The sequence below is a fragment of the Giraffa tippelskirchi genome, chromosome 1, assembly GCF_054371585.1.
Source record: "Giraffa tippelskirchi isolate mGirTip1 chromosome 1, T2T-mGirTip1v1.2.pri, whole genome shotgun sequence".
In the NCBI taxonomy this organism is placed as follows: domain Eukaryota; kingdom Metazoa; phylum Chordata; class Mammalia; order Artiodactyla; family Giraffidae; genus Giraffa; species Giraffa tippelskirchi.
In genome coordinates, this window is record NC_137275.1 from 179926177 (window position 1) to 180051433 (window position 125257).

Genomic DNA, 125257 nt, shown 5'->3' on the forward strand with positions numbered 1-125257 from the left:
AGGACCATCTTCTTGTGTGTCTGTGTATCGATCTATCTCTCATCTATCTACTCCCTGAGTTGTCAAACCACCGCCACAGCTTCCATCACCCCTAAGTATGTGCCCATGAATCTCCAGAGCTCCAGACTTATCCATCCACCTGTGTACGTAACTTCTCCATTTGACGCTCCACAGCATCCCCACGGGGACTTTTCTCAAATAATGAGTCCAGAGCAGGCAGTGTTTGGCATTGACTAAGCAACTCAAGCATTTCAGAATTGAAGTCTATGCGGTTCTCTTGATCTTTTCCTTGTGATTGCACAAAGGCAGCTATAGCATCAGCATCCCAACTGCATTCTACACAGGAAGAAAGAAGACATGAAGAAGAGCAAAGGGACTTTCAAGAAACTCCACCAACAGCTTCCATCATTTCCTTGAATACTCCAGAGCGAAGGAGTGTCCTATCTGTATATAGTTTTAGTTGGCATGATGCCAACTTATTGTTCTCATTGTAGGAATAATAAGGAACAAGAAGAGACCTCTCCCTGACTGAATCAGGCTTCTCCCTAAAACCTCCAACCTGCACCCTCATTTTTCTCTGTCCCTCTGATGAATCCTCATCCACAACCAGAACGATCTTACTAACATGATTCTCTGATTAAATCACCTTCCCCAGCAGCTTCATCAGGGATCTGCCCCATCCTGGATGCCCCTAGGTAAGACTCACTGGCCTGTGGGGTAAAATTCTTGGCCTGACATTTAAGATCCTAGAGAATTGTAATATCTTCAGAAACTGAAAATTTTGTTTCTTTGCTGCAGTGTTCCTGGTGGATTTCAGACAAGTGCAGCCATCCTTAAGGGGGATGGGTTGATGGCTGATAACAGAGGATTAAAAACAAACAAATAAACACATTAGCTCTGGCCTGCCCAGATAATAAATAGAGGAGAAGGTTATCTATCTCACTGATTTATAATGTTACAGTTTCTTCCATAGACCAAAGTGGGACTGTCTTTACATCTCCCGCCCTCCACATTTGCTGCAGCAAGGAAATCACATTTTTCATGAACCATGGGAATTACTGAATGGTAGTGGTTTTATTTGTTAAGGATTGAAACTGGCCATTTCTTCTACCAGGAGCAGATTCCTGCTGTTATGCACAATTTCTCACCCAGGGAGACACCAAGGAGAATAAATCAGGAGCAGGACTCAGCATGATAGCCACAGTCTGGTGGGGCTCTGAGGTCTGGGGACTAATGGGGTCTCACATCAGGGAGGAAGTGTTGCCAGCCAAGTTGGAGAGGAGAGGTGAGGTTGAGACATTGAAAAACAAATGGAAGAATTACGCCACTTTGGAAAATTGATGTCAGTGGGTGAATCATAGATTGTACAGGGACTATGAGAGGTGGCAAGGCCTCCATGATTGGTGAGCTCTGGGCTGTGGCTAAGTTTTATGGGGGTCTCTGAGCCCATGAAATTGTGTGTAATTTTTCAGTGCATATGTGCCTTTCCCTGGGGTTACAGTTCAGAGCTTTCATCAATTCTCAAAGATTAAGAACCACTGGTCTTATTCAACCCACTCATCATAGAGAGGAAAAAACTATGGAATCTTTGGAAGAGAAGGAAGGGACCAGTTGAACTCTTCTAGTAAGACAGGGGCAGAACTGTAGTTAGGAATTAGGAGACTCAGATTCCTGGTCAGATCCTGGCTGTGTGACTTTGGGCTGGTTGCCAAAACTCTCTAAGTATTTTACTGCACATACAATGAAAGATGTAGAGAGGATTAAACTAAAGCAATTAATGGATTTTAACACCTACTCACAAAGTTAGTTTGTAATTGATTGTCAATAAATATTCTTTGCATCACTGAGTAAATTTGAAAATCATTCTTTCCAGTTATCCTTCATTTATCCAGCAAATATTTATTATCTTTAATACACCAGGATGCTAGATGAACAAAGCAGGCATAGTTCCTGACCTCATAGAGCTAGGAGTCAAGTAGGAGATATAGTTAAGAAAACAGACCATAGTTATCACTGTAACAAAGAACTATTACATTGTTGATGCAATTGCTGTAATACCATGTGATGAATATCCTCCCAGGATCAGCACAGAAATCTGGGGGAGCATGGCATGGGGGCATCTAACCAAGGGTGGGGTGAGGGGAATCAGGAAAGGATTCCCAGAGGAGGCGGTAGCCCTAAAGGAGAAGTAGGATTTGGCCAGGCAAAGAGAAACCTGGAACATTGTGCAGAGAACAGCATATGCAAAGATCCAGAGGCAAAAGAAAGCTTGGTACATTTCTTTAGGGAAGTAAAAATTGATCGGCTTTGCTGTTTGCGGCTGCTGCAAGCAGCCAGGAAAAGCCACACTGACATCAGTGTGCATACTTGGCTCATCTGCATCCTCTTCACCTTTGATCACCTATCTTTGCATTCATTTATTTAATCTTGGCACCTTTATACATGATAACATCCTCCTTGTTGATCCAAATGGTCCTGCTTCCCTTTAGCTAGCCTTGGGAACTCTGTCAAAGCCCTCTCTTTAGAGGTGAGGAAGCTGCATAGGTGACTGACTTACATCAGATGATGCTGGAATTAGAACCCAGGCAGGGCAGTCTGGTGAGCTCATGTTACTGGAGGCAGACAATCTTTGTGTGGTATGTTGGGCTGTCCCAGGCGCGCTGAGCATCTTGGGTCGCTGTCCTGCCAGGGACAGCCTGAGTGATCACCCCGGAGATGATTAATTCCTGCCTCTCTCGACGGGCCCTGGGTCTGCAGCCAAGTGCTGCTGTCATCTCTTTATTCTTCTGCTCCACTGTTATTGAAAATCAATAAGCCATCCAAGCCAAATGAAGTTCAGTGACTGGGACTGAGTCCATAAATCAAATAAAAACTAAATTATATTTAAAAAGGGAAATAGGAATAAGGAGGCTGCTTTGAGGCAGAAGTGGGATCCGTAGAGTCTGTGATCACAGAGGCAAAGGATGACCAAGAAACTGGTCCTACCTGGCCATGGCGTAGGGTGTTAAGGCTAAAAGTGTCTCAGGGAACAGTTTGTCTAGCCCCTTCTTTTCCATATCAGAAGACTGAGGCCCAGAGAGGAGAATTTCCCCTTCTGGTTGCTCAGTGATAGGTGGAGCTGCCTCCAGAGCCAGGGCCCTTTGATGTTCTCTATCAACTGGCATGCAAATCAATGAGAAACAGCAGCTGAATTGAAGTGAATTTAAGAGAAAAACAAAGAGAGAGGCTTTAAATTTTTCTGTTGTCAAACCCACCACTCTTTTCCTTTACAATTTCTTCCTTTAATGTTTTTTTTTTTTTCTTCCTTTAATGTTATATCTGAAGTCCTAAGCAAAGACGTCTGCTTTCAGACAAGGAAGGACAGAAAGGTTCCTGGAGTTCGTGTGGTACTAGGAATTCTTTATGCTTCCATCAACCAGAGTAGTAAGACCTTCAAGTAGGGTCCTCAGAAGGCTGTTTCTTAATAGGGAGGCCAAATTAACCCTAAACTAATGGCTGTGCTTCAAGCCTTGAAAAGATCCAACTAATTTGGGCTCCAGAACAAAATCCAATGGTATTTAAAGGAATGCAACAAAATCCAGCAACCAACAATGTGACATTGATCATGTCTAGCATCCAATAAAAAAATTTCCAAGCAGGCAAAGAAGTAGGAAAATATGTTCTATAACCAGATGGAAAAGTAATCATTATATACAAATCAAGAAGTGATAGAGATGGTGGATTTAGCAAAGAACATTAAAATAGCTATTATGATCCATATATTTGAGAAAGTAGGGGAAAATGTGACCAAGATGAGGAGAAAAATGGTAGCTTTTAAAGTTTTAGATCCAAATGAAATTTCCAGAAATGAGAAATACAATGTCTGAAATGAAAACACACAGGATGTTATTAATACCAGGTTAGACTTTGAAGAAGGAGAAATCAGTGAATTTGAAGCTGTAGCTTCAGAAACTATCCAAAATGAAACATATGCTTACCATACGATCCAGAAATCACGCTCTTAGGCAGCCACCCAAGAGAAATGAAAACATACTCGCATGAAGACTTGAATATTCATAGCTTTGTTCATAATAAAGAACTGGAAACAACCCAACTGACTGACGAAGGAATAGATATAATGAGATATATCCATTCAATGGAAAGGAATATAATACTCTGCAATAAAAGGAATTAACTACAGCTACCTGAAATAACATGGATAAATTTAAAAAACATGATGTTGATTACATTTATATGATATTCTAGAAAAGGTAAAACTATAATAGAAAACAGATCAGTGGTTGCCTAGGGTGAGGAATGAGGGGAGGGAATTGACTGCAAAGAGGCATGAGAGAACTGTGGGGGATGATGGAAATGTTTTTTATCATAATTGTAAGTTTGTTGTTCAGTCACTCAGTCGTGTCCAACTCTTTGTGACCCCATGGACTGTAGCACATGAGGCTTCCCTATCCTTCACCATCTCCCAGAGCTTGCTCAAACTCACATCCATTGAGTTGGTGATGCCATCCAACTAGCTCGTCCTCTGTCATCCCCTTCTCCTGCCTTCAATCTATCCCCGCATCAGGTCTTTCCCAACAAGTCAGTTCTTCATATCAGATGGTCAAAGTATTGGAGCTTCAGCATCAGTCTTTCCAATGAATATTTAGGATTGATTTCCTTTAGGATTGACTGGTTTGACCTCCTAGCAGTCCAAGGGACTCTCAAGAGTCTTCTCCAACACCACAGTTCAAAAGCATCAATTCTTTGGCACTCAGCCTTCTTTATGGTTCAACTCTCACAACCATATGTGAATACTGGTAGAGATGATTACATGACTGTATATATTTGCCAAAGTTTATTATATTGTGTGTGCATGGAGGAGATGGATAGGTGTAGTTATAAAAGGGCAACTTGAAGGATCTTTGTGGTGATGGAACTGCTCAGTATCTTGACTGTGGTGGTGGATACACCAATCTACACATGGGATAATATTGTATAGAACTAAGTATATGCATACAAATGAGTATGAGTAAAACTGGGCAAATTTGTAAAAGAACCATGGATGTTATCACCGTCAGTATTCAGTTTGTGATATTAACTGTAGTATTAAAAAATGTTATCATTGGAGGAAACTGGGAAAAGGGTACATGGGATCTCTCTGCAGTATTTCTTACAATTACATGTGAATCTATAATTATCTCAATAAAATTTCAGTTAAAAACTCATTACTTGGATGGACTTGGAAGCCATTATGCTAAGTGAAGTAAGTAAGAGAAAGGCAAATACTTTATAATATCACGTATATGGAGTCTAAAAAATACAACAAACTAGTGAATATAACAAAAAGAAGCAGAAACACAGATATGGGGAGCAAACTAGTGGTTACCAGTGGAGTGGGAGGGGCAACATACAAATGAGGAAGTGGGAGGTACTAGGCTCAAGGATGTCCTATACAACACAGGAAATATAGTCAATATTTGGTAGTAACGGTAGGTTGAAAGTAACCTTTAAAATTTTATAAATTTTTAAAAGTTAAACTCATTATAGAAGTAAAATTACTAAATTTTATTTTATGCAAATTATTCTTTAATGAATCCAATTTTTTAAAGAGTTCTGTATGACCTTTTAAAACAAAGTTATGTTTCTGCTTATAAACTGCTGTTTCATGAGAGCTTCAGTGGGACTTTTGTTCCACTTGTTTGAAAAATTATAAATTAGGAATATTTAGGAGTTTCGTAGATTTTTTTCTTAACATGCAGCAAAAATGTTGACTTGCCCATCGTTAAAAAAATTAAAGATATTGTCTTAAAGTCCTAAACTACCTAAGGAAACTATACATAATCCAGCCATATTTTCTTGTCATTTCATGTCTTCCATTTAGACCTTGCCAACAAATGAAAAAATTTTTTGGTCTATGCTATTTGTCTCAAAAAGGATTTTTTTTCAAAATGGTTAGCTAACAGTCCTGAAATCACTTATAATGTAGTCCATTTTCCTGAAAACCCAATATACATGTTCAAAAATTTACCTTTATCATATACTAAATTTGCATCTAAACTTGTATCTATATGTGGACTCCATTCTGTTCCATTGAGCTGAATATACCAAATGTTTTGTTGCTTTTGTTTTTGTTTTTAACCAGTGTCTCCATGTTTTCCTTATTGAAAGTTTATAATAAGTTTTAGTGCCTGGTAGTATTAGTCTTCTCATCTACTATTTATTTTCAAAATGTTCTTGGTTATCCATGCATATTTGTGAAATTCAAAATCATTTTGCCAAGTTCTCAAATATTCTACTGGATTTCAACTGGTATTTTATTAAGTTTACAAATTTGGGCAAAATGGATACCTTTATATTACTAAACCTTCTACCCAGGAATATGATATGCCAAAGACTATCACACTGCACAACTCCAGGGGGGCTATATTACATTGGAGTCATGAAGTATTCAGCCTGTGTGGCAATAGACAGGTGTTGAAGAAGTTTTTGCATCTCCCAGTAAAATATTACATCTTTTGTCATGTAAGTCTTGTACATTTCTTATTATGATAATTTCTAGGTCATTCATAGTTTTGCTACTATTGTGAATAGGCTCTTTTATTTAAATTTACTTGTTTTAGTCTGAGGCTAATTACTTTACAATATTGTAGTGGTTTTTGCCATACAGTGATACGAATCAGCCATGGGTTTACATGTGTTCCCCATCCTGAACCCCCCTCCCATCGTCCTCCCCATCCCATTCCTCTGGGTCATCGAATGGGCTGTTTTTATCCTCTGGATTTTTCCCTGTGTTTATTGCAAATGAATTTTTTTTTTAAAGGAGGTAGCTGACCACTTTCCTGAATAGTCTCATTCATTCTAGGATAGCTTTTTAGTTGATGCTCTGGATTTTTAAGCTAGAAAATTATATCAAATGCAAATAATATCTTTGATTCCTTCTTTGTGCCATTCATACTCTTTGTTTAAGAATCAATCAGCTGTCCTCAGTTAAATCAGGGTGGTAATCGCAGGCATTCTCATCTTGTTCCTGCCCACGATGAGGCATTTCACTTTGGGTGAGAAGTTGGCTCATGGTAGGAGATAGATATTCATTTCAGTTAAGGAAATATCTTTCTATTCCAAATTTACTATGAGTATGTAAAATTTGGAATAAAGATTCATTGTGTTCTTTTGTTGCATTTTCAAGATAATCATGTGGTATTTCTCATTTCTCTATTAGTGTAATAGATTATATCAACAGATTTAAATCAAGCCATTCTTGCCTTCTTGAAATAAACTTTATTTGGCTTGGCATATTATTATTTTAATATACTTTCACATTTTATTTGCTGTTTCTTCATTTGGGATTTAAAAAGTCTATAGGCAAACATGCTGTATTGTGACATTTCTGTTGAGCTGGGATTCGGTGATATGCTGGGTTTATAGAAAGATTTGGGAAGATTTCCATATTTTTCTTTGGTCTGGAACTGTTTAAATAGCATGGGAATTATTTGTTTCTTGAAGATTTAGAGAAATTTGCTCATAAAACAGTGTGAACTCAGCCTTATTTGGTAATCGTACTTCAATAATTGTGTTTTCTTCCATAGTTTCTCATTTTCTTTCTTTAGTTAATTTTGCCAATTTCCTTTAGTAAATCTTGCCAATATCACAAGATTATCCATTTCTCTAAGTTTTAAAGATATTTAGCAGAGAGATATACATAGCATCCTCTTGTAACTATAAAATTTCACCAGTATTTTTGGTTTTGTCACTCCTCTCCATTGTGATGCTGTATTTTTGTTTGTTCCCTGTTCATCTTTATTACATTTTGTTGCAGTTGTATAATTTATTACTTTTTCAAAAAAACAATTTTATTTATTTATTTTTGGCTGTGCTTGGTCTTCATGGCTGTGCGGGCTTTTCTCTAGTTGTGGTGAGCAGGGGCTACTCTCTAGTTGTGGTGCCCAGACTTCTCATTGCAGCAGCTTCTCTTGCTGCGGAGCATGGGCTCAAGAGCACAGGTTCAATAGTCGTGGCCCGCAGGCTTCGTTGCTCCATGGCATGTGGGGCCTTCCCGGATCAGGGATTGAACCATGTCGCCTGCATTGACTAGCGGATTCTTCACCACTGAGCCACCAGGGAAGACCCTATTAGACTTTTTGAGATCTAATTAGACTGTCCTTAGTTTTATTAATCAGTCTACTAGATTTCTGTTTAGATTTTTGTTGTGTTTTTTCTAACTTCTTGAATTAAATGCTTAGGGGACTAATTTTTATTGTTTTTGTAAAAAAAAAAAAATACTGTAAAATTTTCTCTGAGGACAATATTGACTCTAAGCTTTAATATGTAATATTTTCATTTTTATTGTTTCTTTGTATGTTCAGTTCAGTTCAGTTCAGTCGCTCAGTCGTGTCCAACTCTCTGTGACCCCATGAATTGCAGCACGCCAGGCCTCTCTGTCCATCACCAACTCCCGGAGTCTATCCAAACCCATGTTCATCGAGTCGGTGATGCCATCCAACCATCTCATCCTCTGTCGTCCCCTTCTCCTCCCGCCCCCAATCCTACCCAGCATTAGGGTCTTTTCCAATGAGTCAACCCTTCGCATGAGGTGGCCAAAGTATTGGAGCTTCAGCTTCAACATCAGACCTTCCAATGAACACCCAGGATTGATCTCTTTTAGGATGGATTGATTGGATCTCCTTGCAGTCCAAGGGACTCTCAAGAGTCTTCTCCAACACCACAGTTCAAAAGCGTCAATTCTGCGGCACTCAGCTTTCTTCACCATCCAACTCTCACATCCATACATGACCACTGGAAAAACCATAGCCTTGACTAGATGGACTTTTGTTGGCAAAGTAATGTAATATACTTTAATTTCCATATTTTTCCTATTTAGAATTTTATTGCTAAAATAAATCCTTTGTAATAGGGACTCCCTCTCAGTTTGACTGAAGCCTCAAAGCCTGGGAATAAACCTCCCACATTCTGGACTTCCCTGGTGGTCTAATGGTTCAGATTCTGTACTTCCAATGCAGGGATGCAGGGGTTCGATACCTGTTTGAGGAACTAATGATCCCATATTCTGCATGGCATGGCCAAACAAAAACACCCCCACATTCTGAAGTGAGAAGCCAGACCACCTCTACAGGTCTTGCAAAGGAAGCACCTGGAAACCAAGTTTTGCTGCCTTAGCCCAGCATCCACCTCAACTATATAATAGGGTTGAGAGTAAAGAGTCTGGGAGGGAACATTTCCTTGAGAAAGTTCTTGGAAGTACTTACCCTCCCCTCACCTGGGAACCTAGGAATATCTCCCCTCATCTCCGCATGTGTCCCCTAGAGCCTAGGGCAGTGAGCTGGGAATGACTGACTCCTGGAAGATGCAAAGCCCTGAGGCCAATACTGCCCACCTGAGGGAGCAGAAAGAAAGAGGACTGCATAGAAATGAGTTCATTTCTGCCAACAGAAAGGGACAAAGATGCACATGTTTCCTCATGGACCTGCTGCAGGTCACATGGGGGAAACAACCTGGGGCCATCTTAATAAGGACTTTGCCCCCAAAGTCCCCTTAAAGGATTGATGTACCCAATAAGAAGTCCGTTGGACCACTGGATAGCACAGGGCTCAGGATTGAAGACAGCTGGAGTCAGCTGGAGATGTAAGCTACCAGTCAGAGATGGGCTTGACCCTGTGCTGGAGATTGTAATGGGAGGGCCCCACCTGGGAGATCTCTGTGAAACCCAACAAGTGCCACCAGGCCCAGAGAACACTAACACTGACCCACACAGCACCAACCACACCAGACTGCAATTTCTCCTGACACCTGCTGTGTCTGGGCCTTACCTGAGGGGTGAGGAGCCACAGGCCAGGAAGCTGGGGGTGGCCGAGTAATTAGGGGAAGTGTGACAGAGGTGCCTGTGCCACCTCGACTGAACAAGGGAAGAGAGAAGCTTTTGGTTCCGTTCATTGGCGAATCCTGACTAATACAATGAGGCGAACAGAAGGGGCCCAAGAACTTTGCCAATTTGGGCACTGCCAAGTGGCCTGGATGCCTCAGGTCTCCTCCACCTACCCTGCTGAGATGCCTGGCACAGGTGGATGTACACCTTGGCCTCTCTGGGCCTCCACTGTCCTGTGTCATCTGGGAGGACTTGGACTGGATGACCTCTGAGGCCCTTTCAGCTCTAATCTCCCGGGTGCCCTGAGATGCCTAGTTACTGAGAATTGAACAGAACCAAGCCTCTGCACTATTTTCCACCTCCCTAATCAGAAGGGGCAATGGTCCACTCTGCCTCCACCCCCCAAAAAAGGATAAGAGCAGATGTTGGCAAGGATAGGCGGGAGAAGGCATTCAGAGTAAGGGGGCACAGCATGAGCCAAAGCACCAAGAGGGACGTTACTCCGTATATTCAGGGAAGGCAAGATGGCCTGGGCGATAGGATCACTAGGTGCGCAGAGGGAGAGATATTGATGCGTGTGCAGCCCTTTGTGGTTTTGGAATCCCCTTAACACCCTCAGAACCACACTGTGACATCAGCATCTTAATGCTGATCTTACAGGAAAGGACACTGAGGGTCAGAGGCCAGTAGCTACTTCCCTAGGGTCAGACATCTGAAAATCAGCAGAACTGAGATTTGAATTCAAACCTGTCTGTGCTTTTCCCCAGACACCACAGAGCTTTAAAGGCTGTATGACCCAGCATATCTAGTCAACTATTTTTGCATTATCCTAACGACAAGTGAGGGTGTGATTCATTAGACCAGCCATACAGCCGTTCTGATTCCACTGTCAAAGTGGAGGAAAAGCAAATCCATCATATCTTGATCCGAGGTGATTTTATTGTGATTCCGCCTCCCACCCACCCCCTGCAGAGCTGAGGAGGAGACATATTTTTACTCTAACAGCCTGTGTACAACGGCGCTAGCCTGCATGTGTACAAGGTGAAGGAAAGACTATAGCTTTATTCTCGCTTGGGGGCAACTGGTTATGTCTGGAAACATTTGAACATCCCATAAAGCTCATTTCTTTTGCAAATGAGTCAGATAACACGGAACACTTCAAAGTGAAATTCCGTTGGGCTTTCCATCTGGCTGGCCTCTGGGGGAATGCCTCTTACTGCCTTTGTTAACCAGGTCCTGGGAGCTAGAATTTCATGCTGAAATACAAATAACTGTGCATTCGTGGGGAACAAAGCCAAGATATGATCTCAACTGCATTTGGAGTGAAATTCCCCATCTACCTCTACAGCTCTCCATCTTCCACACATTTTCTGGCTCCAAGCAGCTGTGCTCTGTCGCGCCCTGCATCTAGGAAGGCAAGCGTGGTAAGTCCCGGCTTACTCGCCCAGTCTTGGAGTGCCATGTGCTCTTGAATAGCACCATCTGTGTGGGCCTCACTTCCTTGTGTATGCAGTCCCAGGGCCTCCATGTCCCCAGAATAGTGCCCTGGAGAGTCACTTAACCTCCACCCCACTCCTTCTAGTTGGAGGATCTGGACACCTTAAGGCCACATTCTCCACACCTTCTTGTGGTGAGAATTGTGGGTGTGAAGTGAGTGTCATGCATTCTGTGCACCTGTGTGAGTTTTGGAAGTCAGAGGGAGGAAGCCCTGCCCAGCTTGCTGTTCCTCTGGCCAGCCAATGGCAAGGTCGGTAACTCACAGTCTCCCTGCAGCTGGGCACCCTGTCTGTTCCCCAGTTCTTTAATACACGGGGCCTTCTGTGGCAGTGGTGACAGCAGTGGCACCATCCTCAACTGTTTTATTTAAGCAGAGTTGGCTGGTATCTCTGAGGCTATAGTAATCCCAGGGATCAGGTCTATGGGTCCTGAGGATTCTTGGTGAAGGCCAGCCTGGAGTCCACCACTATAACCCTCCCAGTGACTGCATAAGGAGGCCCTGCCCTGGCCCAATCCCTTCCAGCCTAGAATGCCTAGAGGGTTTGTGTCCGTCCCCCCGTGCTGAACCTGCCTTGGGCACTGTTAGTCTGCCTTTGATAAGAAATTCGGTCTCCTCCTGAACGTTTCTAAAGATTTTTGTATGCTCCTGCTGCTGCTGCTGCTAAGTCGCTTCAGTCATGTACGACTCTGTGAGACCCCATAGCCGGCAGCGCACCAGGCTCCTCTGTCCCTGGGATCCTCCAGGCAAGAACACTGGAGTGGATTGCCATTTCCTTCTCCATTTCTGTATGCAGGGAGGAGGGTTTACATATGCTTGTCTTTGCCTGCCACCTCTGGTTTCAAACTTCCATATTAGCTTCCACTTGGCCCCCTCTGGTTATCTGTTTACTATATATATATATACATATATATGATAGCCAGGGTTCTCTGGAGAGATAAAACCAATGGGATGTGTACATATATGTGTGGTGGAGGTGCTGTAGAGAGAGAGAAGTTTATTTTAAGGAACTGGCTCACATGATTGTGGATTCTAGCCAGTCCACTGTCTGCAAAGGTAGGTTGGCAGGTTGAAGATCTAGGGATGAGCTCTAGTTTAAATCAGGAGGTAGTCTGCTGGCAAAATTCCCTCTCCTCTTGGAGGAGGTCCATCTTTTTCTTAAGATCTTCAAATGATTAGATGAGGTCCACCCACACTATGAAGCATAATCTCCTTCAGTCAAAGTCTATTGATTTAAATGTTAACCTCTGCTGTTAACCTACACAGCAACATGTTTGATCTAAGAACTGTGGCTCACCCAAGCGAACATAAAGTTAATGATCACACCACGTCTCCGTCACACCCTTTGGACTACTCCAGTCCCAGGTACCGCATCTCTCTCATTCCCCAAAGCACCACTAGCACGAGCTGAAGAGACATCATAGAACAAGAAACAACTTAAAATTGGCGGCCAGACGTTACTGGCGCTCAAGTTTATTGATCATTCCTGCACAGGGAGGCCCTTTTCAGCCATCCTTCTCCTTTGTGTCTATCCATTGCTATGTGGATGAGACTCACATCTCCTTTCTGAGTCCTTCCCACCTCGCCACACTCTCAGTGCACTGAAAGTTCTCACTGCTCTCTTACGTGGAGAAATTTGGTTCCCTTAGTCTCAAATTTTCCATCCTGAATTATGCCCAGGGCTTTACCTGTCACAAGTGAAAAGTGTAGTATTAAGTTCCCCCAAAGAGCAGAAACCACTTAGATACTTAGTAACCCTCTTGTCCAGCTTGGGCACAATCCTTCCTTGGCTGAGAGCATCTGCACCATAGCTCACCATATCCTGAGGCACAAGTCCTGGTCATATGGGGTCTCTATGATCTGCTCCACCAACCTGTGGATTCCTGGTGAATCATACCTCTCCTTTGTGCTGCCACTGCCCCAACTCCTGCCACAGAATAGAGGGTGTAGTCAGGCACCCACCAGGACCCTGGGGCTTTTCAGAAGAGCCTTACCTGGGACTTCAGTGATCTCCAGGCTCCAGAAACCTGAATGTCGGATATCAACTTCAAGATGACGAATCAAACTAACTTGAAGCCCCCTCCATGTGGCCACCTGGGCTCCCACAACTAGTTCTAGTTCTAACACACCCCTGTCTTCCTCCTCCTGTCAGTATTATGTGAGAGTCTCCAGCTCCTACAAGCAGCCTGAGCTTTTGGGAGGGGTGGATCCAGCAGTCTCTGCTCAGCCCCCTTCAGGACTGCCCCTGGCAGCTCCCCTCTAGTTCCTCTTCGCAGAGGTTTCTTCCCCCTTTGTGGTGCTGGACAGGGGTCTGGGTAGTTGCCACCCCTGGTGGGAGTGAGAGAATAGCCAGGTTGTCTGTGGGATATGAGTTCAGGAGAGGTCCCACATGGGGCCGAGGGTCAGAGTGAGGGCAAGTTGTGCAGTCGGACAGTGGAACCCTGGGCAGAGCTGGGCAGAGTATATTCTGTCCACTTCTCTGGATGCCCAGAGTCCTGCACTCACTCTCTTCCTTCTTGCAGCTTGGCATTCTAGTCTTAACAGCTACCATGGTAGCACATTGACTTACAATTGGGCTGACTCACTAATGTTTGTGGATATGCACAGGGCAACCTGACCTCATCCACTCCTGTTACACCTTGCTAAGCATCCTTGACAAGGGCAGCCTGAGAGGAGGAAGGGCCTTGCTTCTGCCCTAGATCCTGAACGGTTTCCCTAGGCATTTTCTCCCTGCTGCTGAAGTCCCATCAGTCTTGTGGCCCTCAGGGACAGCTCTGACCTGGTATCTGACCCTCTCAGCCTCTGGTCATAAGAGTCACGGATGTTGTTGCATAATCTCAGAGACAGAATGGACAGTAGGAAGAGGCCTGGCCTTCAGGTGCTTTCTCCTTGAGAGCAGAGTGCTGGAGTTAAAGGGCAAAGATCAAGAGTCAGATCTGAGTTCAAATTCTGGCTACATTTAGAATGCATGTGGTTACACTCTCTGGGTTGCCTGATCTCAAAGTAGATGGCCAACCCCTAGCTGGCAGGAAAGCTTGTGGATATGATGAGGGGGGTTTTGAGGAGTACTCCATTGCATATATCCACATCCTGGGCCCACAGAAAACTGGGGATGGAGCAAGGAGCACCCAACTCTGGTATATAATGAGACCAAGTGTGTGAAAGCCCTCAGCATAGTGTAGGTACTTATACTGAACGGGCAGAAGCCGAGGCACCCACACCTGGCACCCCAGTCCCCTACCTCCCAAGCCAAAGCTTGCTCCTCTGCCTAGCCCTGCATGGTTTGCCAAACACTGGCCTATAGAGATCTCATGACATGTGCATTTGATCCAAGACATGTGGCATCCCCACCCACCCACGGACTAGTATCTGCTTGATCTGTTCCTTGGCCCAGGAAGTTTCCGTATTACTTAGCTCCTCCCAAAGGGCCACGATTCTAGGCTCCTGTGGATAACAACAGGTTCCCCCTGTTTCGTGAATGCTGCACTCCTGCCAGCCCTGGTCTGTTGAGGCTTGAAGAGGGAGCCCTAGGAGGCTATCTGGTGGGGCAGGGAGAGGAGCAAGCCAGGCCAGACCCCAGGCTACCACCCTGACCTTCCCTCCAACTTGTTGTGGGACCTGGGGCGAGTCACAGCTCCTGCCTCAGTTTCCCTTTGCCACTGGAGAGGTTTCAGGTCTCAAACACCAGCCTCTGAGGTATTTATTTGGTCTCCTGGCCTCCTGGGCACAAAGAGAAAACCCACCTGAATCCTCAGGATTCCTGCTTATACTTACACACCAAACTAATTAAGATGCTGGTCTTGTGAGAGCTCCCCTTAGCATGGCCTGCACTTCACCATCCCTCCATTTGTCACAGTCCCATTTAGAATGCTTGACCAAAACCGTCTCACAAAAACCTAATCCCCAGGACAGGGGATGTGTAGATGAGCAGAAACCCATGTGAGAAACTGGAGGGATGCAACCCAGCTCGGGGTTGCAGATACAGCGAGAAGGGGTGTCACCCATGACCATTCCCAAGGTTCGGGTCCATAAATCCTGGCTCTTCAGCTGTCAGTGTGAACATCCAGGTGCTCATGCAGAAGTATCCTGTACTTTTCCAGCTGTGCTACAGCATGAATTCAGGACCTCTGGCCAGCATTCCCACCCTTTGCTTCAGAGACACTGCTAAGCTACTCTGTAATTACAATGATAAAAAGACCTGCAGATACACTTGAATGTAACCCTAACGAAGACTGTGCATTTCTCAAGTCTCCAACATTAAACAGACAACGCTTTCCCAGCTGCTTAGATCCCACCACCTCACTCTCCAACAGCTGTTTTGACATATGAAATGCCGAGAGGTCCAAGATGAGCTGAATGATTTCCAGGCCCAAAAGAATGAAAAGGATCCAAAATGTGGAGAGGATAATTGGAGGTCCCAGCAGCTGGCTGAACTATCTGCAGATTTGGGAGACTTGTGAGAAATGGGGAGATGTGTCCTGTAAAGCCTGGGTCCTGGAAATTTCTCTGGCCCTGACCTGATTTTGCTTTTTCATCATCAGCCTTCCAGAGGTGGGCTCACAGGCTGTGGAAGTGGGAAGTGAATTTAGACTCATGGGTCCAATTCCTTCATTTTGGAAACTGAGGCTCAGAGAAGGAAGATGCTTGGTTTTAAATTCAGTACCCAGAGTCTTCCTGACTTCAGACCAAGCTCATATCAAAAGCCCTTCTAGCACATGCTCTTTGTCCTAGATTTCTCTCATTGCTAATAAATTGATGGTCCTCCTTATCAGAGAAAGCTTCCCTCCACTGCAGGGCCCAGGGAATTGAAGATAATACCATGACCCTCTGCCAACACCAAGCACTTTTCTCACTATAGTACCTAGTTCGAGCTTTTGAGGGAGGAGCTAAGACCCAGAGAGATGACATCATTTGCCCTAATGGTGTAATGAGTATGATGAACTCACTGAAAGAAATCAAAGGGCTGTCTCTGACAAACTTTTCCTACTTTCCCTCTCCCCTTCTTCTCCTCCTTCCTTCTTCCCTTCCTTCCATCCACCTTTTTTTCTCTTTCCTTCTTTCTTTCTTTCTCTATGAAGAAAAAAATATGTTTAACACATTTCAAGAATATTTATGCTCAAAAGCTGCCCAAGACATCTGGATCTTTATAAAGATTATTACAATTTCAAAAATCAGAATGCATTTAAAAATATTTAAAATGAGATTCATTTTGTTAAGGTAAGTAACTTGTTAAATAGCCTTTAAGATCATTTCTATATTATGATATTTTAACCAAGCTTAATTTCTAACTTTAATTGTATTATTTCCACATGGTACTCCATAATTACATACAGCTGATGCTTTCTAAAACCTTAGTAAAATATCACTGAAAATATTTGTCCCTTTTTGTTTTCTAACTGTAGCCCATATTCAGTAAACATTTAGCAAATGCTGATCTTGTACAAATGTGCAGGCATGGAGGTGATTAGGGCTCAGCTGCCACCTCTGAGAGGCTCACAAGCTAAAGGGTATATGGACAGGTGAAGAGTGGAAGGAAGCAGGTATCACAGGGGCTGCAAAGAGGGTGAAGGTGTGCAGAGGTAGGTGAATTCCACTGGCAGGGAAGAAGGGTGCAGAGATCTTCATGGAGGTTGACTTGAATCTTGAAACAAGCAGGAGTCAGAAAGGGCAGCTCTGCAGCAGGAGCACAAGGGAAGGCTCAGTGTTGAAGAACATCATTGCATGTCTGAGAAGCAACATGTGCCTCATTATCGGGACCAGAGAACTGAGACACGGGGACAGAGAAGGGGAGTGAGAAAAGTGAGATACCAGTGTCACACAACAGAGCCGATATTCAGTTCCAGAGCTTGGATTCTCCAGCCACTCTGCTTCTTTAGCAATTCCCAAAGTCTCATCAACCTGCATCCCACTCCCCTATGTTCTGCACCCATAGGGATCCCCAAGGAGCAGACCATTAGGGCTGGTCAGTACTAAACTCCCACCAGACCTGGCAGATCCAGCGCCAGCTCCCAGGCTCCCAGCCAATGAGCACAGCCCTCTAGAGTCCGGCTCCTCTCTGGGCTTCAGTGACTGTATCTAACAACACAGGCCAGGCTAGCCTCTCTCCAGAACTTCTTGGCAATGGGATTCAAAAAGCAAAGCAAAATGAAAACTTCATACTCTGTGAGCCGAGCAGGTGGCCAATTTACCACACAGCTGCCTAACCTGGTATTGGTGGCTTGTTCGGCACAAGTACCTCGCACCGGTCAGGAGGAGGGTTTGGGAAGAGGTTCTGGCAGACTGGCTTACCTGGCCTCCCAGATGGCTTCCTAAGCCCACATGCCAGTGGGAAGCTGACAGAGACATTGGCTGGGGTGGGCTGCCCAGGAGACAGAGTAGGTGGCCCTGGCACAGCAGGGCTGGTGTTGTTCAGTTCAGGCTGCTGGATCAAAAGCAGAGAACCCAGGCAATAGTTGTGCTCAGGGCACCAAGGCAGTCAGGGATGGGGGTGCCAGGTCAGGCAGGCTCCTCAGAGCCTGGGACTGTGTCTGCAAACTGGACTCAGGGCATCTGGGGCCATAGCCAATCCCCAGGTCAGGTGCAGGCCCTGTGGTATGGAGGGGAGGCTGATCTAACCCAAAGGAGGGGAGGGGTTGGGGGACAGAAAGTTCACCCACCTGAGGATAAGGGTGTTGGGTAGGAGGAGACAAGCCCTGAATAAGAAGGGAGGGGATCCAGCCTCACACCTGTCACTAACTTCCCGAGTGACCCTGCGCACTTTCCACATCCTATCTGGGTCTCAGTTTCCATAGCAACATGATGAGGTAACTCTTCCCTATTCCCACCTTACCCATAGGAGTCTTGTGAGAAGGCAGAATCACAAGCCTGCTAACAGATATGAAATGACTCATAAACGGTCAAGGCTGGGCTGAGCCCTTGGCCTCAGTGAATCCCAGCTTGTGGTCACTCTGCCATCTCTGAGACAGGATTTACTGGTGGGGAGGGAAGGGTGTGGCAGTGGTGGCCTGTTGAAGATGCATTTCCACACCACTTACAAGGAAAAACTGAGAAAGTGTTTTAAACTGGGCAGTGAAGACTGGATAATTTCTAGTAACTTCTAGATACTCTTTATTTCAGGCTCTCTGCTCTTTCATTGTTTCTGAGATCCCTTATGACTCTATAAATTATAGAAAACAAATAGTAACACATGATGCCTGTCTAGAGAGATGCAAGTGAATTTTGTCCACTAGCATTGCGATAGTGATTGCTCTATGGTTAATGACTACTTTTGTATCTATTTCAACATTCCCAATTGCCTACATGTGCAAATATGCAAATTCTCCTTTGAACTGTAGCAGCTTACAGAGTCCCTCATTAATTAATGAGTTAAAGTATTTGATATGTGTTCTTTTTATATCTGCATAAGAATCACTGTATTGGTTTCCTATTGCTCCATAACAAATCACCACAGACAGCTTCATGTAGCACACGTTTATGGGCTCACAGTTCTGTAGGTCAGAGGTCCCAGCACAGCATGACTGGATTCCCTGATCAAGGTCTGCTGAAATCCAGGTGTGAGCCAGGCTGCACTCCTTTCTGGAGGCTCTGGGAGAAGAATCCACTTCTGAGCACATTCAGGGTTTTGGCCGATTTCGACTCTCTGAACTTGAAAGACTGAGACCTATATTTTCTCTCTGGCTATCATCTGGGCGTTGCTGTCAGCACCTGGAGCTCACTTTTCTCCAAAAGGATCACAACACAGCAGTTTGCCTTCTTCCAGGCAGGTCTCACTGTTTCTTTCCTCTGTGACCACCCAGAAAAAATGCTCTGCTTTTAAAGGGATCTCCTGATGAAGTCAGGAAATTATGCAGGACCACCCAGCATAATCTCTCTTTTGCCGTATAACATTATATAGTTGCAGAGGTGATATTTATCAATTCCACTCACACTCAAAGGAGAGGGAATGAGACAAGGGTAAGGGTCATTGAGGGTCATTTTAGAATTCTGACCATCAGAGATGATTTTACCTAACAAAAAATGTTTGAATGCAATTTACAAAAACTGAAAGTCCATCAAGGAATGGGAAGGGGCTAGTAGAGATTGCGGGGGGGGGGGGTGGCTAAAACCCTCTTCTATAGACCATCGTTTGGTTTGCCACTGACCCAAACCCTGTCCCATTTTATGGTCAGCTTATCAGTGATATTGAGTTTGACTGTCTGTCTTCCCAATCAGACAGGAAACTCTTCCCAAACTAAAATCTAGTCCTACCCAGGTCTTACCTAATCTGTGGCCCATGAAGCAAGCCCTGACAAGTGGTTTGGGGTCAAGATGGGAGAGATTTTCTTCTCTATCTTGATTCTTGCTTTTATTGATTTAAAAACCAAGTACCTCTAAGACATAAACACCTCTTGGGTCTGGGAGTAGGGTACAGTGTAGAAAGGGATGTAGAGAGTCTCCAGCATTAACATAGAATTGGTCAAATGGGAACAAGGGACTCACGAGAGCCATCAGACCAGGTCCCCAGAAGATGAAACAGGGATGATTCTGATTCCTATTTGCTGTGGGGGTTTGACTTCAGGAAAGGTGGAGAGCAAGACAGAATCACTGAGTGTTCCATCTGGTCTACCTTCATGGCTTCCACCACATCCTCCTCTACTGGAGAAAATTTCAACCTGGAGCTTCACAGGCTTTTCCCCCAACCACAATCCCAGACAGCTCATTACATCATTGCCTCTGTACTTAGAATATGCTTTTCCCCTTGCCTGGCATTTCCTCCCTCTCCCGAAACTCCACAAAGAAACTTCCTTTCAATTTTTAACGTTCAACTCAAACATCAGGTCTTCTGTGAAAACTTCCTTCAGAGGCATCACAGCAGTGGAAAGAAAGTAGGATTTGAATTTAGTTAGAATTTTGCCTCTCTCCCTTACAACCTGTGTGGCCTTGGTAAAATTGTATAAGCTCTCTGAGCTTTTGTTTTATCTATAAAATGAGCACAATGTAATCTTTCGTAATCATTTTTTAATTGGAGGATAATTGCTTTACAATGTTGTGTTGGTCTTAGTGACTGGTCGCAGAATAAAAATAAAAAGTGACCATGTATTCCATGCTTGTCACTTGTTGGACATTCCTCCAGGTGCTTTTAAAGCATATTTCATTTAATCTCCTGAGCAACCCAACAAAGAAAATTATATTATCCCATTTTGCAGATAAGGAAACCGAGGTTTAGAGAAGTTGAACCCAGTCTTATCTGTCTCAAAAGCACAGGTTCATAGTCATTATGACACACCTGCGTGCATGCTTAGTCCCTTCAGTCGTGTCCGACTTTGCAACTCCATGGACTGCAGCCTGCCAGGCTCCTCTGTCCATGGGATTCTCCAGGCAAAAATACTTGAGTGGGTTACCATGTGCTCCTCCAAGGGATCTTCCCGACCCAAGGATTAAACCCACATCTCCTTCATTGCAGGTGGATTCTTTACTGCTGAGCCACCAGAAAAGCCCCCATTATGACATAGTACCTTCTAGAAGATACTCAAGAAATTGTCGCTCCCTTTCTTCTCTCTCTTCCCTGCCATGCTCACCTCTGGACTATCAAAATTGTCCTCAGAGCCCTTATACATGTAATGACTCTATGATGCTGTGGAAGAGACAGTATTAGTTTTTTTCATCTGTTTCCATCTCCTCCAGCCCCCAGTATTGGGTCTGACATGGAGCAGACACAGACCACCTATTATTCCAGTGAATTAATGAATCATCTTGAGTCTTTTTAGAAGGTGACCAGGGTATCATTTATATAATAAAATGATTATGAACCATACATAAATTACAGAGAGAAGACTGCCCCTTCCACTCCATTCCCTTCTCTCACGTTTTCTCAGCTGAAGCTATAGGACCCGCAGGAACCTAGTGCAGACAGATAAAAACATCAAGGCCTGTTCCAGCTTCACACCAGCCCCTTGAATTTAATTTAACTCATACAGACATCAGTGTTGACACTCTTGGGGGCTCCCAGAGAAGCTGCACAGAACAGGTGGTAACAGCTGTGATGGGTTTGCCTTCACACCTCCAATTGAATCATTGAATCACAAGGGAATCCCAGGGAGACAGGGCCCTGGAAATCATTTTATAGAAAGATACTCATTGACTCCCAGGACCTCCACTTCAGAAGAAGCTGCCAAGTTCACCATGACCCCTTTATTTTTAAAAGAGCCAAACCAAGGCCAAGGGATTTCCCCACAGTCACATGGCTTTCCCAGGTTTGGATGAAGCAAACTTAACCATGTAAACAACTGCAGCATCTTATAGCTTCAAGTGTGTGGTTCCCATACTTAAGATGCTGCCTTTTGCACTCTTCCCCATGTGTTCCACAGTTAGTATACAACACCAGCAACTGGGGCAGACACGGGGTAGTTAACACGGTTAAAGTTGTTCATCAGGCATGTGGCTTACACGGGGTCCAGATTATCATCTGAACTCCCTACTTTGTTATTTTTATATTAAATTCTGACTTTCTTATTAAGCTGTGACTATTTTTATATTAAACTATGACTTTCCTATTAAACTCTGATTCTGAGAGCAGATAACTTGGTGACAAAACCAGCTTTAAAAATGAAACAAATATAGAATATATTTGTTGTGGTCCTTTTAATAATTTTTTATTACCAGCTTACTTTAACCCTGATCTTATTCCACGTATTGATTGAAATTACACTTTCTAACTCGCCATGCATTTTGGTTTGGAGGCTACCTTACCTTCAACGTTTTCCTTCAACCTTAATCATAGAATTAAATTTTCTATGTTTATTTATTTTATAGCACTGAACTCTGTCAAAAAGGCAAAAAGATAGGACACTGAAAGATGAGCTCCCCAGGTCGATAGGTGCCCAATATGCTACAGGAGATCAGTGGAGAAATAACTCCAGAAAGAATGAAGAGATGGAGCCAAAGCGAAAACAGCACCCAGCTGTGGAAGTGACTGGTGATGGAAGTAAAGTCCAATGCTGTAAAGAGCAATATTGCATAGGAACCTGGAATGTTAGGTCTATGAATCAAGGCAAATTGAAAGTGGTCAAACAGGAGATGGCAAGAGGGAACATCGACATTTTAGGAGTCAGCAAACTAAAATGGACTGGAACAGTGAATTTAACGCAGATGAACATTACATCTACTACTGTGGGCAAGAATCCCTTAGAAGAAATGGAGTGGCCATCATAGTCAACAAAAGAGTCCGAAATGCAGTACTTGGACGCAATCTCAAAAACAACAGAAAGATCTCTGTTTGTTTCCAAGGCAAACCATTCAATATCACAATAATCCAAGTCTCCACCCCAACCAGTAATGCTGAAGAAGCTGAAGTTGAACGGTTCTATGAAGACCTACAAGACCTTCTAGAACTAACACCTCCAAAAGATATTCTTTTCATTATAGGGGACTGAAATGCAAAAGTAGGAAGTCAAGAAGTACCTGGAGTAATAGGCAAATTTGGCCTTGGAGTACAGAATGAAGCAGGGCAAAGTCTAATAGAGTTTTGCCAAGAGGATGTACTGGTCATAGCAAACACCCTTTTCCAACAACACGAGAGAACACTCTAAACATGGACATCACCAGATGGTCAATACCGAAATCAAATTGATTATATTCTTTGCAGCCAAAGATGGGGAAACTTTATACAGTCAGCAAAAACAAGACCAGGAGATGACTATGGCTCAGATCATGAACTCCTTATTGCCAAATTCAGACTTAAATTGAAGAAGTAGGGAAAACCACTAAATCACTTAGGTATGACCTAAATCAAATCCCTTACGATTATACATTGGAAGTAACAAATAGATTCAAGGGATTAGATCTGATAGACAGAGTACCTAAAGAACTATGGACGGAGGTTTGTGATATTGTACAGAAGACAGTGATCAAGACCATCCCCAAGAAAAAAAAATGCAAAAAGGCAAAATGGTTGTCTGGGGAGGCCTTACAAATAGAAAAGAAGAGAAGCAAAAGGCAAAGAGAGAAGGAAAGATATACACATTTGAATGCAGAGTTCCAAAGAATAGCAGGGAGAGATAAGAAAGCCTTCCTCAGCATTCAATGCAAAGAAATAGAGGAAAACAATAGAATGGGAAATACTAGAGATCTCTTCAAGAAAATTAGAGATACCAAGGGAACATTTCATGCAGAGATGGGCTCAATAAAGGACAGAAATGGTATGAACTTAGCAGAAGCAGAAGATATTAAGAAGAGGTGGCAAGAATACCCAGAACTATACAAAAAAGATCTTCATATCCCAGATAATCATGATGGTGTGATCACTCCCATAGAGCCAGACATCCTGGAGTATGAAGTCAAGTGGGTCTTAGGAAGCATCACTGCGAACAAGGCTACTGGAGGTGATGGAATTCCAGTTGAGCTATTTCAAATCCTAAAAGATGATACTGTGAAAGTGCTGCACTCAATATGTCAACAAATTTGGAAAACTCAGCAGTGGCCACAGGACTGGAAAAGGTCAGTTTTCATTCCAATCCCAAAGAAAGGCAATGCCAAAGAATGCTCAAACTACTGCACAATTGCACTCATCTCACACGCTAGCAAAATAGTGCTCAAAATTCTCCAAGCCAAGCTTCAGCAGTACGTGAACTGTGAACTTCCAGATGTTCAAGCTGGATTTAGAAAAGGCAGAGGAACCAGAGATCAAATTGCCAACATCCACTGGATCATCGAAAAAACAAGAGAACTCCAGAAAAACATCTACTTATGCTTTATTGATTATGCCAAAGCCTTTGACTGTGTGGATCACAACAAACTGTTGAAGATTCTGAAAGAGATGGGAATACCAGACCACCACACCTGCCTCCTGAGAAATCTATATGCAGGTCAAAAAGCAACAATTAGAACTGGACATGGAACAACAGACTGGTTCCAAATCGGGAAAGGAGTACGTCAAGGCTGTATATTGTCACCCTGCTTATTTAATTTATATGCAGAGTACATCATGCAAAATGCTGGGCTGGATGAAGCACAAGCTGGAATCAAGATTGCTGGGAGAAATATCAGCAACCTCAGATATGCAGATGACACCACCCTTATGGCCAAAGTGAAGAAGAACTAAAGAGCCTCTTGATGAAAGTGAAAGAAGAGAGTGAAAAAGTTGGCTTAAAACTCAAGATTCAGAAAACTAAGATAATGGCATCTGGTCCCATCAATTCATGGCAAACAGATGGGGAAACAGTGGAAACAGTGACATTTTATTTTGGGGGGCTCAAAAATCACTGCAGATGATGACTACAGCCTGAAATTAAAAGACACTTGCTCCTTGGAAGAAAAGTTATGACCAACCTAGACAGCATATTAAAAAGCAGAGACATTACTTTGTCAACAAAGGTCTGTCTAGTCAAAGCTATGGTTTTTCCAGTGGTCATGTATGGATGTGAGAGTTGGACTATAAAGAAAGCTGAGCACCAAAGAATTGATGCTTTTGAACTGTGGTGTTGGAGAAGACTCTTGAGAGTCCCTTGGACTGCAAGGAGATCCAACCAGGATATCCTAAAGGAGGTCAGTCCTGGGTGTTCATTGGAAGGACTGATGTTGAAGCTGAAACTCCAATACTTTGGCTACCTAATGTGAAGAACTGACTCATTGGAAAAGACCCTGATGTTGGGAAAGATTGAAGACGGGAGGAGAAGGGGATGACAGAGGGTGAGGTGGTTGAATGGCATCACCAGCTCAATAGATACGAGTTTGAGTAATCTCCAGGAGTTGGTGATGGACAGGGAGGTCTGGCATGCTGCAGTCCATGGGGTCGCAAAGAGTTGGACATGGCTGAGAGACTGAACTGAACTCAACTGAACTCTGTCAATTTGATAACGTTTTAAAATGTGTTTATTAAGCACTCATCACAATCAAGGCTAGAAGTAGTGACTTCTGGAGAAAGATCCACAGATATGAATAAGAGGTAGCAACTGCCCTCAAGGAACTCATGATTAACTAGCGAGTAAAATCATTAACGGAGACTTCCCAGGTGGCGCTAGTGGTAAAGAATCTGCCTGCTAATGGAGGAGACACAAAAAGACACAAATTTGATCCCTGGGTAGGGCAGATTCCCTGGAGGAGGAAAGGGCAACCCACTCCAGTATTCTTGCCTAGAAAATCCCATGGGCAGCGGAGCCTGGTGGGCTGCAGTCCACGGGGCTGCAAAGAGTTGGACAATACTGAGTTAAATTATTAACATCGTTGAAAACAAGGCAGTAAAATGAAAATAAGACCAGAAATCATGGCAGAAAAGATTTAACTACATAAATATTTAAAATCTCTGTAAGGCAAATGACATCATAAATAAAACTGAAGTACAAATGACAAATCAAGTAAAAGCATCTTCAACATTTATTACATACTAAAGGTTAATAGTGTTAATGGATGAAGAACTTTTCACAACCCAATAAAAAAGAAAAACAACCCAAGAGTAAATGTGCAGAAGACTTGGACCAATAATTCACTTAAGGAGAAACAGAGAAACATAATGCTCAAAGAAATACAGATTAAAATAACAAAAATATTTTTTCACCCATCAGATTGGCAAAACACTTTAAAAAATTCATTATGCTTAGTGCTAGCAAAATGGTAGAAAAATACATACCCAGTTGGGAAGGGGGTAAGTTGAGAGAATATTTTAAAGTCACATTGGCAGAATCCATCAAAGATTAAAATGTGAATACCATTGACCCAGACACACCACTTCTAGAAATTTATTCTTCAGGTTTGCTTACTCAAACTCGCTGAGATTCATATCCAAAGTGGTTCGTTGCAGCTGCTTGTACAAGTAGGAAATCTGAGATATCTTATATGTCCATCAGGAGATATAGTAAATGAATTAAGGTACAGTTATAAAATGTAATATTATACACATGTTAAAGAAATCATAGGAAAAGACACAATATACACTGAGTGACAAAAGCAAGAAACTGGACAGTATATATAATATATTCACAACTGTTTAAAAATCTGAAATAAATATAATACGCCTACAGATTATATGCATTTAAAGGGTCTGAAAGGAAGTATACTATTATGATAATTGTCTTTGAGGAACTGGGATCTTGAACGACTTTTAAGATTTAACATATACATTTCTTTTTGTTTAGATTACTTATAGTTAGAAAAATAACAAAAATGTAAAAGAACACGTGCTAACTCCTCTTGTTGACTCCTGTCCTCTAAGCTACTCCCCAAACAGCACTTGTCTTGCCATGTTTGTTTCCCATGCACAGACTTGTGGACATTGGACTATGGTTCACTTAAAGACTCTTGGTTTTATAACTTGGGTGCTGGGTTGATTATGACAGGCTCACAGAGATGGGGAATAGAAGAAAGAGAATATTTGCGGAGAAGGAGCGGATGAGCATGACTTTGGGTAAGTTGAGTGGGAGGTGCCTGAGAGACTGATGGAAATGATCAGTAACTCTTACTTTTTGTTGTCTTGCCTGAATATCACTTACTGGGGATTGATAATCTATTTTTTTTCTGTAATTTGCACTATACATACATCTGTAAGCTTCATCTGTGGGAATTAAAAGCACAGACCAAGACGAACAAATGAGTGAATTGTTTCTTGTCCACTTTTCATCAAGGGTTTGGCCCTTTGAGTCCCATGTTTACCGAGTGGGAAGGCTCTAACTTTCTACCACATCTGAAATCAGTATCTTATTTCCTGTCTCCAAGTAGAGCAACAGGGTCACTTGAACCCGAGATTGAACCTCCCTCCCACCATCTTCCAAATTCCCATTTAATTGACCAAAGGGATATAAAGTAAAGAACAATATGCATGAGGGATGTATACTGACAAAGGTTGGCACTTGCCAGACTTTTGGGACATTTATGTGAGAAAGAGTGCAACAGGAAAAGGCTAACTGGAGTGGAACTCACTATATGAAACTCCAAATCTCACCTGAGGAATAAGGACCCTGGGTGTATTTCACTGACCTCCTTGAAGTTAATGTGATAACTTCTCAAAGAGAGAAAAGGGAAGGAGAGGAGTTGACTTCTCAGTCCTGCTGGCAACTCTGAAGGTCGACTGGGATCACAGCTGATGCTCTGCCTACAGTTGGCCCAGCCAGCTCAGCAAACAAGGCAGGTGTGCCCTGGTAACTAGCCTCTCATGAGGGCCATTGTGGAAGTTGTTACATATTTGCTTCAGGCTGCTACAGCAGATCAGAAAAGATTTGTTGCCATGGGGCTCTTTTTGGCTGTTTCTCTCAAATCCCATGGAAATTATACCCTGGAAAGGTAAAAACATAGCAAATCTAATCTTCTTCCTTTTTTAGTTCATCTGGAACTGAAAGATTTAACAAAATAGTCACACAATCTCTGATCAAACTCATCTCAGCTCCCAATTCTGAACAAAACTTAGCTTCCCCATATGTTAGGATGAGCAAATAGAGAAAATTCATCAGATATGAAACAAGATGCAATAGTTCAAAAGAAAGAGACTCCATCTGAGGGATTAAGAGAAAATTGCTCCCTCAAGTTGGACTTATTGCAAGAAATAGAAGGAAACTTAGATAAAAATCTAATATGCATTTTCAGTTGCCTTCGGGAAGACATTGCATCTATGAAAAGGATTGGTTTGAAATAATACAAACTTGTTTTCAAAAGAAAAACATAATTGCTAAATTAAAAGGTTACAAAGTCCATAAAACTCAGGTTGGATACTGTAGAAAATCAAACGAGCAAATTTTATATATGTGTGTGTGTGTGTGTGTGTGTGTATACACAAATCTGTGCTTGATATATTCTCCAAGAACCCAGAGAAAGCAAATAAAAATGAAGTGAAGCACAGTAAAAAGAAGCGAATTCCATGACAACCTAGAGGGGTGGGAGGGAGGAGGGGCTATATGTATCAGTTCAGTTCAGTCGCTCAGTCGTGTCTGACTCTTTGTGATCCCATGAACCACAGCACGCCAGGCCTCCCTGTCCATCACCAACTGCCGGAATCTACCCAAACCCATGTCCATTGAGTCGGTGATACCATCCAACCATCTCATCCTCTGTCATCCCCTTCTCCTCCTGCCCTCAATCTTTCCCAGGATCAGGGTCGTTTCCAGAGTCAGCCCTTCACATGAGGTGGCCAAAGTATTGGAGTTTCAGCTTCAACATCAGTCCTGCCAATAAACACCCAGGACTGATCTCCTTTAGGATGGACTGGTTGGATCTCCTTGCAGTCCAAGGGACTCTCAAGAGTCTTCTCCAACACCACAGTTCAAAAGCATCAATTCTTCGGTGATCAGCTTTCTTTATAGTCCAAATCTCACATCCATACATGACTACTGGAAAAGCCATAGCCTAGACTAGATGGACCTTTGTTGAGAAAGTAATGTCTCTGCTTTTCAATATGCTGTCTAGGTTGGTCACAACTTTCCTAGTAAGCGCCTTTTAATTTCATGGGTGCAATCACCATCTGCAGTGATTTTGGAGCCCAAAAAAATAAAATCAGCCACTGTTTCCACTGCTTCCCCATCTATTTCCCAGGAAGTGATGGGACCAGATGCCATGATCTTAGTTTTCTGAATGTTGAGCTTTAAGCCAACTTTTTCACTCTCCTCTTTCACCTTCATCAAGAGGCTCTTTAGTTCTTCTTCACTTTCTGCCCTAAGGATGGTGTCATCTGCGTATCTGAGGTTATTGATATTTCTCCCAGCAATCTTGATTCCAGTTCGTGCTTCATCCAGCCCAGCGTTTCTCATGATGTACTCTGCATATAAGTTAAATAAGCATGGTGACTATATACAGCCTTGATGTACTCCTTTTCCTATTTGGAACCAGTCTGTTGTTCCATGTCCAGTTCTAACTGTTGCTTCCTGACCTGCAGGTGAGATGGTCTGGTATTCCCATCTCTTGAAGAATTTTCCACAGTTTATTGTGATCCACACAGTCAAAGGCTTTGGCATAATCAATAAAGCAGAAATAGAAGTTTTTCTGAAACTCTCTTGCTTTTTTGATGATCCAGCGGATGCTGGCAATTTGATCTCTGGTTCCTCTGCCTTTTCTAAAACCAGCGTGAACATCTGGAAGTTCACAGTTCATGTATTGCTGTAGCCTGGCTTGGAGAATTTTGAGCATTACTTTACTAGCGTGTGAGATGAGTACAATTGTGCAGTAGTTTGAGTATTCTTTGGCATTGCCTTTCGTTGAGATTGGAATGAAAACCGACCTTTTCCAGTCCTGTGGCCACTGCTGAGTTTTCCAAATTTGTTGACATATTGAGTGCAGCACTTTCACAGCATCATCTTTTAGGATTTGAAATAGCTCAACTGGAATTCCATCACCTCCACTAGCTTTGTTCGTAATGATGCTTCCTAAGACCCACTTGACTTCACACTCCAGGATGTCTGGCTCTAGGTGAGTGTGAGTGATCACACTGTCATGATTATCTGGGTTGTGAAGATCTTTTTTGTACAGTTCTTCTGTGTATTCTTGCCACCTCTTAATATCTTCTGCTTCTGCTAGGTCCATGCCATTTCTGTCCTTTATTGAGCCCATCTTTGCATGAAATCTTCCCTTGGTATCTCTAATTTTCTTGAAGAGATCTCTAGTATTTCCCATTCTATTGTTTTCCTCTATTTCTTTGCATTGAATGCTGAGGAAGGCTTTCTTATCTCTCCTTGCTGTTCTTTGAAACTCTGCATTCAAATGGGGTATCTTTCCTTTTCGTGGCTTTTTGTTTCTCTTGTTTTCACAGCTATTTGTAAGGCCTCCTCAGACAGCCATTTTGCTTTTTTGCATTTCTTTTTCTTGGGGATGATCTTAATCACTGTCTTCTCTACAATGTCATGATCCTCCATCCCTATGTATACACAAGCTGATTTACTTTGTTGTACAGCAAAAACTAACACCACATTTTAAAGCAATTATACGCAAATTTTTAAAAAGATGAGAATTGTGAGAGAAAGATCTAGGGTTTATTGTACTTCTACAGATCATAGAAAGCCTCAAAAGAGGGTGGTACAGATTTTTAAAAATGGCCCCTAATGAGTCTTGCCTCCCTGTGTCCATAATCCTCTGAAATGTGACCTTGACACTCCTCTTGTCAAGAGATGGAGTCCATTTCCCTGTCGAATCCAGGCCGACCTTGTGATTTGCTTTGATCAACTGAGTGCAGCAGAAGTGACATTCTGTGACTTCTGATCTCAAGCCTTGTAGCTTCCACTTTAACTCTTGGAACCTGAGACCATTGTGTAGTGAAGAAACTCAGTCCACTGAAGCCAGTGGAAACATGAGAGGCTCATGGAAGACAACCAGCACCAACTGCCAGGTATCTGAGTGAGGTCATCTTGGCCCCAGTTGAGCTGTTTCAGATGATTACAGTCACACAAACAAATGATTAAAAACATTTTTGAGGGACTTCTCTGGTAGTCCAGTGGTTAAGACTCTGTCCTTCCACTGTCAGTCCCTGATGAGGGAACTAAGATCCCAAATGCCATGCATTGCGGCCAAAAAAATAAATAAATAAAATAAAAAAACATTTGCACATACATAGGTTTAGAGATGAAAACTACAACAGAAGAATCCTTCAGGTTACTAATTCACAGAATTGTAGGCAATAATAAATCATGAGTGTTGTAAGCCACTGAGTCTTGGGGATGGTCTGTTACACAATGGAAACAGAAGAATAATAATTAGGGAAATTATCATGATAACTTTAAATGGAATACAATCTATAAAAATATCAAACTACTATGTGGTATGCCTAAACTAATATAAATCAACTGTGCTTCAATTTTAAAAAAGAAAAAGAAAGAACCATAAGAGTGTCCAGAGTCCTCTTTTCCCCCAACTGAAGCTTCTCTAGCATGCACCAGTCCATCACCCCAATGAGGAGCTCAGTCTGGTCCCTAATTCACATAATGCCCAGGAATGTTATTACAGGACATCTTTGGCTGTGGCCAGTGGAGTGAGGGCAGCACTGACTTGGTGGCTTGGCTCTGGTGGATCATCTCAAAAACTTAGGAGACTCCTGACTCGCCCCTGACTCACACAATAGCCAGAGGGGATTCTCAAGCATCATCTTTGGCCCTGTCTCTAACCCACACAATGACTGTATAACACTGGGGGCAGTGGGTCAAGTGGTGATAAATGAGGATCAGCCTAACTTGGAGGTAACCCTGAGATGTGAATGGGCTGAGTCCTCTGTTCTGGCTATTGCATGGCACAGGCCACACATGGCTTTCCACTTTCTACATTCATCTGCACCAACAACTGGGGCTGTGACCTGGGTCAGGAGGAGCTCAAATCTCGATGATCTTCCTTGTCCTCAAAAGCCTGGTGCTCACCTACCTGGGTAATATCTGCAATGGTCTCAGTGGTGTTGGGAGGGGGACTTTAGCAAAAAGGGTTTCCCTGCCTCAGAGAGAAATCAAACTATGGTAGGTGACAAAGAAGTCACCCTTTGTGCCACTTCTCTCTTCTCTGAGGGGGAAATAAAGAAGCTTAATTTTGACAGTGATACCTACCTACTGCACTGGATGAAAACTGCCCTAACCTAAAGAATTGCATCTTTTGATAAAAAGGGTCCATTGGCCACAAGAGAAAAGTAATGAAAGGAGATGCATATCTAGACCTACTTTGTGATTTTTTTTTTTAATTTCAAGGATAAGGAAAAATTTTTATAAATATCCAGACAGAAAAATTAAAAAGGATATCTATAAGCTAGTAAATGGAGTTATATGCCTCAAATCTCTCCTCTGAAACACTAAATGCCACTAGACAATCGTGCAGGGAGTCCCCTCACTCCCCTGGTTTGATGCACTGGGAGGACCACAGTATTCAGCGTAGAGTTATATTCATGGCTGTGATTCATTACAGAGAGGAGACAAAGCAAGTCAACAGAGGGGCAGGGGGAAGTGCATGGAACGAAGACCAGGGAAACCAGGCACACACTTTCAAGAGCCTCTCCCAGTGGAGTCACACAGGACACGCTTCTTCCCTGTCAATGAATTGTGACAACACATATGACATGCCCTCACTAAACAGAGACTGATAGTTGTATTGGGGGCTGGTCCTCTAGGCACCCTCTGCCTTCTATGTACCAAGATTCCAGACAGCTAGAAGGAAAGTAGATGTGCAGCATCAACCACGTGGTTTGTACAATTTAGACACAATGATTCACCCTTATAAATTCTGGAAGCTATGGGAACGCTTCCCAAATTCAAGTTCCCAGACACCAGCCAAGGGTCAACCTGGCCAGCAGGCCTTTCTAAGAATAACAGTCTCAGGTCTGCTCCATTAACTCTTTTCTGCACAACAATGAGACAGCATCTACAGATTTTTAATTTAAAATATGACCCAATATTTTTTTAAATTTAAGTATAGTTGATTTTTGGAGAAGGCAGTGGCACCCCACTCCAGTACTCTTGCCTGGAAAATCCCATGGACGGAGGAGCCTGGTAGGCCACAGTCCATGGGGTCACTAAGAGTCGGACACGACTGAGCGACTTCACTTTCACTTTTCCCTTTCATGCACTGGAGAAGGAAATGGCAACCCACTCCAGTATTCTTGCCTGGAGAATCCCAGGGACGGCGGAGCCTGGTGGGCTGCCGTCTATGGGGTCGCACAGAGTCGGACACGACTGAAGCGACTTAGCAGCAGCAGCAGCAGCAGCATAGTTGATTTTAGATATTATGCTTGGAGAAGGAAATGGCAACCCACTCCAGTATTCTTGCCTGGAGAATCCCAGGGACAGCAGAGCCTGGTGGGCTGCTGTCTATGGGGTCGCACAGAGTCGGACACGACTGAAGTGACTTAGCAGCAGCAGCAGCAGATATTATGCTAGTTTTAAGTGTATACAAGCGTCCCTATGGCTCAGTCGGTAAAGTATCTGCCTGTATTGCAGGAAACCCAGGTTTGATCTCTGGACTGGAAAGACCCCTGAGAAGGAAATGGCAACCCACTCCAGTATTCTTGCCTGGGAAATCTCATGGACAGAGGAGCCTGGTGGGCTACAGTCTATGGGGTCACGAGTCAAGACAGGACTTAGTGACTAAACCACCACCACCACATAGTGATTCAGTATTTTTGCACATTATACTCCGTTGTAAGTTATTGCAAGATAATGGCTCTAATTCCCTCTACCATACAGTATATGTATTCTTGTCACTTATCTATTTTATATACAGTATTTTGTATGTGTTAATCCCATGCCCCTAATTTGTCCCCTGCCTTCCATCACCCCTTTGGAAACCACAAATTTGTTTTCTATGTCTGTGAACCTGTTTCTATTTTTCATATACATTCATTTGTATTACTTTTTAGATTCCATATATAAATAATACAATGTTTGTCATTCTCTAACATATTTTACTAAGCATAATATTCATCCACATTGCTGCAAATGGCAGAATTTCATTCTTTTCTGTGACTGAGTAATATTCCATTATATTTATACAGTATCTTCTTTATCCATTCATTAGGTGATGGGCACCTGGGTTGCTTTCCTGTCTTGGATATTGTAAGTAATGCTGCTGTAAGTGCGTGTATCTTTTCCAATTTGTGTTCTCATTTTTTCTAAATATATACCTAGGAGCAGAATTGTAGTTCTGTTTTTAGTTGTTTGAAGAATCTCCATAATGTTTTCCATAGTGGCTGCACCAATTTACAGTATATCATGTTTCTCTTTTCTCCACATTCTCTCCAACTTGTGACTTGTAGGCTTTTTGATGATAGCCATTCTGACAGGTGTGAGGTTATATTTCATTGTTGTTTTGATTTGCATTTCTCTAATAATTAATGATGTTGAGTATCTTTTCATGTGCCTGTTAGACATTTGTATGCCATCTTTGGAAAAATATCTATTCAGGTCTTGTGACCATTTTTTATCACATTTTTTATATTGAGTTGTATGAACTGTTTATATATCTTGGATATTAATCCCTTATCAGTCACATTATTTACAAATACTTTCTCCCATTCCATAGGTTGTCTTTTCATTTTGTCAATGCTTTTCTTTTCTGTGCAAAAGCATATAAGTTTAGCCAGGTCTAATTTGCTTATTTTTGCTTTTCTTTTGCCTTGGGAGACAGATCAAAAAATATTGCTAAAATTTATGTCAAACAGTGTTCTACCTATGTTCTCTTCTAGAAGTTTTATGATTTCAGGTCTTACATTTAGGTCTTTAAACCATTTTGAGTTTGTTTGTATACGGTGTCAGAGAATGTTCTAACTTATTGTTTTACATGTCGCTGTCCAGTGTTCCCAGCACCATTTATTGAAGAGACTGTCTTTTCTCCACTGTATAATTTTGTCTCCACAGTCATAGATTAATTGACCATAGGTATATGGGTTTATTTCTGGGCTGTCTGTTATGTTCCACTGATCTACGTGTCTGTTTTTGTGCCAGCACCATACTGTTTAGATTACTGTAGTTTTGCCATATGGTAGTCCGAAAAGGTTATACCTCTGGTTTTGTTATTTTTTTTTCTTAAGATTCCTTTAGCAATTTAGGGTCTTTTGTAGTTCCATATAAATTTTAGGATTATTTGTTCTAGTTCAGTGAAAAGTATCATGGGCATTTTAATGTTATTGCATTAAATCTATAGATTGTTTTGTGTTTGACCGAGTAGTTTTAAACTCAGCTGAATTGTTGTTCAGGGGCTATGGCAATAGACAGACGTTCTCAGATATGCAAGGTCTCAGAAATGCACTTCATACCCTTCCTGAAAAATTACTTGAGTAAGTGTATCAGTTTTCTATTGATGCTGTAACAAAGTACTACATGTTTCATGGTTTAAAACAACAGAAATTTATTATCTTACAGCTCTAGAGGTCAGAAGTCCAACATGGGTGTCTCATGAGCAAAAACTAAGGTATCAATAAAACAAGGTTCCTTCTAGAGGCTCTAGTGGACAATATCTTTCCTTGCCTTTTCCAGCTTCTAGTGACAACCTGGATTTATATTCAAAGCCAACAAGGGTGGGTCAAGTCCTACTCATGCTCCCCCCCCCTCTTACCTGCTTCCATAGTTATGTCTGTCTCTGATCACAGCCAACAGGTTATCTGCTTCTAAAGATTTCTGTGTTTAGATTGTACTTACCTGAATAATCCAGGATACACTTCCTATGTTAATGACCTGACCCTAATCACATCTGCAAAGTCCCTTTTGCCAAGTAAAGTAATGTATCCCCAAATTCTGGGGATTAAAATGTGCACATCTTTTGAGGGGTAGGGGGATTATCCTGCCAACCTCAGTAGTATTCCGGCCCACCAAGGAGTGAGTCAAAATAAAGACCGCAAGACTGGTGGAGGGGATGGTACAGGGGTTCCCCAGATAGAAGAGGAAGAGGGAAGACTAGAACCACATGTTTGATGGAGGGTATTTGAAGATTGTCAACACTTCAGCAGTGGGAGAACAGACCATGGAGGGGAAAGTGAGGGATGATGAGGAAGATAGTTTGGATCACAAAGGTCTTGAGTACAAGGCTGAAATGTTTGCTCTCCATGTGAAGGCCATGAGCAGAACAGAGACGTCTGTATACCTTAAAAGTCAGCATTGCAGCAGACAGATGAGAGAGTAACCACAGTGGCCTTGGAACACATATAAACCCACCGAGTTTGGCTCTGAAGAGCTGGGAAGCTAGGGCAAACCGGGTAACACATCGATTTCTGTCCCTTTATTTTCTCTCATGCGTGCATGCTAAGTCACTTTGGTCGTGTCCAACTCTTTTTGACCCCATGGACTGTAGCCCACCAGGCTCCTCTGTCCATTGGATTCTCTAGGCAAGAACACGGGAGAGAGTTGTCATGCCCTCCTCCAGGGGATCTTCCAGACCCAGCGATCAAACCCACATCTCTTAGGTCTCCTGCATTGGCCTTTTACCACTAGTGTCACCTGGAAAGCCTCTTATTTTCTCTCTTCAGATCTTAAAACCAATATCCCTCAGGAGCCACCTGGATGGCTTTTTTGATGAAGGGGACAGCAATGAGTAAGCAGAGTAGACCGCTGTTTGGGCAGGTGCCCTGTTGACTCCTCTTCTACAGAGATGAAGGGAACCAGCTCCCCAGCTTCTTGCCCCCTGGCAGCCAGGGCACTTGGCTAAGTAAGGACTGCTGCCTGATGATCTGATTTATAAGAGTGGGTGACATAAAAATGAAGCATATTTAGAACTGGCTCATGGAAGCAGTGTCCATTAATGGGATGGTCATTCCTAACTAGATTGAAAGATGACTGTTCTGCCTCCTCTTCATTTCCTTCTGCAACTGCTTTGATTCCTGCCCGTATTTCAAGTCTGATCCTCCAGCTTTCCATTGATTTTATAAACTTTGCAATATCCTCCCGATAAGACTCTTTTTACAAATGTTTGCTAAAGACTGTTTATTTTGCTTGCAACTGGTAACCCTCATCCAGTCAGTAACTCTTGCTATAAGCCTTTGCTCAACCCAAAGTGTCTCTTTCATGCTACATAAGGCAGAACCTCAGTTTCCTCAAAGGTTTAAATGTTTTTGTGAAGGACATGGGCACCCCACCAAAGGCAATTTGCCTTCTCTCTGGATGAGAATGCAAACTGACCTCTGTGTGCTATGTGCTAAGTGTCTTCAGTCGTGTCTGATTCTGCACAACCCTATGGACCATAGCCCGCCAGGCTTCTCTGTCCACGGGATTCTCCAGACAAGAATACTGGAATGGGTTGCCATGCCCTTCTCCAGGGGATATTCCCAACCCAGGGGTCAAACCCGGATCTCTTATGTCTCCTGCATTGGCAAGTGGATTCCTTACCACTAGCTCCACCTGGGAAGCCTTCTCATAAATCCAGAGACATAATTCTCAGACCAATGCCGGCAACAAGAGCTGTCCCTTTAACCAGCTGCATGGAAGGCCTGGGCTACAAGCCCTTGTCAGAGAATCTTCTTGCAAAGACTTCCAGGCATGAGTCATGAATCAGTTGCAAAACTGCACCTGCCTGAGCCTTGATGCAGACCACAGATATCTGGGACAATCCAATGGTCAGGTGCATGCTGTAGTCCTCTGCTCTGAGGTCTGTCTCTGAATTAGGCATGTGGCCTAGGTTTTCTTAGCTCCTCCACCCTATAAAATGTGTTCTCCTCCAAGCTATGACAGAGTCATACTCTCTCCACCTTTACAGAGCTTACACACAAAGTGCTGCTTGAACAGCTAATGGGGCAACTGTTGACCAATTATGTAGATGAACCAGATAAATTCATAGAGCCTCACTGTTCTCATCTTTAGACTGGAAGTAACAAACCCAACATCCCAGAGAACTTGTGAGACTCAGATGAGTTAATGAATTTAAAAGAATTTTGTAAACTGTAAAGAGCTGCACAGACATGCAAGAGTAAAATTATGTTACTTGATGTCTTTCAGTAGGAAATGAGGTAATAAAGTCCTTCTGTGATTTAGTGCTAGGAAAAAACCATCTCTGCCTAAAAATTGATCCAGGTGGTCCCTGCTCTCTGAAATGAGAGAGAACTTTAGTAACCAGCACTCTTTTGTGGCAAGTGATGGAAACCCTAGTTGAAATACTTTAAATCAAAAGGGGGGTTATTGGGTCATTAAGAAGGAGAGACAGGGATGAGGCCAAACACAGGGATGGCTTGAAGTGGGGATCCATCAATCAATTGGCATCCTTTCAATCCGCTCCCCATTCTTTTACCTTTGTTTCTCTCTGCCCATTGGCTTTGTTCTATCTGCACATTATTTCTCCATGTGCTGGAGTCTTCAAACCTTCAGACTCTCATCAGCTCAGTAACCATATGAAACAAATCTTCCCCTTCAGCTTCAGACTAGAGACCCAAACTCAGATTTATCAGCATGACCAAAATATTTAGCCAGGGAAGTAATATTTGATGTGTAGCAGAGCATTTTCTCCCAATACCCGTTCTACTCTTCTTTCTGGGAGTTCCATTTTTGAGCTGAGCATATTTCTGCCCAGTTAATTTCCTGGCCTCCTTTGAAATTACACATGGCCATGTGTCCAAGTTCTGATCAATGAAGTGTAAGTGGAAGTATTCGGAGTTATTTCTGGAAAACTTTAAAGGAAGAGGCTGCTTTTTTCTCCTTTCTATAACTTGGAATGTGGATGCAATGGCTAGAGCTCCAACAGCCATCCTGTATCATGAAGAGGCTTTGGGCATGGAAGCTGCATCTGGCAGAGGAGTAAGATAGAAAGAGCTTTGATTTCTGTTACCATGTCTCTTTCCTACCACCCTTAAACTGCCTCCTCTTTTCATTTTTATGTGTGAGAAAAAATATATACTTCTATCTTGTTTAAGCTGTTGTTGTGGAGTCTTTGTTATTTGCAGCCTAACCTAATCCTAATGGAAACAGTGACAGACTTTATTTTGGGGGGCTCCAAAATCACTGCAGATGGCAACTGCAGCCATGAAATTAAAAGACGCTTACTCCTTGGAAGAAAGCTATGACCAATCTAGACAGTATATTAAAAAGCAGAGACTTTGCTTTGCCAACAAAAGTCTGTCTAGTCAAAGCTTTGGTTTTTCCAGTAGTCATGTATGGATGTGAGAGTTGGACTATAAAGAAAGCTGAGCGCCAAAGAATTGATGGTTTTGAACTGTGGTGTTGGAGAAGACTCTTGAGAGTCCCTTGGACAGCAAGGAAATCCAACCAGTCCATCCTAAAGGAAATCAATCCTGAATATTCATTGGAAGGACTGATGCTGAAGCTGAAACTCCAATACTCTGGCCACCTGATGCGAAGAACTAACTCATTTGAAAAGATCCTGATGCTGGGAAAGATTGAAGGCAGGAGGAGAAGCGAATGACAGAGGATGAGATGGTTAGATGGCATCACTGACTCAATGGACATGAGTCTGAGTAAGCTCCAGGAGTTGGTGATGGACAGGGAAGCCTGGCGTACTGCAGTCCATGAGGTCGCAAAGAGTCGGACACGGCTGAGCAACTGAACTGGAACTGGACTAATCCTAAACAATACACAACTCAAGTCAAGGAGAGAACATCAACTGATAGAAGAAGGGACTAGAGAGAAAACATCCCAAGAAACACAAAACAGTAACTGTTAGAGTAGCTCACTGTCTCCCTTCCTGCTTTGCACTCCAGGAGCCTTTCAGCTGTCTGGAGTTGTCCACTCTTCATGCTCCCTTTAGTCTTAGCTCAGATGTTCTCCTTTTCCATGCATTGGTTAATGCCAATCTTATAAGAGTAGGCAGAGTTTAACATGAAAACCTCCTTCTCAACAGTGTGCCCCATGAAACATTCATCCCCTGAGGTGCTTGGAGGAAAATGGACCTATGGTCAGAAAGTCTGGGGAATGCTACAGACTAGAGATTCACAAAGCATATTAGCATGATAAAGGATCTGAAATGTTCTTCAAAGAAACCCAATTAACTTTCTTTAATTCATCTTTTCCACAACTTTACTGCAGAAATTTCCTTTCTGCCTATATAACACCTATTAATATCTCACTGGGAAAGATGCTCTGAGACATGTTTGATTAGATAAGTAATAGTAAAAGTAGTATTTCCATGACCTTGGAAAGTGCTTGGGTGAATAGGTCATGCACCAGCCACGAGGACCTGCTTGGTGCTGGCTGTTCCTAGATCATGATGTCCTAGTTGTGGCCACGGTGGGACTGTGACCTTGCTTGTTCCAGACCCAGTGTTTCAAGGTCCATTTCCTCTGTCTATTTCACAAGGAGGTTGCAGATAGATCTGAGTCTGGTTTTGGTGAGATCAGCAATCGGTTCAAACCCTAGAGAAGAGAAAGATTATTTGTTGAAGGCTCCATCGGTAGTAACCTGCCTTCAATACAGACCAAAGACAGGATGAGAATTAAAGCAAGAGACATCCACCTAAGCTGGGAAGGAAAGTTCTCTTCAGTCTTGGCCAGATCGAAGCCAAAGCCTCCTATAGATTATAACCTCTTCCAACTGTCTGAAGAGTGTGAGTCCTGCTCTTGAATTGAGCAACCAAGCAGGCTGTTTGTTGCTGCTTATGATGGATCTGTATAAGCAGACCCCCTAGGGTCTGCTGAAGGCTGGGCTACCTGTCCTGCAGGCTGTTTGGGAGGAAGTTTTCAGTCCTATTTTTCCTGGTCTGGGAACACAGCTGTGGATTGCTGGTTGACGTATCCCCTACAAACTGACAGACCAGGGACTGCCAAGGAGAGGGACTGAGGACAAAGTGAGGGAAAGAAACCCCCAGGCGCGTCTGTGGGGAGAATCCTCCCTTCTGTCACAAAGACAGGCAGCAGCAGGCACCTCCTGCTGTTCCTTCGAATTGAAACCTCTCTCTCCTGCCACCCCCTCCACATATCCAGTTCTTTTGAGGTTCATCCCAGGCACAGAAGAGACTGACCTTGAAACTAATAGATTTGAACTCCATGAGCTGCCCTTTATTGCCCATGTGGCCTTGGGAAAGTCCCTTTGGCTCTCTGTAGCCCAGAGAATGTGGGAAGAAATGATGAGTGAGAGAACCACCTGATTCTGTACTAACTAGTTCAATACTATGCTCTGCAGAGTATTGAGCATGCTCCATCTATATATATATATCCCCTTGCTTGCAGCTTTTCCTGATTCTTCCAACATGAGCTTTCCTACCCCAAGGCTTTCTTACATCGAATCTGCCTTAAAGTGGGATTTTCCTCAGCTTTTCCACTTTGGGTGCAAGACTTTACTAGACCTGAAAGTGAAGAGAGTCACAGCAGACCCATTGGAGGCAATTTTAGAATAAATGTTGATTGGTTTGAGAGGTTGATTCTTGGAGATGATCTCCATGAATATGTTTTCAGGGGAACTTGGTTTTATTTTGTCTTATGTTTTTCCATGAATGTGCTTCCAGTCTAAATCTGTGAAAGATTATCCTGGACCAGGTGCAGTTCATCCTCCCTTTGTTGTGGGGATTTCCAGAACAAAGAGATACCCAGTCCCAAAATGGAGTGACTTCATATACTCCAGAGGGAGGGTGGGGCAGAGAGAGGGAGAGAGCGAGAATGCTGCAATGAGTGGGGAGGGTTGAGGAGAGGAGGAGGTTGGTTTTCAGATCTATCCTGAACTTCTCAATTTTATTCATAGAAGTCACAGCCAGCCTTGATTGGAAAGCAGCAGTTAATGTAACTGTAGGTTCTGCCAGCCGTTTCCTCACGATCTTCAGCAGGGCAGCTGCTTATGCTGAAAGAGGGAGATTAGGTCCTGTTTGTATATACGGGATTGCTTTCTCCGCTTTTCTTGGTACTAAAAACCAAAACCATGTGGGAATAGGTTTCAACATTCCAGGTGCAGGATGCTGAGTTCTCTGGTGTGGGTCTCTCCTCCCCAGCACAGCAGAGTCATATTCCTCAGATGCACATGGAACCTGGACCCCCGGTCTTCAAGGCTCTCCTTTTGCCACAGAAATTGAAGTCCACTCCTTGAGGGCTGTCACATTAGCACTCCCCTGCAGAACCCTGAGAGGAGCAAGCATCTCTTCAGCCCACCCCTTATCAGGGGTCTCCCAAGGCCTAACTGCAGGAAGGGACTAACCCAGCCACACCTCGAGGGGAGTCTCACATCTGCTCACTCACCACTCCCCAATACAAGGCAGGACATCCAGGCCCATCAGAGACCCCAGACAGACCCAGACACTTGAAAGTCATCTAATATGCAATGCACATTGGCATAGTAATGGTTCTGAGAAGTCCTACAGTGAACTAATACATTTAATTTTAAGTAAGTACGTTTCATGCTTAACTAACCCTGGACTACCTTTCTTATAGAAGGCCCGTTATCTCACTGAGAAACACTCCATGAAATGCTGGAAAACAAGGCCCTGGAGCCACTCATAGCTGTGTCCAGTCCCCTGAAGAATAGAGATAATCTCTGATCCAGTTTTGGGTCCACAAAACCTAGCACAGGGCCTAGAAAAGAGTGTTTGTGGAATGAATATATGAGTGAATTAATGAAATCAGGTGAACCTAGAAGTTATCACTGTGTGTCAGACTCACTTCCAGGGCAATTAACCCTATGACCAATGCATAGCTTGGTTAAGACCAAGCCTTTTTATTCCCCAACATTTACACCAATTACAAACTGGCAGGTCTTGAACCAAATCTGTCTAACATATGAGTTTTGTCTGGCCAGCGAACAAAACTGGCTTTTTTAATGCCTCAGGTAGAGTCTGAACCCTGCAGCACAGCCAGGTTCTGCTTCTTCCTATCTCACTCCAGCCTCTTCCCACAGTCTCATCACCTGAGAGCTCCTGAAAGCTTTGAGTTTGCCATCTCAGTTTAAATCTCCCCAGGAAGTCACCTTTTCAATCTGACCATGAACATCACAAGTTTATTTTGAAAGGGATATTCCTGAGTGAGAAATCATACAGATCTTTAAACTTTAGACCCTCTACAATGAAATAGCTATAGAGCCCAACGTGGCACAGGCCCTCATACACTTCAGGCAACTCCCTGAGCCAAACCGACAATACGGTGAGGACGGCATGGTCCATGTGCTGTCTGCCCACAGTGGTGATCCTCAAGCTGGTCACTGGGAGAGTTTGTAAAAGCCCACTTTGCTGGGTCCACCTCCAGAACTTCTGGGTTAGCAAGTCATCCACGGGGCCAAGAATTTGCATTCCTAACAAATTCCCAGGTGATGCTGTGGTTGGTGGCCCTGGGACCGCACTTAGAAATCTACTACTCGACTGTTTACACACCTCTCTCACAACCATTATCTTCTTGGACCCTGACAACCAACCTATGGTGTGACAGGGGCAGGAATCACTACTCACAGACCATAAATGAGGAGAGGGGGACCTGGAGAGGTTAACCGACGACCCTAGGTCACATAGCTTGATGTGAATTAAAGTCTTCCAATGCCAGGTCAGGCAGCCTGCAGCTAAGGATGTGGTCAAAAGAGGCCATCCAACATCATTCTGCTTTAGGACAAGGCGATTGGACTGGTAAACAACTGAGCTAGCATTTCAGGAAGTTACTTTCCTGCAGGAGAGATCTCTGCCTCCTAAATGGAAGCTGACAGCCTCTCTCAGGACCCCTCTCAGGACGAGGACTCCATGCTGTGGCTCTATGCACACAAGACTTGAGAAGATCCAAAGCAGCCCACTGCCCCCACCGCTCCGGGTCCTGACTGCCCTGGGCTTCTGGCCCTGTTGCAGTCCCAGGCAAGGCAAGGAGAGGAGCAGAGATGCCCCACCCACTGGAGCCAAGATGCCCCTCACTGAATTTGCTGTGTAGCAACCAAAGGAGAGTGAGAGACGGGCACAGACTGCAGCTTCTGGGAGGGAAGACGGGGGGTGGGGAGGGGAGCACAGACCATATGGAGCAAGAGTGACAGAATTTGGCAGTGCAAGCTCTGCAGATGGGCTTACTTATGTCCAGACACAATCTGAGGCCAAAGACTGAATCATCTCTCTAGCAATTTCTTGTTTCCAAACACGTCTTTTGAAGAAGGCAGGGATGCTCCGCACAGATATGCAGACAACAGGAAAGGAAAGTTGCTTTTGCTGGTGGCGGGGGAGGGTGGGAGGAGGGGAGGGCTGCCAACTGTCCCCTTGAGTGGGGTGGATGTCAGTGGATGGTGAGAAGGGAGCTTGATGGTTTGGGTAGCATTTAGAGAGTCCGTAACAAGTTTTTTACATGTGTTTTCCTGTGTGATCCTCATAACACTCTAAGAGGGTTAGCGTTACCATCCCCATTTTATGAGAGGGAAGACTGAGATTTTAGAGGGTGATTTGTCAAGGTCTCCCAGTTGGTGAGGGCAGAGTTGTGAATGAGGAAGAACAAATGGAACATCCACACACATGCAAGGATTCCCCCCATCCCTTGTGCCCAATACCATAATCCTTGTACCAGTCTCCTAGGTGGTCCTTTGCCCCATCTGCTGGGTGGCCTTCCAAGTTACTGGGTTCCCAGTAGTGCTCCCCATGTTCTATCTTCAGAATAAAGTCTGGCTGCTCTACCTGGCATTTGAGGTCCTGTGAGGCCAGGCTCCAGCCTACCTCTCTAGCCTTGGTCCCTCCCCGACGTGGCCACAGGCTTGGGTCCAACCAGACAACTTGCCATTCCCTGAAGGCGCTCTGCACTGCCCGGCCTCCAGTCTTGGCTCTGGTGCCTTCTGGTCACATTTCCCCATGGCATTTCTACTTTGTTATCTTTTCTCTCATTTAAAAGTCTGGTCTTCCAAGACTATCACCTCCCTCTCCTCGCTGCTCATCCCTACACCGTAACAAACATCCTTCATAGATGCATTCTGGGCTGTGCTTAGTCACTCAGTTGTGTTCAACTCTTTGCCATCTCATGGACTGTAGCCCTGCAGGCTCCTCTGTCCATGGGCATTCTCTATGCCATGCCCTCCTCCAGGGGATCTTCCTGATCCAGGAATTGAACCAGGATCTCCCATATTGCAGGTAGTTTCTTTACCAGTTGAGCTACCAGGGAAACCCTCATATATGCATACCACCTTATAGTTCCCAGAGTGCTGTACCCCTGCAAGGTGACAGAAGTAGATCAGCCCCATTTGCAGACTGAGGCCAGAGAAGGGAAGGGACACCTAATCAGCAAGGCCACAGTGACTGAACCCAGGTTTCCAGAGTCCAGGTCCAGTCTCTGCCCACTGTGCCCCAGTATGGGGAAGGTGACTTTATTTACTTGAGAACAAGCTGCTGCCATCCACAAAGAGGTGGTGCCCACATGCCTCAGGGTTGCCCTTGGGGAGAAAGTGGACTGTATTAGTTTCTTGTTGTTGTTGTAACAAATTACCACACACTTAGTGGCTCAAGGCCTTCCCTAGTGGTTCAGACGGTAAAGAATCCACCTGCAATGTGAGAGACCTCAGTTTGATCCCTGGGTTGGGAAGATCTGCTGGAGGAGGGCATGGCAACCCTCTCCAATATTCTTGCCTGGAGAATCCCCTTGGGCAGAGGAGCCAGGTGGGCTACAGTCCATGGGGTTACAAAGAGTCAGAAACAACTGAGTGACTAAGCACACTAGTGGCTCAAACAACACCAAAGTGTGATGATCTTACAGTTCTTCAGGATTGAAGTCCAACTCAAGTCTTGCTAGGCTTAAGTCCAGGTATTGTAGAGGGCTCCAGGAGTACTGCATTCCTTTCTGGAGGCTCTGGGGGAGAATCTGTTTCTTGCTTTTTCCCACCTTCTAGAAGCCACTTGTATTTTTTGGCATATGGACCCTTCCTCCATCTTTAGCACCACAAAGAAAGCTGGTCAAGTCTTTCTCAAATTGCACCTCTCTGACCTTCTCTCTTGCCTCCCTCTTCCACTCTTAAGGATACTTTTGACTACAATGGACCCACCCAGGGTCCAGGATATTTTCCTCCCTCTTTTTAGGTCACCTGATTATCAACCTGAATTCCATCCGCAATGGAAATTCCCCTTTATCGTGGAACCTAACATACAGCCTTCAGAGATTAGGACATAGACATCTTTGGGGGGCATTATTCTGCCTATCACAGGGCAAAGAGAAGATCCCTGCCCACAGAATCCAGCAGTGATTTACTTGGCAGAATAGGTGACTCAGGCTTGGACCAGACATGCCAGAGCTTCAGTGCCCTGTCCTCGTATGCAGTTCTGCAGGACCTTGGAGAGTTCAAGGATGAGTGCTATGCTACTGACAGTCTAGTCCTTTAAATCCTGGAGTAAGCTCCCTAGTGCCAAGTTGCTCAGGGAAACTGAGGCTACCCTTATAGGCATTTAACAAGTTTTCCACATCTTATTAATCTCTCACCCACTACTTTTGCATACTACTAGCCTAATATCAGGACAAGGCATCATCTCCAACCAAACCCCTACTACCACTCTCTACCCACCATACACTCAGAGGTCTGACCTGTCTATAATGAGAATTGGATCACTTAGAATAAAATCCAAAACTTTTATCAAGGCTTCCAAGGTCCTACACACTCTGGCCTCAAGATACTATCCCCGTGTTCCCTGAACTCCAAGAAGACTGGCCTCCTTTCCATCACCTGAATATTCCATGTGCCTTCCTATCTCGGGGCCTTTGCACATGCTATTCCCTCTTCCTGTGACTCTCTTTTTCTACCTTTCCCCTGGCTAATTCCTGCTCGTTCCTTATATCTCAGCCCTTTTCAGAGAAGCCTTCTCTGATACCTCTCACCTCTCTTAACTAGGTTTCCCATAACCTTGTCTCTCTCTTTCAGAACCTGACTCTTTTACTTCACAGCATCTATGTCATTATCTCTGTCATGTGCAGAACAGCATACAGTCAAACTCTGTGACTGCAAGAAGGTCACTGTTTTCACCAAAATTTTTAGGATTAAAATGTGCTAAACTCTGCAATTTTACCTTCTCTTTTCAAGGAACAGGAATGAGTCCAGCCTTAGAAACTCAGCACCTGCAGAATGATTTTTTCATGGACTTTGAGGTCAGGCAGACCCCTTTCTTCTCCCTACTCCTCCACCAACTGGCTGTGTTCCTCTGAGCAAGTAAGTCTCTGTCTCTTTCTGGGCCAATAGCTCTGCCCAGCTGACTCTAGCCCAGGAGGGTGTAGAAATCCTCTCATCTGCAGGCCACAAAAAGGCCAGAGGCCACCTAGACAGAATCTGACCCTGAATAGAGATGAGAAAAGATGCACATTGTCCCTAGGATGCCCTTTCTGACTCCCTTGTCTCCTATATGCCCTTAGCATTCTGCATCCTCTGGACAGGATACATGATGCCAGAATCAGTCCGGCAACTTCATGACCACTGCTCGGAAGACCTGATTTTCTCATTAAGGATTTCAAAGGTTTCCTCAGAATACTCTAGGATTGGCCTCAGACACCCAGGCTGAACAAGCACCAGTCCACTGAGAATGGTTGTGGGCCCAGGGTCCACTTCTGCATCTCAGATGCTTCTCCACTATTTGACCCCTTCTCTCTGCCCTCTGCCCTCGGTTCCTCCAGAGAGACACACTTGGCCTACAGATAAGACAGATGAGATCAGGCTGGTGGTCCAGAGCTCTTGGGGATGACAGGCACTGGCCTCTCTGAAGATGGCTGAACCAGTGCCCTTCCTATTCATCTCATTTAGAGTCACAACAATGAACCATAAGGTCATGATTTTTTTTTTTTTGAGTGCCTACTGAATGATAGGCATGGACTGGGTGTTTTATCTACATTTTCTTCTATTCTATTCTTCTTCTCTCAATAAGCACATATTACAGATGAAAATGTGGACAGAGAGCTTAACTGATTTACATGAGGCCACCTGGTCTTTGAGTTGAGAAGCTGAAATGAGAACCAAGTTCTCCCTAATCTCTCATTGAGACAGTCATATTCACCAAAAAATGCAGTCCATGTACATAGCATTTTATAGTCTAAGGAGCTCTTTCCCATCTGCCATTGTCTCTGATCTTTGCAGTAAACCACTGGGTTGTATATCATCAGCCCATTTATCCAGATGAGAACACTGAGATTTAGAGTAAGGAATCAACGGGTTCAAATCAGCCAGAGTATGAATTATCTACTACCGGTATATAACAAATAACCACCAAATTTGGAAGCTTAAGACAGTACATTTATTATCTCACAGCTTGTATGGTCAGGGATCCAAGCATGACTTAGCTAAATCTGCTTCATGGTCTCCCATGAGGCTGTAATCAAAGCATCAGCCCAGGGTCTGTGGTCTCATCTGAAGGCTTAACTGGAGAAGAATCTGTTTCCAATCTCATTCATGTGATTGTTGGCAGTATTTAATTATTTGTGTGTTGTTGGACTGAGGGTCTAACTTCCTTGCTGGCTGTGGACCAAATACCACCCTCAGTTCCTTGTTGTGGGGGCCTCTCCAATATGACAGCTTGTTTTATCAAAGTGCACAAGCCAAGAAGGCACTAGAGTCTGTAAGCAAGAAGGAAGTCATGATCTTGTAACCTAATCATGGAAGTGACATCCCACACATTTGCTGCATTCTATCCTTCAGAAACAAGTCACTACTTCCACTCTAGACTCCTACTTCAGGGGAGGGAATTATGCAGGGCATGATTACTAGCAGGTGGAGATTATTGGAGGCTGTCTTAGAAGTCTGCTTATCCCAGCAGGGGCTGGGCTGGAGCCCGGGGTGTGCAGCTCTGAGTCTGGCCCTTCTTCCTGGACTTGGAGATGTGCTGGCATGGTGGACGGAGGTGGCAGGTGGCTATTTTCCCTTTGTCAGTGCTCTAGAGAGGCTCTCAGGGCCATGAAGAGCCTGGGCCAGCCTTCTGCATCCCAGGAAGAGAGCCGGCCTCATTTTAATTACATTGTCGCCCCCAGGGAAGCCTGTGCTCTTCTCCAGATAGTTTTGCTCCCCCTTTACTGCCATTCCTGTCTCTAAATCAAAGCCGCTCTCTGTTCAAGGTCTCCTGGCCCCTGGCAGGATGAGGATTTATGAGTGAGTGATCCGGAAATGTAATATAAAGGAGTCAGGACCCAGACAGTAATGTAAACTAAGAGGTCCTGGAGAGGCGGGTGACCAGGGCCCAGTGACCTCTCAGGCTCAGCAACCGTCCTAGGCTCTCCCTTTATGAAACTCTTCCATCATCCAGCCTTCCTTTCTGCCTACCCCTACTGCCGCTTCTTGCTGCCCACACTGCAGCCTCCCACCCACAGCCAGAACCCAGGTCACTTGCTTCAGCCTACCATTCTAGACCTGCTGCTGCTGTCCTCCCTCTCCTGTCTCCCTTCTCAAATCCTTCTAGGCTCCAGTCTACATGAACAGACTTCTCTTTCCATGCCTTTGTGCAGGCTGTTTCCTCTCCTATAATTATCCTCTTCCCCAGGTCCTGGAGGTGAAATCTCCTTTAGGATGCCTTCCTTGACCTGTCACTCTCTGTCCCTCTCTCAAGGCACTGAGGACTGTGAGTCTTAATACAGAGTCTGTTATGTCCACCTCATCCTCCATGAATTAGACTGAGACTTCCTTAAGGGTAAAGGCTGGGTCTGGAACCCACCATGGTTCTACCACTACTGGGCTCATGGGAGGTGGTCAACCAATGTTGGAATAATGGAAAGAGTCAAAGTCAGAAAAATGAAAAAAAGATACATGCGCCTCAATATTCATTGCAGCATTATTTACAATTGCCAAGGTGTGGAAGTACCATAGATGCCCACTGACAAAAGAATGGATAAAGATGATGTGGCATACACACACACACACACACACAACTTTACACAATGGAATATTATTTGACCATAAAAAAGACTCAAGTCTTGCCATTTGTAACAACATGGATGGACTTGAAGGGTATTATGCTAAGTGAAATAAGTGGGACAGAGAAAGACAAATACTGCATGTTTTCACTTATATGTGGAACCTAAAAAACTGAACAAATATAACAAAACAAACCGACTCACAGATACAGAGAAAAAAACTAGTGGTTACCAGAGGGGAGAAGGGTAAGGGTGAAACATGTGAAGGGGATTAAGAGGTGCAAACTATCAGTTGTAAACAAACAGGTCACAGAGATGTAACGTACAGCATAAGAAATATAGTCAATATTTTGTAATTACTTTGTATGCTGTGTAATCTATAAGAATATTGAGGCACTATGTTGTATACCTGGAACTAATATAATATCATAAGTCAACTACACTTCATTTTTTTTTAAATGGAAAAGCAAAGAATAATCGTCTTTGAGCAAATAGTGCTTTCCCTTTACTCACTCCATGTGTGGTCAGTGGCTGGCCCCCTGCGCCTTCTCTCTTCCCTGGGGTACTCTCCTGGGTCAGGCCTGCTGGGTATAACACCCCAACCCTGCCACATATCATATACTCCAAGAACCTATTCTACGGCTCGCACACAGGTTTGGGAGACTATGGGTGGGGACAGAAGACAGCAAAGTCTTCTCTGCCCAGAGCAAAGCCACTTCCCTGGACACATGTGTGGGGCCACCAATATCCAGAGGGACATAGACAGTTGTGCTGAGAAAATACCACCTCACCCTCTCCTGCTTTCTATCTGACTCAGTTGCCCAGCCAAGGGCCGAAAGGGTGGCCTGGGAGTCACCTCAGACTGCTGCTTCTTCTGCATCCTCCAATCAGTCCCACATTCCGTGTGTTCTACCATCTATTGAAAGTGCTGTTCTCGTGTGGACCCTCTTCTTCAGCCCAGCTGCCACTGCCCCGTCCGGGCCTGTTGCTCTCCCTGCCTCTACTTCACCCTACTCATCTATCCTCCACTCATGTGGCCAGAGCCATCACTCACTTGCTCAAAAACTCTGGTTTCACACAGTGCCTGGCAACAGCACTCATTACCAAGCTGCGTGGGGCTCCTCTGGCCTTATCTCCCATTGCCCCGTCATCTCCAGTGCACATCGGACCACCTCCCATTCCCCAGGGCTCCTGATGCTTTTCCACCTCCTCTTGGACCGCTCTTCCTCCTCATCTCTGCCTACATAGCCCTGGGGATGTAGTAGCCACAGTCCTTCCAGGATAGCACAGGTTCCGCCTCCTCCTTGAAGCCTTCTCGGACCACCTTCCAGAAGGCAGTGAACTAACTCTCAGTCCTCTGAGCTCCCAAAGGTTTCGCATCAAAGGTTTAGAAGACATTCTTTTCTTACCACTTTTCACCCCCAGTTGTGAGGTCCCAGGGTGGGGGGGTGCAAAGATTAGCCTCAGCTCCCTCTCTGCCAAACCCCATCCCCTGCTGCTGCCTCCTTTGTGGAGACAGAGACAAAGACTTCCCCTGGGGGAGGGGAGCTGCCTTGAAATCTCTTGGATTCTCCTGACAGCTCAGTCCCGGAGAAGAAAGCGGCCCAGAAGGCTGCGCTCCGCGGGAGGGGTTCTCACCAGAAGGCCCAATGCTGGGCCTGAGCCAAGGAGTGTTTGCAGGAGTGCAAGGGTGTGCGAATGGGGGAGGGGGACTTGGCAGCCACCCGGGTTGGTTGCAATCCGCTCTTGTTCTACTTCCCTGATGTCTTTGTTCAGAATCCCCAGGGCACTCCTCACCAGGCAGAGGGGTGGGGTGCAGAAGACCCAGAGAGGGAGCAGGGCCAGCCCCTTCCTTCTAGGGGAGACCTAAGAAAAAAGAGGAGCCTGGAAGGAGCAGTCTCTGGCCTCTCCCTTTAGGCTGGCTCCTTCTCTTCAAACAGCCCTCCGTGACCCTCGCCGGACTCTCTTCCCCTCGCCCCACTTGGCCCCCTTTTCTAGGGGTGTTCTCACCAAGGATACTGTGGGTCAGGATTCAAAGCTCACACCCTCCTCTTCCTGGGCATCCCAGCCCACCCACTTGTCTGAGTCAATCTAGCCAATCCATTTTCTTTCATCCTTGTCCTCTGAAGTAAAGTTCGAGGGACAGCCCAGGTTTCTATCTCATCTCTGCCCCTTATTCCCAGGTGCCGTAGGGCAGGTCCCTGCACCACTCAGAGCCTCAGATTCCTTACCTAAAATGAAGGGATCAGTACCTGCCTCACAGGTGCTGCACTGCTGACCCAGTCCTCAGAGCAGACAGGCACGCGGGACTCCCCATATCATCAGGATTGTCCTGTCCTCCTTACCTGTGTCACAGTACCATGATATCCACGCCACAGGTCTTTCCTGGTGACACCATCTTTCCAAGCAATCCTTCTCAGGACCTTCCCTCTCTACCCACCCCTCCCCTCTGCCCTCCTGCTCTTCCTGGGCAAGCACAGCCACCCCACAGCTTCTGCAGCCATGAGGGTACCATCAGCCCCCAAACCTGCCTCTCCAGCCCAGTCTCTCTCTCCTGAGCTCCAGGGACCCTTCTTGGCCTTCCCTTAGGCATCTCAAACTCAACAGTCCCCCAAATGTGTGTTCCCCATTACATCTGCTCCTCCTCACGAGTTCCCCAACTCAGGGAGTGGCCCCACCATCCATTCAGTCCACAAATTCTGAAGTGATCCTTCCCTCCAGACAGCCCAGGCTCAGTGACAGCTCTGTCACTTTAAAGCTGTATGACTTGGGACCTCGATTTCCTCATCTACAAAATGGAATAATAGCCTAGAAGTTGTGAGAAGATTAAATAGCCTCATTCACTCAGGATGGCGGTATGGCCTAAAAACTATTCCCTGGTGGCTCAGAGGGTAAAGAATCTGCCTGCAACGCAGGAGACCTGAGTTCAAACCCTGGGTCAGGAAGATCCCTTGGAGAAGGGCATGGCAACCCACTCCAGTATTCTTGCCTGGAGAATCCCCATGGACAAAGGAGGCTGGTGGACTACAGCCCATGAAGCTGGAAAGAGTCAGACATGACTGAGTGACTAAAAAGGAAAAAAAAAATCCTATTTTTATTATTATGATTAGTAGAGGTATCCTCTTCTTCATCTAACAGTAACTGTCTCTCAGATTGGCTTGGGAGAAAGGTAGGATGATGCCCACGGACCATGAAAGAAGACAGGGGAGGATGGAGCCAGATGAGGAGCAGGAGGGGTTCATGGAGCAGGGGACTCCCAACAGAAGACTGTCTGCAGGCCATGAGGAACAAGTCTCCTAGGAAAGAAAAGCTGGCATGGGGCAGGGAGATGTCCAGGACATGCTAATGGGGCCCAGGTTAGTGCCCAGATATGACTCCCTCTCAGGTCCTTTCCAGCAGTACATGCTCCCACTTTAGGGAGTCCTCTGAGTCCAACACCATCCCCTTCCTAGCATATTAAAGTCAGAGGGGCATCTCACGGAACTCAAGACCAGAACTTGCAGCAGAACTGCACTGTGCACTAGGCTGCCTCTTGAGGTAGTGAGCAGCTTGTCAGAGAAGTATGCAAGAAGAAGCTTGGTGGGCACTTGGCTAGCAGGCTCTGGAGGAGACTCATGTATCTGATATGGAGATAGAGGGAATGAAATGATCTTTAATGTTTAATCTTAAATGTTTCCTTCCTGCATCCTGATCCAAGAGACTATTGTCAAAATATTCCTAATTAAACCTTGTAATGAAGATAAAATATACAGGCATTAAAAAGTGCTAGACTTAAGTTCATATGGTGCAATACTACTCAGTAATAAAAGGAAATGAAAATGAACTTTTTTATTGATATATGCAACCACTTGGATGCATCTCCAAGGAATTATGCTGAGTGGAAGGGAGGTGATGGGGGAACCAATTTCAAACGGTTACATACTGTATGATTCCGTTCACGTGATATTTTTGAAATGACAAAATTTTAGAAGTGGAGGACACATTTGTGGTTGCTGGTGGCAGAGGGGGTTGAGGTAGATGCTGGAACAAAGGCGAATGTAGTTATAAAAGCCTGTATTTGTTTCCTAAGACTGCTGTAATAAATTTAGCAGCTTATGACACAAATTTAGTGGCTTATAACAACAGAAATTTATTCATTCACAGTTCTGGAAACTAGAAGTCTGAAATCATCATCACTAGGTTGGGAAAATCCCCTGGAGTAGGAAATAGCAACCCACTCCAGTATTCTTGCCAGGAAATCCCATGGGCAGAGGAGACTGGCGGGCTATAGTCCATGGGGGTCACAAAGAGTTGGACATGACTGAGTGACTGAGCACACACGCGTGCAGGCTGAAGTCAAGATGTTGACAGGGCTGTGTTCCTGCTGGAGGCTTTAGGGAACAATCTGTTTCCTTGCCATTTCTAAAGTTTTGGGAGGTTTTGCTGCATGACCCCTTCCTTGCATTAGATCCCCTCTTGTATCCATCATCACATTTTCTATGTCTCTCTTTGAGCTTCTTGCCTCTCTCCTATGAGAACTCTTGTGATCACATTTAGGGCCCACCTGGACAATCCAGGATAATCTCCCCCATCTCAAAATCCTTAGTCATGTCTGCAAAGTCCCTTTTTCCATATAAGATAACATTTACAAGTTCCAGGGATTAGACTGTGGCTATCTTTGGGGCAAGGGGTGGTGGCATTCTTTAGCCTTACAGGGATCCTGTGGTGTTGGATTCGCAGACCTACACAAGGGACAAAATTGTATAGAACTGGACACTCAGAGAGGGCTTCCCTGGTTGATTAGCTGGTAAAGAATCCGGCTGCAATGTGGGAGACCTGGGTTTGATCTCTGTGTTGGGAAGATCCCCTGGAGGAGGGCATGGCAGTCCACTCCAGTATTCTTGCCTGGAAAATCCCCATGGACAGAAGAGCCTGGCAGGCTGCAGTCCATGGGCTTGCAAAGAGTCAGATACGACTGAGTGACTAAGCACTGACACTCACCAAAACACAGCTGAGTACAAGTAAAAGTTACTGAGGTCTGAATAAATTCAGTAGATTGTATCAGTGTCAGTGTCCTGGCTGTGATAATACTATAGTTTGGCATACTAGGCAAAGTGCTCAAGAGCTCTCTCTGCACTATTTCTTACAATTGCATGTGAATCTATAATTATTTCAATAAAAATTTCAATCAGTTAAAAAGTGCTAGACTGAGGGTATGGCAGAAGCCAATTTGGTTATCTTCTGTGTGCCACTTTCTGGGAAGCACCAGCCCTGCCCACAAGGTGGGCTCTTAGCAGCCATGTGCTATGAGGTGAGCTTGCCCTCTTGGCTACAAGGGATCAGGCCAGGAGTGGGCACCTGACACAATTAGAGCCACTCCTCAGTTCTCTGGGACAATTTAGAACTGGGACACCAGAGAGTTCCTCTTTGGAAGGCTGGACTTGTAATACATAAACATGTGCTTTTTGTGTCATGTTCCACCACATAGTGGGAGGAGCAGGGGACCACACTCGCAGGCAGAGATGACCAGAGCCTCTGCAGAGAGGAGCTGGTTTGAGCTGGAGAAGAGGGCACCCTGGTTAGCTTTCTGATTAGCTTTCTACTTCCTATTTCTAATTCCTCTGGGGTGTGGCCTGACCTAGCCCTTAGATTTCATAATATCCTTTCTGTTCTGGCACAAAAATCCTCTTCCTCCCCATTCCCTTAACCTCCAGCTAACCAAAGAGGATTTCTCCTATTTACAGTCAGGAAGCCCTCGCTGCTAAAAATGGAGCATGTCAGGACTCTGAGCCCCATGGCCCGCCTGTCCCTACCCAGGTGCCCCAGGGAGGTCCAGTGCAGGGAATATAAAGGGTCCTTCTTTTTATCTTTGGCTTTAACTCCTGTCTGTTACCCTCTGGGCAGCATTGTCTGTCTGCACAATGAAGGAAAGGGCCTGGCTAGGAGCCCTGTCAGCTCCCCACACCATCACGCCACAGGCACTTGACAAATGTGTATAAGACTGAGTCGAAGCCATCCTGAGAATCGCTAGTCTCAAGGCAGAGGACAGTCTGAGGAGTGGGTGGTGGCACTTGACAAATGTGCATAAGACTGAGTCGAAGCCATCCTGAGAATCGCTAGTCTCAAGGCAGAGGACAGTCTGAGGAGTGGGTGAGCCGAAGCACTGTCACATCTCAGCGTAAAAGAGAATGAGAAGAGCCCAAGTCAGCTCCCCCAGGCAACCAGGAAACAATTTGCAAGATGGAATTCAACAAGCAATGCCAACAAGATCATAATGACCATATTTATGGGAGAATGTGGAGGCCCGAGCGTGGGTTTTCATTATCGTGTGTACAAATGTGATCGTCTCTCCGTGCAGCCAGCCTTCCGCTCCAGGCGGCAGCTGTTGGCTGGTGCATGGTAATTTGATGTAAATTGCCCCCAAATATGGTAATTCTCTCTTCTACCAGGGGAGTTTGAAGTCACAAACCTGGAGATGTTGGCAGATGTTTTCTTACTTCTCTGCAGGCTGCTGGTATTGTGGAAAAGGGCAAAAGGATCTGGAGACAGTACTTACCTTTGCTACCTCCTGCATGAATGCTGTATGGACTGGAATGAGCAAGTTTACCTCTCAGGGCCTCAGTTTCCTCATCTGTAAAATAGGCATGATATCTGCCAGGGTTGCTTTGAGGAGTAGAGAAGATATACTCAGAGAACCTAGTACAGTGCTTTTAGTCATATTATTTTTCTGGTCCTTAAAGTTGCCAGTGGTGGAGGTTGAGGAGCCAGTGCCCAGGGATGTTCCCTGGTCCCCAGTAATGAGATCCCCCAGGCAGAAAACAACAAGAACCAGATGATTAAAATAAACACGAAAAGTGCTGTAGGGCAATGTGTGACTGAGGACAGACGAAGGTTTAATATCTTTACAATGTAAGAGCTCACTGGAATTTGTAGGGAAAAGGTCAATACCCCAATAATGTAAAATGTAAATGAGAGGGTACAGCCATTCTCACCTGCTGCTAAGTCGCTTCAGTCGTGTCCGACTCTGTGCGACCCCACAGATGGCAGCCCACCAGGCTCCCCCATCCCTGGGATTCTCCAGGCAAGAACACCAGAGGGGGTTGCCATTTCCTTCTCCAATGCATGAAAGTGGAAAGGGAAAGTGAAGTCGCTCAGTCATGTCCGACTCTTCACGACCCCATGGACTGCAGCCTACCAGGCTCCTCCATCCATGGGATTTTCCAGGCAAGAGTACTGGAGTGGGGTGCCATTGCCTTCTCTGCCATTCTCACCAGAGAAAGACAAATAGGGATCAAACCCAAGGAACAATATATCCTTCTTTTTCTTTTCTTCTTTAGAAAGTAGTGAAAGACATCAAGATGGCTTTATTCCTATAAAATAGGAAAATTATTCATAAGAGGAATTTGATCCAGGTGAAGTTTCTAGTGAAAATGAAACACCCAGCTGTTGAGGTGGCAGCCTCCCTGGGCGGGGACATTTTACAAGGTGATCTAACAATGTGTACCAAAAGTCACAACAAGGCAGATGATCCTGGAGTCTCACTAATGTGTGTTTCTCCTGAGGAAATTAGCCAATAGAAGTAAAAAGCCGAGTGAACAAAGATGCTGTGAAAAAATTTTTAAAGGCAAGGTATGCATCCATTAGTGGTTGATGCTGAATCAAGCCATGATGCTTCCACATGGAATACTCTGATGTGCTTAAAAGGGGAATGTTTTGAAGAGCGGGCATACCATGTGGAATAATGTTTATGGTATATTTTTAATTTAAAGACAGAGAACAAAAGGCTATTTACAGCATGCTTGAAACTATAAGCATATGTGCCCGTGTGCAGCAAGGATGGCCATTATGGGAAGGAGGAGCCCTTGAGAAAAGGGGGTGCCAGCACAAAGGGGACTACATGCAGCATGCGAGTTCTATCTCTAGGTCACCAAAGGTGGTTCCAGAGTAGCTGCAGCAGCAGTGGACAGATTTGCTGGCCCTGAAAGGCAGAACTGGGGTGTGAAAGGAAACTCTTTCCAGGAGTTGCTGGCAGTTCAGCTCTGGGAGGAACCTTCTTGCAGCCAGAGCCTTCTAATGGAGACGTGGACTGGGTCCTCCGGCAATGAGCTCCCAAGGGCTGGAGGTGTGCAAGCAAAGAGTGGAGCAGATGGGCAGCTGGATGGGATGTCACCCGTTCAGGTGGTTAAATGATGCTAATCTTCTGCCTGCTCATAACAGCACATCTGGCCAGGTATCCCCCAAACAGAAACAGAGCAAACTCACTTGTTCACATGGAACACAGGCAAGGAAAGAGGGAGAGAAAGAAGGAGGAGGGAGGGAAGGAATGAGGGAGAGAGCAGGGAGAAAAGGAAGAAGGGAGAGATGGGGAAAGGAGAAGGAAAGAAGGGAGGAGAGGGGAGGCCTGTCACAGGCTAACCAGGGATCTAATCCCATTGTAAACACTGTCAGAAACTTGTCTTCCCAATTGAAAAGCCCATGAGGCTGCTTAATCCAGTCCATGTTAATGAGACCAAAACACATTACAGCAGATATTGACTCCAGTCCTCACAGTGGCAGAACTGAGGACCCTAGAGGGAATACACTGACAGAAGCAAGGCTGGGTCAGTCTTGGCCTTTATGGACATCATCATGTTGTTCTCTCACTCCAACCATCCCTCTGTGATACCCTCTCATATGCAAAGGGACTGCAGGATTTTCATGGGGGAAAGTACCACTCCCATTGATCAAACCAGTCAATCCTAAAGGAAATCAGTCCTGAATATCATTAGAAGGACTGATGCTGAAGCTGAAGCTCCAATAATTTGGCCACCTGATGTGAAGAACTGACTCATTGGAAAAGACTCTGATGCTGGGAAAGATTGAAGGCAGGAGGAGAAGGGGACGACAGAGGATGAAATGGTGGGATGGCATCTCTGACTCAATGGACATGAATTTGAGCAAGCTCTGGGAGATGATGAAGCACAGAGAATCTGGTGTGCTGCAGTCCATGGGGTCACAAAAAGTCGGGCACAACTGAGTGACTGAACGGAGCTGAACCACTCCTATTACCTAGATTATTGTCTCTCTCAAATGGAAGAACATGAGGAAAAAAAAAAAAGGAAGAATGTGGCCTCTAAAGGCCTGGATAAAAACATCTGCTCAAACAAGTATAGCAAAGTACAAATCTGTTCATGGAATTTTTTTTTTTTATCGCTAGTTTAATGACTTCAAACAAATCATTACTAAGCTAAAGTGGGTCATTTGGGAAGCTGTGGTTGAGGCTATGTTCAACCAATTCTCTCCTCCTGCTTGTGACTTTTAACCCCTCCTACAAAATGTTAATGCTGTTATCTTCAGCCTTGCTCTTATCAAAAGACCTCTCATCATATTTTCAATTAATTAATGAGACACCGAAGTGCTGTGGCAGTGGGCCTAGATCTTGGAGTCACACCCACCTTGTTCCAGACTTACCTTCCCTCACGTGGGTCTCAGGACAGTTGTGGGTCAATTCCTTGCTCCAGCCTCGCCCTCCCATGCCGTCCTCTGCACAGGCTACCAGAATGTTCTTTCTAATATACCATACTGATTCTGTCCAAAGACCTTCCATGTTCCGTGTTGCCTACTGGGTAAAACCTAAACTCATTCATCTTCATTCATCATTGTTCTAGCATAAGTTCCTCTCACCATGCCCCTAATCGTCACCACCCCAATTCCCACCACTGTCACACACCTTACATTTACACTTACACTCCAGCCATTGACCTACTCTACTTCATTGACCTTCACTACTGTGAAGTGAGAAAGCAACCTCACTTCACAGGGCTGGGCTCAAAACGCAGTCCTAGGCCAGCACACTTCAGATTTCACAGAACATGTAGTCATCTGGTTTGAAGAATTCTTTTTTGTTTGTTTAAAGAATTCTTAAAAATAGAATCCTAGCTTTGCATAGCACATTTCAGTTTACCAGCCTTTTCATGTAAATTATCTCATTTAACCCTGACCTCAACCAACTCCCTGACGGACATTATTATGCCTGTTCTACAGATGAGGAGACAGAGGCTCAGCCAGGTGACTCCCGGGAGGCAGAACTGGAACCCAAAGACAGGAACCAGCTTCCTTGAGCATGTCATGCAGTCTGGCTCAATGGTTCCCAAGATCCCAGGTATTATTTCTCTTATCCTACAAAAGAGGAAGCTGGGGCACAGAGGGGCCAAGGAACTTACTGATATCACAAAGCTACTGAGTAGTGGGACTAGCGAGATCCCCAATCCATCCAGCTCAATGCCCACATCCCAGCTGTCTTTCTGTGGCAGCTGTAAAGAGACCAAGTTGAAGTTACCCTTTGACCTTGGCAGTCATTCATCGTCAGGTTCCAGGAACAGGGTCTTCCAGATCATTATTTAGAATGTGATGGGAAGTGAGCATTTAACCAGACAACAGCTGTCGTGTGAATTGAGTGACCCAGTCGTCCTTGAGAAATGCGTGTCTTCTGGGAGTGACTCCCAGCCCTTTCTGTCCCCCGATCTGAGGTGACTAATGAGAAATTCACGTCCAACCCTGAACCCAGTGGCAAAGAGAAGAGCTGTAACCCTGGACTGGCAAGTCAGACGCTCCATACCCTCAAGTTGTGTTTCACTGACTGGTTTGAACGTAGTTATCTGTTCAGTTATCTGCTCATTCATTCATTCCACAAACATTTCTTGAGACCTGCATTGTGGCAGGAGACAGGCATTCCCACATGTGGAGATGTGGCCCTCATCCTTGGGGGCTTCAGTCTAGTGGGGAGCTAGACGGGTAAGTGTATGAGATTTTCTTAGCCAACTCCTGCCTTTACCACATGAAGGAGCTGAGGCCTAGAGATGGGGGAGGCCCTCCTCTGTTTTCAAAGAAGAGATTTGCACAATTTTGCATTCGAGCCAGAGGCCTCACAATGGCATTTTTTTCAGGAGGCCAAAGGGGTTGAAGTTTCTGTTTTCCCCAAGGCAACCTGTAGGAGCGTTCCTCTGACAAGATAGTAAAACATCTGTGTTTACAAGACAGATAAGGAGGAATCTGGCAGCTGAGGGCCTCATGAAGGTATTGCTTCCAAAGACACAGTCCGGGCTGGAGACATCCATAGGCAGCAGCCAGAGCCTGGCCCCAGCCCTGGGTGCCGGCTTCCTCCCTCTGGTCTCCCATCTTGATGGGAGCCTGCAGACCTTGGCTGGGGCCCAGGTCCGGACTTGCTTTTCACTGAGTGGTTATTTGATGGATGGATTTCATCTCATCTCTATCTTTTTTCACCCAACACTCAGCTCACACAGAGATCAGAGCATCTCTTAATCCTGCTGTTTCTCATCTCCTAGATCATACTGAGCTCCTTATCTTCATAGTCAAGGCCTTTACTGCAGCTCCCTGTGCCAGATTTGTCTCTCCTCCCCAAATATGCCTACATCCCACGCTGAACCCAGATCGAAGTTCTCATTCCAAAGCAAGCACCTTCTTTCCTGTAAGCCTCCCTTAGCATCTGTCCCCTCTGGTGGGCATACCCGGCCCCAGGCCTTTGCTCCTGTCCATGAAGACCCCTCCTTCTCCCCATCAGGATGATAAGATTGGCCTCCTCTTTGAGTGTGTTCCACTTCCCTGGGTGTTGAGGCAGTCCCCGTGGCAGAATGCTCTGAATGTTTCCTCTGCACATCCCCCTGGTCAGAGTAAAATGCACAAGGAGCGATTTGGGAACAGTATCAGGCAACACATTATCAGTTAAGGGACTAGTGAGAATGCAGGTACGTGCTTTGCTTTTCCCAGAGAACAGCTGAATCAACTCCACAAGGAGGGTGACTGCAAAAGTAAGTGCAAACAAGCTCACTATTGACCCAGTGCACTCTCTTCCATGGAAGTCTTTACTTGGACTCAAATTGTAAGTCTGTGGTTCAGTCTGCAGGGTCACAATGGTTGCACCCTCAGAGCCTTAGTTAGCCCATATATAAAATAGAATGGATGACCCCTGCCCCCCCCCCCAATTCGTGGAGTTGGACGTGCTTTGTAGACTGTGAAGTGAACCCAGCAGAAGATCCCAGGGACCTGGTGGCATCTGATTTCTAGTCCCCGGGACCAAAGACACCACCTGAACAGCCTGCAAGCAGTGAGTGATTTCATCATACAAACTCAGGGTAGCTAGGAGGGATCCCACATAAGAGGCACCAGCTGAACTCTTCCTGAGACCTGGAGGTACAGAGGGCTGGTGGAGGCAGGACCTATTGCACACAGGAGCCTTGAATGCCCCACATCTGAGAACAGGAAGGGTATGCAGGCTTGCGGCAGGGCGGAGTCAGAGGGTCCAGGGCCAGGGCTCTGGTATCAGGGAAGAAAAGTTGGACAGAGGGACCCATTCCCAGTCCTCTGGGTGGTTATCTATGACCTAGTGAGATAAAAGGAGGGACAAAGGCCAGGGACACAGAATGTCCTAGATCTAGGCCCACTCCACCACGATTTGCTGTGTGCTTTGAGGCAAGTCTCTTCCTCTCTCTGGGCCTTAGTCTCCTTACTTGTAAAATAAGAACAAGGTGGCCTCTAAGTCCCTCGCAAGCCCTGAAATTCAGTGGGTCAATGAAAAATCTCCCCCAGTTAGCAGTATGCTCCTGCACAAACCCACAATATGAAAGAAGCCAAAGCAGATTGTTCTATATTCATCTGGAAACTCCCCGAATCAGTCTCCTCTCCCCCTAGATGCTTGCTATTGCCTTTCTGGATCTCAGCATCAGAGCCACAAGTTACAGGTATATCGCCACATTTGATGCAGTTTCTCATTAGGCTAAAGAAATCTCTCCTCCCAGACCACAGCCAAGCAGAGGCATCTGCAACATGGAGCTGAGAATAAAGCAGAAGTTAAAAAAAAAAAAAAAAAGCTTCTGTGTTGTTGTGAGTAGAGAAGAGGTCAGAACTGACCCCTCAGTCTCAGGAGGCAGAGATGACATTGGAATGACAGGCCTTGACCACAGGTCTGTGATCAAGGAAGGACAGTCTGTGTCCCATGAAACTGACCCTCCTCACAATAGCCCCAGGAGTTAGATATCATTTCCCCCATTTTAGAGGTAAGGAAATCACAGCTCGGAGAGGTAAAGTTGCCTGCCCAAGGTCACACAGCCAGTGGCCAAATCAAGTATCAAAAGGTAGTCTCACTGACCTCCTTTCCGCTGACACTGATCTGTTATAAGCATGTCCCCATTAGCGGTGTCCCTCCAATGACAAGAGCTGGGTAGACTCAACTCTTATCCCAGGACTCCCAAACACAGAAAAGATGCTCAGTAAGTGTGGGAGAAATTGAACTGAACTGAACTGAATTTCCACGGGAGCCCACTTGACACTGGAAATTGATGGACAGGTGATCCCCTGTCAGGGCTCTGTGGTGTGTATCATCTCCACAGTGGCTCCCGGGAAGTTGGGCAGACAGAGGAAGTGTTTCCATCCCAGCAGGGAGCACAAGGTCAGACTCTTAGAAAGAATTAATAATATCCAAGGAATTCCTCTGGAACAGTAGGGGGGAATAAAGATTCTTCAAAGAAGGCCTAATAGTGAGTTCTCCGGATTTTCCAGCTAATTTGAAGGTACCTTCTTGGAACATTTTCTTGTCAGAAAAGATTTTAAAATACATTCATTCAGTGTGACATGATAATTGGGCCTGGCTGCCTGATGAATGCCTTTTATCTATTCCCGAGCTATTGTTCCCTGGGATCGAGCTGATGGGCTGGAACGGGCACTTTGTTAACTGCACAAACAGAGCTACTTACAATGATTTCTGGCCATGGGATGCAATGGGGTCTCAGAAAGATGCTGTCGGGGGTTGTAATGATAACGTGTCAGCGAAAGAAGGAACTTTAGAGATAGATCAGAAAAGGCAACTTCTTCATTGTTTCCCTGGGGGAGACGGGGCCCAGGGAGGGACAGGACCAGCCAGTACCACGTGGCAGGGAGATAGATGGTAGAGGTGGGACTTTGACCTGGAGGTTCCAACCTAGAAGGCAAGCCTCTCCTTCCTGCCTACAGGACTCCAATGGAGAAAACCACAATGGACAGTGTGAGTCCTTGTCACTAACACCCCCACTTGATCCTCTGCCCGTTGCCAGGGAACACTCACCTGTTTCATGCCAGGGTTTGGCTGCCTGAGTGTGACGTGTTTCTGACAGCTACCTCTTCTCAGCTACACAATGCTGTTATCAAATCAGCTATTTTCACAGGCCCTTTTCCCTTTCTCCTTCCTTTATCTTTTCCTTTATTTTAATGCCTTTGTCTTATCAAAGGCAAATTTCCAGGCCTGGCCATCTGATAATCATTTGCAAAGGCTCCATGCTTCTTTATCATCCTTTATGAGAAGGAAGGATTTATTTGGACTTATTGTTTATCTTTACATAGTATTATGGTTTATATTGATTTTTCTGTTGAAGTTTCTTCAGTATTTTTTTAAACCAGTTTCTATGTTAGGGTGTCTGAGAGAACTCTATATGTTAATAAATTGTTTGCAAAATTGTGACTGGAGTTTTCTGCTTTGTCAGAGCAGGGTGGCTATTTGTCTTTAAAGACTCAGTGAACTGCCTTTCATTAACATTTAACGAATAAAACAGTTCCACTGGGAGTTGGAAGTTGACATTTTCATTGTTTTCCTTAGAAAACACCATGATGTTAATCATCCCTCAAGGGACTTCATTTTTACAAAAGTAAAATAACAAAGGCCCAGGGTAGGTGTGCTTTTATGTGCACATGTGTTGGTATTTAGACATGAATGTGTGTGTTTTCATGCTTATATCAGTGTCTAAATGTGTATTTATGATGCATGTGATTATATTTGTCTGCCAAGGTGTAATCGGCCATGTGTATGTCTAGGTGGTGGTGGTTGTTGGTGTGTGTGTGTGTGAATCTGTGTGAATCTGAATGTATGTGCATTGTGTGTCTTATGGCCATGTGACTACGTTCATGAGTAGATGTTTTCATGCACATGTGCTGGCTTGTATGTATATACATATCTATCCATGTGAGTAAATGGGTGCTGTGTATGTGATGATTTGGGGTTTATACGTCCATGTGTCTGATTATAGGCACTTGTGTGGGGATGTCTTTGTCCGTGTTTTTCTACTTGAGTGTTTGCAGGATGGAAATGTTCAGATGTGTTCAATCTCCTATGTACATGTACACAGCACCCTCTAGTGGACATCAAAAGAAAGCATCCCCCAAACCTGGCAAAAAAAGCAGGATTTGAATCACCTCCATTTTCACACTAGTCCATTGTTACCTGCAGGGCAAAGTTTCTAGGATGGTCCTTGAGAGGCAGGGGAAGGTAAGGCTCCCACTTAACAGGGAACTCCCTGCAGGGTCCATCCCACTGGCAGCTGCTTCATAGTGTGGGGAGAAAGGACTCATGCTCTGATATAGATGCTAGGTCACTGAGCTTCCACTTGGTGAGTCACTGGGCCAGGAGGAACGGTACCTGCACATCATAAGACCAAAGCACAGAGCAGCCTTACTCAGAGCTTCCGTATTTGGTGGAGCCCTGCCTTCTCCAATGCAGGCCCAATTATAAGGACATGTTCTCCATGCCCTTTATGTACCAATGTACCAACTTCCATGTCCCAGGAAATAGGATCTCTTCACCTGAGATGCTGTATAAATTTCCTCTTGCTGCTGTAACAAATTACTACAAACTTAGTGGCTTAAACGAAGAAGGCAATGGCACCCCACTCCAGTACTCTTCCCTGGAAAATCCCATGGACGGAGGAGCCTGGTAGGCTGTAGTCCATGGGGTCGCCTAGCGTCAGACACGACTGAGCGACTTCACTTTCACTTTTCACTTTCATGCATTGGAGAAGAAAATGGCAACCCACTCCAGTGTTCTTGCCTGGAGAATCCCAGGGACAGGGGAGCCTGGTGGGCTGCTGTCTATGGGGTCGCACAGAGTCGGACACAACTGAAGTGACTTAACAGCAGCAGTAGCAGCAGTAGCTTAAAACAACCCAAATGTATTATATTAGAGATCTAGAGGTCAGAAGTCTGAGTGGGCAGGATTTCGTACCTTCTGGGGGCTCTCAAGGAGAATCTGTTTCCTTGCATTTTCCAGCTTCTGGAGGCTGCCTGCCACCCTTGACTCCTGGCCCTGCATCACTATGACACCTGTTTCTGTTTCATATCTCTGTCTCGTAATTCCAACTCTCTTGCCTCCCTCTTTCCTGGACCCTTGTGATTACATTGGACCCACTTGGATATTACAGAATACTCTTCCCATCTCAAGATCCTGAATCACATCTCCAAAGTCTCTTACTACCTAAGATAACATTCTCAGGTTCTGAGTATCAGGACGTGGGTATCTTCGGGGACCCATTTGCTCAGCCTACTTCAGATAATCATCCCCAGAGTCCCTCATCTCTCTATGCAATTCGGTGTAGGTCCAGACAGACAGGACTTGAGCACCTAAATTCATTTGTGGGATGCTTACCCTGTGTTTGACATCACACTAAAGTCTTTATGGATTGTCTCACTAAATCCTTTCAACACGTCTATGAGGTAAGCATTATTCTTACAGTTAAACTGAGATCCAGCAAGGCTAAATAATTTGCCCAAAGTCATACAGGTGAAAGTTGTGGGGACATGTTTTGAACCCAGAATTTTTCAACTTCAAGACCATATTCCTCACCATTAAAAGATATCACAAGGGGAAAACTTCCATTTTATAGATGAGAAAACTGAAACCCAGAGGCAGGGCATTTGATAGTACTTTGACATCAATCAACGCCTTAAGAGAAATGTAAACATCTGTCATTTTAAGGACTGCTATACTAAGCAGTCCGGAGAAGGCAATGGCACCCCACTCCAGTACTCTTGCCTGGAAAATCCCTGGACGGTGGAGCCTGGTAGGCTGCAGTCCATGGGGTCACTAAGAGTTGGACACGACTGAGCGACTTCACTTTCACTTTCCCCTTTCATGCACTGGAGAAAGAAATGGCAACCCACTCCAGTATTCTTGCCTGGAGAATCGCAGGGATGGCGGAGCCTGGTGGGCTGCTGTCTATGGGGTCGCACAGAGTTGGACACGACTGAAGTGACTTAGCAGCAGCAGCAGCAGCAGCATACTAAGCAGTCATGGGCGATTCAGGGCATAAAGATTGTTTTAAAGACAGATATATTAAGCTATAATTAACATACAGTAAAATTTGCCCATTTTTTGGTGTAGAGTTCTATGAATTTTGACAAGTGTATGCAGTTGTATAACCACTATCACAATCAAGAAATAGCATATATAGTCAAATCTCTCCTTCCATCCCAGCCCCTCCAACCACTGACATATTTTTATGTCCCTTTGGTATTTGTCTTTTGCAGTATGTCATAAATTGAAGCATAGGTGACTTTTTAATTCTCTTTTTTACTGGGATATTATTTACATGTTGTAAAATGTATGTTTCTGGGCATAGAGTTCTACAGAGTTTCAACAAAAATGCCCACAGACATGTAACCAATGCCACAGTCAAGACACAGAAGTGTTCTATCACACCCCCAAATCCCCCTGTGCTGTACTTCTGTGGTCATCTTTTCTCCACACCCTCACTGTCAGTGATCTGTTTTCTGTTCCCATAATTTTGTCTTTTCCAGAATGGCATATAAATAGAATCATACAGTATGTAGCCATTGAGTATTTCTACTTTTACTAGCAGTAATGCATCTGAGATTTATCCACATCAGTTCATTCTTTTTCATTGCTGATCAGTATTATATTATATGAAGGTAACTGTTTGTTTATACATTCACCAGTTGAAAGATATTTAGGTTTTTTCCCCAATGTGGCAGTTACGAATTTTCCTTTGTAGTTTCTGCTGGATTTGCTTTGATAATATTTCACTGACACTGTTTGTATTTATATTCATAAGGAATATTAGACTATAGCTTTTTTTCTTTTGGGGGGATGTCTTTGTCTGCTTTTAGGACCAGGGAAGTTCTAGCCTTATAAAATGTTTGGGAAGTGTTTCCTCGTCTTTAGTTTCTCTAGGAGTTTGTGTAGAATTGGTATTATTTCTTCCTTAAATGACTTGGTTTTAGAATTCACCAGTGAAGCCATCTGAGCCTGGAGTTTCCTTTGTTGAAAGGTTTTCAATTATGAATTCAATTTGTCTAACAGATACAGGGCTATTTTTGTTATCTACTTCTTCCTGAGTGAAGCTTTGGTAGTTTGTGTCTTCCAAGATATTTGTCCATTTCACCTGAGTTATTAAATTTATTATTATAAATCTGGTGAAAAAGTGATGAAATAACCAAACACAGAAGTAAATGAGTCACCTAAGGAGACCACGGCAAAAAAAGAACAGAAATTCTGGGTTAGGAAATAATCTGAAATTTATGAAAAACTTAATGCTTTTTTGAAACAAGTCGGTGTATTAAAAAGTACAATTATGCACAAAGATGTAAAGCAAAGTCTTACCAAAAAATTGGAAACTACATAAATGCCAAAGAAAGTTTATAGAGTATATTCACTTGATAGAATGTATGTGTCATTTAAATCATGTAAAAATATGCATAGCAAAGTCTAGAAAGAAAAACCCCAAAATGTTAATAGTTATTTGTTGAGATTTTGAGTCTATGAAAGTGAAAGTCACTCAGTTGAGTCCGACTCTTTGTGACCCCATGGATAGTCCATAGAATACTCCAGGCCAGAATACTGGAGTGGGTAGCCTTTCCCTTCTCCAAGGGATCTTCCCAAACCAGGGATTGAACCCAGGTCTCCCGCATTACAGGCAGATTCTTTACCAGTTGAGCCACAAGGGAAGCCCAAGAATACTGGAGTGGGTAGCCTATCCCTTCTCCAGTGAATCTTCCTGACCCAGGAATTGAACTGGGGTCTCCTGCATTGCAGGTGGATTCTTTACCAACTGAGCTATGACGGAAGCCTTTTGAGTCTATGGGGTCCTTTTTTTTTCCTTCTTCTTCTTCTTTTTTGTTTCCTCAAAATTTGCTATTTAACATTTATTAACAGATTTTAAAAATGCATTTCTTCTCACCTCTAATGGGGTATAACTTGAGTTCCTATCAAACACAGGACCCAACATATAGTAGCCCCTAATAAATGTAGTAAAGGACCAATACCTGAGATTTGAAGGCCCCTATCTCCTGGGGCTGACGCCACACTGCTATTTCTGCAGCTGCTGTCAATATCACTGTCACCCATGTGGGCTCAGGTCCAGCCCTGGCTGCCTCCTTGGGTCCTACAGTGCTCCAGCCTGCCCCAGGTATATTGTGTGTGCACATGGCCAGGTCAGCTGCTTGGTATGCACACTGCCCTGTCCCCCAAGGGGCTGAGCCCACACATACAGGCCCTGCCACCAGGATGTCTCCCCTCTCACTTGCATGCTCCATTGTCTCATTAGACTTCACTTACAAAACACAAGTTCAAAGTAAATGTATTAAGCATTTCAAGACAATGGCAGCAGAACATAAAGAAATGCCCTGTGCAACTGCTTACCTGGAAAATCAGCTTAGTAAAGACATGGTGGCTTGGGCAACAGGCTTAATGTAGAGTGATACTCCTTAGAAGTCAGGGTGGGTAATAGGGCAGGCCCAGTAGTTGCTATTTCTGGAATAGTGCCCATAACCATGACTGTGTGTGTGTTAGTTGCTTGGTCCTGTCCGACTCTTTGCAACCCCATGGACTATAGCCCACCAGGCTCCTCTGCCCATGGAATTCTCCAGGCAAGAATACTGGAGTGGGTAGCCATTCTCTTCTCCATGTTGTCTTCCAAATGTGGGGATTGAACCTGGGTCTCCTGCATTGCAGGCAGATTCTTTACTATCTGAGCTACCAGGGAAGCCTGTAACTATGACTATGTAATTATATATATTGTGGAAAGTAACATGAAACCAAGCATCATGAGGACAGAGACATTTATTAGTTTTATTTACAGCTATATCCTCAGAGCCTAGTACTTAGTGGGTAACAAATAAATATTTATTAAATATAAATCTAGCAATTCCTAGCTTTAATCTTTCTCATGAGCTTGATAGCTTGTATACATTCCTCAAGATCCTATAGAAAATGCCCCTCCTCTAGGAAGGCTTCTGCAACCCTTCCACAGTGCTTTTATTGCACTTGGTGTTAGCACAGAGCCAAAGCATAAGATTAAAGGCAGCACCTTATATAAATCCTCACAGCTTAGTTTAGTTTCAAAAATTTCCTTAGGAATTTGGTAACTATCAAAATGCCTAAACCCATCAACTAGGACAAAACAAATGACTCTATGGCATTTTCCAAGACAGAAGGTATTTTATGTATTAATCATCCTTGCCTCCTTTTTTGCCTTTCTTTTAGTCCTAAAATGTTTGTTTTCTTTTAAAATAAACTTTTAATTTTGGAATAAACTTAGATTTAAAGTCGTGTAGAGAAGAGAGACTTTCCTCCACAGTGAGCACTTTTCATTATGTGTCAAAGCAAAGAAATTTGACATTGGTACATGATTATTAAGTAACCTCCAGATTTCTTTTGGATTTCATTGGTTTTCCATTAATGTCCTCTTTCTACTCCATGATCAAATGCCAGGCATCATGATACATTGAGTTATTGTGTCTCCTCATGGTCTCCTCTGGTCTGTGACTGGTTTGTTTGTTTGCTTGTTTTTCATGAGCTTGATAATTTCAAGTCCTGGGTATCTTATAGAATGTCCCCCATTTTGGTTTATCTAATGTTTTTCTGATGCTTAGATTTGGATTATAGGTTGATGGAAAGAATGACACAGAGGTGAAGTGCCCTTTTCATCTCATCATTCCAGGTGACACAACGTCACTGGTAAGATTTTCCTTGATTGCTTGGTTGAGGCAGTGTTTGCTCGGAGTCTCCACTGGAGAGTTAGTATTTTTTTTTTTCCTTTCCATGCTTTATTCTTTGGAAGCAAAACTAGGATCTAGAACTTTATCTCATGTGTCCCAGAACTTATCACCATATTATAATTGTTAAGCGGAGACCCAATATCTGAGAATTACTATAAACATGCTATAAACATCTGTGTTACTCAGTACAGATTACAAAATAAGCCTAACTGTGAAGAGGTGGAATGGGAGTGTTAGTGGCACTAATTAGTGCTGTTCGCCATAAGCTCTGTTCACATCTCCAATCCTGGTTGTATCTGGCCCCCTATGACAAATGACATAGTTGTTCCCAGGCACCTGCTCTGTCCTAGCTGTTGTCTTGGACTAGGTGGCTTGGACCATGGAGTTGAACTCTTCCAACCCCTTTCTTATACAGTAGGGGAAACTGTAGACCAGAGGGAGAGGGCTTGCCTAAAGTCACACAGCTCTTGAGTAGCAGAACCAGAACTGGAACTTGAGTGCCTCATTTTCCCAGTGTTTGCAGTAATGTTAGTCATGATCTGGGACCCTCCTTCCCCAAACTCCTATTCAGTCAAGAAGGGTTCTCTGCTTTTCTGCATGGCTTCCCATTCCAGTCTCAGTATCTGAGTTCCTATTGTACAACCAAGCCAGGGGGTCCAGAGAAGGATAATCATATTGATACGTCTACACAGCCCTCAAGGAGTTCCTGACAAGCAGGGTGACAGTTTCACTGAGTAGTACATGCTGACACAGAGTAAATGTAAATAGTTGTTGGATGAATGGACTAGCAGAAACACTTGAAATTCACCAGCCCCTTCCATCTGGTTAAGGCCTGTCACCCACCTTGATGGTAGCATATTCCATCCCTTGAGAATACTTAATGACCTCAACCTTTATACTGGTGGTTTGACTAAAGACCTATCAAGGGTCCCTCCCTTATAAGAACCTATACTCTGAGGGCAGGGGCCATGTGGGTCTAGCTTACCAGCTGGATGTCAGCATTTAGCAAAGATGTTTGATGGATGAGTGAGTGATTGGGTGAATGAATGAGGTCTCAGGCACAGAGAAGACTGGGCTGTCACACACACACACAGCCAAGTCTTCTAGAGGCCCAGATGCAGCTTCAATTTCTCACTAGCTGCCAGGCCATCACATCAGACGCAGGTTTTCAAATAGAAGCGAGAAGTTGAACGTTTGAAGCTAAACAAAGCAATGAGCTAAGCCAATTTTCCTAGAGGCAAGCTGCTTCCCCCTCCACCCCGCCTGGCACCCCAGAGCCCGCAGCCAGGCCTGTCCCGCAGCCAACCCTCAGCTTCTGATATCTGCACCCAGTCAGAGAATGTGGGGCTAGGGGCTTCTGCAAGGGAGGTCCCCCCACCATCTTCCTATCCTGTACGGCCAGGGCAGACTGCCTCTTTTCCCCTAGTCTACCCCACTCCTGGCCAACATACCCAGATCCAGGGGGAAGAAAGGGGAGGAGATCTGTATTCAGGAGTGGAAAGAAGAGAAGAAGATAGGAGAGCCCACACCTGGGACCCACTGGGACCTCTGCTAGGTGCTGGGTGCCCCACCTAGGCTAGTAGATCGCAGCTCATCACCAGTCAGAGGCAGGGGCTGTCACTGCATTTTACAGATGTGGGAAAGGAGGCTCAGAGAGGTTACTAACTTGCCAAGGCCGCAAAGCCCCATCTGTGGCAGAGCGGATAGAACCTCAGCTCTGTCTGATTCCAGAGCCTGAAGTCTTGCCTCAGGCTGTGGAGAAGAGGTTTCTGGTCTCAAACTCTCTTGTCTTCCTCAGTGCCAGGGTAATTAATTCCCTTTTCTCTTCAGTCCACATGAAATGCCACCAGGATGATTCACCCCCTTGTTTATTTTGTTTTTAAGGCTAATATAAGTAATGGGGGGCAGAGGTGTAGCTGTTAGCCATTCACTCCCTGGTGAATTACTCCAATCCATTTGCATTCCTCTTTAAAAATTTTTATTTTATTGAAGTATAGTTGATTTACAATGGTGTGTTCATTTGCCTTCCTTTTGATTCTGACCCCCAGCTGAGTCTCCCTTGAATGGAGCAGAAAGAAATGCTAGGAAAAGAGAGATATGGTCACTTAACAGCCTTCACTGAAGTCCGTGTGCAAATCAGGAAACAGGTCAATCACAAAGAAGAGAAATGCCCAAAGCCAGCTTAGGAAAGTAGGCAGAGTGAGACCCCAGTTCAGGAATAGGAAAGGAGATTCCCAACACCAGGGCAAGCTCTTCCTAGCAAAGCTCCCTGGTGGAGGTGAAGGAAAAGCAAAGGTGAAGGTAGGGGAGGGGTGTGGAAGGAAAGATGGAGGTTTTCAGAGAGAGAGGGTTTTTCTGAAAGGGGCCATTTCACCTGGGATACAGTTGCCTGTCCTAGAAAAGGAGGCCCAGCCACCCCCACCCCACCAGCACCCACATACTTAGTCACTGGTTTAAGAAGGTGCAAAGAACCTAACCCCATAGCAGGCAACAGACTAGCATCTACCTGGAGCTCCTGCTCCACCACTCACAAGGCCTGTGGATCCCTCTAGGCCTCTGAGGCCTCGATGTTCTCTCCTGTAAAATGACTGCTTCCTTTTGAGGGAAGAGTTCAGGACTATAAAGCTTATAGTAAACCTAGCATGATGCTTCCCTGGTGGCTCTGTGGTAAAGAATCTGCCTACCTGCAGTGCCAAAGATGTGAGTTCAATCCCTGGGCTAGGAAGATCCCCTGGAGAAGGAAATGGCAACCAAGTCCAGCATTCTTGCCTGGGAAATTCATGGACAGAGGAGTCTGGCAGGCTACAGTCCACGGGGTCACAAAAGAGTTGAGCAGGACTGACAACTAAACACACACACATACACACCCCTAGTATATGATTGGCTTTCATTAAAAATAGAACTGCTACCTTTTGTTTGGACTAGAAATGGACCTCTTACTTGGTCCTCTCTCTAATTCCTCCTGGGGCCTGATTTGAAATCTCTCACTGGTATGCACAACCTAGCAGAAACCCCTCCCAGGCAGAGGGGTGCGGAGGCCAGGCCTGGGACCCAGGAAACTCGAATTCAGTTCCCATCTCTTCTACAGACATGCTGTGTGACCATGGACTGGTGCCTTCACTTCTCTGGGCCTTAAATCTCCCATCTGGTAGTGAGCTTAACAATCTCCAAGTGCTTTATTTCATTTACTCCTTATGCCTACCTTAGGTGATAAGAATTCATGATATTCCCCTTTCACTGATGTGGAAATCAGGGCACAGAGAGGTTAAGTGATATGCCTCAGGTTACTCATCTAGTAAGAGGCAGAGTCAGGTTGCAGTCAGGTCTCTCTGACCTCAGTTATCCTGGAGGACCTTAGAGAAGGAGTGGTGAGGCAGATGGTGAGCATGGTGGGTCCCAGACAGGCTTGTGAGCCTGTGACAGATTTGAGAAGGCACAAGACTGGGACACTGGGAGGGGGTGGGGGAATGCCTGACTCATCAAGGCAGCTGCAAGGGGAGGAGCTGGTGAGGACTGGAGGCAGTGGGCGGAATTGGGCCAGAGCCAAGACTGTGCTCCAGAGCAGAGAGTGACCCTCAGAAAGTCTGGGGGGCCTCATGGGCACAGGAAGGAGCTCTGGGCTGAAGCTAGAACTCCTGGGTGTCAGATTTGTGTTGTGCCAAAGGCTGACATAGGAATCATGGCCTTGGGTATAATGCTGATCCATCCCATGATTACTGTATATTTATATCTCTCTTCTCTGTGTGATCTGCAAACGTTTATTAATATATCCTCATGGTGATCTGGGAAGGGTAATGGGGGCGGTGATACCTGTTTCGCAAACTTTAGAGGTGGGTAATCGGTGGGAGCAGACAATTTAGAAAGATTTGGGCCATTTGTTAGGGCAAATCCTGGACTCCTCAGGAAAAGACAGGAAATCCTCCTGTCATAACCCTCAGCTGATCTGTTGCTTGAATTCTCTCCATCAGAAAGGATGAAAACAGGTGGCCACCAGTCAAATCTGTATTTGTCGGCTTGCAAAGGGTGTTAACAATTTGTAGTTAGTATTTTAAAACAGGGCAAAGTGGGACGACTGGAGCTCTAAATGTAAATGAGAACAACCTCTTTGGAAAGCTATTTGTCATTATCTGCTAAGAGCTGAATATCTACCTACATGCCCAGTGGCCCAGTAATTCCTCCCCCAGTTGCATCTGGGCACCAAAAGGCACATATAAAGTGTGCAAAGCAGCACAGTGAGTAATTGACCTCATACTGGAAACAACTCAAAAGCCCATCAACAGTAGAGTGAACGAATAAATTGTGGTAAATGGCAACCCACTCCAGTGTTCTTGCCTGGAGAATCCCAGGGACAGAGGAGCCTGGTGGCTGCCATCTATGGAGTCAACACGGAGTCGGACACGACTGAAGCGACTTAGCAGCAACAGCACCCAAAGAATATTATGCAGTGATGAGGATGAAATAACAGCTACATGAATGAATCTATCATTACATTAAGGGACAGAAACTAGATGCAGTGTCCTGTGATTCTATTTGTATAAAGTTCAACAGCAGACTAAACTGTTTTATGGTATCAGAGGTCAGGACAATGGTTACCATTATTAAGAAAGGTCACTGGAAGGAGCACTGGGATGGGGAGTTCTGGGCACTCACAGTGTTTTGTTTCTTGATTTTGATGCTTCTCTCACAGGTACATTCATTTCGTGAAAATTTCTCAAGCCGTACACTTGTGATATATTTAATGCACTCTTCTGTATGTGCATTATCCTTCAGTATAAACTTGTTTTGGGGAATTTCTTGGCAACCCAGTGGTTAACACCCTGTACTTCCACTGCCATGGCCCAGGTTCAATCCTTGGTCGGGAATCTAAGATCCAGCAAGTCATATGGTATAGCCAAAACAAACAAAACAGGCAGTACAACTAAAAGAAAAAGGGAAAGAGAGAGAGGGAGTTTGTTTATAACTACCCAGATTTTCTGCCTCTCTGGGAAGTAGGATGCTCTGACCACTCTGGCCTGTGGCCACATCTGGCCAGTGGCCCAGCCTGGCTGTCCCATTGAGAGTCCGTGAGATGTCCACTGACCACAGTCCTCATCATTCTTGCCCCCTGTGACTGAGGCCAAGGACTAGTTAGTTTATCAATCCAGTTGCAGCATTATTTTTCTTAAAGTAGAGAAGTCTTTGAATGGTCAATCTACCAAAATAGAACAACACAACAACAACAACAAAAACACCAAGAGGGCCATGTGACCTCAGAAAAAAATGGAAGAGACAATTCTTGTTTGGTCCTTTACATGTTTAACATGCAAACCCACTTCCGTCTTGGCAGGTCGTCTGCCTGGCCTCTGGATGCCTCTCAGTTTACATCCCTTGCTCTGCAATATCCCTGCCAGTGTCTGGCCTCCGTTTGCACACCCTGATGATGAAGAACTCATTCCCTATCAAGGAAGTGCTTTTCATCGTGCGGCAGTTCTGCTGGTTGGAAAGTGCTTTCTCAAGCTGACGTGATCTGAGAGTCTCAGACTGTGATGCCTGGATGGGACTTGGGGAGCATCCTAGCCAGAAGTCCTCAGCCTTTTAGTCCCCAGAGACCCCTGTCATTATCCAGCCCCCCCTGGCTCTTTGCTGGGATCTACTCTGTCTACCTCTCCAGGGGAGTGAACTCATCTAAGAGGATGTATTTCCAAGAGATAGTATTCTCTGGAGTGTTTTAACTCTGAAAGGCCTTTGACTGGGAACCACTGGTCTGGTCTAGTCTAGCTCTCGGGCTTTGCAGGTAAACAGCAGATGTCCAAAGAGGAGAAGAAACATACCCAAGGAAACGTTGTGAGAACGCCTTAGCAGATATAGCTCCCTGACCAGACAGCCAAGCCCTAACTGGTCCCTGGGCATGTTTTCATCCAGCCTGACCCTAGAAGAGAGAAGAGGGACATGGCAAAGAGACAAAGGAGGGGTAAACATTGGTGGTAAAAAGAGGAATGACACAAAGGGGAATCCAAGGAAGTCAGTGCCTCTCTTCAGGGCAGAGAGTGCCAGGAGGGAGGCTGAGTGCACTGGGTACAGGGCAGTGGACATGGGGGCACAGGCTGGATGGAGCTAAGTGTGCATATGTATAGATGGCAGAGTCCATCATGAGTTTATTGACCCAAACTTCCTGCTCCCTCACGCACTCTGAGCTATTGCCAACTGTTCCCGAACACTTCCTCCCCTCCATGCTCCTCCACCTCCAGGCCTCTGGTCCCAGTGGTCCTTGGGCTGTTCCCCCATCTCTTTTCTGATGCTCTGATGGGTCACCGACCAACACATGCTGGACTTGGTTGTGCCCTTTGGTGGGCTGGTCACCCTCCACAGTTGTGGCTCTCTTAGTCCTCACAATGGCCCTGCAGATTGAATATAGCTATTTCTAATTGACAGGCAAGAAAACTGAGGCTCAGGAACAGAAGAGTTTAAAACTTTTAGGAAGACAACATATTATGTGGGGAAGTGAAACTGAGACCCCAGGTCTTCAGGCTTCAAGTTCAATGTCCTTTTGAATACACTTCACCATCCTGCTTTTCATGTGAAAACCATAGGATCTCATGTATATTCATAGAAAACAAAACCAAAACTGGATGGAAACATCAAAAAATGGGAATAGTGGTTATCACTGGATGATTTTTATCCTTTTTGTTCCAATATTTTCAATCAATTTTTAAAATATTTTATTTTTTGTTGGCTGTGGGCTTTCTCTGGTTGCAAGAAGCAGAGGTTACTCTCTAGTTGCACTGCCCAGGCTTCTTATTGTAGTGGCTTGTCTTGCTGCAGAGCAAGGGCTCTAGGGCATGGGCTTAGTTGCCCTCAGTATGTGGAATCTTCCCAGACTAAAGATTGAGCTTGTGTCCCCTACACTGGGAGGTAGATTCTTTTTTTTTTTTAATAAATTTATTTATTTTAGGAGGTAGATTCTTAATCACTGGACCACCAGGGCAGTCCTCAGTCAATTTTCTTTTTACAATGAATATGAATTTTTTTCCTATCATCAGAAGCAAAAAATAAACATTAGAAGTTAAATCCTTCCCATCTTCCCAAAGTCCAGCTCAGTTTAGAAGGAGAACTCCCTGGAGATTAGCAGCTCTGTCCTCTAAACCTTAGTAGTTTTGTCCTGCAGTCCCCTTGCTATGAACTGAATTGTGTCCACCTAAAAATCCTGAAAGATGATGCTGTGAAAGTGCTGCACTCAATATGCCAGCAAATTTGGAAAACTCAGCAGTGGCCACAGGACTGGAAAAGGTCAGTTTTCATTCCAATCCCAAAGAAAGGCAATGCCAAAGAATGTTCAAACTACTGCACAATTGCATTCATCTCACACACTAGTAAAGTAATGCTCAAAATTCTGCAAGCCAGGCTTCAGCAATACGTGAACTGTGAACTTCTAGATGTTCAAGCTGGATTTAGAAAAAGCAGAGGAACCAGAGATCAAATTGCCAACATCTGCTGGATCATCGAAAAAGCAAGAGAGTTCCAGAAAAACATCTATTTCTGCTTTATTGACTATGCCAAAGCCTTTGACTGTGTGGATCACAATAAACTGTGGAAAATTCTGAAAGAGATGGGAATACCAGACCACCTGACCTGCCTCTTGAGAAACCTGTATGCAGGTCAGGAAGCAACAGTTCGAACTGGACATGGAACAACAGACTGGTTCCAAATAGGAAAAGGAGTACGTCAAGGCTGTATATTGTCACCCTGCTTATTTAACTTCTATGCAGAGTACATCACGAAAAATGCTGGGCTGGAAGAAGCACAAGCTGGAATCAAGATTGCCGGGAGAAGTATCAATAACCTTAGCTATGCAGATGACACCACCCTTATGGCAGAAAGTGAAGAAGAACTAAAGAGCCTCTTGATGAAAGTGAAAGAGGAGAGTGAAAACGTTGGCTTAAAGCTCAACATTCAGAAAACTAAGATCATGGCATCATTCCCATCACTTCATGGGAAATAGATGGGGAAACAGTGGAAACAGTGTCAGACTTTATTTTTTTGGGCTCCAAAATCACTGCAGATGGTGACTGCAGCCATGAAATTAAAAGATGCTTACTCCTTGGAAGGAAAGTTATGACCAAGCGAGACAGAATATTAAAAAGCAGAGACATTACTTTGTCAACAAAGATCCATCTAGTCAAGGCTATGGTTTTTCCAGTAGTCATGTATGGATGTGAGAGTTGGACTGTGAAGAAAGCTGAGCGCCGAAGGATTGATGGTTTTGAACTGTGGTGTTGGAGAAGACTCTTGAGAGTCCCTTGCACTGCAGAGAGATCCAACCAGTCCATCCTAAAGGAGATCAGTCCTGGGTGTTCATTGGCAGGACTGATGTTGAAGCTGAAACTCCAATACTTTGGCCACCTCATGCGAAGAGTTGACTCATTGGAAAAGACCCTGATGCTGGGAAGGATTGGGGGCAGGAGGAGAAGGGGACAACAGAGGATGAGATGGCTGGATGGCATCACCGACTCGTTGGACATGAGTTTGGGTAAACTCCGGGAGTTGGTGATGGACAGGGATGCCTGGTGTGCTGCAATTCATGGGGTCGCAAAGAGTTGGACACGACTGAGTGACTGAACTGAACTGAAAATGCAAGCCCTAATTCCCAGTAAGACTGTGTTTGGAGCTAGAACCTATAGGTGGTTAAAATAAGGTTAAATAAGGTCATAAAAGGGGCTTCCCTGGTGGCTCAGATTGTAAAGAATCTGCCTGCAAAGCAAGGACCCAGGTTCCATCCCTGGGTCTGGAAGATCCCCTGGAGAAGGGAATGGCAACTCACTCCAGTATTTGCCTGGAGAATTCCGTGGACAGAGAAGCCTGGTGGGCTACAGTCCCAGGGTTCACAAAGAGTCAGACAGGACTGAATGATTTTCACTTTCACTTTCAAGGTCATAAGGGTGGGACCTTGATCCAATAGGGTTAGTGTCCTTATAAGAAGAGAGCTTTCTCTTTCTCTCTCTCTCCCCACCGTGTAATGCCAGAGCAAGGAAGTGGCTGTTTAGAAGCCAGGAAGAGCATTCTCATCAGAAACTAACTTTTGGCCTCTAACTTCCAGAAATGTGAGAAAATAAACTTCTATTAATTTAGCCATCCAATCTGTGGTGTTTTGTTATGGCAGCCCAAGCAGAGTGAGAGACAGCTTCAGCAAAGAAGGAGAGTGGGCTTGAAGCAGGGGTTAAGGTATTCATGAGACTCCTCAGGGGTGCTTATGGGAGAGGCAGACTCCCAGATCAACCCCCATGCCCAAGATTTCAAGTGGGCAGGTCTTAGATGGGAAGAGGGTCTTTGTAGATGTGATTAAAGATCTTAAAATAAGGAGATTATCTTGGATTATCCAGGTAAGACCTAAATGCAATCATTGGTGTGCTTATAAAAAGAAAGCAGATAATATGCTGCTGGCTTTGAAGATGGGGGAAGCGACCATGAGCCAAGGAATGCAAGAAAAGTAGCTCTAGAAACTGAAAAAGAGAAGGAAATGAATTCTCTGCTAGAGCCGCCCCACACTCAGGAAGAAGTATGGCCCTAAAGACCTTGATTTTGGTCAGTGAAACTGATTCAGGCTTCTGACTTCCAGAATCATAAGAGAGCAAATGCGTTATTATTTCCAACCACAAGTCTGTGGTAATTTGTTACAGCAGCTATAGCAAATAAGACACAGTGCCATATCCATTGGTACAATCAGGAAAGTTTAGAGCAGGAAATAAACATCACCTCTGGTTCCAGAGCTGTAAGTGCTGGAGGTTTCAGGCTCACACATATCTTTGTTGCTAAGGTGAGAAGGAACCTCAAACCCCCAGTGCCTCTGGGAAAGCATTGACCAACGCTGATTTCCAGCATGTTCAAGAGAGGCCGGGTGAGTTGGACATCCTGGGTTAGAATCCACCACTCAGTAGTTGGGTGACTTTGAGCAAATTAATAATTTCCTCTTTTCTTCTGACTCTGATACTCATTAGAATCACCTGGAGCACTTAAAATCACACTTGTGGCCAGTTTCCATGTCTAGACACTGATTTAGGTCATCTGGGGTAGGGTCTGGGCATGAGTATTTTTATAAGACCCCTGGTGATTCTAACTTGCAGCCAGGCTGGGCAACCCCTCTCTAAATCTGTTCCTCCTCTGAGATAGAAATTGTAGTTAAATATCCATCACATGGGTGTGAGGAGCCCCAAATCAGGTAATCCACGTAAAGTACTCAGCACACAGTAAGCCCTCAGTAAATATCAATTATTTTTTCAATCTAGGCAGATGGATCATCTTAGATCATTACCATATTTCAGTGTCCCCTTCTATCCCTTTTCAAAATTTTGAGGATAACTAGGAAGCCTCAGTCAATCAATGAAACAGTGACATTTTCAGGTACACAAGCCATCACACTCTGGGTCTAAGCAGACAAGGTGTAATCAGAGGTCTCTCTGGCTTTGTGAGCATCCAGTGCCACACTCATAGCACAGTGAAGTGTCACTAGGCGAGTGTCTCATTCCTAGCATTGCCTTATTAAGGTTGCAAGAAATGACCCATTTATACATATTCCGGAAGAAAAGGGCCTGGCTGGCAGGCAGACCAGAATTTTTAAAAATCCTTCCAGTTTTAAGACCAAGAGCTTGATTTACTATGGACTCAAGGGCTGCCTTGAAGGGGTGGCCTCAAGTTTTCAAAAATAATTGCCTTTCCTCTTCTGTGCTCCTCAGTGCTCTTCGAGCGGAGGGAGGAAACCGTTTCCTAGCTGGAGAGAGCTTTGGGAAGGGAACCCAGGGGTTGCGAGCCCTGGGAGCAGGAATCAGGAGACAAGCAGGAGCAGACCCAGGTTTTGTGGGGCCTGAAGCCTGTACCTTAGGGGTGGGGTGGGGTGCTCTCTGCCACAACTGCTGGTCTGGGAAGCAGAAAATGATGGTGGTGATTATGAAGAGATAATGATGAAACAGGTTTGCAAAGGTTACTTGGTGAATAAATCACTGGCCTCAGTACAGCCATTCCTTTGTCCCTGCTTGAGGTCTGAGATGAGCTAGGTGGAAGGCAGTCTGAGATTCCAGCCTCAGCCTTGTAGCAGGAGGATGGTTCAGCCCCCTCATTACCCACCCTCCTCCCTTTGTTTTGTTTTTGCTTGAAAACAAGATTGAATTATCCTTTTTCCCTCTAGGGTATTTCAAGTCAGGAAGCCTGTTAAATAAACATGCCTATTAAAGGTGCTGATCTGTTCCCAGCAGGCAGTTAATTGCAGGTCCAAAGCCACAGATGTAGTGGCTTCTGGACTGGAGACTGCCTCTTTGTCCTCCTTTGCCATGTATTGCCTGGCCTGCTAGTGTCACTTTGCCTGGCTTGAGGTGATCCAGTCTCCTGTCCCGTGTAGTCAGGGTGACAATACTATGAATTCATAGTCATCCCATCACAGTGATGAACCGCTTTGACTCAAATCCTGAATGAAAAGGCAGGACTCATTTTCAGCTGAAAAGAAAGGACTAGTACTGCCACACGGAGAAGGCAATGGCACCCCACTCCAGTACTCTTGCCTGGAAAATCCCATGGATGGAGGAGCCTGGTAGGCTACAGTCCATGGGGTCGCTAAGAGTCGGACACGACTGAGCGACTTCACTTTCACTTTTCCCTTTCATGCACTGGAGAAGGAAATGGCAACCCACTCCAGTATTCTTGCCTGGAGAATCCCAGGGATGGTGGAGCCTGGTGGGCTGCCGTCTATGGGGTCGCACAGAGTCGGACACGACTGAAGCGACTTAGCAGCAGCAGCAGCAGTACTGCCACGTGTGTGCATACTGAGTCACTTCAGTCGTGTCCGACTCTGTGTGACCCCATGGACTGTAGCCCGCCAGGCTCCTCTGAAGAATACTGGAGTGGGTTGCCATGCCCTCCTCCAGAGGATCTTCCCAACCCAGGGACTGAACCTTCGTCTCTTATGTCTCCTGCCTCGGCAGGCAGGTTCTTTACCACTAGCACCACCTGGGAAGAAGCCCCAGTACTGCCATATAGGTGCTTTAGAATGAAATGATCACTTACCAGCTGGTAAGCAGCTGGTATCTAAGGCCCCAGTAGCTCACTTCCACTCTAGCCTCCCAATCCCTGCCCTAGGACCCCACCCCCTCACCAAACCTTCCTATGATTCAGCATCCAGAGGAGCAATGCCTGGCCAAGCGAGGGGGACATGAGAACAAGCCATAGAAGAATTAGAGCCAGGCTCATGTACGGGGTCAGTGCTGGATATTATGTCAGTCGGTGTTTTGAATAGTGCGCCTAGGCCCCCCCATGGCCTTCCCAGTCTTGATACTGGCTCTCTGAGGAGCCTCCCCCACCGTGTACACCCCGGGGTCGGGCCCAGCTTGTGGAAGCACTCAGTGTGCAGCTGGGAATGAGGCCCCCTCCCAGCCAGGGACCCCTGATCTGTCTCCTGACTCTCCTTTCTAGCAAGTCATCTGGTCCAAAAGGTTGGCCCTAAGAGGACAGATCAACTGTCCTCCAACCCCAAGGAGGACTCTCACCAGGACAGGTGGAGGCCACACTCCCTGGCTCCTGCCCCCCGTCACTTTACACTGTCCCTTCCTCATGAATATTCCTAGTCACCCCCTCAGCCCAGGGGCAGAGCTGGGAAGGACCATGGAGCCACAGGCTCCTGGAACTGTCTCAGGGTCACCAGGGGTGGGGTCTGCCAAGCTGCTTCTTTTTACTTGGCTTGACATTGGCCTTCTGTGTAAGATTTCATTTGGGTCAGTGGTCTAGCCTAATTCTCTCACTCTATAGGCAGTTAAATCCAGAGAGCCCACAGTGAGGCAGGCAGCCTGGGATTCAGGCCTCTGGCCCCCTCAGCCTGTGGTTCTGCCCACTACACTCATGTCCTCACTCCTCTGCGGTTCCACTGTCCTCATTGTGGAGACACATCACTTTGTTCTGGGGAAGGAATATTCCATGACCCATTCATAATCCATATGAACAGATGTGCAGTGGGAAGCACCTTTCTTATTCCAACCCTGAGGCAATTTCACCAACCTGCAGCTGATGCCTTAATTAGGATGCAGCCTGTCTGAAAGGTTGTTTAAATATCACACCTGGCACCAGGTGAACAATAGATAAGACTGTGTGTGCCACCTGTGGGTCCTTATTACAGATGCTTGTCCAACCCCCTCCTCTCCATAGATTCCCCATAGGATCAGAAGAAATCCTTCTGCCCCTCTGGGCCTCAGTCTCCCCATCTGTACAATGGTGAGGTTGGACCTGAAGCTCTAACAGTCCCCTTGTTCCCTGATCTGTCCCTGATTCTGTGAGGCCGGGGGAAGGATTAGCCATCCTGGGAATCCTCTCTGGTAGGGGCTGCTCCTGCTGGATGACACACAGAGACAGATGCCTGGCAGGATCTTTGGAACTAGATTTGGAGAGGAGAGACTCAGCCTGGGCCAGTTACCTACAGCCGCTTGCCTGGTACTTAAGAGTGTGGCATTCCCAGTCAAGCTTTGCAATTCCAGATGTCCCACTTCTAGTCAGTCATTTTCTCTCTCTGAGCCTCAGTGTCCTTATTAGTCAGTGAAATTGCTAACACTTGTCTTCACAGCAGAAGGGTCTGTAGACTCCTAGTTATCCCCCCATGTCTTTCTTTCCAGTGTCACAGAAATGGAAGCCCTCAAAATGACCACCCAAAATAAAGACTACTTTCCCAGCCTCCACTGCAGCTAGCTGTACCACATGGCTAAGTTCTCTCCAATGGGATGAAAGTGTATCTGTTTCGGGGCAGCTTTGGAGACTATCTTGCTGACCACATGCTTCACTGAACCCAGGGTAGTTAAGGCACGACTAGGAAAGCTGGAAGAAGACTCGAGGAGCCGTGGGGACTGTAGACATGTTTATTCTCTCTGGGCAGCAGCAGCTGGGAGTCTTCAAAGACTACTGATATACTAAGACAGGACAAAAGTGACTCATGGCCAAGTGGGCGCACAGGCACAGTGCTACCAAGGCCAGCAGTATCGTTGCTTACAGAGCCTAAGTTAAGAGGCCATGAGAGAGTGGGGCAGGAATGCCTGACTGATGCCATGTTGTCAGTTCATTTCTCCACAGAGACCCTTCTTTAAAAGCAGCTGGCATGCATTCTTTGCCTTTTTGTTTTCCCTTCCTCCCTCCTTTCTGCCACCTGAAATACGGATGCGGTAGCTGCCTTCTTGAACCATGAAGATAATACTCACTGCTAAGGATGACCAAATGATGAATCAGAAGGGGCAAGTATCCTTGAGGATCATTTATCACCTTCCTAGACTGCTTACCTCTGGGATTCTTTTACTTATTTAGAGAAACCAACTCTTGCCACTGTTATTAGAGTTCCTGTTACTCAGCACTAAACCTAATCTTGACTCATTGCCATGGGATCTGATGAAATTAAAAGGTTCTCTCTCTAACCCTCCTGCCTTAAAGTCCTTCTGTGCCTCCTCAGGATGACATTGAGACCTTTAGCATGACACTTAAGGCCCTTTGTGATCTGTTCCCTCTAAGTGCTCCAGCCTTGGCTTTCTCACTGCTCCCCTCCCTGCCCATCACACTACAGGTACCAGCCAGCAGGAGCTACTCACGGCTCCCTGAGCCACCAAGCTGCCATTCATCTCTGGCCTTGCATCTCTGGCACATGCATCTGGCCATTCATCTCTGGCACATGCAACTGTGTCTTCCAGAAATGGCATCTCTCCCCCAGCCCTTTTCAAGTTTTAAGACTCAGCCCAAGTATCAGCTCTTCCAGGAAGCCTCCCCAGACTTTCCCAGATTTGTTTTGCTCCATCTCTCGTTTCCTTGTGTTCTGCCACACGAGAGAAGCATGCCAGTTTCTGTGTCTTTCTGCCTCCCCAGTCTGTGAGTGATCTGAGGATGGGGATGGTGGCTGGTTCATCTCTGCATGGCCAGGGCCTCTGTGACAGGGTTGTCAGTAACAGAAGCTGAGTTAATGGATAATGGATGCTGGATGCTTGTCAGTGTGGGAACTGCTAGGCCTGGTGAGGGCTGTGCTGAGGAAAGAGTCTTTGAAGCAGAGAGAACTGACCGGAGACAGAGGTGAAAGTCAAGGGCCTCCTGAGCAGCTCTTCATCCCTGCTGTCCTCCTTTGGTCACCTGCTGCTGCTGCTGCTGCTGCTAAGTCGCTTCAGTCGTGTCTGACTCTGTGCGACCCCATAAACGGCAGCCCACCAGGCTCCGCCATCCCTGGGATTCTCCAGGCAAGAACACTGGAGTGGGTTGCCATTTCCTTCTCCAATGCGTGAAAGTGAAGTCATTCAGTCGTGTCCGACTCTTAGCGACCCCATGGACTGCAGCCTACCGGGCTCCTCCGTCCATGGGATTTTCCAGGCAAGAGTACTGGAGTGGGGTGCCATTGCCTTCTCCACTCTTGTCACCTAGGAGTTGGATACTGCTGGATCCAAGAGGGCCTGGTGAGTTTGTTGGCAAATCGCACTGTGTGTCATTAACAGTGGGGTAGCGTATCAGGTTCACCCAACAAGCAAGTGTGTGAGGATACACTTGGTCCCTGCCAACTCTTTGTGCTTCAACCATTGCCTCATCATGGCCCAGATCCAGCAAAGACAACAGGATGGGAAAGTCAGCTGACTGGGTTTCATAAAAAGCATGTATTTGGAGTCCAAACTTTGTGGTCCAAGGACCCTGCTAACAATTAGCAGCTTTACTAGAATTTTCTGGGGCCCTGATCACCTAATAGCTCCTTTGTCCATCTCATAGCCCCTCCTTTTATAGTGGAGAGGGTCAAGGCCAAGAGAGAGGAAGTTGCCCAAGGTCACATAGAGAGGCTGGTGTGGGGACCAGGAGCCAGGCTCTCACTCCAGCCCCCATGCCCTTTGTACAACCCCTGTCTGGTTCTGTGATTGCTGTCCGATAATTAACTGTGGATTTAGAAAGACATGGACCCCTTGGGGCCATTCATAAGGGTCACAAAGGGACAGATCCATTACAGAGGCTTTGAACCAGGAGAACACATCCTATTGATGTGGTAACATAACCTTTTCTTAATTTTTTTTAACTTTTTATTATGAGCAAGTTTAAATACACAGAGAGAGAGAGAGTATAATGAATCCCTTGTGCCCATCAGCAGCCAGCTTAATAATTATCAACACCTGCTGTTCTTGGTAACATAACTTGGTAATATAACTCTTCCCCAGGAAACTAGAGGTGACAAATGCTTCGACCAGTATGATCTTTTCAAATTGCAAATGGGATTGGGATCATGTTAACTGGCCTCCTTTTCCTCAAAAGTCTAGTAGGATCCTCTGCTGTTGAAAGGAAGACAGAGCTGAGGCCCTCTGCCCCTACTCTAGACAGTCTGTTTCCAGACTTTTTTAAGTGAAGGAAAGATATACTTCTCTTCCTTTAAGCCACTTTTATTTTGACTTTTCTCTTAAGTTAGCAGTTCATGAGTGTGGCTACATATTATAATCAACAGAGGAACTTCAAAACAAAATGAAACAACAGCAAAAACCAGACAATGCAATACAGTAACTGAGGGAACTCCAATTCTATCGGTCTGGAGTGTTTCTCAGGCAGAAGTGTTTCGGAAAGCTTTCCGGGTGATGCTGACACACAGCCACAGTTGAAAACCTCTGTTTAATCATGTGTGTCTGAACTGATTCTAACTAATACATGGCTCAGCTGAAAGGTCATCTTCTCCCAAGAAGTCCCAGGAGGAGGGAATCTGGGCTCTCTCCTTGTGCTTCCACAGACTTCAGTGAGATAGCACTTCACACCCACTGGTGGTGATGGTGGTTTAGTCACGAAGTCGTGTCCAACTCTTTGCAGTCCCACGGACTGTAGCCCTCCAGGCTGCTCTGTCCATGGGATTTCCCAGGCAACAATACTGGAGTGAATTGCCATTTCCTTCTCCAGGCTATCTTCCCAACTGTGGAATCAAACTTGCGTCTCCTGCTTGGCAGGCAGATTCTTTACCACTGTGCTACCTGGGAAGTCCCTTTGTGCTTCCACAGAACCAGATGCTAATATCTGTTAGAGGTATATGACAATTTATTGCGTTCATTTTGTTTGGGTCAGTCTCTCTGCTGTCTTCTCAGCTCCTCCAGGTGGGACCATGTTAGATTTATCCAGTGAGTCTGGCCCAAGAGTCAGGGTTCTTACCCAGGCCTCCAAAATTCTATGTGGTCTGGTCCCTGTCCATGCCTCCAGCCTCTTCCAGAACCATCCATCCCTTTGCACTTCTTGCTTCTGTCCCACTTGTCTTCTCTGAGTTCTTTGAATACACTCTGACCCCTCTCACCTCCAGGAGTAAGCACATGCCTATCCCTATTACCTGCAACTTGAACTTTCCTCTTCATTCAGTGGGGCTCTACTAGTCTTTCAGATCTCATTCTCCACCCTTGCTACACAGAGCATGGGCTTGGCACTAGCAGCATTGGCATTACTGGATGGCTTGTTAGACACACAGAAAAGAAGGCATTTATAGTTAACAAGGTGTAACGAGATCTCTCTTGCTTTGCAGAATGCTACGATGGGTAGTTCTGACTCAAAAATATTGTTGGTGAAGGCGGGAGAGCTCAGTTCAGTTCAGTTCACTTCAGTCGCTCAGTCATGTCTGACTCTTTGCAACCTCATGGATCGCAGCACGCCAGGCCTTCCTGTCCATCACCAACTCTGAGAGTTTACTCAAACTCATGTCCATTGAGTCGGTGATGCCATCCAACCATCTCATCCTCTGTCGAACACTCCTCCTCCCGCCTTCAACCATTCCCAGCATCAGGATCTTTTCAAATGAGTCAGTACTTCAAAAACTCCAATTCTTCTGTGCTCAGCTTTCTTTATAGTCCAAATCTCACATCCATACATGACTACTGGAAAAACCATAGCCTTGACTAGACGGACCTTTGTTGGCAAAGTAATGTCTCTGCTTTTTAATATGCTGTCTAGGTTTTTCATAGCTTTTCTTCCAAGAAGCAAGCGTCTTTTAATTTCATGGCTGCAGTCACCATCTGCAATGATTTTCAAGCCCAAGAAAATAAAGTCTCTCACTGTTTCCATTGTTTCCCCATCTATTTGCCATCAAGTGATGGGACTGGATGCCATGATCTTAGTTTTCTGAATGTTGAGCTTTAAGCCAAATTTTTCACTCTCCTCTTTCACTTTCATCAAGAAGCTCTTTAGTTCTTCACAGGAGAGTCAGGAGAGGGTGTGCTGTTTTTAAAATAAAGGAATGCTGGGCAGGCAAAAGAAATGATGTCCACCATAATTATGGTGTGTCTACACAACAGAATACTGTCAGCCACCTGACATGCTCCAGCTAGGCTAGCGGCCATAAACCCAAATGCTTACAAGGACTATCAATGACTAAATCAATGTATTAGTTTTCCATTTGTTAGCTGTAACAAATTATTACAAATTTAATGTCTTTAAAGCAACACACACTTTATCTTACTATTCTGGGGACTCAGAATGGGGACTCAGAAGTCTGAAATGAGTATCACTGCACAAAATCAAGGTGTTGGCAGACCCTTCTGGAGACACTAGGGGGGAACTGTTCCCTTGTCTTTCCTAGCTGCTTGAATTCTTTGGCTTGTGGCTGCATCATTCCAACCTCTGCTTCCATCATCACATCTTCTCTGATGTTGACATTCCCATCTCTCTTTGATGAGGACCCTTGTGATTACACTGGAGCCCCCAGATAATCCAGGATCACCTCCCTACCTCCCAATCCTCCCTACCTCAGGATTCTTAACTGCAGATGCCCAGTGCTGCCACGTCTTCCATCCCAATGCTGGTTGCATGCTTGTGTGGGAGGGAATGAGCAAGGAAGCCCGGCAGGTGAGAGGGAAACTGAGTTTGTGGAAAAGACTTAGGACTGGCTTGGTTTGGCAACATTCAGATTTAGTTCATGTACACAGAGTGTAAATTTAGTAGAGTGTGGAAGATCACTTAGGAGAAAAAGTTGGGGTATATTTTGGTTTGCTTTTACATGCACCTTTATTTTTAAACTTCCATTCCCCACAACTCTCTCGGGGTCTTGACCGGGTCTTCCATCTTCAGTTCAAATGCTGAGAACAGAGGCACTTGCTATGTTCAGTGTAGAATCAATGTTCAGGGCAGCTTACATGTCTTTTTGTTTGAAATCTGTTCATTATCTCTAAGCCTGGAATCTTCTCCAGTAACTTCCTAGGCATCCAAGGCTTCACAACCTTGAAGGAAAGAAACAGCTTCTCTTCCCCCATCAGGGCAATGTAAACACATCCCTGGATGACATTCCTTGGTGACAATGACCTGACTGTGACTTGTGTTATCTCACCATTTCCCTTCAATTCTTTTAGTCCAAACACTCACAGGAGCTCTGGGCTCAATATTCATCTAAGAGGCCTGGATTTTTTTGTTAATTAAAAAGCTGAATCTAAAATATTTCTTCTGCAAAAGTTATCTGTGCATTTTACCCTGAGTTATTGCACATTCATCCTTCTCTCCAAATCATAAATGTCAAGCATTGTGGAAATTTTTTTGTTTTTTTAATTTTTGCATGTTTTTACAAATGTCTTTCAGCAGTACTGACTACTTTTGTGACTTCCGATGCCAGCCACAGCTTACGAAATGTCAGGGGTGGACCTGCTGAATGGAATCTAGATGCAGATAAAACATTCCCTCAATAAGTCTCTTTATGAAAACCATCCGTGATGGAGTCATAGAATCCCAAAGACCACTTAGGCTGATGCTTCCTAAATATAGTTGTGCATCAGAAGCATATGGGAAACTTAAAAAATTCCTGGGTTGTAGCCAACATCTAATAATTTAGAATCTCTAAATGTAAACCCAGGGAGATTATAAAGTTTTTTGTTGTTATTTTTTTATTATGGTCCCCAGGCAATTCTGATGCACAACTAAGTTTGGGAACCATCTGTCTATTTCAGTCCGTATTTGGTATTCTCCTCTACAGAATTTTGCCAAGTGGTTTTATTACCATTTTTTTTTCTTCTCCAGTGATGAGGGGTTAACTACCTTTCAAGGCAGCCCCTCCCACCCAACGTTGGCCAGCTCTGCTTTGCCATGAGGTTCTTCCTCTGCCCCAGGTAACTTACCCTCACGGGTCTGGCTCTATCTTCTAGGACCTCTCAGACTATGTCTGCTTTTGCCCTTTGGAGATTTGGAGGGTGCAGTCCTGTTCCTTGAGCTTTAAGGGGTGGACACTCCCAGTTCCCTCAGATGCTTCTCACAGGACACAGCCTTCAACCTCTCCCCAGGCACTCCTTGTTTGCTACTAGCCTCTCACACCTACCACAGCTTTCCAAGCAGTCTGACCATATGAAGACTGATACTTGCTTTATCATGGACTCACTGCCTCTATCAATGAAGCCTGTTAATGACTGACCAAATAATCCTTGAGTCAATCCACCATGGAGTGAGTACCATGTCAAGTGCCCAAGGGCTGCTAGGCTGGCCAAGCCTATAAGGGTTTTTGCAAGGGGCCACATGGTTGTTGGGAAAACATGAACATAGATGTGGCAAGACACAAGATATAATGCTTTTAGTGAAGAACCAAATTTTGCAGCAAGGACTGTGAATATCCTAAGGATGACATGGTAAAAAGAGATTTCACAGAGATGTAGCTTAAGGAAAGAATTATGTGAATTAGATTCAAACAAGAAAATGTGAAGACTTGAAATATGTGGAGAGGTTGAGATTTAATACAGATATTGGGTGCTAGCAAAAATTGCTGAACTGGCTGGAGGGAGGGAGAATCAGGGAGTACTTGACCTTCAGGACTGACTGCCAGAATGAGATGGATGTGGCCTACCAGCCTTGTTGCTGAACAACCTCTTAGCTTTCCAACCTCTCCAACAAGCAGGAGGGTGTAGTGGAGATGAAGTGATTGACAGATGCAAGCTCAGAATTTTGCATCCTTTATGGGGCTTCCCCGGTGGCTCAGTTGTAAAGAATTCACCTGCAATGCAGGAGCCACAGGAAAGGCAGGTTTGATCCCCCAGTCCAGAAAATCCCCTGGAGGAGGGCATGGCAATCCACTACAGTATCTTTGGGGAATCCCATGGACAAAGGAGCCTGGTGGTCTATAGTCCATGGGGTCACAAACAGTCAGACACAGCTGAAGTGACTTAACATGCGTGGCATCCTTTACAGCAACAACAAGATGGAGACAATTTAAATGTCCATCAACAATCCACCCTGCGGTGGAAATCTTCACCACACTGGAGAGGATGATGTTGTTTTTAACTAATTGTCCCTTGGTGGCTTAGTGGTAAAGAATCTGCCTGCAATGCAGGAGACACAGAAGATGCAGGTTTGATCCCTGGATCAGGAAGATCCCCTGGAGAAGGAATGGCAACCCACTCCAGTATTCTTGCCTTAATTAGCGACGTGTGAAAAAGTTCATAACACTTTTTTTTTTAAAGGTAGCTAAATAGAGGTCATCATATAATTCATATTGGACACTGCTTTTAAAAGAATTTTTGAAAAATGCAGAGGGAAAAATATCAGCAAGGTGAATGGCAAATTTTGAGTGTAGGATTGAAGGTAGGATGTTTTCTTCTTGTGTACCTTTCTGCATTTTCCAAGCTTTCTACATTGTGCATATATTCTTTAAGTCCTTAAGAAAAATGAAGCTTTTAAAAACATAAATATAAAATCAACTGGGAGAAAGAGAAATGAGAGTGGAAGACAAACGAGTCAAGGGAAAAAATGAGAGAGCTGGGAGAGACAGAAGAGATTAAGGAGCGGTTCAAATGATGGCAACCTAACAAGGCGCATCGCGTGCGAGGGAGAAAGGAAAAATACAATCGGAGTCCAGTCTCCCACCTTCCTGTGACCTGGGAATTCGGGCCCACTCAGCGTCTTGACTTGAGAGGAGAGAGCTTGCTTGGTGTGGGATACACCCTGAGGTGAGGGTAGGTGTGGAGGGGTGACGCTGGGACGCGGGGAAGGTACAGCGCTACCCGATCCCCAGCTCCCAGTCCCAGAAGGCCCCTCCCGCTCCCGCCCGAAGGGAGGAGCCTTGGCCGCGGGGCGCTAGGTCGGCAGCTCCCCAGGCCTAGGCGGAGCCTCATTGGGTGCTGAGCCCTGGACAGCGTGGAGGCGGGGCTTGCGGCGAGCATCCCGGCGGAGGCCAGGCTAGACCTGGGAGAGTCCGAACTTGCACGCCAGCGCGAGCCCGTCTGCCTCAGGTAACTGGCGCCCTCCCCGCCCCCCACCTCGCCCCGTCCCCAGGCCCCCGGGGCAGGCCGCAGCTCCCATCCCTGCAGTGGAGTCTTCCTCTTCGGGTCTCGGCTTCCCCATGTGGGGGCCGGCCTTTCTGCCCCCATCGTGCACTATAGGAACCTCTTCACGTTTCCCACCGCTCCTCCCGCACCCGGGTCCCTGGTTGGCGCTTGATCTGGCCTGGAGACTCACACCCTCGAAACTTTCTGGGTAGCTGGACCTCGGCGCTCCTGTCCACCTGGGCTACTCCAGCAGAGAGCCCCTGACTTTATCGAGTGGCCAGGAAACACACCCCTTCCTCGTATAAGGGATAAAGTGGGAGCCACCTGGTCCTAGATGACCCAAAAGGTCCGGTCCTTGGCAGTGGTCACTGATACAGGCAACTGTAATACACTGTCCATAGTAGGGAGGAAACACAACAAAACTAGGGCTGTGGGATCCAGGCTGAGACTCCTGTTCTTATTTGCCCTATGTCTTCAGTGAATCCCAGAACCTCTGATCCCCAACGTTCTTCCCGAATGGAGATTATCATATGCCCAAATCCCCTCAGGGCTGTTGGCAGCCTTGGGGAGTTGACTTTTGAGAAGACGGGCCAGTAAACTGTAAAGCTTGGTGTGCCGTGAGCTGTCCTCTTTCCGTATGGCAGTGGAGGCACCAGTGCACACCCCACATAGGCCTCTAGAGTAGTAGCAGCCTTGGCTGGACAGGAAAGCAGACTTGCCAGCCTTAGTCTGTGAACACCCCTCCCTCCTGTTTAGCCTCTCCGCCCCCACCCCAAGAATTGGTAACATCCCATCCCCCTTACCTTGACCTCCCCTGGGACTCCTCCCTCTTTAGACCTGGGCCTGTTGGACCCAAGGCTGCTTCTGTCCCAGCATGGGGCATAGTCCTGAGTGGACCTGCATCCACCCCTGACGGTCTCCTGGCTCAATGTCTTTCCAAGGGATGGCTTCCTGAGCAGCATTGATTTGTGTGGGGCCGGGGATCTGGCTCAACTGGTAAAGAATCTGCCAGCAATGTGGGAGACCTGGGTTCAATCCCTGGGTTGGGAAGATCCCCTGGAGAAGGGAACGGCTACCCACTCCAGTATTCTGGCCTAGAGAATTCCATGCACTGTATAGTCCATGGGGTCGCAAAGAGTTAGACACGACTGAGCAACTTTCACAGGGATCTGGTTGGAGCCTTGTTTTCCTGGATGAGTTCTTTCCTCATCTCCCTCCCCAGTGGCAGAGAGTAGGGGGTGCTGGGGTAGGGCAGGTGCAATTCATTTTGGGGGCTGGTGAGGTGAGGCTTAAGTGAGACAGCAAAAGTGGAGGGATTGATGTCCCAGCTGGAGAGTAACTGCTTCAACGAATCTAGGAAATTTATATACTATTTAAATTTCATTGAATAAATTTTATAGACTGTTTAAATGTTGTGTGTGTGTGTATATGTGTGTTAGGTTGCTTCCTTCGTGTCCAACTCTTTGCGACCCTGTGGACTGTAGCCTGCCAGGCTCCTCTATCCATGGGATTCTCCAGGCAGCAATATTGGAGTTGGTTGCCATGTTCTCCTCCAGGGGATCTTCTGGACCCAGGGATCAAACCCTAGTCTCTTATGTCTCCTGTATTGGCAGGTGGGTTCTTTACTTCTAGCGCCTCCCGGGAAGCCCTTAAATGTTACAGTTGTCATTTTAGTAAAGTCTACACTGTTTTCAGAGTTGAAGGCAAAAGTAAACAGAGCCTTCTTTCCAGCTGCCGGACTCACTGCACCCCTGGGAAAGCTGAAGCAGTGCCTGAGGGGCTGAAGTGGGCTGGTTTCTGAGGGTGCCAAGCTCTGATGACCTGGGTGGTTGTGCCAGGCTTTTTATGCACTCAACCCCATTCAGTGTAGCCCCGTGAGGCATTTCACATGTGGAAACAGAGGCACAGAGGTGAAGTGAAGCAAGCCCCTCTCTCAGAGAACAGCTCTGGCTCTGAGTCCCTCTGGTTTTTACTCCACCCTTAGGTCAGTTAAACAGCCTCAGTGGATATTTTGATGTCTCCTTGGTCTATCATTTAATAACTACCTACTGAGCGGCTACTCTGTAGCCAGCATAATTCGAGGTATCAACAATATAGCAAGGAATGAAACAGGAAAAAAAAAAATCCCTGCCCTCATCGAGCTGACATTTTATTGGGGAGAGGCAGACAATAAACATGTAAGCATATACATATACTATTTGGTATGTCAGATGGGGGAAAATAGAGCACAGTATGGGGGAGAGACAGTCCTGGGGCTGAGGAAGGTGGCAATTTTATAAAGGGTGGTTAGGGAAGGCCTTGGGCTTCCCTATATAGCTCAGCTGGTAAAGAATCTGCCTGCAGTGGGGGAGACCTGGGTTCGATTCCTGGGTTGGGAAGATCCCCTGGAGGAGGGCATGGCAACACACTCCAGTATTTTTGCCTGGAGAATCCCCATGGACAGAGGAGCCTGGCAGACTACAGTCCATGGGTCACAAAAAGTCAGACACAGCTGAGTGACTAAGCACAGCAGAGCACAGGGAAGGCCTTACTGAGAGGGTAACATCTGAGCCAAGACCCAGAAGAGGTGAAGGAGTGAGCCAGAGGCTAGATGGGGCACAGCAGACTTGGACCAAAGTGTTCTTCAGGGCTTTTGTAGCCCTTTGGATCCATGTTTTCAGAGGGGACACCCCGTTATGCTAGAATCTTGGAACATCTTAGCTGGTGGGCCTTTGGGGGCCCTTTATTCATTCTGCCTGTTCAGCCTGGCTCCTGTCCCTCTCTAGAGTCTCAGCATGCTGCGCTTCCTGGTGCTCCGGCTGTTTGCTCTGCATCGCTCTGCCACCCGGTACTTCTCAGCAGCAGCCCTTCCCAGCCCCATCCCGAACCCAGACATCCACTACCACTAGCTGTTTATCAGTAACAAGTGGCATGATGCAGTCAGCAAGAAGACTTTCCCGACAGTCCATCCTGCCACGGGGGAGGTCATCGGCCACATGGCTGAAGGGGGCTGGGCTGACGTGGATCTGGCAGTGAAGGCAGCCCGTGTAGCCTCCCGACTGGGATCTCCATGGCACCAGATGGATGCCTCAGAGTGAGGCCGGCTGCTGAACTGCCTGCCGACCTAGTGGAGAGGGATCGTGTCTACTTAGCCTCGCTGGAGACCCTGGACAATGCGAAGCCTTTCCAAGAGTCTTATGTCTTGGACCTGGATGAGGTCATCAAGGTGTACTGGTACTTTGCTAGCTGGGCTGACAAGTGGCATGGCAAGACCATCCCCATGGATGGTGGGCATTTCTGCTTCACCCAACATGAGCCTGTTGGTGTGTGTGGCCAGATAATCCCGTGGAACTTCCCCTTGGTCATGCAGAGCTGGAAGCTCGCCCCGGCACTTGCCACGGGCAACACTGTGGTCATGAAGGTGGCAGAGCAGACCCCCCTTTCTTCCCTGTACTTGGCCTCCCTCATCAAGAAGGCGGGCTTTCCCCCTTGGGGTGGTAAACAACATCACAGGCTATGGCCCAACAGCAGGAGCAGCCATCGCCCATCACATGGATATCGATAAAGTTGCCTTCACCGGCTCCACCGAGGTGGGCCACCTGATCCAGAAGGCGGCCGGCGATTCCAGCCTCAAGAGAGTCACCCTGGAGCTGGACGGGAAGAGCCCAAGCATCGTGTTGGCTGATGCTGACATGGACCATTTCATGAAGCAGTGCCACGAAGCCCTGTTCTTCAACATGGGCCAGTGCTGCTGTGAGGGTTCCCGGACCTTCATTGAAGAATCCATCTATGATGAGTTTCTGGAGAGAACCGTGGAGAAAGCTAAGCAGAGGATAGTTGGGAACCCATTTGAGCTGGACACCCAACAGGGGCCCCAGGTGGACAGGGAACAGTTTGAACGAATCCTGGGCTATATCCAGCTTGGCCAGAAGGAGGGGGCAAAACTTCTCCGCCGTGGGGAGCGTTTCAGAGAACAAGGCTTCTTCATCAAGCCCACCGTCTTCAGTGGTGTGCAAGATGACATGAGGATCGCCACGGAGGAGATCTTTGGGCCCGTGCAGCCCCTGTTTAAGTTCAAGAAGATTGAGGAGGTGATTGAGAGGGCCAACAACACCAGGTATGGCTTGGCTGCTGCTGTGTTCACCCAGGATCTGGACAAAGCCATGTACTTCACTCAGGCGCTCCAAGCTGGAACGGTATGGGTAAACACCTACAACATTGTCACCTCCCACATGCCATTCGGAGGGTTTAAGGAATCTGGCAATGGGAGGGAGCTGGGGGAGGATGGGCTTAAGGCCTACACAGAGGTGAAGACAGTCACCATCAAGATTCCTCAGAAGAACTCATAAGAACAGCTACCAGGGAGACCCAGCTCTAGGCCAAGGATGCCACCACAGCCAGATACCAGTGGTTGCCAAACATTTGTTTAGCCATGGACTCCCTTTATTAGTGCCAGATGAACTCTTAGGGGGAACCTCAACAAAGAAAGCAATTAAAATGAAAGCTGATGTAGTTAAAGCTGGGATGGGGGCTGGACTCCGAGTCCTATCCACCTGTACCCCAGCCCCCTTGGTGGGCCAGTGTTACTTCTATGAAAGCATAGGCGTGTCTGAAAGACAGATTAAAAAACCCCTGATCCAGACCATGGCTCTTAGTTCTTCCTGCTGGTCCTAGGACTTCCCGGTGAATTAACTGATATCTTAGTGGGTAGACTCTTCCAGGGGATTGGAAGTCATTAGGAGTTTTGAACTCAAGCCCGTAATCTTGGTCCCATTCTCCAGTGACATATACCCTAAAAATCAAGGAAGCTTTTCTTCTTCTAAGTACCAGTTGCTGGCTGGTTTGCTTGCTTGCATTACTTCATTTTGCTACTGATCTTCCTTAATTTGAAAGAAGGTGGACAGAAAATACATATATATAACCATTCCTTTAAAATAATCTCAGACATCCCTAATGTTGATCAACTAATAAGTGGATAAACAAAATGTTTCCATGGGATGTCTCTTAAACTGTCAGCCTTAAAAAGGAAGTACTGACACATGCTACAATATCGATGAACCTTGTAACCATTATTCTAAGTGAAAGAAATCAGACATACAAAACCACATGTTGTATGATTCCATTTATAGGAAATATCCAGAATAAGCAAGTCCATAAGACAGAAAGTATATTAGTGGTTGCCAGAGGCCAGGGGTGGGGGTGGCGAGGGAATGGAGATAACTGTTAATGGGTATAGGATTTCTTTGGGGAAGTTTGAAATGTTCTGGAATTAGTGATGATGGTTGCACAGCTTTGTGCATATACTAAAATGCACTATATTATATACTTTAAAAGAGTGAATTCATTAGTTAAAAATTAAAATAAGCTCACACATTCTGTTTGTAAATCAATTTTATATCAATAGTCTCTCGCTGATGAACATTTTACAGAGTCTTAGGGGTGGAAGGGACCCCAATAGTCAATAATCCCCTGCATAATATTTCTAGTTTTGATTTTGTTTTCTCTCACCTGGGTGACAAAGTACAACTTTAAGACCTATGGATAAAAGTGCTGGCTTCTACCTAGAGTGAGTCTATTCGAGGTCTCATTTTAAGGCTTCCACTGGCATTGTTTCTCCAACTCTCACCAAAACACACCAGCCCTCAAGCCAAAGTCAACATCAAGGCCATCCTGACATGCTGGGGTTTGAGGAATTTCAGACCTGAGAGTTCAGTATGTTTGTCGTTAGTCTCACAACTCTGTTCGCCAACTGATGGGAGTGAGTCAGAGTCAGCTAGAGCAGGATACAGAAACAATGCTGATCCCCTCTCTCCTTGTCTTCCATCTTTCTAGACCATGCTGCCCATGGCTCACCATACTTTTAGGTCCACTCAGCCTTGTGAACACACCCCCATCATCTTTTAATACCCCCTGTCTCATCTAGGCATCAAGATGATTTTGTTCAGTGACTTACCTTGGCCTGAAACTGCTTCCTATGCATTCAGTGTCTGTTTCGTCCCCTTCTTCCATTTGTCTAAGGCTGGAGTGACTCTTACTGCCCCCTGAAGTGCACCTTTTACATATTTCTCTTGGAGGCTGTTGATACTTTGCACAACAGTGAAAGTTGCTTGTGAAGTAGGGACACGAGTGCTTGGGTGGCTGGGTTGACGGAGCCTCTAATCATTAATGTGTAACATTTCAGTAAGTGAAAAGATCCATCCCTCACTTGCTTCTCAATACTTCTAAACCAAAGAGGAGTTTGGTAGAGGGCATCCCAGTGCAGAGTGGGACTGGGAAAAGATAATCTTCTAGGTCCCTCGTGCGTGTGTGCTAAGTCACTTCAGTCATGTCCAACTCTTTTCGAACCCATGAACTGTAGCCCCTCACTTCACCCTGAAATTCTGAGAGTGAAGAGTCTCGTAGGTCAGATTCCCAATCAGCGCGGCCTCTGCAGACCCTCAGCACTCATCACCATTGCTCTGAATGCAGACAGGTGTGAGCAGGGAGGTTGAACCAGGCATCATTGCCAAATGTAAACACTGTCTGACTTCACTTGGTCATAAACGTTGCAGTTCCAGGCTATCCACCCACTCAAAATACTTAAAACAAGTGGTTTGTCAATCACAATGCCTTATGTGCTTTTGAAGTCTTAACAATAATCCTATCAAGTAGGCAGTAGGGTTACCCCTTTTATCAGATAAGGAAAGGGAAGCTGCGAAATTTTGTATGCAACTCATCTGGAGTCATTTTCCCATGTGCCTATGCTACGGGCCAGAAGGGAGTTGTGTTACTGTCAATTATAATAATAAATATATATTCAGTCTTCGTCCATTTCTGGCACAGCTCCTAAAACCTTTGGAATTTACCTATGTGACCAGAGTGATAAAGTTGTCTTTACTTTGTAATTAAAAAAAATTTTTGATTGGGGTATAGTTGCTTTACAGGGTTGTGTTTCTGCTGTACGATGAAGTGAATCAGCTATATGTATACATGTATACCCTTCCTCTTGGACCTCCCACCCACCATCTTCCCCTCAGCTGAGCTTCCTACACTATACAGTAGATTCCCCCTAGCGATCTGTTTTACAACTGGCAGTGCGCATGTCAATGCCCATTTCCCAGTTCATTCCACCTTCCTTCCCCCGTGTCCACAGGTTCGTTCTCTATGTCTGCATCTCTATTCCTGCCCTGCAAATAGGTTCATCTGTACCATTTTTCTAGATTCCACATATATGTGTTAATATACAATATTTGTTTTATTCTTTCTAATTTATTTCACTCTGTATGACAGACTCTAGGTCCATCCATATCTCTACAAATGACCCAATTTCTTACCTTTTTATGATTGAATAATATTCCATTGTATATGGGTACCACATCTTTATCCATTCATCTGTCAGTGGACATTTAGGTTGCTTCCATGTCCTCGCTATTGTAAATAGTGCTGCTATGAACTTCGAGGTGCTTGTGTCTTTTTGAATTATGGTTATCTCAGGGTATATGCCCAGGAATGGGGTTGCTGGTGTCTTTTGGTATGTTAATGAAGTGACTCTTGAGCCCTAAGCATGAGGGCTGATTGCCAGGAGAACCACCCTTGGAATCAGAGTCCCACCACTATGACCTCTCAGGAGGGGAGAAGGGCTGAAGGGTGAATCAATTGCCAGTGGCCAATGATTTAATCATTCATGTCTGTCCCCAGACCTCCATAAAACCCCAAGGACTGGCTTCAGGAAGCTTTGGTGAACATGTGGAGACTCCAGGGAAAGAGGGGAGCTTGGAGAGAACATGGAAGCTCCATGCCCTGTCCCCGTGCATCTTGTCTGGCTAACTTCCTGAGTTACATTCTCTTATAAACAAACTGGAGCTCTAGTAAGTAAAATGCTTCCTGAATTCCATGCTGTAGCAAATTAATTGAACCCAAGGAAAGAGGGGTTCATGGGAATCTCCAATCAGAGCTTGTCAGTCAGAAGTACAGGTGACAACCTGGACTTGTGACTGGCATCTGAAGTGCGGGGTGTAGGGTGGGGAGACATCCAGTAGGACTGACCCTTGAAAGGGATCTGTCCCCATCTCCGGGTAGATAGTGTCAGAACTGAGTTGAATTCTACTCCCTGCTGGTGTCTGAGAATTGCTTGTTGGTTAGAGTTGGGTCCAGGAGATAGGGGAGAGGGAGGCATATTAAGAATATATCTAATGAAACGCCGAAGTCTGTAGAGCCCACAGCCATGCCAAACAATCCCAAACACCCAGCTTCTTTGCTGGAGCAATCAGGGCTGCTGCTCCATCATCCAGACAGATTCTAGGACATTTAAGAACTTCAGTTTGGGTTGGTTGTATTATGGGTGTGAGACTGACCTCTGGTGGCTACTTTGTTAATTAATTTGAAGGCTAGTTAATTATGGGACCACTTCCATGTTGTCCTCAGGTTTTGGACAGAGGACAGCTCACCCTGGCACACCACACATAGCACCTCCTTGTAGGTGTGCCCCGTGGTTAGAGTGTTTCTTACAAAGATGCTTTTAGAGTTTAATCCTCTTTGGGGCTGTTCACACCTACCTTCCAAACTTGCTTATGCTGTTTCTCCGTCCTCCCTCTCCAAAAGTCAGCCCATTGTCTTGGAGCCCTGCTGGGGACCCACCTGCTGGGGGACCATCCTGGAGGGACCCTCCTCCTCCAGGATGCTTTCTCTGACCATCTCAAGCAAGCCATCTCTGGCCTCTTTGAGCTCATAGCACCCACCATACCTTTAGTCTTGCCTTGTGGTTACACTTGTTTGTCAGCGTGTATATAATGAGATGGGTCTGATTTTCTGTCCCATTATGTGTCCCACAGACCTCCAGCATGTTTGATCTCTCTCCCTACATCCTTGCCACCAGACACACAGCCCTCAGTAGCCCCTAGAGAGTGGTCGGTGCACATCTGTGCACACAGGGGACCTTCAGGGCAGCAGCACAGGGCAGTGATGCTGACCTCCCTGAACTGATGAGGAAATGAAGGCTCCTAGAGTAAGGGGAAGTGCCCCAGACCCACAGACCCTGGCAGGGTTTGACCTTGGTTCTGGGTTTTTCAGCTTGAAAGCTAATGCCATTCTTCCTGAGGAATGGTGGGGCACCTTCAGAAGCAAGACAGGTCCAGCTCTCTGAGCCAGGGCTGCGACTCTGGGGATGTGAGCAACAATAGATCCCTCAGCACCAAGCAGTGCCTGGGTCCCCCAGTCGGCGCTCTGCAGGTGTGTGTGGCGGGTGGATTTACCAATGGAGATGAGAGAGGCTTCTGTTCCCCAGCCCTACCCCAGTCCTTAGTATGGATACCAATGATTTTTACTCTTTCCCCCGACACCCAACCATTCCCTAATATCATGGGAGAGATTAGGATAAGGAAAAGACAACCACAATGAAAGGAGACACAGGCGCAGTCAAGGCTGAACTCAGAGGCAGCCCTGACTGTAAAAACATTCATGCCCCAGGAGAGAGGTGTCGACTAGAGGTGAGAGTGGGCACGTGTATTCAGTTCTGAATTCATTATTCAGCTGCAGACACCAGGGCACTTTCGTTTCCCTTAATTAATTAAAATATCACATAATAATGATTCTCTGGTTTAATGTTCAAGAGGCTCTGCCGAAGGCTGGGGATGAGGAAATTCATTAGAGGGAGACTGTTCACTGTCAACTGATTTGCACACTCTTCTTAATTTTTTTTGCATCATGCATCTCTAGGGGAGGAGGGGGGCAATTTTAATTTTTTAAAGACAGGATTCATTTCACCCTAAAACTTGAAGAAAAAAAAAATCATTTTGACTTAAAAAAAAACACCCTTTTTTGTTTAAGGTGGAAAGTGAATACCTTTGGGATTGAACACTAGCTTTTTGATTATCTTCCTCAAACCCAGTTATAACCCAGCTGACAACAGAAGACTGAGATTCAGGCCCACTTCTTATAGCATAATTTCAACCTCTTCTGATGACACTTAGGGGTGTGGCCAAAAACCTACCTGCCACTAGAGCTCTCAGCCACCACTGGTCACAATTCCCCATGCACAGACTACATTGCACTTCTCCACCCCTCTTCCTTTTGTGTGCTCCTTCCCTCGCCTGGAGTCTCCCACACTCACTTCAATCCCACCCCCCACCCCCGCCCACTCAGATGGCACCTCTTCCAGGAAGTGTTCCTTGATCTCCCCCTACTTTGATCACAAAGCAGGCACCTTGTGCTGTAGGATGGCAACCTTGTCCCACTCATCCCCACTTGAGTCTCGCCTGAATGAAGGCCCAGGTTGCACACACCTTCTTATTGCCAGTGTTTGCACTCTTCTGTTCTCTGGAGAATGCCATTCTGTGTGCATGTGGGAGGTAACAGAGGGCAGATCTAAGTGAATGAGTTAAATAGTGAAAAGTTAAAGTGTTAGTAGCTCAGCTGTGTCCGACTCTTTGCAACCCTGTGGAATGTAGGCCACCAGGCTCTTCTGTCCATGGAATTCTCCAGGCATGAATATTGGAGTGTGTTGCCATTCCCTTCTCCAGGGGATCTTCCCAACCCAGGGATGGAACCTGGGTCTCCCACGTTGCAGGCAGATTCTTTACCATTTGAGCTACAGTGGTAGACACCAGTTCAGAGGCAGCGAGAAAGTTCAGTCTGGCAGTAGTTAGGGCTCGTTAAGAACTGCAAGCAAGATGACCTGGCAGGACTGTAACCACAGCCCATATGTGAGAGGTAAGGAGGACTCTGATGAAAGCAGCTGATGTGGGCAAGCAGAAAAAAAAAAGGCAGGGGGCATGATACATCAGGAATGATGGAGAAGTGTCAGTGGGACCTGGACCCACCTACAGCAGTTCCAAGCACAGAGACCACAAAGACTCTCCCTAAAAAGTTATTTTTGGAGTGCAGGGGTTATGTGACATCATCACATGTATGAAAATAGGGTAGAAAACACAGGCTCCGAGGGAGTCCTGTTTCTGAATGGTAACTCACGGCACACATCCATTTAGCCTCGGAGAGGTCCTAGGCTCTCACAGTGGAAAAGTGATTAGGTAGGAACAATCATATTAATCTATGTCTTTGGTTTTGATGAAAACTTCACACAGTGTAACATTTTTTATTACTTTTTGTACATCATTACAATGCTGAACCCAGCCTCCTGCAGCCTTGATGCTCAGCCCTATCACCCCAGGGCTCCATTCATCCTGCTCTCTGGGTCCACAACCAGCTCTCACCGGGCAAATTTGAGGTGATTCAAGTGATTTTGCTGTATGTGCTTATCCACAGATGCATGATGCTGTTCTTCTCCACAGCCACAGTTCCCTTTTCCTCTGACACAGTTTCACTAAGTGAAACTGAAGCCATCTTCCCAAGCTATCTCCCAGTCACCCAAATCACAGAGGAATTAACCACAGACTTGGACACAGAAGTCACTGTCAAATGGGGGGCAAGGCAGTGTGCTGAGTAGGGAGGGGATGTGAGCCGGTCCCCTAGAAGGCCCAACCTCCAACAGACAAGCACAGCTTCCCATTTGTGATCAGTTTCAATTCTGACTTTATTCAAAGAAGGGGTTCCAATGTTTTAAAGTTTAAAAATCACCGATCTAGTTTCATTTCCTTCCCATTCACATGAGGAAACTGAGGTCCAGAGAGTGAAAGGGACTTGCTCAGGGTCACCCAGCAAGATAGGGATACATTCCCAAATGGACCGCATGTTTCTTGAGTCCCGGAACAGTCCCCTGCTGTGTACATTAGGGTGATGCCATCCCAACATTTCAGATGTGGAACAGTCAGGCATAAAAGCAGAAAATGCAATTCCAAAGACACCAAAATGCAATGCTCAAAATAAGCATCATGAGAGTGTTGGTTTAAAAGTTGAGACAGACCTTGAGGAGAATCCCAGAAACCTGTGGAACTGGCAGCATCTTCCTTCCCATGGCTACAAGACTGTTCTAAGAAGTAGCACCATGGAGTGGAAAGGGTGCCAAAGAGGACCAGGCACCCTCAGCTCCAGTCCTTCTCAGAGGCTTTCAGACCTCAGGTAAGCACTGTACTCTCAGAGCCTGGTTTCTTCATATGTAAAGGGGGAGGGACATTAATGTGCATCCTGCCTGCCATCCGAGAGATGGCAAGGGACCACAGACAGAAAAGCGTATCATGAAATTTAGCAACTATCCACATGTAAGATCCCAATTCTGATTTTAAAGAATTTTACTCGTCACCCAGGGGATTTATTTCTTTAGCCCAGATCTTAAATATTCTCCTTCTTTCTTTCTTAAGAAAAAAGCAAGCAAGCTTTGTTTCTGGGTGACCTCAGAAAATCACTAAGTAAAATATAGTCTACTACACTCTAATTCTACAGGCCAGAGAGAGCAGTTGACTCCTTTGTTTACAATCTGACGTCCAAAAGCCAGATCTCCACTGCCTGCTTGGTTAGAGAATGCTGGGCTTGTTAATAAGTGGATATCTTAGTCCCCAAATACCCAGCCTCTGAGCCTGGTTAAGTGTTCCATCTAGGACTTGATCTCTTTAAAATGGGAAAATAGCAGGAATAGATGAGCTATAGCTAGCTGTCCATACCCTCATGTGAAGCAATGCATTTGTTTCTGAGGGAATATTATTTTTAAAAGAATGCTAAGACTGCGCTTCTCATATTTTTTCTGTAGGACCATCTTACTCCAGGATGGCAGTGTTTGAAAGGACATAGGTTACATACAGTCCAAATAGCACATTCACAGCTGAAGAGACCAAGGCCCAGAGAGGGAAGGACCCACCCAGATCACACAGCAAGTTAGAGGTCAGGCAGAGGACAGCAAGACCCTCCCCCTCCTCCTAAAACACACACTGTCTAAGTCACAGAGCTCCACTAATCAACCACAGACAAATGAGGCAGAGTCACAGCTGACACACACTTCGGTCCAGCCCTGGAGAATTACACGGACTTAAATATGACCTTCCCTTGGAGGGAGAAGCTAAAAAAGAATTCTCACAGAGCTGTTCCTTTCAAAAGTATAAAAAGGCTACAGGCAGTCTGTTTTCCCACCGTCTGTTTGCCCTGCTAAAAACTACATCTGCATACGAATCTAGTTTGCATCTAATGTTTAAAAACATACAAAAGGGGTCATCTACAAACACAGTTTTTCTAATTCTTCACAAAGTGAAATGATCCATGACTTGACTTTTCTGTCATCCTGTGATCAAGTTTCTAAGACCCTAGAAGAAAAGAGGGGGAAAAAAATTAGAGAAAAGAAGTCTGCTCTGTTATAGTCAACTATGTGTTAGATGGAAGCTGGGGGTAACAACCCTAACTTTAAATCTCTCCCCAACCAGGAGGGGTGCTGGTGGGAGCAGAGGTGCCTATGGGGATCCCAGAATTACATATAAGACCTATAGGTGGGCATTTCAGAGAGGCAGATTCCAGTATAATATGAGGAAGAACTTTCAATTACTGGAAAAATCCACAGATGGTTTTTTGGTGGTACAGAGCTCTGTGTCCCCAGAGCTATGCAAGCAAGAGCCGGCCTATTCTGCATGCTGCAGAGGAAACTCAAGAGCTGGGCAGTGGCAATGGCTTAAAATTCCATGATTCTTTGAAAACTCTGAAAACATGACTTCTTTTGAAAATTCAACTATAATAGACTATATTCATAGCCTGGTATCATTTCTGTTTTTAAAATATAAATATATACTTATAAATTATACATATATTTAAAATATGAAACATATATATATATATACACACATGTGTATATACATAAGTATACATATAGGAAAAAAATCCTGATACCTGACTTTTTGATATATATATGTTTCTATCTGTTGTTGTTGTTGTTTAGTTACTAAGTCTTATCCAACTCTTTGCAACCCCCATGGACCGTAACCCACAAGGCTCCTCTGTCCATGGGATTTCCCAGGCAAGAATACTGGAGTGGGTTGCCATTTCCTTCTCCAGGGGATCTTTCTGACCCAGGGATCAAACCTGCATCTCCTGCATTGGTAGGCAGTACCGCTGAGCCATATATGTAACAATACACATATATAAAAAACTAAAAGTATCAGGAGGGCAACTTTAAGAGCCATCTCCTAACTGAATTCCTGTTTGATGATTTTACACCTTACATTTTCCTCCCTGTTTCTAGCAGCTCTAACTACTTGCAGAGCTACATATAAGGGAACAGACCCATGAAGCTCAGACTGTCTTCTTTGTGCCTGTTTTCACATGGGTATCGTCACAGTGACCATGTCTGCTCTCTCAGCACCCTCACAGGGCAGGCTTGGAGGAAATATTCCATTCAGCCTCAGAAACAGGAAAAAAAAAATTAGCAGTCTCTTTCACCTGGATACCCCTAACGTTCATAGCTCTTGACTTGGCATGCTAGTGGGAAGCCCAGCATGATTTGTGTGTAGAACACACCCGAGTCTACCTGCCAACTGTAATATGTTCTGCTCTTGGTTTGCATTCCTCTGTTTCCCTCAATTCAGTATTTTTCTTCTTATTTATTATGCATCTTATAACTCATCTCAACCTCTTGCGACAGAGGTGTTTAAACTCAGATGACTTGAAACACGCACATGCCCCCATCACAGGCGGTCATCTGGAGCTGGGAAGCGGGGTGCTCTGTACTGACTCCGATCCACCACGGTCACTGTGCCATGCGACTGGGCCTCCCCGACGGCGTTGGCTGAATGGCACTGGTACACCCCCTCGTCTTCTTTCCTCAGAGGGTTGATCTAGAAGTTAAACAGGCAAGTTTATACAGTCACACGTGACACAGCAAAATCACTTACTTAGTTCATAATGATCCTGAACACTTACAGCTTTTTGGAATAAGACAGAGTTCACCCTCTTATTTCTCTTCTTGTCTTGGCTGCTGAGACAGAGTTAAACTTCCTTCTCAGTACCCCCTCTATCCTGGCTCCCATTTTAATGTTTCCTGCATCCTGCCTTTTACTGAGAGCAACCTGGTCCTTTTATTGAAGGTGATAGGTATAGATTCTAAGGAAAACGCATGTATGCTCAGTCATGTCTGACTCTTTGTGACCCCATGGACTGTAGCCCACCAGGCTCCTCTGTCCATGGGATTCTCTAGGCAAGAACACTGGAGCGGGTTGCCATTTCCTCCTCCAGGGGATCTTCCCGACCCAGGGATCGAACCTGAATCTCCAGAGTCTCCTGCACTGACAGGGAGATTCTTTACCACTGAGCTACCTGGGAAGCCCCTTAAAGGAAAATACTGCAAATTTAAAAGAACAAAACAATACTGACCATGGAAGGCCCAAAGTGCTCCTAATGGAGGCAGCTTTACAAAATAACACCAGAGATAACTTCTCCTCTGCCTCTCCTTGTAACAAAGCAGGGGAGTATGTTAGATTTGAAAAATCCATGGACCCAGTTTTGCATCCTGAGCCTCTGAGCTGGGTGGAGAAGTTGCCGAACCTGGCAGAGATGCAGACAGAATGAGAAGGCACTCTGGAGAGCACATCTCACACTCCTGCAGAGTAGATCCACAGCAGCGACCTTTCTTGCTTGCTCTCATCAGAAGAGCGTCTCTCAACTGTAAGTCACTACAGACCGGAGAGGGTTTACGCACCCTGTCTCATTTTGACCCCACCATGGCTGAAGGGGAGCATCGTTATCCTCACATTACAAGAGACTCACTGGTAAGTCACAGACTGTTAGGGTCACCAGACATGGTCCAGTCCAAAGCCCCCTTTTTATGGCTGTGGACACTGAAGCTCAGAGAGGTAGAGTGACTAGCCCCACATGGGCCCTTATCTCATTACTCCATCACCCTTTCAAACACAGGGCATTTCCTCTTCTCAGCCCTCTTCTCATTCCCTCTTCTTATGCTGCACATGGCATAGAACAGCCCTGGAGGAGGATGGGAATGTGCTGTCCACACCCCCCCGCCCCCCTACCCTTGCTACTCCCTTTATCAGCCGTGTGGTCTTAGTCAAGTGTATTAGTTTTCTATGGCTCTGTTACAAATGACCACATGCTTAATGGCTTAAGACAACACAAATTTACTATGTACACCTCTTGAAGTCAGACATCCAAATGGGTCTCAGTGGGCTAAAGTCAAGGTATCAGCAGGGTTGCCTTCTTTCCAGATGCCCTAAGAGAAGCATTCTAGAGGATGCCTGTAGTCTTTAGCCTGTGGGTCCTTCCTGCATCCTCAAAGCCAGAAATAGTAGTTCATGTCTTCTGACACTGCCATCTCTGGCTCTCTCTCCTGCCTCTCTTTTCTACATTTAAAAGACTCCTGTGATTGTATCAGGCCCACCAGATAGCTCAGGATAACTTTATTAAAGTCAGTTGATTAATAATCTTAATTCCATCTGCAACCTTATTCCCCTCTTGCCATATAACATATCCACCAGTTCCAGGGATTAGGACATGGACATCTTTCTGAGGCCATATTCTGCCTACCAGTGAGATCACTTCTTCTCTTAGGCATTATACTACCTGCCCTGCTTTCCTCACAGTTACTGTAGAGCCCAGGAAGAAATGGATAAGAACATTTGAAAGATGTAACGTGTCACAGAAATATAAAAGGTGCCTTATAAGGGCCAGTCAATAATAGCCAGTGAAATGAGAGTCACTTAGCTGTGTCCAGCTCTTTGCGACCCCATGGACTATACAGTTCATGGAATTCTCCAGGCCAGAATACTGGAGTCGGTAGCCTATCCCTTCCCCAGGGGAATCTTCCCAACCCAGGGATCGAACCCAGGTCTCCCACATTACAGGCAGATTCTTTACCAACTGAGCCACCAGGAAAGCCCAAGAATACTGGAGTGGGTAGCCTATCCCGTCTCCAGCAGATCTTCCTGACCCAGGAATTGAACCGGGGTCTCCTGCATTGCAAGCAGATTCTTTACCAGCTGAGCTACCAGAGAAGCCCATGAGTATCAACAATTGAGATACTCACCAAAACCCAGGCTGTGGCCTCATGGTCAGAAGGGCCCCCCCGCACCTGGACAGCTATGTTGATGTGGTCTCCAGGCAGGTCCTCCATTACCTGGGTGCCCTCAGGAGACCGTGTGACCTACAGAAGACAGAAAAACCAGGAGTGATTTAGAAAAATCATTTCTGAATAAGGACCACCCCACAGACATCCTCACTGTCTTCACCTTCCTGCTGACTTGAAGGCCGAGACCCTAGCACCTCATTCCTATTAAACATCAGTTTCTTCTTAAGCCTGAATATATGTACAGACAGCACCCCCTGCTGGACAGCAGAGATACAAACATCACCACCACCAGAATTTCATGGCCCTTCTTCGGGCTGTTGAGATAAGGGAACAACATAGGTTGTATCCATCTCCATCTCTCAAAAACTGAGCTGCAGGAAGATCTAGTTTTAGGATTCGATTGGGTCATCTTCCAGTAGCTAAGTCTTTCTAAAACCCAGATCCAGTAGAGGAAGCTCTAACTTTATCTCAGCTGACCTAGGCTAGATAAACAGCAGAACTTCCTGGACAGCTGAGTGGCAAAGGGAGCAAACAGTCACACCCCTTCTCTGGGGAGAGCTTTGGGGTAAAAGTTTTGAATCATAAATCTGGAGGCAAAGGAATGAAACATATTTTTTGTAATCCTCCAATTCACATAAGAGATAAACACACACACACACACACACACACACACACACTTAAAACATTTATACCTCCCCCCAGCCACACACACACACACACATGCAGAGAAGTTCTTGGATATAAATACCTTCCTCCATGTGACAACTGGGGTGGGCACAGCCCTCACCTCACAGGACAGGTACACCTGTGCCCCGGTGACATTGTGAACACTCTGGGGTGGGGTGATGACCACAGGAGCTGGGAGAAAAAGACAAGGGAAGACAACCTTGACCCTGGCCAAGCCCTTCACCTCTAAGATCCCCTGCCTGCACATAGCATGTTGGGGCAGGTGAGACCTCCCCACACAGAAAGGACACACTCAGAGGCAAGGAATCCTAGAAGGGAGTTCTCCTTAGACCTGAAAGGATGCCTTCATCTCCTCCTTCATTGCCTCTGTTCTACCAACAGGAAAACAGGGATCTAGCGAGGAAAGACGACTTCTGTCTGTGGTCTCATCACACTCCCTCCCAGGACCCCTCCCAGGACCCTAGCTGCCATCTGCTTACAGCTCAACTACTCGACAGGGTGGCATGCTCCGGGAGGGGCTGCTGTCTTCTAACACAGGCAGTCTTCTAACAGATGGGCTTTTCTCCTTCTGCCTGGAGGGCGTTCAAAGAATAAAGCCACAAAGCACAGCTGCCCTCACCCCCTGCTGAGACCCCCTGCAGTTCAAGATGCTCATTTGCATATCACAGGCTCCACCAACCTCCCCACCCCCATCCTCAAGGGCAAAACTGCAGGCATGGATGCTGAGCCTCGCTGCTGCCAGAGAAAGGTAAATCAGGGAATTGGGCAATGTGGTGCTAAGCTGCCAGGACTTTACAGAAAAGACAGAGAGCGTGGGCTTGCAGGGTGGGACGGGGAAGCACGTGGCATTTGAGTCAGACATTCTTTTTTAAATACTTATTTTATCATTTATTCAGGTCTTAGTTGTGGCACTGGATCTTTAGTTGCGGCATGTGGGATCAGTTCCCTGAAGAGGGATCAAACCCCCAGCGCCCTTCATTGGGAAAGTCACTGGACCACCAGGGACGCCCTGAGTTAGATGTTCTTAGCTGATACTCCACACTCGTTTGTCCTTCTCCCTGTGGCCAGCCCCTACTCTGCGTACACTGGGCCTAAAAGAATTAAGCCCAGCTGCCTCGGCCTTCAGGCCCTCCATCCGACCCTCAGCATGCTTGCCCGCCCTGCCCTGCCTGTCCTCTATTTGGGATGCACCACAGCTGCCCATCCTGAGGGCCTGGGGGTGTGTCCTACTCCAGTAGCAGGGATCTGCCCACTTTGACCTGCTGAATCCCAGCCTGCCTCACAGTGCAGGGGCTTCATCTGGTCTCACCAGCCCATCCTCACAGCTGACGCCCGCGTGGTCTTGGGGAGGTGCAATGTGGAGGCCTGGCCAAGAGAATGCTCTCTGCTCAGGTTTGCTGTCTGTAAGATGGGGATGCAGCTGACGCCCGCGTGGTCTTGGGGAGGTGCAATGTGGAGGCCTGGTGAAGAGAATGCTCTCTGCTCAGGTTTGCTGTCTGTAAGATGGGGATGTGTGTGTGCTAAGTCACTTCAGTTGTGTCCAACTCTGCAATACTATAGACTGTAGCCTGCCAGGCCCCCCTGCCCATGGGATTCTCCAGGGAAGAATACTAGAGTGGGTTGCCATGCCCTCCTCCAGGGGACCTTTCTGAGATGAGAATAATACCCCCTGTGTCACAAGGTTGCTGAGCTGATTTTAGTACGTGTTGAGTGTGAAAGTGAGGGTTTAAGATAACACAGTGTGCAAGTATGGGGCAGGGTAGGCCTGTCAAACAGATGACTCCGTAAAGAAACACATGATAAATAAAAGAGGAAACACATTCATCCCTGGGCATCAAATTGCAGAGTCCACGACTCTTGGTACTTTGCCTGGTGACTCATGGATATGCCCTCCACCCTCCACAGGCCAGCCTTGGAGAAAGAAAGGGCCTTTGCCTGCCAAGGTGAGGCTGCAGTGAAAAAGGAGAACAAAGGGAGAGAGACAGAAGACTGGATGAAGAGCACAGAGGGAAGGAATGAAAGGGCGCAGAAATGAGACAGGTCTGGACCCTCCAGACAGACTGGGAAGCAGACCCTGTCAAACTGATGCCAAAAGATCTCTGGGAAATTGTCTTAGAGCTTCTTGTTTCAAACTGGAGGGGCCCAACTCCCCAAAGCATGTGCCTGATGGTCTGTGATGGACTCATCTAGCCTCCACTTGCATGCCCCCAGTGATGGAGAGCTCACTACTTATAAAGCCAGGCCCTTCCATCTTTGACTCTTCTGGTAAGAAAGGTTGTCCTCACCTGGAGTTAAAACCTGCATCCTGTAACTCCCACCTATTGATCCCAGGGCTGCCAGGAGCCCTATAGAGCCCTGGTTACCTCAAGTGGCCTCCAGTAAGTTGAATACAAACCCTGCTGTCCTGGCCCCAGGCTGTTTTCTTCCCCCTCAGCCTGATCAGCTCACTCCTTCAGCTGTGACCAACTGAATGCCCTCTAAGCACCACACCTCTACCCACAACCCCGAGTGTAGCCAATCCCCCGAATAAACCAAGGTTCCAGGCTTCTAACATCACCCGACACGCCCCAGCCACCTGCCAACCACCACAAAGAACCACAGCACCCCTACTCTATGGCAGAGCCCCATCTGCAATGGACAACAGAGAGTCTAATTTATTCACATCCTCCTGCCAGCATTGCCTCCCTCGGAGCCCAAACCAGTCCTCAAATGGCTCGCTGTGGGAACAATCAGAACTGCATCTTATTCTAAAGCCCTCAATAGATTCCAAAGGGACACTCAATCAACATGTTTTACTTCCGTTCATGTAGAGCCATAAATTTTAAATGAGATTTCATCAGTCCCTTTCAAGCCTAAATGAATAAGCCAGTAAATCACATTTCATCTCTCTCTCTCTCCTTGCATTTCCCTCTTTTTCCATAACTACAGTTAAAGACCGTCTTGGAAATACTGCCTTTGCCACTAGTTTCAAGCCAGAAAATAGCATTTCTTTTCCAAAAGAGCCCACTGCTTTTGGCAATGAAGTGACATTCAAGCTTCAATTTATTTTTAAATGTATACACAGTACATTCATTCTTTCTAGTGTACAGTTCTAAGTTTTGACAAATGCATACACTGTGTAACCACTACCATAACTTAAGATATAGCAGTGTTCAGTTATTTCAAAAAATTTCCTCCTGTAGCTTAATCTAGTTTTAATTTAAACATATATGATTTTAAATTTAGAGATCTTTTATCCATAATAGCTCTTTAAAATCAGCCATCATTATCATGATAGTGTGTGTGTGTATGCTCAGTCGTGGCCAGCTCTTTGTGACCCCATGACTGTAGCCCACCAGGCTTCTCTGTCCATGGGATTTTCCTGGCAAGAATACTGGAGTGGGTTGCCATTTCCTGCTCCAGGGGATCTTCACAACCCAGGGATTGAACCTGTGTCTCCTGCACTGCAGGCGAATTCTTTACCGCTGAGCCACCTGGGAATCCCATCATGATAGTAATAATGCCACCCTTCTGCTTACAGGGTTAAGCCATTTGATCCTTCTAGCAGTCTCCCCAGCTGCCATCTGAGGAAGCTAGCCAGGCTTACCCAGCCTTACACAGCAGGGTGAGACTATGAGCCCAGGGGGCTCAGTCCCATAACATCCTGCCTTCTCCTGAGATGACACTTTCATGTCCGACACCCTCTCATCTTCACACCAGTCGTAGGAAGTAGGTGCTTTTAGCCCCACTTAACAGATAAGAAATCCAAGGCTCAGAAAGGTGAATGAAGCACCTGGGGGAGCAAGGATGCAAACCTAGGTACTCTGATTCCATTAATTCCACGTGAATTTTAAAGGTGAAACATGTGTTAGCTGTATGGACTTCATCCCAGAATAAGAATGAGTTCCTAAGGTATTGTGTCGGGGGCCCCCAAGACAAGTCCCAGGATCAATGACTTGCTACAAGAACTCACGGGACTTGGCACAGTTTATTCACAGTAGGATTTATTACAACAAAGGAGACAAAGCAAACCAGCAAAGGGAAAGAGATTCATGGAGCAAAGACTCAGGAAACCAGGAGCATGCTTTCAGGAGCCTCTCCCAGTGGAGTCACAGAGGATGAGGCACTTAATTCTCCAGCACAACCTGTGACAACATGTATGACAGGCCTCTACCTAGGAAGCTCACTAGACACTCAGCACCTGGGGTTTTTATTGGGAGCCAGTCCCCTAGGCACCCTCTGCCTACTACATACCAAAAGGAAAGCAGGTGTGCAGCATAAACCATGCTGATTGTACAGTTCACATACAGTGAGTGGCTCTTCTCAATTCAGGAGATGCTGGGACGCCTCCGCACATCTAAATTCTCAGTGGGCCTTTCCAAGGATAACAGTCTCAGGCCAGCCACGTTTACTCTTCTGCACAGAAATGAAACCCTTCTCCCAACATCACCCCAGGGAGCAGCTCTTGTGAAGATACCATTAAATGGGTGGTGTGTCCGTAATCCAGGCAGGATGCACCCAGTCTTACTGCTCCCAAGGGCTCACTGAAGTGTGGCACTGAGGCCCTGCAACTCGTGACTACCCTGGGAACTCAGGCTCAGTCCTGTCTCGGCCACACTCCAGTTTCTTCTTCTTTAAAATGGGCACAGGAGTCCATTCTCCCCCCTCTGCCCTCGGCATGGACTCCTGTGAGGATAGTCACAAGAAGTCCAGCTTGCACGGAGGGACCTGCAGACTCCACAGGGGGTGCTACCCCAAGGGTAGTCTCTGTGAAGATGCTGAGACCCTCTACTGGCCTCTGGGAAGTGGGCTATCGGTGGGCCCTTCCCCGGAGGCTCTAGAGGCCGTGGCCCGCAGCCCTCTCTCTGGAGAGCCCAGGGTATGGCCTCTCACCTCACTGCCGCCTGAGCTGCCACCCTCCTGGAAGAGCCAGGGCTCTTCTCTCCACCGGCCTTTGGCAAGAGTCACGTGCCTTTCAGGAGAGAGGATGGTGCCTGGTCAGCCCCGCCTGGGAATCCGCTGGTTTTGTCTCCCTAGCTCTTCCTTGCTAAACACTTGCTTCCTTCTGCTCATGTCAGCTACAGCCCTGGAAATGCTGGGATGGCACAAACCCACCCATCAGGGAACAGAATAGTCACCCAGGTGTACACTCTCAGAGGCAGCACAGAGGGTGGGCAAAACAGTACTGTGCGTGTGTGCTCAGTCACTTGAGTCATGTCCGAGTCTTTGCGACCCTGTGAACTGCAGCTCACCAGGCTCCTCTGTCCATGGGATTCTCCAGGCAAGAATATTGGAGTGGGTTGCCATGCCCTCCTCCAGGGGATCGTCTCAAACTGGGGCTCGAACTTGCATCTGCCTGCGTTCCCTGCATTGTAGGTGGATTCTTTACCTACTGAGCCACCTGGGAAGCCCAAACACTACCAAGGGAAACTCAAAATGCCTGGGGGTCTGGCCGCCAACCACCAGGCAAGTTGCTAACAATTTTCTCCTTATCTGCAAATGAGGATAATGACCATAGCCCCACATCCTCCTGGGTGAAGGGAAAGAATGGATGTGACTGTGTTATTAACCTTGTGGATCTATAGAAATGAAAGGGATCGATATTATTACTATAGTGTGTGGGGAGCTGTCCCCCCACCCCATGGACTGAGTATGTCCTTGATGGCTGGAATAAAAGATCTTCCCTAATGCCTCCAAGATTTGTCTAAAGTTAATGGCTCTTGGGAAAGAAAGAATATCAAAAGTCATCTCCCAGGAACCCATCTGCTCATATGGAAAAGCACACAACCAAAGGGTTTAATAATCAGCGCACTGAACAGCTCTGATAATTTATGCTAATAGTCGCATTACATGTGGAACCAGAAACAGCTTAATCCGGCTCCCTGCAGTGTGCGCCTCAAGCCCCCTCCCTTGGTATGAAAGGCTTTTGAGCAGGAGGCCCCCTTTCTTTGTCCCTCTCACAAAGTGGCATTCGCTGCATCTCCTGGTTACCTGGTAACACAGGCCTTGCACAGACTGAGATTTCTAAGTGGAGCTGGAATTTCAACCAAGGCGAATTTTCTAAGATTTAGGATCTCAATAGCTCACTGATGCTTTAGGGGCTTGGTTGGCATGGTACCCTGTTCCTATCCGATGCAGCACTCAAAACACGACCTCAACCTACTGTCTACAGGATCCCAGCCTCCTCCCAGTGCTAGCAAACGATCAGGGTACATGGAACAAAGCAGCTTTTCAAAGTAATGATAACAAAACACTAACACCACCACCACCTGACTGTTGAGAAACAGAACCAATACCTCAGTACAGAATGAAGGTTCACCCCGCAGCATGGCACACCAGTCCTGCAACGAGCCTGCCCCAGATGACTCTGGGTCTCATCTCCTCCGCAAACCAGCCCGCTGGGTACTGCCTATGGGTCCACTGTTCACACTTGCCCCAGGAGCTCCTACCTCCTTGCCTTGGTTTATACAGTGCCTCCCTGCCCCCGCTTCACAGCCCAGGAATTTTCTACCCATCTTTCAAGCTCCACTCAGCTGCTTCCCCTTGTGTGAAGCTATCCCTGTTCCTCTGAGGAGCCATCACCAGGTGCTGAAACAGAGGGACCAGCAGCAAGCCTTGGAGGGGAAAAGGAAGGTGGATTCAGGCTGAGAAACTCTAAAGACTCAAGGGTAGCCAGTTTGCAGCACCTTCCTGATCAAGTTGCCAGCAAGTTAAGATACATGACTCTACCTGAAAAGAGTCAGAAACTGGAGCCCCACCTCGGCCGGCAACCAGTCATGTGACTCCAGGAAACTCTCTTCTACCGGCCTTAGTTTGTCCTTCTATTAAGTGGGAGTGAGACCTGGCCAGGGTAGTTGTAAAAAATCAAGAAAGAACATGGAATGCAAAAGCGATTTCCAATAGCCAAAAATTATTTTTATGTTGGAACCCTGTGAGTCTTCAATATATGTGTGTTGATCACAGGATTACTCTCATAATTCGAATTTTGGTGTGTGTTGATCACAGGATTACTCTCATAACTCGAATTTGGGGGCATTTCAGAGCATAGGAGGAAAGGTCAGAATTTAAGCCTGAGATCACTTCCAAATGCCCCTCAGAGGTATTTGGGTACGAACACTTCCCACACTGCGAAACCTAATATTTACGGAGGCTTCATTCCCTTAAAGTCAGGAGCTGGCTTATTGAAGGCACAGGAGAGGACAGGGCAGGGCTGACTTTATTGCCAACACTGAAGCGGAACAGCTGCTGCTCTCACTCAGTCTGTTTCCCATCAAGCAGCGAGGTCCCCAGGGACGTTGTTAAAAAATGCTCCCACAGGGTTGTCTGAGTAAAGGATGGCTTGAGGGCAGCACAGAATGAGGTGCCATTTTCCCTAGCTGAAAAGATCCCTGGTCCACACCTTCCTGCTTCACCAGGGCACAAGAGCAGGGACCGCACAAATACTTCAGGACAGAACGCAATGGGATGACCGTGCTGGGGTCTGGGTAGTGGCCAATGACACAATCGCTGGTAGGGAAGGAAAGCTAAATTGTGGGGAGGCCTGACGCCTGTCACTCCTGGGATTGTTAAAAGCACCTTCTGAACTACTCGTGTTTGGCTCCCTCCATAAACATCTTTACTCCCGGGGCCTGTGCCTGGGGTGGGCTCAGAGTCCATAGATTAGAGTGAAGGGGCTGTCACATTTACTTGTCATTTGGTAATTTTCAATGAATTAGGGGTACGGGGCCTCCATCTGCCCATACTCTGGTAACCATGGCAACCGCCACCTGCCTGACTTAACACTATCAAGTCCTGTCCTGAAACAGTGCTGAACAGGGTGCTGGGGACCTGGAAGCCAGTCAGGCTTTACTGGTCACCCTGGATGAGTCCCCTGCCCCAAGGGTCTCAGTCTCCTCCATATAATAGCAGATTGGGTCTAAATGCCTTCAAGACAACTCTCTTTTAGAAACAGAGTACCAGTCCAGGGAGGAATCATTTGAGAGCATCAGCACCGGTTAGTCTGCAGACCTGGTCAGCATTTCTCATGTCTCCTGCATGTGGAGTAGAAGTGTTACCTGTCTGGAAACAGAGACTTGCCTCAGCAGAATTAACTGCTGAGGAAAGTAGATTGTAAAAATAGATGACAGAAAGGAGAAGGAAGGAGACAGGGCTGTTTAAATGCCGCAGGGCAGAAACAAAGGTTCGAAGTGGAGGGACCTCAACAGGGGCTGACACAGCCCCTGGAAGGGACCAGCCCAGGGAAGCAGCGGCCAGCTCTCTCCTCCACCGGGAGCCCCAGTGAGGAACAGCCAGCAATGACTTGCCTGTGCTCTCGGGGCTGCCTCAGACGCCTCAGTGGGTAGCACATTATTTCCGTGCTTCCAGAGACAGAGGCCTTCTTGCCTCTTCTCCAACAACCTAGTGGGTCTCCTGGACTTGAGGGCATCTAACTGGGATTCTTGGTGAAAGATAATACTTACTAGAAATTTCCAAAGGCAGTCCCCCACCCTCAAGGCTTCCTTGTTCCAGCTGAAGTCATTACACTGAATGAAGCATTTAGATCTGCTCTTGGGTCTCCAGTCCCCAGCTAGAACCCCAAAGCTGGGCCTCCTTGGGACTCCCCTGGCACAAGCTCACCTATACTCTCCACTTCCCCCTCCACGCAGCCTAGACAAGGGGTATTTCTCCAAAATCTAATGGCCCAGCAGGGTGCTCGACTGGGCATCCCTATACTAATATTTTGGTTTATTTCCATTTGGTTTTAAAACATTACATGTAGAAAGTGAGCAAATATGGCACCCATAGATGGCTTTATTGTGATGTTAATGAAGCTTGTGTTTTTAGGTCCCAAGCAATTAATCATTTTCTATTACTTTACTTAAAGTGAACTGAAAGTGAAAGTCACTCAGTGGTGTCTGACTCTGCAGCCCCAGGGACTATACCATATATGGAATTCTCCAGGCAAGAATACTGGAGTGGGTAGCCGTTCCCTTCTCCAGGGGATCTTCCCACCCCAGGGATCGAACCCAGGTCTCCCACTTTTCAGGCAGATTCTTTACCCTCTGACCACCAGGAAAGACCTTACTTAAAGTGGAACCACTTACTTAAAGTGGGACCCTCCAAATTCTATAAACTTCAGTCTTATAAAACCTGGGGTCTGCCTCTGATGGCACCACAATCTCTTCAGAGTTTAGGTCTCCCAAGGTTTTACCTGTCCTGGGTGAGAGCTTCCTCAAGATTCCCCGCAGGGCTGGACTCCACACTCACTGAACCCCAGTGCCCTGATCCCCAGACTCTGGAGTCCCAATCTGCAGCTCCAGCTCCTTCTCCTCCGGCATCTCCATCTGCTCCCCCTTTTCATTCAAACAACCCACCCCCGTGAGGTCCAAGGTGGGACCCCAGGGAGCTGGACCCAGTGGGAACACCCTGCTTCCCACACTCTCAGTCTTCCGGAGGCAAATATGCCAGACCTGCAAACAACTGTATCAGTAAGTACTTAAGTACCAAAAGGGACAGCAGGCTCACCAAAATTTCGACCAGCTCGGTGACTGGTGACTCCAATAAGAGAGGGTACAGGATATGGATTCCTGCCTCCCCCCTTGCCCCACACACCCCTCACCGCCATCTCCTTGAGTTACTGGCCAGGTGAGAAAACTGACCCCATAGGGAAAACTGAGGCCTGGGCAGAGCTGTCCATCGCTGTGCAGCAAGAGATCTTCACCCCACGCCCCAGAGGGTCAGGGTCCCTCTTTTTCACCCGCCCCAGCACCGCGGGGCAGAAGCGAGACTCACCAAATTCGCAGGGGCCGTCGCGCGTTTTGTGCAGGTGGCCAGGGAGCGCGCGGGGAGCCTGGCGGGCGCGCAGGCGCAGCGCGCAAACGCTGGGGTAGGAGCGGCCGTCGGAGCCGCAGACCGAGCCGCGCTGCGCGCACACGCAGAGCCCGGTGCCCTCGGGCGCGGCCCCCGCGGCGCGGCTAGCACACACGAGCCCTGGGCCGCAACGCGCGCCGGCCCGGCCCCCGCAGCTCGCGCCCTCGGCGCCCAGGCAGCGCGCGCAGCAGCCGCACTCGTCGCGCGCCACGATGCCAGGCACCGGGCAGCGCACGGGCTCGGGACAGCGCTCTGGTCGGCACGGACCGCACTCTGGGTTTCGTCCGCCTGCGCTGCGGAGCCCGAGGCCCAGGGCTGGCAGCGGCTGCAGCAGAAGCAGCAGCAGGAAGAGCCCGGGCGAGCGTGGCATGGTCCGCTCCCAGACGGAACTGGTGCCTCTGCTCCTCTCTCTGCGCGCGCTGCGCCCCAACCCCGCCCGCCCAGCGACCGCTGATTGGCCGGGCCTGCACCGCCGGGCGCCGGCAGTCTGCTGCCCGGCTGAGACTAGCGCAGCGGGGTGGGGGGCTCTCCTGGCCTGGGCTCTGAGATGGAGGGATGTTCTGAGATCCGCTCTTCGACAACCAGTGGGCTCTTGGAGATCCCGTAGGGGCGGGAACTTGCCCAAGGTCGCTCTAGTAGAGCAAGGATTGGATATACAATCTCCGGATCCAAGGCTGGCTCCAAGTACTGTGCCCCTTAATCCAGAAGGATGATTTTATTTTCCTTTGCATTTAGTAGTTTCCTAAACTTTATTTTTTTTAAAAGGAATATATGGCTTAAAATGTCAAAGTTAACAAATGAATGTAACTATGAAAAGAGGACCTCCCTTCCACCTGATATCCCAGTGCCCCAACGTAGTGTCAAGAGGCCACACCTGTTATCAGGTTCTTGGGTATCTTTCCAGGAATTTTGATCTTTATAAAAGTACGTATGCATAGCCCCTCCCTTTAAATACACACACAGACACACACAAATACCCTACATATTACTCTGTGCTTGGTTTTTCTACCCACAGTATTTCCCATAGTTCTCCCGCCTCTTACCATCTCTGAAATCAACGTCTTGTACAATCAATGGAGTGGAGTTTTATTGGCTCATATCCCCCCTTGATGCTGCATAAGGGCTTCCCAGGTGGCACAGTAGTGGTAAAGAATCCACCTGCCAATGCAGGAGATGCAAGAGACAGAGGTTCAATCCCTGGGTCCAGAAGATCCCCTGGAGGAGGAAAGGACAACCTCTTCCAGTATTCTTGCCTGGAAAATTCTGTGGACAGAGGAGCCTGGTGGGCTACAGTCCATGGGGTCCCAAAAAGTCGGACACGATTGAGCACACAGGCTACATAAAGTCATGGTGCAACAGTGACTTTGGTTGTGATCAGATGGTGATACATTTTGGATTGTCCTTGGACTTTCTAACTTTGCAGAGTGCTTAAATGCAGAAAACTGTAGTTATTTAACCAGTTGTTTTCAGTACTTTTGTTACTACAAATAATGCTTTGATGTCCTGGAGCACGTGTCAACGTATCTGAGACTCAGTGGGGTATGCGCGTTGGAGAGATGCGGTAGAACAGGTCCTGTCAGTCAGCTGTACTGTTACTCCTGTGGCCCTGCGCTTGCTCAGAGTCAGACTCTGCACCACGTCCATGGCTCAGTCCTGGCAGGGGTGCCGAACAAGAGACCCAAGAGAGTCTTGATTGCTGGAGTTCATTGTGTGGCCACATGAAGACACTGGATGGAAGGAAGGACTTGCTGACCAGGCTTTATTAGTGGCTTTTCATGCCTTCACCCCCTAATCCTCATTGTCTCTAGGAATCCTACTAAAAGGCGACTCATTCTATTACAATAGGAGAAACTGTGGATCTTGTGTTCAAAAGCCAATTTGAATCACTGTAGAAGAAAGCCATAGTCTCTTATCCAGATTCAGGTTTCATCTAGATGTGGAGCCGCTGGTTGGAAGAGGAGACCATGCCCTCTTGAAGGATTCTGTAGAAATTCTATAAATCTTCCTCTAACCCCTTCCAGAGGAACCTGTGATCCCTTACTAGAGTGGTCCACTGTTGCCCAGTCAAAGTGGGGGCTTATGGCAGTCAGGGCCCATGTTCCAATCACAGTGAACCCACCTGTGGTTACTTCTCCAGATCCTGAACAGCTAGGCACACTGGGCAACTGGGAGAAGAACCCCAGCATCAGTTCTGTGAACATAGAATAAGTGCTATTGTTAGAGGTAGGAAGCCCCTGGAACTTTCCTTTTCTGCCAGGAGAGTAAACCGGCTCCCTCAGCTTCCTTATAAATAATTGAAAGAGAAGTCACCTTGCCAAAGGGAGGATTCGTTTTTAGAAGATGACACAGCCTAGCCTCACATGAGGCAAGTGTTGGCTTCTTTTAACAAGCCTTTGGCCCTGCTCCTTTCAAAGTAATAATGTGCCTTTATTGTGCTAAGGAGCACTTGGTCCCTTCCTGAACCAGGGTCAACAGAAAAGTAAAATTTTTCTCTTAAATGAATCCCCTTTTGGGAAGAAGGAGTTTCTCTATTCATCTTGCTACAGCACATCCCTTATTCATAGATTCATTGCTTCATTGTTCATTCAGCAAGCTCTCAGAGGACCTAGCCCTGCCCGCCAGGCCTATGCAGGACACGGATGGGCTGGGGGATAGATGAGCAAGCCAGGTGCTTAAGAAGGCGGGCAGAGAGGAAGCAATTTCAGTGGGATAAATGCTGCTACAGAAACAAACTTGGGGGAAAAGGAATCAAGATGGCTTTCTGGAAAAGGTGCTTTGTGAACTGGGTCTTTTAAAAATATATATACCATTTTTAAAGGTCATACTCTGTTTATAATTATTACAAAATGTTGGCCATATTCCCTGTGCTGTACAATATATCTTTGTAGCTTATTTTTTTTTTTTTGTAGCTTATTTTATACCTAATACTTTGTATCTCTGTCTTCCCCACCTCTGTATTGCCCCTGCTCCCTTCCTTCTCCCCACTGTAACCACTAGCTTGTTTTCTATATCTGTCTGCTTCTTTTTGGTTATATCCACTAGTTTGTTGTATTTTTTAGATTTCACGTATAAATGATGTCATACGGTATCTATCTCTCTAAGCCTGAATTGTTTCACTTGGCAAAGTGCTCTCCAAGTTCATCCATGTTGTTGCAAATGGCAAAATTTTGTCCTTCTTATGGCTGCATAATATTATACACACACACACACACACACACACACACGTATGTATATGCGTGCATGTGTGCCAAGTCATTTCAGTCATGTCCGACTCTTTGCAACACTATGGACTGTAGCCTGCCAGACTCCTCTGTCCAGGGGATTCTCCAGGCAAGAATACTGGAGTGGATTGCCATGCCCTCCTCCAGGGAATCTTCCTAACCCAGAGATGGAACCTGAGTCTCTTAAGTCTCCTGCATTGGCAGGAGAGTTCTTTACCACTAGTGCCACCTGGGAAGCCTATATATATATATATATAGTATATATACTTCTGTAAGTAAAGTGAAGTCGCTCAGTCGTGTCCGACTCTTTGCGACCCCATGGACTGTATGTAAGCTACCACGCTCCTCCGTCCATGGGATTTTCCAGGCAAGAGTACTGGAGTGGGTTGCCATTTCCTTCTCCAGAGGATCTTTCCAACCCAGGGATCAAACCCAGGTCTCCCACATTGCAGGCAGACGCTTTACCATCTGAGCCACCAGGGAAGTCCTCATATACTTCTGTATACTATCTACTATCTACACACACACATCTTTATACTACTTCTTCCTTTTCCATTTACTGTTGATGGACACAAGTTACTTCCATGACTTGGCAATTGTAAACAGTGCTGCTGTGAACATGGGGGTGGCTGTATCTTTTTGAATTAGTGTTTTTGGGGGTTTTGATATATTCCCAGGAGTGAAATTGCTGGGTCATGTTGTAGTTCTATTTTTAGATTTTTGAGAAAACTCCATATTGTTTTCCACAGTGGCTGCACCAAGTTACACTCTTACCAACAGTGCATAAGGGTTTCCTTTTGTCCACATCCTCACCAACACCCATCTGGGTCTTGAAGAACCAGTAGGTGCTGTCTGGTAGGACAGTGAAGAGAAGGCACAGTGTGTCTGAAGTCATGAAGATCAGAGAGAACAAGGCAGAGTCAGGAGCAGAAGAGAGCTCACGCACCTTGCCGAGCTGAGTGGGGTGGAGGAGGGGTGCAGTCTGAGGGAGGAGGCTGGAGAGGGCAGTGAGGGCTGGATCACCAGCCTTGCCCAGCCAGCTGAGAAGCCTGGAAACGTGAAATCCAGGCTTGGCCGCTGTAGCTCAGGCCTGCATGACTGACTGAGATGGACACATTAAAGGTAGAGGGGAGAGCACAGCATATACCTACTGAGGAGCCAGAGGATAAGTCTTTTAGGAGAGTCCTTCCAGGCTCTCTGTTTTTCCCTTCAACATCTCCCAGGGCTTCAGCCAACATGCAAGGTTTGTATAGCAGCCACCTGTGCAGACCGCCACCTTGTGGACAATTCAGGGATTACAGACCTAGAAATGTTTCTCATTTATTAGTTCTGTATATAGTATTACCTAATAATTCAAATGAGCCAGAATGCTGGGATAAGGTGCCTTTGGTTTGGAGGAGAGAACAGAAATAAATACATATGATCACCAAGTGCTCTGATATGCGAGTCTGCCTGAAGCAGTAGGGTCAGTGAATTGATCAGAGAAAGTGTCACAGAGGTGACACCTGAGCTGGGTCAGGTAGGAAACAAGGGTCTTTAGAGACCACCTCTAATATCCTCACTTTACAGAGAGGGTGGCTGCAACCCAGAGTAGGAAAGGACTTGCTCAAAGTCACAGAGTCTTTCAGGTGGGTGTTCCAGGCCAGATCCTCCTTGCCTGTGCATGGTTGGCCTCCGATTAAAATGAGCCCCCGACCCTGGAGTCTAATCTGCTGCTCCTCTCTGTGCCTAAGCAGTCTCATCCCAGCAGTGTCCAGCCTGCCTCCTGCTGCAGCAATTGCTTCCCTCTTTGTCTGCACTCCACCTGTGATCAACAGCAAAGCACTGAAACCCTCCCCAGGGAGGACACTGTCCTTAGGCCAGGGTCTTGGCTGACCTGGGCAGAGGGCAGAGTGCATCTCTAGGGCATCTGCCGTTAGGGACCACCATACTTCCTAGTACACAGGTTACTTTGTAAATTCTGTAACCTGGATGGATGGGTAAGGGCAGGAGAGAGGGGTTGGGTGGCACTGGAGAGATCAGTCCTGTCTTGTGGACTTTTCCAGAGTTGAGTCTAGTCTGAGAATATAAATTAGAGCCAGGTCACAAAGGTCACTAAATTTAGCTCAGCCAAGGAGTTTGTCTTTCTTCTGCCAGCAGGGGGAGCCAGGTTTAGTTTGTGACAGAGAAGGGGTAGGACCAGAGTGTATTATAAGAGAGTTTCATTC

General features: G+C 46.0%; 2 protein-coding genes and 1 long non-coding RNA gene across 3 annotated transcripts; 2 read left to right on the plus strand and 1 right to left on the minus strand.

Annotated features, from left to right (window-relative positions):
- Positions 1-32354: 32354 nt before the first annotated feature.
- LOC145513914 (uncharacterized) lies at positions 32355-110609 on the plus strand. Its single transcript, XR_014059781.1, has 4 exons — positions 32355-32427; positions 59431-59548; positions 90184-90272; positions 110383-110609. It is a non-coding gene; the product is annotated as an uncharacterized LOC145513914 (long non-coding RNA).
- ALDH1B1 (aldehyde dehydrogenase 1 family member B1) lies at positions 95189-97770 on the plus strand. Its single transcript, XM_081510921.1, is given in 3 exon segments — positions 95189-95504; positions 95507-95883; positions 95885-97770. Coding segments are annotated over 3 exon segments (1551 nt in total). The 3' UTR covers positions 96743-97770.
- Positions 103882-120344, minus strand: IGFBPL1 (insulin like growth factor binding protein like 1). The gene is made up of 5 exons (XM_081510934.1): positions 119752-120344; positions 110063-110172; positions 109273-109389; positions 106916-107074; positions 103882-105556 (listed from the first exon to the last, which is right to left on the minus strand). The coding sequence occupies exons 1-4, from the start codon at positions 120197-120199 to the stop codon at positions 106925-106927; spliced, it is 825 nt and encodes a 274-aa protein (XP_081367060.1). The 5' UTR covers positions 120200-120344; the 3' UTR covers positions 103882-105556; positions 106916-106924.
- Between the last annotated feature and the right edge of the window lie 4913 nt (positions 120345-125257).

What these genes read in the sequence shown, in the direction of transcription:
- IGFBPL1 (XM_081510934.1), bottom strand. Translation starts at nt 120,199, where the DNA reads ATGCCACGCTCGCCCGGGCTCTTCCTGCTGCTGCTTCTGCTGCAGCCG. An exon ending in CGACGGCCCCTGCGAATTTG is followed by an intron (nt 110,173 to 119,751) that starts GTGAGTCTCGCT and finishes TTTTTCTCCCAG; the next exon opens with CTCCTGTGGTCATCACCCCA. An exon ending in CAGTTGTCACATGGAGGAAG is followed by an intron (nt 109,390 to 110,062) that starts GTATTTATATCC and finishes TGTCTTCTGTAG; the next exon opens with GTCACACGGTCTCCTGAGGG.